This window comes from Podarcis vaucheri (assembly GCF_965113315.1).
Source record: "Podarcis vaucheri genome assembly, chromosome: 10".
Taxonomy (NCBI): domain Eukaryota; kingdom Metazoa; phylum Chordata; class Lepidosauria; order Squamata; family Lacertidae; genus Podarcis; species Podarcis vaucheri.
The window spans coordinates 5705224-5849402 of NC_138748.1; the positions used below are offsets into that span (position 1 = coordinate 5705224).

The 144179-nt window shown below is 43.3% G+C and overlaps 1 protein-coding gene across 1 annotated transcript; it reads left to right on the top strand.

The window, feature by feature from the left end:
• Positions 1-17638: 17638 nt before the first annotated feature.
• LOC309541952 (cadherin-related family member 4-like) lies at positions 17639-72005 on the top strand (the record flags this gene model as incomplete). The annotated part of the gene is made up of 23 exons (XM_082240230.1): positions 17639-17795; positions 21006-21170; positions 21942-22036; positions 22310-22432; positions 23592-23695; positions 24415-24560; positions 24980-25165; positions 26469-26560; positions 31423-31536; positions 33885-33997; positions 36896-37041; positions 39327-39507; positions 43656-43806; positions 44715-44820; positions 47133-47348; positions 48606-48751; positions 58609-58750; positions 59602-59855; positions 65307-65437; positions 66245-66337; positions 67759-67828; positions 69236-69272; positions 71728-72005. 23 exons carry the CDS (start codon positions 17639-17641, stop codon positions 71802-71804), a joined length of 3045 nt encoding a protein of 1014 aa, XP_082096356.1. The 3' UTR covers positions 71805-72005.
• Between the last annotated feature and the right edge of the window lie 72174 nt (positions 72006-144179).

The window sequence follows — 144179 nt, forward strand, 5'->3', positions numbered from 1 at the left end:
TGTTAGCTAGTGAGAAATACTTCAAATATTCATGTGAAAAAATAAAGAAAGTGACCTGAATATAGATTGCCACATGTAACGATGTGTGGAATGATATAAGAACATTCAGACAGACTATGAAAAGATAGTTTAGCGTGATGTCGGGAAGCCTCAACCACTTCCCTCTCTTCTTTCCTATTCCTTTGTGCACAAGGAGAATAACCCCAAAGCTTCCTATTGGTTCAGAATAAACTTTGCTTAGAAAGTTAGAATAAGCCACAAAGTTCAGATATAGCAGAAAGCGATGGTTCATTCAAAGCTGAAAATGGAAGCTTTCAATCTCTTCCCCTCACAACTGGCGGAGGACCTTGCGCCCTCAGGAGGCAGTGATGGCCCACCAACGTGGGTGGGTTTAAAAAGAATGAGAGATATTTTGGCTTCCCATAGGCATCTCGTTGGCCACTGTGAGAACAGGACGCTGGACTAGATGGGCCATTGGCTAGATCCAGCGGGCTTGTCTTACGTTCGCTTCTGCCCCAATATGCTCCTTTTAAAAAACATCTCTTTTGAAAACACTGACAAAATATGGATCCACTATTTATTTTGCTTTATGATTTATAACTCAGCTTTCTTCCAAGGAGCATAAGATGGTGTCCATGGATCTCCTCATTTGAGTGGCCGTCTCAATATCACTGAATCAGCTTCATGGTTTAGTGGGGATTTGAGCCTCCCAGGTCATAGTCCAACACTTAAACCACTACATCACTCTTGATCAATGTCAATCCATAACTTGCTGTTATTTACCACGTCATGGCTCTGGTTAATTTGGTAATGGAAAGTACATTAATTATTTTGCAGGCTTGTATTCATTGTATCAAATTATGGGCACTTGTCATCTGATGTAACATTCAAATACTTCTCAAGAAAGCTAACTTTCTAATTTAGCAATCATGTGAAACCAGCAATGCTAGTTTAATCCTTATGTACTGGTTCTTATCTGCAGGGACAGGGCTCTAAATCTTTGCTTACAAGCTAGCTTTCCGGGTAACAAGGGCCAGTTTTCAAACTGCTTATCCCCTCTTGATCCCTGTATAATAAATTGGTTCATTTCATCCAGGTTTTATTCCTCCATCTACTTTGGCATGGATCCAACAGCGAGTGTACTTGAAACGGGGAAGGATTTCTGGATGTGACAAAGACCACGGTTGAATGCTAACTCTCAATTGTGGCCTCAATTGTGGTAGCAAAAGAGCCAGAGCAGCCAAGCAAAATCTAATCTGAAGATCTATAGTGTTGGTGTAAACAAATTAAGCCTTGCCGAGGGCATGGAGACATGTTGGTTTGTTCCTTTCAGGGAGGTACAATGGAAAGAGGCATGTGGTGACCTGCTCTTGGCACTGTCTTCTGTTTATTCTTTTCCTTAGCGTTAGCTCTTATATTTCTGTTTGTTTCTCTACCGATGGCTTGGAGAAAAGTAGCCCAGTGTTTACGCCATGATCTATAACTGAGGCATGCTTTCCTTTGCCGAGAGAGGGGCTGAAATCATAGCTGCAAGTTGACATGTGGTTTATTTTTGTTGGAAATCCCCCCTGTTCCATCATCGTATTTGTCATCCAAAAGTTACAGCAATCTGTACTTTTTATAGCTGTCATCTCTTTTGTCTAGGATTTTTCCTGTGATCAAGGGGAGGGGTGAGCAGGGGAGTGGGGGTGAGGGGAATGCTTCGGATAGCTGAAAGACATAGTAAAGGAGCAGATCTAACCATTGGGATAGATTTCTGTACAGACAAGCTAAAGAAGACCAGCCCAGTGGAGGCAGGGAGCATCTCATCCACCTGACTGGAAAACAGCAGCCAGGTCATCAGCATGGCTTTTTAAACATGGGTGAAAGCATTTGCCAAAGGCAGTTCCTACAGAAGAAGGGGCTCAAAGGCAGGGGTGTGAAAGGGGGCAACCTCAGGCCTTTGCCAGAGCCTAGTACCCTGGTAGGCCCAATGACTAATGCCCACCCTGTTCCCGGAAGGTGATTTGTTTCAGCCAGCAACCCCCAGTTGAGCCCCCTTTTCATTATCATGGCGAAAGTATAACAGGATTAGGATGTCTCTCCTCGCTCCTTCTTCTGCTGTAACAGTGTTCTAGCCAAGGAGGGCTGGATTGCATCGGCCGTGCACCCCAATTCCTCTCAACCAACATCACATCATTGCACTAGGTGTGTGTGTGGGGGGAACAGTGTGTGTTAAATGGTGGGGGCCAGCTGGCACTGGCTGGCTTGAATGCCACTGGTGTGGCCACAACTGCCACCGCCACTGCTGAAGTGAAAGAAAGAAAAATCCTGCCACATGGCCAACACTTCTCCACATGTCACCCCTTCCCATTCTAAGCAGCCCAAACCCTGAGGTGCTTACAGCCCCACCAAGAGCTGAAGCCCATCTTGTGGGGACCTGGAGGAGGGCCTTTCTTGTACTGGCCCCCCACCCCCTGTTATAGAGCATGGACGGCTGAGGGGCATGGATGGCTTCAACTTTGATGGGGTTTTATCACATGATAAAGTTACCTCTCTTTTCTAAAGCTTCTGATGGCCATGTGTCAATCATTTTAGCCTTTACTCTCCTTTTGCACTGTGGAATTGAATGCAATTGTTTTATCACTGGTGCTTTGATTGTGTTTTGTATTGATATTGTTTGATTGTTATCTATAAACTGCTGTGAGGTCACATGTGCCAGAAAGCAGCATGTACATCTATAATACAAATTATGTACAAGAGCTGTACCTAAGTATTAAGGAAACTGGGATAACCAACATGGTAGCCTCTCACTGTTGTCAGACTCCAGCCCACCATCTCTGACCACTAATCATGCTGGCTGCAGCTGATGAGAACTGAAGTCCAAAAACATGTGGAGGGCAACACATTAGCTACCCCTGTAAAAAATAGCTCAAGCCCCCCACCAAACCTTGTCACAAATTATACAAACAGCGTAATCAAATCCTAACTATCTTCCTGGACTGTCCACTTGAGGGGATAGAGATTAATATTTCCATGTTCCCCCATGAAAGAGACCTATTGGATTGTAGAAAAATAGCATGTCAGAAAAAAAGCTTCAGTCTTGTCCCTGACACCCAACTTTAAAAACATGAAAAGCGTCTTCCTGGATTGGACCAGAGGTCCATCCTAACATCAATTTAGGATGAACTGGATGGTCTAGCATCTTAACTCATTAATGGGCTAGTTTTATGAACATGACAAAGAGCTCAGTGGCTTTGTTTTTGTCCTGGAACATCCTAATGAAACATTTGCTTGTGCTATTACTCATTCTGCCCAAGCTCCTTCTACAGGATGAAGCTAATAAGGTCACATTCTGCTTTCCTGCTTCACACAGAACCCTATGGTCTGTTTGTGTGGGTGAGGAAGCTTAATGTGAAAGGAAGAAAACCCGTTTCTTCACCGCTTACTACACCTAACATCAGGAAGAAATTATATTTCTTTTCTGTTTTGTTGTTCAAAAAGAAATGATGTCACCTCTTTACCAGCATGGGCCAACACATTAAATGGATTCCAGGTTCCTTAAAAAACAAAACAAAAAAACAATGCACTGCATTTCATTTCATTTCATTAGGAATTGCTTTCAGATCTTAGCTGATTAGGATGGACTGTTTAGGTGATATTTTTTCATACTGCCATCAATCGCCTGATGGCACTAAGGGCTTAACTACACATTTGCTAGATACACAACGTGAAGCTCTGTTTCTGTCTTTCTTATATAGGTCTCGTCTGCAGCAAACATTTAGATCATTATGACCCCACTATAAATGGTCATGACTTCCCTCAAAGACTCTGTCAGGGGATGGTTAGCTGCTTGTGCTTAAAATTGTGCCCCTTCAGAGTTTGTGCGACCCCACAAACCTCTGTGTGTGACAGAGCTCCTCAGACATGTCTGCTCTAGTCACTAGTAGAGTCTGACAGTGGCTGTCTGCGGAAGCGCTTCCAGCAAAGAAGTTCCTTAACGGAAACGCGTCTCCTGGACTCACGACGTGGCAGCTTCCGGCAAAGCATGGGTCTCCCTGCAGTTGCTTCTGACACCTCCCCGCTATTTTCGCTCGAAGTGTCTCTCACCCCTTTCTCTCCCCTGCTGCTTCCTGCCTGGGCTGCTGCGTCTCTCTCAGCATTACTGAGATCCTCCTCCAGAGACCCCGCGCTCCCCCTGCTGGTCCCTGCTTTGGCTGTTGACTCTCTCCCAGTCTCTGGGAGCCTTACCACTTCCCTTTCCTCCGATGTCAGTTCCCTGACATCCACCTCCCCTCCAGGGCCCCCCTCTCCCCCGCCCCTACTCTCTCCTCTGGGCGGTGAGGAGCTGAAACCCCTAAAAGAATCCTCTTCATCTTCAGACGTCTCGAACAATTCCCTCCATCGGTCTTCGTTCCGACTCGCTGAATCCTCCTCCACCTCGGAATCAGCGAACCCCTCCAACTCTTCTTCGTCGTCGGTGGTAGCGAAGTATTCCCTCCGGAACCTCGCCACTGGCTGGGGTTTTCTAGGGAATCTCTGATGAAAAGTTTCAATCAAAACCTCGTCATCTACATCCTCTGCCCTGACCCAGGTGTTTTCCGACTCCGGCTCCCCTTCCCACATTACCAAATACTCTACTTGATCTCCCCTCCACCTGGAATCGAGAATCTCCGCTACATGGTAGCTGTGTTCTTTTTCCTCCATAGCTGGTCCCCTATTGACCCTCCCCTCTCTGTCCCCTATATACGGTGACAGCAATGATCTGTGGAACACTGGGTGCAACTTCATGTGGTTCGGTAACCGGAGTCTGAAAGCCACTGGGTTGACCTGTTGCGTGACTTCAAATGGGCCCAGTCTTTTGGGTCTTAACTTCTTACAACCTCCTTTAAATGGTAACCCTTGGGTGGACAGCCACACCTGGTCCCCCACCCTAATACTTTCCCCTTCCCTTCTGGATTTGTCTGCCTGCCTCTTATATTCCTCCTTCGCCCTGTTTAAATTAAGTTGGAGCTGGCGATGGATCGCTTCCATTTCTTCAACGAACTGTTCTGCGGCAGGAACGCTCCAGTTCTCCCCCTCCCCCCCTGGGAAGGCTCGGGGATGACACCCGTGATTGGCCAAAAAAGGGCTCATCCCCGTGGACACGTTCTCTGCATTGTTATAGGCAAATTCTGCCAACGCCAGCTTCTCCACCCAATCATTCTCTCTGTCGTTCACATAACACCTCAAATATTGCTGGAGGACACCATTAGCTCTTTCCGCCTGCCCATTGGTTTCTGGATGACGGGCAGTGGAAAAATTCACCTCTACATGCAATAAGCTCATGAGCTTCCTCCAGAACCTGGAAGTAAATTGTTTCCCTCGGTCCGAAACCACCCTCAAGGGGGCACCATGCAACCTAAACACATTTTCCACAAACAATTTAGCGGTTTCTTCTGCTGTGACCGCATGTGAGCAGGCTATAAAGTGGGCCATCTTGGTTAACAGGTCTACCACAACCATAATGGCTGTCTTCCCTTTGGACCTGGGCAGATCAGTCATGAAATCTATTGCCACTGCCTCCCATGGTCTTTCCGGCGTGGGTAGTGGTTCTAATAAACCTGCCGGTGCCCGCCTCTCCCCCTTGGCTCGTTGACATCGGTCACACCCTCTCACATATTCACGCACATCTTCCCTGACCTTGGGCCACCAGAATTCCCTGGTAACCAGCCACATGGTTTTGTGTTGCCCAAAATGCCCTGCTGTGGGGCTATCGTGCAGTTGCTTGAGTACCTTTTCCCTCAATTCCCCTTCAGGTATGTATAACGCTCCCTTGTAGTATAACGCCCCGTTTCTCTCCTCAAAACCCCCGGGTTTGTCTCCCTCCCTCCTGAGACCCCTGAGTTTGTCCTGGGCATATTCATCCTGCACCGTTCCCTCTACCAGTTCCCTTTGCCCCACCAAAGCCGCCCCACACACCCAGCGGTCCTCGGGAATGACATGGGTCTCTTCGGGTGCACCCTCTCCCTCCAAATATTCAGGTTTGCGTGAGAGAGCGTCCGCCCTAACGTTCTCTGGGCCTGGTACGTAACAAATCTCAAAGTTAAATTTGGAGAACTCCTGGGCCCATCTCAACTGCCTTTGGTTGAGCACTCGCGCAGTTCTCCAATACTCTAGATTCTTATGGTCCGTGCACACTTGCACCTTCTGTTGTGCACCAATTAGTAGGTGCCTCCATCTCCGGAAGGCCTCATAAATCGCAAGAAGTTCCCGGTCGTACACCGTGTAGTTTGCGTGGACAGGCGGAGTCCCCAGATCCTGCACGGTCCCCCCGTCATGTGAATAACGACTCAAGACAACGTGCTATGGGATTAAATTGGCCACAACTTTATTAAATTTCAAATGTGGGTAGACCTTGGCTCAGGCATTGGGCGTTCTCCCTCCCCGGTCCCCAGCCGGGGACCTAGGGAGCATCAGGGTTATCCAGTGTGTGTGTGGGGGATGGGCCGGCTCTGGAGAACATATGTTCAAGCAGAGATGGCCGCCCCCGTAACGCCGCCGCCGCAGGAGGGAGCAATGACGACCTTTCGGTGTACGGCCAAAGCCTCCCTTCAGAAAACCCCTTTAACGGGGAACCCTGGTATCGCCGCCGCAAGAGGAAGATGGACAAAAGGATTCCGCCCAAGGCCTGATACCGCCAAAGTTGTGACGTTTTGCTACGGGAAAGGCGAAACCTGCCAATGCAGGGAAATTCCTTTCCGGCCCTTTAACAGCGACCTTAACGTAGCAGCGCCCGCATACCTGTGAAGAAAAGTTAACCTGCAAAACCTGTGACGAAAAGTTAACCTGCAAAATAAGACCTTAACTGGGGGTGGGTAGGGTGGGAGAAGCTCTGGAGCCAAGTGTGGATTCCTAGGTAAGATCCTGCCTCTATTGTGTGGGCAGGTAATCCCTCCCCTACCTGGCCTGGTCTCCTTGGCAACGCTTCCCCCAGGTGGGATTGGACAACTGACTGAGGTAGGTGGAGACCTCCAGGTATCCCACCTGAGGGAAGGCAAAGCCAAGCCTATGCTGTTGGAGCCGCTCCAGATCTAGGGGCTGCACGCGTCCACGCAAAGGGCGCCCCCCATTTCAAGCGGGGAGCGGTCATTGCGTGGACAGGCGGAGTCCCCAGATCCTGCACGGTCCCCCCGTCATGTGAATAACGACTCAAGACAACGTGCTATGGGATTAAATTGGCCACAACTTTATTAAATTTCAAATGTGGGTAGACCTTGGCTCAGGCATTGGGCGTTCTCCCTCCCCGGTCCCCAGCCGGGGACCTAGGGAGCATCAGGGTTATCCAGTGTGTGTGGGGGGGATGGGCCGGCTCTGGAGAACATATGTTCAAGCAGAGATGGCCGCCCCCGTAACGCCGCCGCCGCAGGAGGGAGCAATGACGACCTTTCGGTGTACGGCCAAAGCCTCCCTTCAGAAAACCCCTTTAACGGGGAACCCTGGTATCGCCGCCGCAAGAGGAAGATGGACAAGATCCTGCCTCTATTGTGTGGGCAGGTAATCCCTCCCCTACCTGGCCTGGTCTCCTTGGCAACGCTTCCCCCAGGTGGGATTGGACAACTGACTGAGGTAGGTGGAGACCTCCAGGTATCCCACCTGAGGGAAGGCAAAGCCAAGCCTATGCTGTTGGAGCCGCTCCAGATCTAGGGGCTGCACGCGTCCACGCAAAGGGCGCCCCCCATTTCAAGCGGGGAGCGGTCATTCTCTCAGATTTGTTCAGCTTTCGCGAAAAGAAGGCACACGGTCGCCACTCTGACCCCTCCTTCCCCGGCTGCAGAAGCAGCACCGCCCCTATGGCTCTGTCAGAAGCGTCTGTTTCGACCCTCAGCTTTTTTTGTAAATCCACATGTAGAAGTTGTTCGTCAGAGGCGAAGGCCCTTTTCAGTTCCTCAAACGCTCGCTCCGCCTCCCCCGTCCAAACAAACTTCTTTTTGCTGCTGAGACAGTCCGTGATGGGCGCCGTCAGGTGGGCGAAGTTTCGGATGAACTTACGATAAAAGTTTCCAAACCCTAGGAACCTCTGCACATCCTTCTTGGTTTTGGGTGTTTTCCATTCCAGCACTGCTTGAACCTTGCCGGGATCCATGGCCAATCCCTTGTCTGACAGGCGGTACCCCAGGAATTCCACCTCCTTGGTATGAAACTGACACTTCTCCAGTTTCACCCACAGCCTGTTGGCTTGCAGCCTGCTCAACACTTCTCTGACGTCTCTCACATGTTGCTCCTCATTCTCCGAATACACCAACACGTCATCTAAGAAGGCCACGCAATTCTTGTAGAGCAAAGGCCCCAGTACATGGTTCATAAAGGCTTGAAAACACGCGGAGCCTGTTTGTAATCCAAAAGGCATAACGAGGTATTCAAATGCCCCCAAAGGGGTGAACATGGTGGTCTTCCATTCATCCCCTTTCCTTATACGTATCAGGTTGTACGCCCCCCTTAGGTCCAGCTTTGTAAAAATCTTTCCTTTTCGCACCCTGGTCAAAATATCATCAATCCTGGGCATAGGAAAAGCCGCCGGCTCTGTCACTGCATTTAGGGCCCGAAAGTCACATACCAGCCTCGGCTTGTCCGTGTTTTTTTTATCCACAAAAAACACTGGGCTACCCCCCGCTGCCTTGGACTCTCTGATGAAGCCTCTCTTCAGGTTCTTGTCAATGAACGCTCGCAACTCCTGCATCTCCCTGTCTGACATGGCATACAACTTGCCTACAGGAAGCTGTGCTCCAGGGAGTAAATTGATCTGGCAATCAAAGGGCCTATGCGGGGGTAGTTGGTCCGCTTCCTTCTCGCTGAACACGTCGCTGAGATCAGCATACTGTGGTGGCACCTTCCCCTTCTCCATTACTTCCGTCCCTGCTAGGGTGGCTTGGGCCCCTGCTGACCCCTTTTCCGCCCTGCAGTGTTCTAAGCAATGTGCGGAACCGAAGGAAACCACTCTTTGATGCCAGCCCACCAGCGGATCATGTAGGGCTAGCCAGCTCATTCCCAAAATAATGGGAGCGCCTCCCAAGGTGGCCACATTAAACGCTATCAGTTCTGTGTGCCTTGCCACCCTCATTATCATTGGGACGGTCTGCAAGCTGACGCCTCCTCCCAACAGTTCCCTGCCATCGATCGTGGTCACCTGCAGGGGGTTGCTTAAAGGGATAGTCTGTATCTGGTGCTCAGCAGCAAACTCCTTGCTCATGAAATTGCAGGAGCTGCCTGAGTCCAACAGCGCCTTTATTTTTAGGGGGTGTCCATTTTGCAGCTCTAGCGACACTTCAATCACTAGAGCAGGTCGAGGAGCTTCTGGCACTGGCACTTGGGGAAGGGGCACTTTCACTGCTCTTTGGCCTGGCTGCAGTGCCCTGCTGGCAACCAGGCGTTGGCTTTTACCTGCTCCGTTTCTCCCTGCTCTTCCCCCTCAACAGCTCCCACCATCCCTTGCCATTCCTTCCTCTGGGGGCAGACTCTGGCAAAGTGACCTGGCTGTTGGCAGAGATAGCATTTCCGGGCTCCCTTTCCCTCCTTCTTCGCCCCCTCACTGGGCTTTGAAACTGCGCGCGCGCGGGCTGTTCCGATTTCCATCGGCTCTGCCGGCGGGAAAGCTGGCTCAGGAATGTCTGGAATGCGTAACTCCTTCCAACGTTCCCCTCTCCCTTCCCGCCTCTCCAAGGCTCTTGCCTCCTGGCGCGCTCCAATGGTCAGCGCAGATTTGGCCAGCTGATCCATAGACACCGCCCTGGGGCTCCTGGCCAGCTCGTCTTTCACAGCTGAAGAAAGACCTTCTTCAAATAGCATCTGAATGGGTGCTGCCGATAAATCCCACCCCAATCTGTGAATCAGCATGGTAAATTCAGTCCAGTACTCACGGACAGATCTGCTTCCCTGCTTGCAAGCCATTAGCTGTCTGCGTACCACCCCTTCCTCAATATCGCTGGAAAACATGATATCCATTGCACGAAAGAATTTCATAGTGTCCTTTAGGATATCGTTGTGCGTTGCCATCAGGGGTCGAACCCAGTCCCGCGCCCCCTTCTCAAGATGCCCAATTACGAACGCAACTCGCGATTCCTCATCAGGGAACTCATCAAACTGCACATTCAGAGCATATTGCATCTCAGTCCTAAAGGCATGGTAATCCTTGGGGTCCCCCCCAAACTTCTGCACCAATCCTGGTACCTTTCTGGGGAACTGAGTGGTTCTCCCCTTTTTGTCAGCATCCTGAGCCCTTCTCTCCTCGAGCCTCGCCGTCTGCAGCGCAAGTTGGACCTCCAGAGCTTGATACCTTTCTTCCAAGCTTGGACCAGCTCCAACCCCTGCGTCTCCGGTTCCGACTGGGTTGCTCATGATGCTTTCTCCTGCACAGGCAGCGTACAGAGACTGTCAGACTGCTGTCAGGGGATGGTTAGCTGCTTGTGCTTAAAATTGTGCCCCTTCAGAGTTTGTGCGACCCCACAAACCTCTGTGTGTGACAGAGCTCCTCAGACATGTCTGCTCTAGTCACTAGTAGAGTCTGACAGTGGCTGTCTGCGGAAGCGCTTCCAGCAAAGAAGTTCCTTAACGGAAACGCGTCTCCTGGACTCACGACGTGGCAGCTTCCGGCGAAGCATGGGTCTCCCTGCAGTTGCTTCTGACACCTCCCCGCTATTTTCGCTCGAAGTGTCTCTCACCCCTTTCTCTCCCCTGCTGCTTCCTGCCTGGGCTGCTGCGTCTCTCTCAGCATTACTGAGATCCTCCTCCAGAGACCCCGCGCTCCCCCTGCTGGTCCCTGCTTTGGCTGTTGACTCTCTCCCAGTCTCTGGGAGCCTTACCACTTCCCTTTCCTCCGATGTCAGTTCCCTGACAGACTCCTAGCAATTGAAGTTTGTGAAGGGTGCTGAGAGTTGTGAGGAGATCCCCCATTCCCCTCACAGATCTTACATTTCCCAGTTTCCCTCAACAGTCAATCCCTCTTCCCAGGGAGCTCTAAGAATTGTAGCTCCATGAGAACAATGGTGACCTAAGAATTCTTAGCACCCTTGACAAACTATGATTCCCAAATAACGGGAACCAAATAATGCTCAGAGTTGTATCACCTGTTGCTTCCTTGACAATTCCATAATTCTATTGGGTCCTCCTTGCTGTGGCAGTTCATAGTCATAGCTTTTCAGTGGAGCTAGCTCAAAACCATTGAGTTGTTTGAAGGCAGTGCCAAGGTAAGCCTAAGATTTAACATGTGCACGGGACCAAGATGTTCTGTGTCATTGTTCTTCATTATGCAGTGGGGGGGGGGAGTAGCTGCAACTTCACTAGGTCAGGGTGTAGCTCTGGTGACATTTTTAAGGGAAGATGGTTGGACGTCGTTTTGGATAATGACTTGTGATTGTTATACATCCAATTATCTCTAACACATTTTGTTGCATTGTAACTTTACTGCCATTTGTCAGCCTCGCCAAGAGGATCTTGTGACATATTAAGGAAAGGAAATTAGTCACTAAGAGCACAAACATTTCTGGAGTGTGTCAAAAAAAAAGTAAACTCATAGTTTATGCTGGGTATTTCATGGGGCCAAAAGCACTGCAGAGCAAACAAACAAAAAGTAATATAATTTAGGAAGAAGTTTCCATGCTGAAGTGAGTTCTTCTTTCCCCAGACACCTGGCTGGTTTTTTGTTCCATATATTTTCATTCTGCTTTGAGTGTGTGCTTCATGTTCTCCATTCCTTAGTTGAGCAGTCTTCCAGGATCTCATAAGGAAATAAATGAATTGGCTCTGTTGCTCTTCTATTTAGAGATGGGTTGAAAGTTCCACATTGAACTTTTAATGGAACTATGATGGATCTTGGAGAACAAAAAGGTCTCCACGAAAAGACAATTATCTTTGTGAAGTGTTCCCTTTATTTTTTAATATATATTTTTTGCCTTAACCCTGGCTCATATGAAGCTTCTTTTGTGCATTGAAGGTCTTGCTCATATCAAGCGCCTTCTCTGGAAGGGCTGGAGCTTGTCATTTCACAACTGAGTTCTTCTGCAATGGGAAGAGATAGTCATTTTTCTTTGCCTCACAGACTCTGATTTCTATTTTCTCACACTATTTATTTTATTTCGTCTAAGTTTAAAAGTTAACTTAAAAAGAAATCCCAGTTTATAAATTATATTCTTCTTTTGTATACTTTGATATATTTTTTACTTCCCATAAAATAATATGCAATAAATCTGCCAGAAAGCAGATAATTTCCTCATCAATTTCTATGTTGGGGTTTTCTTGAACAGATCTCATTACTATAGCTCTTGAATTAATGTCAGAAAAGACTATCAAGATGTCTCTATCTAATTTTTTCTTTCGTGAAAGGGCTGAGTTAATTCTACATACTGATTTGATCACCACATTGTCTGCAATTCTTCCTAGGATTGTAACAAAGAACTCTTACAGAAACATCTTTAAATCATTTGCTTTCTCTTTCTCTTTAATACCTTTGACCTTAATGCTAGCACGACTCTTTTTATCATCAATAATATCTTTATGACTTTCTAACTAATCTGTCTTTTGTAACATTGATCTTGCTAATCACATCGATAAGTCAGATTCTGTCTTTTCCACTTGTCTTGATTTTTCTGTGTACTTCCTCTGCTGTTTGTAATTCCTTACTTATTTTCCCTTGGTTAGATTTTCAAATCTTTCTTGGAAAGTTTTAATTTTTAAAATTCTGAGTCTGCCTTTCTTTTTTCAAATTAGTTTGCATTGTGTTATTTTTTCAAAAGCTTCAGTATTACTATTCCAAAACATATTCATGATTATTCTCTTCATAGCCACACAATATCCATGTATATATATGTGTGTGTGCATTTTATATACATAAGCTTCATCAATTGCATTAGAACATTCACAATTTTTATCAACTAATTATGCATTCCACCACTCCATTATTAAATTCCCTTAAGCCCTGAATGGTTTTCACTAGAGTTGAGCATTAATGAACTATACCACTGTTTGTGTAATTCACAAGCCCTCTTCAAATTTATTTATACTCCTATCACCTTACATAATATTACAGTAAAAAGTATCTACACTCAGTATTGCACAATGTCCAAGCATAATACCCCCCCCTCTCTGTTAATTATATCACAACAGTAAACTGTTTCTTGGAAAAAAGAGCAGAGCGCAATAATTGCTCAGTCTTTTCTTCAACTGACCGTGGTTCTTCACCTTTGAACGCACCAAAGGAGCCACCAAAGGAGCTCACCCTTCTAGTTGTACTCCTCTAGTGGCACATCACCCAGCACCCTAAAAGTCTTCTTTCATAACTGTTCTCTTGCCTCAATATTATATGCTATTCAGTTGACCCAGAAATACTCACGCAGAGCCAGTCTGCTTAACCAGACAAGACCAGCTGCACAACTGCAGTTGAGGAAAAATGAGAATTATGAGTCCATCAGGAGATTCACATTGGTGCTAAAATGGAGCACACCCCATTCTCCCCATATCTCCATTCCATGCAGGACTCTAAGTCCTCTTTTACAGCTTTCCCTTCCTTTCATAAATGCTCACTTCCTGCTGATATTCTTCACCAAATACTCAAGGGGAGCCCCACATTGGTGCCTAGGTAAAAGCGAGATTCAAGAATCTGACAAGAGAGGTCATATAGGTGGCAAGAGAGACCATACCCCTCTGCTTCCTGTGTCTACACAGTATCACACCTTTATATTATATTTGTAGGCAGATCTTAAATCCAATCCATCATGAAATTTTTGGAAGGGCCAATACTTGAAGAAAGTGAAATTTAGAAGGTATCTAAGGCTGAAAGAATCATCTGCTCTGTCCAGGCCCATTTAAAACAAGTCCCCACAAAAAATATTATTATTTTGCTTTTGCATTCCTTTTAGAACATCTTGATGCTGATTCTTTGGCAATGCACCTGGACAAAGGTCGTGCAAAACAACAAAATCTAAACCATGCAAATCAAGTGTGTGGATGAACAATGAGCAAAAATGAGCTCATTGTTCATTTTTGAACAATTCCTAGTGAAGTACTTGGGGCATGAGGAGTTGCACAAAATAATGGGACATCTGCTTTTAATAGGGTTTTCTTCAGCCAGCTCCGCTTACCACTAAAGAGAAGATGCTGCTCAGATGGCCTGCCAAGACTGTTTCTTTTCTTCTTATCACCACTGCACCGTGCCTTTCTCCAAATCTGCTGCTGGCTGCTGGTGCCCTTCACTTGTTTCTTCGATACTGAGCATATAATTAAAATGGTGGCTGGGTTTTGGAGCTCCAACAAGCAACACAGGCAGTAGATCAGATGTTGGAGCACAGCTCCAATCATTCGTGTCCACTGTCCATGCTGGCTGGCAGCGGATGACAGTTCGAGCTGCCCCACCAACCTCATTCTTCCCCCAGCAAGTCCCACCCTGTTTGCTTTCTTACTTACAACTAGCCAGGGGGTGGCTCTGGTGCCCTGCCTTCTGGCCTACCAGTTCCACTGGCAACCCAATACTATTAGTGGCTGGGATTGATGGGAGATAGGAGTCCAGCAACCTCTGGAGGGCCACAGGTTCTTCATCCCTGAAGTAGATGACATGGGCAGCATAATTTTGCTTTTTAAACTCCTATAAGGACAAAGCTAGTTGTGGCCTTTGAGATACATGAATTCATCTCTGATGTCTTTGTCTCCTTTAATGTGTGCAACTTTGGGCGTGCTGATTGGTATCAGGGTTGTGCTCCAGCCCCAAATCAAGACAATTGCTCCCTGACCTCCTCTTAGCTATGGAAGAAATATATATATATATATAAAGGGACAATGCAGATGCCTGCCTGTTTTTTTTTTTTTCCCCTGTGGAACTAGGAACAAATCTAGATGGGACTTAATTTATGTCAGGAAATTGGCCAGGGGGAAGGGGTTAAACTTGCCACCCCCTTTGCCACAAGCCTGGTCCAAATTTCCTTCAGGTTTTGTTTTTGTTTTGCTTTTTGCTTTTTTTAAGCAAACACACGCAAAGTTTTTGGAGATGAATTTGTGCATTTCTGAGGACATGCCTGGTTTGGCCCTGAATTGATGGTCTGGATATGGGCCATAGCTTTGTGGTAAAACAGTGTCTTTGGTAATTTGGATCAATCCTGGGCACAGTGTCATTAAAAAGATGCTTAGTAGTGGGCCTGAGAAAGGCCCTTGGTCATAGAGCATGGCCAACTAGAAGGGAAGGACCAATGGCCTGACAATCGATGGAAGACAGCTTCATGTGTTTATATTTGAGCTTGCTTGATGGAAAGTGCTGACACACAACAAAATGAAAAAGACAGGTAGGACTAAGACCAATGGGTGGAAAGAGTAGGAAAGCACCATTGGGCTAAATTTCCTAATGGCGAAAGGCATTGGATATCTGGGAGACTGTATCAGGAGTTGGCAGACACTCCTTCACTATAGCTATTTAAGCAGCAATTGGATGGCTAACTACCAAGCATGCTGTTTTTTGCATTCTCTACAGCAGATCCTGCATTGATCTGGGGGATGGACTAGGTGAGTTCTTGAAGATCACCTTCTAACATGAGGCTTATGAATTCTTGTATCTTTATCCCTGCAAAACTAGATCCAGCACAGAGGGAGGGAGAGAGGGAGAGTCATGTATTCCTTTGTATCTAGGCATTATACTTACATGGTTACCTGGAGCTTCTGCAGGTAACAAAACAAATAAGGAAAGTCTGGGTGAAGTAGGAGACTGGAGTAACAGAATGACAAAACAAATAACGTACACTGATCCCTGGATAATACTGAGACTCGGTCATCAACAGGATAGAGAGTCCATGAACAGTGCTTCTCTATGTCTGTAAATCCCACTGCCAGCCCATTAATTGAGCATCTCATCCATTGTCTGGAACTGATCTCCTCCCTTGCTGGGAGATGAGTTGATGGTTTAATAGCTTTTTCACATTTTTGACTTCTACACGTTGCAGCAGATGTTCAGTTGATAAGCCATTAGTTCATAATAATTACAGTATGCCCGTGTGCATAAAAGATAACAGCCACCTGGATGTAATGGGCAAGTTCCCTTTTATTATCCCAGCTGCTGAGTCGTCAAAAAGGTCTTAGTAAATACAAAAGAATCTGATTCCATACATAACGCCTTACAGGGTTACAAAGGCAGGATATGCAGGTCCCCACCCACAAGGAGCTTACAATCAAAGGTAGACAATGGGGAAAACAACAGGAGAAAGAGGTGAGCATCAAAGGAATAAGGGGTGATCCAGTTTTGACCTTAAGGTGTGTTGAATTAATCTGTAGTCTCTCTAGAAAATGGTGGTCTTTCAGAACCTCTCAGGAGGCCCACCTGTTTATAGATGGGCAGTGATGTTAATTTTGACTCGGCGATGTACTTCATAGACTGCTGCATTTGCTCAAGCTGGCTCTGAGATCTTCATTAAGCTGCTCTGAGGCCTCAGTTTGCAGCTCAGAGGTTTCTAGTTTTGCTTCAAGGGTGTCCATTTGCTGCTGATCCTTGGTGTCTTCCTTCAAGCTACTGGCTTTGCTGTTTCAACGTCCAATTCACTTGGACTCGAGAGTGTTGCTGTTATTTCCTCCATTCTGGAACCATTATATGGAACAAAGCTAACATAAGGCCTTGGAAGACTAGACTCTAGACATGTTTTCTGAACTGAAAATCAAATATGTCTCAGATTGGCTTAAATGGCAATCCTTCCCAGGGAGCTCTGGGAATTGTAGCTCCAGGGGGGGGAATAGGGGTGTGCCAACAATTTTGAGCATGCTTAGCAAACCACAATTCCCAGGCTTCTTCAGGGGAAGCAATGGCAATTTAAAGTGGCATGATACTGCTTTAAATGTATAGTGCAGATGGGACCTAAGTCTTTAAGGACCAAACTGCATGCTGCATTAATCATCTAGTTTGCCTTTCAGTGCAAGATTTTTCTTTCCAATAGCCAATGTAGGAGAGGGTCAGGAGGGAATGGATTGTAACATTGGCATGGAGGATCAAGAGCTCCATCTCTCTGTCCTCTGCTGTGTTAGAGATGGTGGCTCATATATGGTGGCTGTTTTGGAAGAAAAGTCTTGTACTCAGGGGCAAACCTGAGTACATTAGTACATTAGTACATGTTACATTAGTGTAACATGTAGCTTGGCCCTTAGTAACTGCGGCTGATTTAAAGGCCTCCACGACTTTGAATGGGATTTGGGTTGAGTTTGTCCTGCCTGTGGAAAGTTGGCAGAGAAGCAAACTTAACATTATCAGCGTTTATGTGAACTTGGAACGTGCAACACACCCTCAAGACAATGCTGATCTTTTGTGCTTGGTAACAACATGATTATGGAGTGCTGCTTCCTTAATCTGCACTCAGTTTCTCGCAAGTGCAGCAGCACATACATTTCCCCCTGAGCTGTTGGTTTTATGGATCTTGGATGTTAGAATCTGTGCGTCATGGCATTAGCAAGAAACAGTCTAATTGCCCTTTTAATGTGTACAGGTGAGTTGGACTATGACAGAGGCAGGTGAATATATTGAGAGAAATTGTACTTAAGAAATACTTTCTCAGATAAGGATCTTGGTAAGCAGTATCTGTAGTTCAAACCTGAAACCTGACAAATCAAAGAGAAAGAAGTAGATTTTCTTCCTTTGACCTTTCTCCCTATTTTAGCAGTTTCAAGGATGACAGCTGACCTCATATTTACTTTCAACCCGGTCAATCTGAATGAGTCGACACCTGTAGGAACGGTGCTAAGTCAAGTTTCTGACCCTGATGTTAATGACACTACAAATATTTACACGACGACTGATCACTTGGATAAATTTAGCATTGATCCAGGTAAGCACGCAATGCTTTTTCATTTGGGCATGCTCAGTATCTTCGTAATTTAATTTTGGGATGAAGAATGAATGAAAAACAAGAGGGTGAAATCACAAGTGTGTGCTTTGTGGCTTTATAAAGTATTTTTATAAGTACAGACAATATAAAAGAAAATGGGCAGGACATAAGAGGTTGTCCTGGCCTCAACGGTGAGCCTTTCCTCCCAATTCATTTTGCACTGTTGCCTCTTTATCCTTTTGGTTTTTAAAATAGTTTTGCCCCAAATTTCCCCTTCAAAATTGTATCAGCCCCCCTCCCCCTAATGAATCTAAAGGAGACTAGCAAAAGGAAGGAAATACTTCAGGTAGGTCAAGAACCACAGTGGGTTCTTTGCAATACTATCCCTACTCTGAGTAGACCCACTGAATTTTTTGAATACAATTAATTTTCATCCATTAATTTCAATGGGTCTGCTCTGAGCAGAACTTAATTGGTTACCACACGGTGTCTACTCTTTGGGAACAATTCACTTAATATATTTTTTTACAGTGCTTCCCTGCAAATGCACTCCCATCCCATAAATCAATTTGGCAGTAAACAAAAGTATCTTTTGCAACCAAAACCATTTCCTGAAATGAGAACAGGGTAAACATGGGCCATTGCTGGCCACTGAATTATTATTTCTTATTATGAAATTAAAATACACACATTGTACGCCAAATATACAGGATATTATTTTGGCAGGGGCACTGGAGGAACGAGATCACGGCAGAGTGCAGACTGGAGTTCTTCTGTGTGTGTACATGCAAGGGAAAGTGTCAATGGTGTTATTGAGAGCTGCTAAAAATCTGCAGGTTACAGAAGGTGGGAGACAAGGCAAAAGTGAAAATCGCAACAAGGGCCTGACCTAACACTGAACTCACTGAGAGCACCATTACTTCAGGAATGCTTCACTATCATTATTTAGCTTTAAAAAGGCCTGCCCATGTAGTAAACCATGCCATCCCACACTGCCGATCTCTGGAAACATTCTGCAAAATCTGCTGTGTGGGGCTGCCCTTGAAGACAGTTTAGAAGCTATAAAGGTAAAGGTAAAGGACCCCTGACAGTTAAGGCCAGTCGCAGACGACTCTGGGGTTGCGGTGCTCATCTCGCTTTACTGGCCAAGGGAACTGGCATACAGCTTCCGGGTCATGTGGCCAGCATGACTAAGCTACTTCTGGCGAACCAGGGCAGTGCATGGAAACGCCGTTTACCTTCCCGCCGGAGCGGTACCTATTTATCTACTTTCACTTTGACGTGCTTTCGAATTGCTAGGTTGGCAGGAGCAGGGACAGAGCAATGCGAGCTCACTCCGTAGCGGGGATTTGAACCGCCGACCTTCTGATCGGCAAGTCCTAGGCTCTGTGGTTTAGACCACAGTGCCACCCGCATCCCTTAGAAGCTATAGTTAGTAGTTAATAAGGCAGGTGGGTTACTGCTTTGGACCAGATGTATGGATCATATCACTCCATTTTTAAAGCAGTTGTACCGGCTACTGGAATTTTTCTGGGCTCAATTCAGAGGGCTGGTTTAACCTTACTGCACAATCTTCTGCATATTTACTCAGAGGCTAAGCTCCACTTTGTTCAGTTGGTCTTATTCCTAGTGAAATGAGTTAGGATTGCAGCCTTATAGCCCCAAACAGCTTGAGACAAGAGTAACTTGAGAACTGCATCCTCTGCAAAAATAAATTTCTGACTATTCAGATCCTCCTGAAAGGCCAAGGATGGGGAACCTACAGCACTCCAGATGTTGTTGAATTTCTGCTCCCATCATCCCCAGACAGGATTGCATATGGTTAGGATGATGGAAGTCATAGTCCACTAATGCCTGGAGATCCAGATGCTCCCATCGCTTTCATTGGCTCTTCTTTGGATTCTCCTGCCTTAAGAAGTGAGACCAGTGATGATGTACAACTGGGGATGGAGGCTCACATTTGCTCTTTCCCAAACAATAACTGAACTGAAATACAGCCATCCTTTGAAATCCACACTCCTCTGAATTCTGCAGTTCAGTTCTCCAGCTAAGCAATGTGTACAAAAATAAAAATACAAGCACAAAGTGTGCAAAAAATTTCACATATTAGTGAAAATAATAAAAATGCATTATATAAAGGAAAATTGTTTTGCAAAAATATGGTTATTAGGCAAAATTGCACACAAAACTGTATATCAGGAGAAATTTGCACTAAAATGTTGGTGAATTTTCATGAGTACTTGCTCTTTAACCAAAAAAATAAAATAAATCACAAACTGATATAGAAGTGTGACTGATGGAACTTAAGATTGGAAAAATGAGGAACTGAGAGAAGCCAAATTTCACAGATTTGCCCATCTATTGGTTTCTTTGTGGGGCTATTGACTTTGGAATTTCCTCCCTTGGGAGACTCACCTGACACAGAGCCTGATATATTTTCAGCACCAGGCAGAGACCATTTTAGTTGCTTGGATGCTTTAGATAGTGGGCTTTTCTCGGTGTTTTGATGTGGGACCTGATCTTTCTCATCTCAAAAGTTCCGAAGGTCAAAAGTCAAGTAAGCAGGTCATAAGCCTTGCTGCTTCAAGCGGCTTGTTTCCATGGTCATGCAAAACAAGCGGGAAGATATCCGCTCTCGCTGATCCCATCCATCTCCTGCTCTGTCACAACAACATCACCCAGATCAGCACAGATGGGAGCAATTTTATCTGCCATGTGCTTAGCAAATTGATCACAGCGCCTCCTTAAGGGTCCCAGGATCAGCATTTCAGGGGGGCGGGCAAGGTTCAGTAAAATTTAACAAGTTGCTCATTCAAGGCTCAGGTGCAACCCTCCGAAACCTGTTTGGTTTTTTTTCCCTAAAAAAGCAGAAGTGATTTTCTTTTTTTTAAACCCCCAACTTATTTTAACCATAACACTATCATTGACACAGACAAAGTCACCCCTTTCTGAAAGGCCCTTTATTTTGGCCTTGGCAGGTGTAGCTAGTAGCTAGGTGTAGCTAGAATCATTGAATTCACAACAGAAGCCATTAATGCAGCAACTACAGAGGTTCCCACACAACAGTGCATGCACTTGATACAAATTGATATATAAAATGTGCTTGCCCACACTCCAAATGCTCTGGTTTATTGGTCCGTGTATTTTTTAATCTAAAGACAAAACAACAGTGGTAAACTGTAAAGCAGCTATCTTTCTTCCAAGTTTCAGGCATCATTAAAAACACGAAAGTATTTAATTTTGAAAGAGATGACAAACATTATGAGCTGCCCATTAAGAAGGGCCTTCACGCAAAAATGAAACATCTCATCATCAACATTCATGATGTTCCTGAAAAACCCAACTGTACAGACCCGGAGTTTGTTTTAGGAACAGGTGAGAAATACTAAATTTGATCCAATACAGTACAGTACTAAATATAACAGGAAAATAAAAAATCTCATTCAGTACCCCAACAAACCCCAACCATAAATGAATGCATAAAGTGCTAATCTTAACAATGCTAGCTCCATCTATTCCAGTCCCCCACTTGCGAAGTTAGTACTGGTTCTGAGCTGTGAGCAGCAGTCTGAGGTGACCCTGGAGTTGGGAACCAGAAATTGTGGGAGAAGCCCATTCTAGACGAGAGGAAAAAGAGAAGGGTAGAGCAAAACACCAGCCAAGGATACAAGAACACATTGGAGCTGCCACATTGCTCAAGCAATGCTCTACTGGAACGGGAAGTATTCTTATACTCCAGGGGTGGGGAACCTTGGATCCTCCAAATGTTACTGAATTATAATCCCCACCATCCTTGGGCACTGGCCATGCTTGCTGAGGCTGATGGGAGTTGTAGATCAGCAACATGTGGAGATGCCAAAGTTCCCCCAATCCTGTTATACTCCTTCCTTTCTAGGAAGATCCAATGGCCACCCTGAGTAGGCAAAGTCATTTCAGACCAGAAGGTTCTTCACTGAGAAGTTTCCACCAGTAGTTCCATACTTCATCACATGGGGCTTCTGCACATAGTGCAAGTAACTCCTAACAATCAGCCAATCCCATGCCTCTAGCATCTCACCAGCAAAGCCTTGCTGTTGGTATAAGTATTCTGAGGTAAACTACTTGTAAAAGCACATTTTAGTTTTTGTTTATTTATTTGCTTCACAGCTAATGTAATTGTTAATGAAAACTCGCCGGTACTTACGTCAATCTACAGAATGGAAGCAGTAGATGAGGATCTTGTAAATGGTGATCATTTAACGGTACATAGTTCTCTTTTTCCTGTTGTAGTAGAGTACATTCCATAGATGTTGTTTTTAAAAAGCTGAAGTGCTGCTACTAGGTTTTCAGGAAAAAAATGGCCCCCAGTTTCCTCTTTGGGGAGGGACTGCATTTTGCTGGCTATGTCACCAAAAGGTCCCTTCTTGCTGCAATTTCTACAGCATTTGCTCCTCTTTTGAATTAATTGTTTCTGAATCTCAGATGTACCCATGATATGTCTACACCATGCAAATGATAGGTATGCTGTTTTGCAGTTCACTGTGGAGAGAACATTGTCTGCACCCAAGGAAGGGGGAGAGTTTTTTGTCCTGGATCCAGATACTGGTGTTTTGAGACGGAATGCAAACCAGCCCCTGGACTATGATCAAGGATATCATGTAATAATGATGAGTCACTGCGATGTAATACTGTGCAGTGCTGAAGGGTGGCAGGAAAGGGATTTCTTTGAAAATAAATGAATCTGTGGTCTAGCTCAGGGTTGGGAGAGGAAAGGGGTCGTGTAAGTAAGGTTAGCTAGCATAGAATGACTAGATGTGCCAGGATTGCTACCTTATGCATGTGTTGTGGCCAAAAATCTTGACCATGCCTCACCTTCACCAGCAGAACGAATGGTTGCATCTGGTTTGGTTTAGAGTAGACCCACTAAATCAATGAGTTGTATCTAATGAGGTCACCATGTTAGCCCAAGGACTTCTGCTTGTGCAATGGAACTTCTTCTTCCCATGTCCCTCTCCCATAGATGCCCTGGAGAGTTGGTGGAACCATGAGGAGAGGAGAAGGAGAGGAAGTCCTGTTGTGCTGGTGGAAGTCTTTGTGATATCCAGATGACTTTGTTGGATACCACCCATGGGACTGAAGTTAAAGGTGTCCACTGATTTTAGTAGGTTTACTCTGTGCAGGATATATCCCATACACAACTGTTGCTGTTTTTAAAATGCTCCTCTATGAAATGCTGATGTTAGATTGCTCAGTTAGACCTGTCACCAAATTTCACATAGAGTGAAACCAGAAGAGAAACTGGAATTTCCCAAAAGGGTGAAATGTATTCACTATAAAAGATAGCTCAGAAATCAGTTAAGTAATAATAAGAATAAAATATTTAGTATATTTAGTATTATGTTTGTACTTGTTGGATTCTTGCCCTGTGACCATAAGATGAAGGGAAGTATATAAATATGCACATCTACTATATAGTTCTGAAAGTGGTTTGATTGTCCATCTGTTCTCTATGGGTTTAGATATGCCTCTTGGGTTCCTGAGGTGGGGGCAGGGGTCTTCATCAATATTTGAACACCAGCCACCATTTTGAATTAAGTGACAAACCAAAATGTCACCCTTCTTTGTAAATAATAATAATAATAATAATAATAATAATAATAATAATAATAGATTGATTTACTCCACTATAGCTGTTCCTATGAATGTCCTATATTCATAATTGTAAATTTTAGACGGTTATTTTTTTAAATTTTAGATGGTTATTTAATTATGGCTGTAATAAATGTGATGTTCTGTTCCACCAATATTTTCTCCTAGAAATTTCTGTTCCTGATGAGAGCCACAGATACAACAGGAAACTTCTGTCAAGGAACATTAACCGTGAATATTCAAGACTTAAATGATGAAAAACCTGAATTTGAGTAAGAAATATGCTTCTTTTTATCAAGGAATAAAACAAAAAAGGACTGTTTTATCCAAGTTTGCTTGAATACAGAAATGTTTATAAACACTTGAAAGATAATATGCTCTTGTGGCTTATATGGTCTTGGCTTTTACTCAAAGCTTGATGACATTTGACTAAAATAAGACTATAAAAATTGGTTTTGTTAAATGGAGGTTTTAGATGTGTCTCCATTTTCAGTTTAAGGCAGTATAGCCCACAACCATGGAATTCCCTCCCCACAGAGATCCGTCTTCCCACTTCATTGAACAGTTTTCAATGAATGCTGAGGATGCAATCTTTGCCCTGATTTGATTCCTGAGATGTATAGTTTCAGGACCCACCCTATTCTTGGTGATTGCATTTTTTTTTTTGTAATTGTAATTATAGGGTGAAGGGTTGTTAATATATTAGTAATAGTAAAAATAGTAGCAAGAACAACAACCCAATGTTAATAATAAGGATGCACACATCAGGGAGTTGGGATTGGCTGAAGGTTCCCAATAATTGGGCAATTGGTGATATATTTGGGTTTGCTGCTTTGTAATGTGCAGAAGGGCATTTTGCTGTATTGTAAGCATTTACTTGCCGGTGTTGCACATGATGGGGCCATAGGTTTTTGAATGAAGCATAAGAAATCATGAGATCGCAGCTTCACCAGTAAATATAGCTTACTTTCATGTTTGCCACTGCATTTAGACCCTTTCCTTCAGATTCTGTGAATATGACCGAAAACGTGCCAGTGGGAAGTATTATTGCCACAGTGAAAGCGGTGGATCGAGATGAGAACAGCAACATTACCTATGCATTCATAAAGCCACAGGCACTGTTTGGCTTGGACCAAAGTAAGCGATATCTTTGCACATTTTCAGCATAGGCCTCATAAGAATTGTGAAATGGTTTAATTTCCTCAGCGTCCCTTTCTAGAATTTTTATTCACACAAAATCTCCCTATAAAGTATCTTCTATCGTACTTCTTTGTGCCTCGATGATTCATACAACCAGTTCAGGTGATCTTGATGCAGCTTGCTACTATGTCTGCCACTGCACTGTGCAATCATCTACGGTCCCACTATGTGTAGTACCTCGAGTACACAATGAACTAGTCCCTTTTGTCCCAATAAATTACCTTAAAGGTTACAAGTGATAGGACTTAGTCTATTGCACCGTACTCTCTGTTCTTGTAGGAACATTTCAGAGTGACATTCAGTATGATCTATCCATCACAATTTCCTCATTTCTGTTTCTTTTCCCCCACAATCAGAAAGAGGCACAATTACTGTTTTAGAGCCTTTGGATTCAGTCAGTACTAAACATGTCAGAGTTTACCCACTGGAAATTGAGGCAAGGGACGATGGAAACATTCACACTGCCTCTTACACACTAATCGTATTTGTAGAAGATGTGAATGACCAACCAGTGTGTGATCCAAGTTTTTCTACAGGAACAGGCAAGTTGATGTTGATTGCGTCTATTAGCTCAAAGTCATTGAAAATCAGTTCTCAATGGGCAAAGTTAAACTCTTTTAATCTTCTTTGACTACAGTGGGACTTAAAAGTATGTAAACTAACATGGGTAATTTGAACATTACATATTGTGAAAAAAATTAGTAGATTTACACGTACTTTAGCTCTGCATTCATCCGACTGACATTAGAAGGTGGGTTTTTTGGCATTAATGCTGTCTTTGAGCACAGTGGAAACATTCAGCTAATTGTACAAAAAGAGAGAAATGATATGAAGTGGGAAGTTCATCAGCAATTGAGAGGACAGTGGTTAGTTATAGCAGAGACTGTAGTGAACCAACATAGGCTGCATTCAGACAGCATATTATTCCATTTTCACACAACATAAAAGCAAATCTAGTGAAAGTTCAGCATTCATTTCTGCCTTAATTCCTTCCAGAAAAGAATATTTCCAAACCCATTAACCCAGAAAATTGTGGAAGAGATGGGATTTGGGTACATGGTGTATGGGCATATAGCTCTTTTATGGGTGAATCATGGGGGGGCAGAGAAAGGCAGATGTAAGGATGGGTAAGGGGGGTAGTGACTTGTCCAATGACATTCATTGCTGTGTCACAACACTCTATTGGTGTAAATGATATTTAGGGCCACATGCTGGTATATCATTCAAAAAGCCACAATTCCATAATGCAACAGACACTGTGGTGTGAAAAGAATGTTAGAAATTGGGACCAAAGGACTGCCTTTATAGTCAGTGAAACTAATGTAATAAACCTCATTTCTGAATGCAGCCATAAAGAACTATCACTGCCAAGAAGAGGACATTTCATGGCCTAGTATAGGTGGGAGGTCAGGAGTAGCGTTTTATTTTGCCTGGGGTGCAAAAATGCTGAAGCCTTGCTCTGTGTACAAACATCTGTTTTTCTTGGCTAGCTGGGAAATCTTGTGAGGTAGAATTTTAGTGCTAAAGTTCTGGCTTCACAATGAGATTTAGCTTGGTCTCACTAGAGAATAGCCTAGCTCTGCTCAATTTTCCTTTCAGTTAGAGCTTCTACATTCCTTATTTATTATTATGTCAGTGGGATGCCCACCTGCTATTGACCTACACAAGGACAGCAGAGCCTTAGACTGGGCCTATTATTTGCAAGGAATCTATGTTTTTCCCGCTCCCCCATTGCAAATGGGTATAGACGATTTCTACATTCAAATAAACCATTTATGGTTGTTACACAAATTCTGTTTGCCTGACTTATTTTAATGGGTCTGGTTTGTTATTCCTATTGCCCAGGCATTTCTGTATCAGTTCCTGAAACATTTCCAGCTGCCCCAGCTGTCTACACAGTTCTGGCAAGAGATCTGGACCCAGGCGAAGAAATTGAAGTATGTGGACAAGGGGTGTTCCAGAAATGTTTTAGTCAGTGAATGGAGTATGCCACAGTAGGAACTTGCCTCTACTAAGTTCTCAATACCCTACAAATGCAACTTTATATATCTGGGTTCATAATGCAGAACCTGAGATTGCAATTTCCCCCCTCTTAGAATCATAGAATTTTGCTTAAGGAATTTCCAAGTTCAGCACATGACTATTCACAAGTAAGTCTCGTTGGCTTTAATGGGGTTTCTCTCAGGTGAGGATGTGTGAAATTCTATTCACTTCACATTTAAAGGTGAACTTGCCAAATCAGCATTTTCCAAAGCAACCTGTGAACCAAAATGCAGCTAACCTTTGAAATTTGCACTTCTCTGAATTTTGCACTGTAGTTTTCCAGCCAAGTCATGTGTACAAAAGTGCATGTACTATGGTAAAATCTTCCGATAAATGCATACGTTAATGAAAACAACATACAACATGCATTATATTAAGGAACATTATTTGCAAAACTGTGTAAATTAGGCGACATTGCATGGAGAAAAGTGTATATTAGGATAAATTCACTGTAAAATGCTGGTGAATTTTCACAACTTTTTTTTTTAACTGCAAACTGATTTAGAAATTTGGGTAAACAAGAAACTTAAATTGTCATAATTGCCCATCCCTTGTCACAAATATGTGAGTATATGATTGCAGCCCTAGTAAAGTAATACTTCTCCAAAATCATGGATTTTTTGAAGCGGTCTCAAAGTTTTTCTTGTTATTTTCAAACATTTGGTTTAGGTTAAGAGAGAACTGGTTCTAAGAAAAGCTGTATTGGATTGGACCAACAGTCCATGTAGCCCAGTACTTTTCTTTCCAGCAGTAACTAGCAAGATGCCTCTGGAAGTTTGCATGCAGGACATGAAGAATAGGGAATATTCCTGGGCCAAGTAAGGTGGTTTGCAGCCTTGTACTCCAAGACATTCCCATTAAAATGCAGGTGGTTTTTGTTTGGTTATACTGTTACTCCAAATAGCCATTCTTACTTTTTATGTGGACTTCTGGGCATTTGAAGCTGCTTCAATGATTTAGCATTCTCCTCAGTGGTATATTTAGTATGTTCAAGGTGGCACACATGATTCTCCCCATTTTATCCTCACATCAATGCTGTACTGTGGGCTTTGCTGAGAGATGGTGATTGGCCCAGGGTGAGCTTCATGACTGAGTCTCCCAGGTCCTAGTCTCGTACTATAACCATTACAACACACTGAATGTAGGCAGGAGAGTCCTTTTATTTGAAGGAGTCCTCTAGCGGAAGACTAACCTCTGAGAGCCCTTCAAAAAGAGAGCTTTCACCTGTAAAACAAGACCCTATACCTACCCTCATATTAATATAAAGGTAAAGGTACCCCCGCCCGTACGGGCCAGTCGTGTCTGACTCTGGGGTTGCGCGCCCATCTCGCTTAAGAGGCCGGGGGCCAGCGCTGTCCGGAGACACTTCCAGGTCACATGGCCAGCGTGACAAAGCTGCTCTGGTGAGCCAGCACCAGCGCAGCGCACGGAAACGCCGTTTACCTTCCCGCTATAAAGCGGTACCTATTTATCTACTTGCACTAAAGGGTGCTTTCGAACTGCTAGGTTGGCAGGAGCTGGGACCGAACGACGGGAGCTCACCCCGCCGCGGGGATTCGAACCGCCTACCATGCGATCGGCAAGTCCTAGGCGCTGAGGTTTTACCCACAGCGCCACCCGCGTCCCCATATTAATATATGGGACTATTATCTGACTAAGGACCGATTTCCCAAACATCATTGAAAGACCTTGGGAACAAAAGCCACCCTAAGCACAAGCTGTGAGTCCCATAAGAGAACACAACACAACACAACACGCCAGTGGCCTGTAGGGTAATATTTGCCCATATTCAAAATGGGGCTTTGGGGCACTTGTGGAGATTTTGCAAATAATGCTTGCTACTAATAATGCCTGAGTCAATAATTAGCTAAAGCTATTTTTATGAAACCAGTCTGCTGAACCTCCCACCTTCTGTGCTCCTTCTGCGCTCCTCCTCTTGGTGTTCTGATTCTTCCGATTGCTTTTCTCCTCTGTGTCACTGCGTCATTCTTCCTGCCTGCTTTCCTAACGTCCTTCCTTAGTTCCACCTGCACTGATAAAGCAGCAACCCCAATTCACTTTTACAGCCCATCCCCCCTTTCTGTGTTGTGATTTAGGGCAAGGGACCTTAGCAGACAAGCTGCAAAACAATAGACTTCATGGATCCCTGCTGAAGCATATTGCTTATGATTGAGGACTTTCTAGTGCCACACCACCACCAAGAAAAGGAGAGAGAAATGCTGATTATAGTCAGACTATATCACATGCTCAGGTTTTCCATTGCTATTGGCTGTAAGAAGCCTAATTCTGAGATATAAAGTATCAGCTGAATAGAAAGACATTGTCATCCATCCATCACTATAGGATAATATGCCATATTAAGCCCTCTTGTTTGGCAATTAACTGTTTATTCTGAGATAATGGATTTGTTTAGCTCTTCTCTCACAAGCTGATTTGTTTTAAGAACACAATATTTTATCACATGAAGGTCAAGGGTGTTTGAAAGAGAGGGTAAAAGGATAGGGAACAAATTATGCGTTGGAGTAAGATAAACATCCTAGCCATTGTTTTTGCACCGCAAGTATTCCTTGGCACTCTCTTTTTGTTTCAAACAACTGAAAGTATGCATTTGGGGAGGGGGGAGAGTAGTTCTGGTTTTGCAAACAGAAGGAAAAGAAGTGATTTCAGCGATTCTACTGAAATTGCAATTTGCAACTAATTACATAAGCATAACCATTAGTACTCAACAGCAAACAAAATTGAAGGAGAATTGTTCAAGTGCTCTTCCTTCTCTTGCAAATACTTCCTTTAGAAGCCCTGAAAATGGAAAGGAATAAAATTATCTGACTAGCCAATTAAAGCCTCTCTTGAGAACTGAAATACCTGGTGTGATTAACAACTTTTGTATTTGTGTTTCAAATATGCTTTGTGAGTCTAAACTGCAGTCTGGACAATGTGTCCTGACTGTACAAAATTAAGTTGTGTATTGAACACAGGAGAGTTTGCAAGGGCTTTCTAGATATTTAACATTAGTCCATTCCCCCTTACACAGGGGAGGGGAGCCCTTTTGGCCAGCTGGACCACATCTTTGCACCCCCTCCAGACACCAGATGTCAAAGCTGGGGCGGTGGCAGGAGGGTTCTGCCTTGTCAGCATGTTTCCTACAGTGAAGACATTGGTGAAGCAGGACCTATCAGGATTGAACTCTTTCATCCTGCTCTCCACAGCCTGGTAATCGGAGTAGTAAAAGAGGTGATTAGGAATGCACACTGATTAGCCCCTGTTCTTTACTACACACTTCAGAATAGGGACTAATCTTTGCGTAATGCCTGGAATGCCTCGAGGGGCTGATGTACCAAAGCTTTCTCTCAATAAAAGATAATAGGAAAACCTTAATGAGTCTCTGCTCCGTTGCAGGAGGCGAGGGCATCAAATGTACTTTAGCACTGCTGTGAAGTGCTGCTGGGAACTGCACAGCTGTTGGTTTTTTAAATTTTAGTTTCTAGCTTTTTAGCTTTTAAATTAATGTTGAATCATAAACTATGGGAAGTTTGGCACAAGCCAAAACCAAGGGCTTGGCTATAGAGATGCAAATATAACATTTTAAGTGTGTTTTAAGTGCATTATACAAATGTGACACTAGATGGAGATGGTGAGCTCATGGCAAATCCAATATAGTTTTCAAAACACTTTAAAAAAAGGCATTTTCACAGCGGGGGTTTTTATTTATGTCTAGATTCCACCCAAGTGTCCTTAAAGCATGTATGTGTGGTACAATGGGAAACTCAGGGGATACAAATTGAACTTTGTATATGAGTTGCTTGCCCCCCCACCAAATTCCATGGGGGGTTCTTCCTGTCTAAAATCCCAAATCCATCTCCAATCCTCTCCCCCCCGAAAAAAATGGGTAATCCATGTTGCTGCAGCGGAAACTGTTCAGATGTCTTATTCGTTTCCCTAATTCCACAAACCAATGCTGCAAATGTACTATATGAATCAGGCAGCAGTGAGATAATTTCTGGTCCAGTTTTATATCAAGGTCTATATCAAAGCCTGATCTCTTCACACTGACAAAGAACGTTCTCTGCTAGCAGACTCATGAACCTCTGCATGGTGAGGGGAGACAAATGCCAGGTGGTATGGGTTATATAATCATTTGACTGCTCCTGAAATTTTAATCCTGCAGTCGACAAAGGTGAAACTACTATAAACATGGGTCCCCCATCTGCGTATAATTACATCCGCTTTCCATTTCAGAGCAAACACTCAATGGTTGTTCCATAACAGCCAAGAGGCATGCCAAGTTTTCTCTGTTCTGTGGACCAGCGACATCTAACCAGGATGACCCTGGTGTGTAGTAACTCTCATCCCCTCAAAATCTGGGGAACAGATTTCATCTAGTGGCATTTAATTTCAAACGGTAGAGGGCACAAATATGATCCAGATTTTCTCCTTATTAATAAATCTGAGGATTTAGGGAGCCATAAAAATATTATGACTTATGCACATAAAGCCCATTATTAAAAATGAATGGGATAGTATAAAGAAATAATTTAGAAACTTACAACTGAGGACTTAACAACCCTCATGAAGTTCATCTGATGTTTGGAATTGGATGAGTGGAAAGGCTTAGTTTATATAAACTGTGCTCATTAGATTAATGTTAATTTGCAGTGTGTTCTTTTCAGAGTGCTCTTTAAAACTTCACACACACAAAGCACGCAAAGCTACTTTGTCCTTTTCTACCTTTTAACTGTTCCCCCCCTTCCTTCCTCAGTTTTCTATTATCTCTTCTTCAGCCAACACCACAACTTATTTTGCACTGGATTCAGCAAACGGTGGGATTTATCGAAAAGCTGAAGCAGCTCTGGATTATGAAGCAGACCCTAAAGTAAGGTTACCCAGATACAAATCCGTTGATAATGCTCAGAACTGATGTTTGTTCTAAGGTGGTGTGTTTTCCACCATTTTAGCTTTTGCCCCCAAATGAATTGTACAGTATCATCTGCCTGCCTGCCTATCCCTGCATTCTAATCCAAACCTTGGCATGCCCAGAAAGGGCTGGGAAAGATCAGTCTGAAGCATTGGTAGGCTGGTAGGCTGTGTAATTACTATTGAGACAGATGCAGTATGAGTCTGATTTGTATAAGGCAATGGTTCCCAAAACCTGTCCCCCATGGATCACCGGAAAATTGCTGAGGCAGACCACTTACTGATTGTTCTGCCTGTTGTAGTAATTTCATTAGATGCTGTATGATTTTTAATTTTATTGCTTTTATTTATTATAATGTATTTTATTTCATTACAGTTTAATGTGTATGGAATTCAAGTTGCAATACAATAAGATATAATGCCTGAAATAAAAGTAGCCATAAAAATACAATGAAGGATCAATATGAATATTTAATGCAGACATGCCACAGACCACCTGAATGAAACTCATGAGCCATTGGTGGTCCATGGACCATATTTGGGAATGCCTGGTATAAGGGCTCTTCCTATGCTCCTAAAGAACCAGAAGAATATCACCTAGCACTGTCTTGCACAACTTGTGAATGGAAGCAAGCATAATGGACAAGTCACACAATGGACTAGCCACATGATGTGGTTGGACACAGGCTAGACAGCTCTCCCCTTCCTGTCTTTGTATTTTATTTTATTTTTATATAATATTTTATTAGGTTTTATCAGTAGAAAACTTTAGAAAAAACAAAAGCAAAACAGATACAAAATACAAGAGTACAAAAATACAAAATACAAAAATACAAACATTAAACACAAAAAAGAAAAAACACACACATATAAAATAAAAACAAAATTTCCCTCTCTCTTAATCTCTCCACTTTAGTTAACTTATTTTCCTGACTTCCTCAGGTCTCCCATTTTTGTATCCCTTTTAAATTTGGTTCAGCAAATTCATATTCTATTAGTTTATCTATTATTAATCCCCTCATACTTTTTGCCTTGTTGCTAGAGCTCCTTCAATTCATTTCAATGTCATCAGCATTCAAACATTTTACAATGTTTCTGCAATTTTAAATTTCCTCCAATCTTCTTCCACCGACTCTTCTCCCTGGTCTCGGATTCTGCCAGTCATTTCCGCCATCTCCATATAGTCTATTAGTTGCATCTGCCATTCTTCCAAGGTGGGTAGGTCTTGTGTCTTCCAATGCTTTGCAATGAGATCCCCTTCCTGTCTTTGTAGTCCTGTACCAGCAGCCCAAACAGGAGTTTATTGAGCCATAGACTAAGTCAGGCACCCCCAAACTCAGCCCTCCAGATGTTTTGGAACTACAACTCCCATCATCCCTGACCACTGGTCCTGTTAGCGAGGGATCATGGGAGTTGTAGTGCCAAAACATCTGGAGGGCTGAGTTTGGGGATGCCCGGACTAAGTGATAAAAATCTGCATTCAGCGTAGTGTGCTGGTGGATGCCCTTTTTTTGTGAAGGCATCACAAAAGAAAAGCTCAAAGCTTTACCTTGAAACAATTGGAGTAGAACCCAAAGGTTTGGTTCACGTGAACAGAACTTCTTTCATGGGCTGAGAAACGAGGTGGTTCTCACTCATGATGATGGTGATTTATTACAGTTGTGTCCTGCCCTATACCCATAGGTCTCAGGGCGGTTCACAAGATAAAATCACAATATAAAAACACAGAAAACGTAATCAAAATAAAAACAAAATGATTGTTTCTACATCCTCCTGAAAATCCCCTCTGGAAGGAGGTGGCATGGGGAAAGTAGGAAGGGAAACTGGTAAAATTCACCTCCCCAGGGGGAGCCTGTGCTGGGTCAAACTCCTTTCTACTAGGAGGAGGAGTCTTTCTAATCACGAATGGGAATTTCTGGATCCAACCCATACATTTCCTGCAGAAACAGGGAAATTCATTCATTCCACATCAACTGTTCATAGCATTTGCATATTACCTATTCTTCCCATGAACTCCAAGCAGTGTATATGTGATCCAGCACCAGTCTCTCAACAAGAGAGCAGCAGAAATCTTGAAACGTCTGATCAGCTAAAGGTCACTTTGTGATTTTCACACCTGCTGAGCAGGGATCTGTATCAAACTCTGGCCTGCTCAAGTTCAATAGTTTGTCTATCCCCTACATCACACTTGTACAATGTGTATTCAGGTATCCAGCTGCCTGCTTTTCCTAACCTGGAAGACAAAAGATTGGAACAAATGATGTAAAATGCAGAATACTAAGGATTTATGAATGTCGTTGATTTTAGCATTTCCGGATGGTGGTTGCTGCCAAAGAGAAAGAAAAAGCAAGCCCTGGGTCATGTACTGGAACCATAACTATCAGTATCCAGAATGAAAATGATGAGACTCCTGTTTTTAGGTAAGCCTTTTATGAGCTGTCTCCTTTGGCTTATGATTAGTTCATAGTTACATTTGGAGGTGTAAGAATTATGAAAGTATATACTGTACCTAATAATAATGGGACCCCAGAGTCATCCGCGACTGGACCTAATGGTCAGGGGTCCCTTTACCTTTATACCTAATAATGTTCGTATGAATAAGACAAATGCATTTGAAAGCACGAGTATCATACCAGAACACTCACCAGAGAACAAAGATGTCTGCCGTTGCACCTTTGGTGGCAAAGTGTACCATTTGTGATGTAGACTTGGTTGGGCTTGGTGTTTGATCATGTGGGAAATACCCCTAGTGGTACATTGAAAGATATGAACTACTGTGGTATTCCTTAAATGATAAAATTGGAGTAGGAAAGGGATGATGATTGCTTTTAAAATAATTAAATAACCAGTATTTTTTTTTAAAAATGTCACAGTTGTTTAAAACAGAGGTACTTCCCTCCTTCCAGAACATCAAAGCCCCTTTGAATAAACGCGTGGTTCCCTCAGTATCCCCCTCCGAATATCTACAATCCCGGTGGGTCACTGAAGGAAAAGAAAGTGAGTGAGGGTTATGAATAAAATATGCATTAGAAACAAAACAAAAGAGTCAAGGGAGACATCTTGGATATCAGCTCTCTTCTGAAAGTGAAGAAAGGCAGAATTTATTTTGCTCGCAGCAAGACAGAGATGTCAAGATAGATTAACTGTCATCTCAAACGTATGTTAAGGGACCATTCAGAAGCAATATTCTTTCGTGCACTATTTTAACAATGTATTCTTTGATGCAGTATTCTTATTGGGAAAATATGGGATTCTGATATCAGAATGGTGTGTTTTCAGTTACCTTGGATTAATAATATCCAGGTAAGTATGTTTAGATGGCTGCCTTCCTTAATGGTCCATGCCATGTCCAAAATACAATAAGGTCAGATTTCAGACTTTGTTATGGATTGATGAAAGATGTTATGCAGATTGCAGTATGTTCTAGAACAGGGATTTGTGATAAACCTTTTGGAACTACATACCAATGGGGAGCAGAGCCAAAGGCAAAGGTGGGCGGATCCAGTGCTTTTTTTTCTTTAAAAATGTTTAGGGGTACTTTCATTTTGATTCAAGAAAATCACAATTTTATAGTTCAAATCGGGGGAAATAAATACAAAGTACAAAGAACACGCATTACCTCATATTACACAGCTGACAGCTCATAGTAACTTCTGCATTGGCATGAGGTAAAACACCACACATCCACATTCCACACTGCTTCACACATTAAATGCTCACTTCCGTCTGAGACTCAGGAAACAGTGGGAAAGGAAATGAGGCCACCATTGGGGGTAGCAAAAGAACTGACGATTCACTGTGCTAGAGAAGAAACTAAAATTTTTATTTTATTTTTAGTTTCTTTTCCTGTTATATTCACAAAATGTTTAGGGGTATGCGTACCCCTGCATACCCCCAGAAAAAAGCATTGGGTGGATCAATAGGTATGGCACATACCTTGGTTCAGTAGGCTACATTCCAGTTTGCACACAAACACGTCTTCTCCATCTTGGCAAGCAAGAAGCATCATTGCAGTTCAAGAACTCAATCCAGGCAGCAAGAAATGCTCAGGGAAGCTGCAGAGTAGAGATGGCAAAGGGAGAGAGCAGGTATGGCCTGCTAAGAGCCCTGAAGGTCAAATAGAATAGGGGCCAAATGAGGCCCTTGAGTTTTTTCTACATTGCATTGCATTTTCATTCTGCCCAGGCAGGCACTGGAAAACCTTCTGGGCTCATGGGACCATTTATGAACAATAGGAACCGCTGCAGGAACCATGAACACGACACACTCATTCTCCCCACAAGCAATTAGGCTTGGAAAGTGCAGCTGAGGAGGTAAGAGTTAACCTTCCCTCCTCCAGGGGCACAGTGATCACTCCACGGCCCCTTCCTACCCACCAATATGGCTTGGAGCCAACACAAAGCCATTTTCAAGCCTGATTACAATGGAGGGCCAGCTATTTCTTTCTTTTTGGATGGGGTCATAGCTCTCCAGTTGACTGCCCACCCCCAATTACCCCATCTGTTGGCTATCATGGAAGGCTTCTTTTGAGCTAAATGTGGTGAGGAAGGTATCAGCTGGGAACCAAAGGGATAATCTTTTTAAAACCAATGTGTGTGGGAGGTGTCCTGTAGAGAAGTCACAGCTGTAACACCCCCACCCAAAAAAACCTCTGTATGGCAATCAAGCTTGGAAAAAACCACGCTGGTTAAGAGAAGGCTTCTTTCAATCCTAGTTGCAGCAGGGGAGGGGTGAGAAAGAGGACCCTGTGGGCACCAGGGTTCATGGGCACCCATGAGTACCACGCTGGCAACTCGTGCTCTAAGGAGCAACATACAATACATGGGCCTGCCTTTTATCCTTATAACAGTCACTTAGGCTAGGCTAAGGTCGGTAGTCTAAGAGGAAGGTTAGGCTAAGAGATGGTCAAAGTTCACCCCATTTGAAAGCTTCTGTGGACTGTGCAACTCTACTGCATGCCTCCAAAACAGTATGGTATATTGTACATGTTTCTGCATTATATGTGGTAGTGGTACATAATGAGCCATGGCTGCCTTTCCGGCATCTGTGCCACTGCTGTGGACCTTGATGGGGCTGCAGTAAGGCGAGGCAATGGCAAGCTCAGGGCCACATGCTTGTCCCAGCAGGATCACTTCCACCAGTCTGGCACTCCCATTGGTGCACCTCAGCAGCCTTGACTTCACCACCACCCGGTCCCAGCCCTATTGAGCTAAGCGGCAGTAGTGTTGCTGTCGTTGGCCACCTCTACACATTGTGCATATTTTAAACAACTTGATGATTTGGGTCAAAGCTTGAAGCAGTCTTTCTTTTTCCCACAGGAATTCATCTGTAATTCATATTACTATTTTGGAAGATCTGCCTTTTGGGACATCGGTGGCAAGACTGGTTGCAGTGGACAGAGATATAGGGGACAGGGTCTACTATGAATTTGTGGGCAGTTACAAAGGTTTTGCTATTGATTCTGGTAAGGTAGGATCGTCAAACATTTCATAACTGGGAAAAATGCTTCCAAATCTAAGTTATGAAGAACAGCAGAATGCATCTACTCAACCAGACAGCCCAACCTGTGATACACTAAGCCAAATAGACTCCAGCATCCATACATGGTGCCAGGCCCACCCCCACCTTGCATTCCAAGCAAGCAACACAACCAGGAGTTTTATCATTGGACGGCCACCAAAAATGGCTGGTTTCATTTAACTTTGAAGTCTGCAACAAAAGGCTCCAGTGTCCTGAAAGAGGGCGGGAAGAATACAGGAAGCTACCTTATATATTTTTAAAATTGAGAATATTAGCCCATCTTGCCCAACTGGCTGCCTTCTATTTTAAGAAAAGTGACATTACTGGCCCAATGTTCTCCATTCTGACCAGGAGCAGCTCTGCAGAGTCTAGGGCAGAGGTGCCTCCCAACCCGGATGCCTGATTCTTTGAACTGGAGATACAGTGGTACCTCGCAAGACGAATGACTCGCAAGACGAAAAACGCGCAAGACGAAAGAGTTTTCGTTTTTTGAGTCGTTCCGCAAGACAAATTTCCCTATGGGCTTGCTTCGCAAGACGAAACGTCTTGCGAGTTCTTGCGAGTTTGTTTCCTTTTTCTTAAAGCCGCTAAGCCGTTAATAGCCACTAAGCCGCTAAGCCGCTAATAGCCGTGCTTCGCAAGACGAAAAAACCGCAAGACGAAGAGACTCGCGGAACGGATTAATTTCGTCTTGCGAGGCACCACTGTATCAGAGATTTAACCTGGGGCATTTCCTACAATGTGTGCGCTCCAGCACTCACTTTCAGCCTCTTCCCATAGGCAGGGGAATAGCTAGCTGCTCCAGCACCTGGAGCTGTGGGGGCAGGGCAATCTGCCCATGGGGGCGGGGTGATCCACACACGGGGGCGGCGTGGCGATCTGCCCAGGGCTGTGCCACAGCGATCGACACACAGAGTCCGCCTGGCAGAAGCAAGCCCCACGCTGCCATTTCGGACAGCATGGGGCCCTGAGCAGCACTCCCAGGAGAGACGCGTGGCTCGGGCATGCTGCGGGCCAGGCCCCACAGTAAGTGCTGCCCCCGTGGTGTGCCTTTATGTCACCCCCCTCAAGGATGACACCCAGGGTAGGCCACACTCCCCTTCCTACGCACCTGCCCTTAGACTCAAATACTGTGGATGCTCAGGTTGCAAACGTGATCCATGCAGGATGCATGTTTGCAACTTACAGCGTTTGCAACCCGCAGCAGTATGTCTGCACGCGCATGGGTTGCGATTCAGCACTTCTGTGCATGTGCGACTGCCAAAACCCGGAAATAACCCAAGGTATGACTGTATAGTGGAAATGATTTCATTGTCAATTTCTTACTGCAAAGATTTGGTTCCTTTAATCATGAATTCTGGAAATTTTAAGCATGGAGGATTAGATGATGGACAATAGAAGGGATAAGAATATAAACATCAAAGGCCTGTAGTATTTAAATTAATACTGTGAGAGGACATTCTCAATAGATGTTGAGAGGCTATTTGAAGATGATAATAAACTATGTTACTTACAATATAATACTACAGTGCTACCTCGGGTTACAGACACTTCAGGTTGCAGACTCTGCTAACCCAGAAATATTACCTCGGGTTAAGAACTTTGCTTCAGGATGAGAACAGAAATCGTGCTTCAGCAGCACGGCGGCAGCAGGAGGCCACATTAGCTAAAGTGGTGCTTCAGGTTAAGAACAGTTTCAGGTTAAGTACGGACCTCTGGAACGAATTAAGTACTTAACCGGAGGTACCACTGTAATGTAAACTATAAAATACAATCAACTGATTGATTAATATGCTGTGCTACAACGTGTTTGGCTGCTTTTGATGTAAAATTAATGATTATGTTGAAACTGATATTTTTATGTATTTAAAACTTAATCTAAACCGCTTTGTGACCTGAAACGCAATTATGCATATTTGACACATGCTCATCTTTTAGGCCTATTTATACCTAATTGATAGCAGTGTAGTAATGCTATCAGCATGCCTAGCTCAAATAAGCAGATCAATGGGACTTGAATCCAATCTGATATAAACACAATTCCTATAAAATAAAGTTACCCACTTATAGAGGGAGCCAATATGTTCTATTATAATTATCATTCTAAACTGGTCTCTTATATCTTGCTTCTGCTTCCATTATTTTAAAATGTTTATTTTAAAATGTTTTGCAGTGTCAATCAAGGCATTCTCTTCCCTACCCCCAATATATATATATTTTGGTACCTAGATACTGGTGAAATTACAACCACCTATCGTTTGGACTATGAAGACCTCACTTTCCCCCATAAAACTGCATTGGAAATCAGAGCTTTTGACAATGATCGGTTGCATTCTTCCACTGTTCTGCTGATTATCACCCTGCAGGATGTAAATGATAATCCTCCATTTTGTACCCAAGACCTTTATATGTAAGTGTCTGAAATACTTTCTATAGCCGTTGTTTTCAGTAGTAGAATAAAAAGTGCTCAATTTTAATTGTAAGGGTTGCCATATGTCTGTAAATATCGGCAGTGCCGTTTTTCCATAAAAGGCTCAACAACTTTGCCAAGAAAAATCTCAACACGGATTTTCACTGTTTGAAATATGGCAACCCTATCATATCTAGTAAACAGGAGTTCAGTTCTGACTTATCTGGGTGTTGCGAACATGGCTGAGGTCATTTTTTCCCCATGTACATTTTCAGCTGCGCAGAAAAAAAATGTGACACCCTCCACAAATTCCAAGTTTAAAATGTTTGCTCATTTTGATTACTCTCAAATGTTCCTTCTTGCCCCCATGAAATCAGCATGCAGCCTGGCCTGGCCATGCAATGTTGTGACATCCTGTTCACCATGGAGGTCCGGTTAGTGTAATCACCCCTGTTGATTAACCCAGAAGGGAGATTTCCAAGTAGAAGGAAACAGCCAAATGATTGAGCAAAGAGGCAGGCCAGAAGGCGCAATGGGAAATCAAGGAAGCAAACAAACAAGTAGGGTGGTACGTTAAGGAATCAATAATGGAGTAAGTCTATAAGCAGATCAAGCTGTTTCTCCCCAGAATAAAGATCTTAGCCGGAGCCAACAGAATTATAAGGCCAGATGTGTTTTTCTGGATCCATTACGTGACCCGATCTCTGGTAGATTGCACACTGAAGTACTACCTTCGACCATCTGCACTAGTGTAGTACTCAAGGAATCAGGTTAAAGCTCCTACATGCATGCTTCCAGAGTGGTGTGGGGAGCAGAGGTCCTGGTTTAAAATCCCTGACACTTTACAGGAGGAAGCAGGAACAATCCAAGGAGAAAAGGTGCCACAGAAAAAAATGGCTTATGTAAATGTTCACCCTCTTCAATCTGAATGTGTTGTCTGGCACTTTCAAACCAATTTCAAGCACGGCATACTGGCTACTAGTTGACACTGCCAAACCCAAATATCAAAGCAAGTCCAAGAGTATTCAGTGAAGCCAAAGTTCTGAATGTAGGATGTTAACTAAAAAAAAAAAAGCATGATCGGGGCATAGGAAGGGGGGTGGTGGTCCGCCCTAGGTGCCATCATGGAGGGGGGTGACAAATTATCAAGGAACAATTATTGCCCTACTAGGGTGGTTCATTAAAACATTTATTTTTGAAATGTCTGCTCTGAAGGTCGTATCTTACTACACTAGGGATTATATAGCTGTATATGAAATTTCATGCATATCTGTTAATATCTTGACCGTCCTCCATGAAAATAGCTGTTTACTTGGCCGTTTTCCTATGTGGTGAAGGCTGAAATTTCAATTCAGTGGAGCAGGGTCAAGATATTAACTGATATGCATGAAATTTCAGATATGGCTATATAATCCCTAGTTTAGTAAGATAAGACCTTTTGAACAGGCAGGTGTTTTTTTTAAAAAAGTTCTTTATGTACCACCCTACTGCCCTACCCTCCGCTGGGCTTCCTGGGTCCTGGAAAGTCGGCTTATGTGAAGAAAATGAGACTAGGCTGAGTAGATTATGCCTTGCCTTGCCTTCATCCCACCCCCTGCATGCAGCCGATTTTTTCATGATTTTACTGCTGGGGTTTTGTTTTGTTTTGGTAAACCACTTTGCAGGTTTTTTAAAATAAATTTTAAATAAATTTTAAACTATTAAATAAATAAACAATAAATATAAATAAAATGACACAAGCCAAACCACAATCCATCCTGTAGATTTCAGTATCTGTCCATAGTCGCCTACTTGTTATCAGAGGCCCAGAATCCACATTCCTTTGTAAGAAAATATGAAATATGAAATATGAAAATATGAAATGTTTTTTGTAGGCCAATTTTTTTTAAAAAAATGGGGGGGGTGACAAGAAATTTTCCGCACCGGGTACCACCTGACCTTCCTATGCCTCTGTGCATGATGTCCTGTTTTTATCATAGGTATGTCAATTATAGGGTTTTTATGAAAACCTATGAGATGGCAGTGAAGGCTGCTAAGAAGTCTTACTTCTCGGCCTCCATTGCATCCGCTAGCTCTCGCCCGGCGCAATTATTTAGTATAATTCGGTCTTTAACGTCCCTTGAAGGACAGCCAAATTTAAATAACAATCTGACACACAGCTGTGAGGCATTTGTGAGCTTTTTTGCGGAGAAGGTCCTGTTGCTCCGCCATGACCTCTCTGCCAATTTGGATACAATAAAGGAACTGGAGGCCCCTCGACTGTCCTCGGGTCCAGTATTGGACCACTTTGACCGGATATCTCCAGCTGATGTGGACAGATTCCTCCAAGCTGGAAAGCCCACCACCTGTCCTCTTGACCCGTGCCCGTCATGGCTGATTAGAGCGTGTCCAGACGAGGTGCGGGGCCCCCTGGGGGATATCATCAATTTGTCCCTTGGCACCGGGATATTCCCAGGGGAACTGAAGGAGGCGGTGGTGCGTCCGCTCTTAAAGAAAACATCATTAGATCCCTCAGATCTATCCAATTACCGCCCGGTCTCGAATCTTCCATTCCTGGGTAAGGTGATTGAGAGAGCGGTTGCTGAACAGCTTGGTAGGTTTCTGGATGAAACATCTGCTCTGGACCCATTCCAGTCCGGCTTCCGCGCTGGTCATGGGACCGAGACGGCTCTGGTCGCCCTAACAGATGATCTCTGCAGGCAGCTGGATCGAGGCGGGTCAGGGCTGCTGATTCTTCTAGATCTGTCAGCAGCCTTTGACATGGTCGATCACGAACTCCTGGACCACCGCCTTGCCGACGTGGGGATTCAGGGCACAGTCCTTCAATGGCTGCGCTCGTTTCTCTCTGGTCGGGGACAGAGGGTGGCGCTTGGGGGGGAATTGTCATCACGCCACTCCTTGGTGTGTGGAGTGCCTCAGGGTGCAATTCTCTCCCCGATGCTTTTTAACATCTTTATGCGCCCCCTCGTCCAGCTTGTCCGGAGTTTTGGGCTGGGTTGCCATCAGTATGCTGATGACACCCAACTCTATCTGTTGATGGATGGCCATCCTGACTCGGCCCCAGACACACTGACCAGATGTCTGGAAGCTGTGGCTGGATGGTTACGTGGGAGCCGGTTGAAGTTAAATCCTTCGAAGACAGAGGTCCTCTGGCTGGGGCGGGAAGATATGGGATCAGGGGGGCAACTCCCATCTCTTGCGGGGGTGCAATTAGTGCCAGCACCGTCCGTTAAGAGTTTGGGTGTAATCTTCGATACCTCCCTCTCTATGGAGTCGCAGATTACAGCTATAACAAAGGCGGCATTTTTTCATCTCCGCCAAGCTAAGCAGTTGGCCCCTTATCTCTCTCGTCCTGACCTAGCCACTGTGATCCATGCGACGGTCACCTCCAGACTGGATTATTGTAACTCGCTCTACGTGGGGCTGCCCTTGAGACTGACCCAGAAACTCCAGCGGGTGCAGAATGCCGCGGCGAGACTCCTTATGGGGTCTTCGCTGCGAGAGCACATTCATCCGGTATTATACCAGCTGCACTGGCTCCCGGTGGAGTACAGGATCAGGTTTAAAGTGCTGGTTTTAACCTTTAAAGCCCTATACGGCCTAGGACCCTCGTACCTACGGGACCGCCTCTCCTGGTATGCCCCACAGAGAAACCTACGGTCTGCAAATAATAACATCCTCAAGGTCCCAGGCCTCAGAGAGGTTAGGCTGGCCTCAACTAGAGCCAGGGCCTTCTCGGCTGCAGCTCCAAACTGGTGGAATGCTCTGTCAAAAGAGACTAGGGCCCTGCGGGACCCGACATCTTTCCGCAGGGCCTGCAAGACAGAGTTGTTCCGCCAGGCCTTTGGTCAGGGCGCAGCCTGACTCCCTCCTCTGGCAACCTGCACATAATTCTGCATAATTGGTTGCCATCAATTTGATTTAATTAATTTTATAATGAAATATTTTAGATTGTGTGATTATTTGACTGATTATTTGATTGTTGTTAGCCGCCCTGAGCCCGGCTTTGGCTGGGGAGGGCGGGATATAAATAAAATTTATTATTATTATTATTATTATTATTATTATTATTATTATTAATTATTATTATTATTATTATTATTAATTAGAGTTACATGCATGTTCTCTATGGATTTTCTCATTTATAGCATTGAAGTGCCTGAAACAATTGCTATTGGGACTCGCTTGTACACCTTAGAGTGTGGAGATAGAGATGGAACACCTCCCAACAATGTTCTCACCTTCACACTGGATGATTATTCCAATAATTTTTTCACGCTAGCTGGCAAAGAAATCAAAGTATGTACTATCACAAAACACTTTACTGTGCACAAGTGTGTGTTAGCCAGCTAGATTGTAGCTTCAATTGTTAATTGAAAGACGATTTGTGTTGACATAGAAACTAATACAGAAGGGTAGGTGCTTGACTATGCAGAACTAAGAGATCACGGTGGTGTGGTTTGGGACAGTAATTCTGTGCTGAACAGCTCTTGAAAACCAACACCAAAACATCTGACCCAGATATGCATCTACATAGTTTGGTCATTTGTCATTTTATTATATAACACTTGGAAATTGAATGTGTGAACTATCTCCTTGGGGGGGGGGGGAATGTAAATGGTTGGAGGTGACATGATGCTGTCATCTATGGTGTTAGATCTATAATGACGTTTTCACTTATGTGGACATAATTTGTTGCTGCAGTCATCAAATGACAGAGCAGGAAAACCACAATATCCCAACTTGTATATATCCTAGTTTACTTGTTCTTAAGCTTGTTTTTCTCATGCACCACTTAAAAATTGCTGTAGTTCTTGGTGTACCAATTAATGGGTTTTTTTTCTGCCTGTTATAGCAATTTTAATGAGTGCTGTACTAGATCACAGAACTGTAGAGCTGGAAGGGACCATCAAGTCCAACCCCCTGCAGCCTAGAATAGCATTAACTTTTTTTGCTGCGGCATCACACTCTTGATTCGTGCTAAGCTTGTGGTCTACTAAGACCCTCAGTTCTTTTTCACACGTACTACTGGCAAGCCAGGGTTCCACATTTTATATTTGTACAGCTGCCTAAATTTAGAACTTTGCATTTCTCTCTATTGAAATTCACTTTGTTAGCTTGGGCTCAGTTCGCCCAATAGCAAAAGCTGTGTACAACTGATATATACAATTCCTTCCCAGTAATATAAATATAAATTTTCCCTATAGGTTGGTCCTCAGCACCTAAACTGTGATTCTGATCTGTTTGCCGCAATGCAGTTCAAGCATATACTGATGATCCAAGTTTCTGATGGTGGTGAGCCACCACAAACACGTAAGTTGTCCTGAGCATGTGGAAGACCTAGATCAGGGGTCTGCAACCCGCGGCTCCGGAGCCGCATGTGGCTCTTTTACACCTTTGCTGCGGCTCCGGGGCAGATACTAGAGAGGGGAGGAGGCGCATTGTGCGCCTCAACACTCCCCACTGTGGCGGGCGCTGTACTGGCTGTGACGTCGCATGGGGGCGGTGCATGCGTTAGTCACGCACCGTCCCGACGTCACCTTCCCGCCCACCCGCTACATTGTAAGGGGCATGTACGCTGGTCACTGCATTGAAAGGGGGCATGTACGCTGGTCACTGTTTTGAAGGGGAGTGAAGAACACACACACCAAAAAGGTAACTTGTTAATTTAACGTTTATTTCTATGAGGAGGAGTAATTCTGAGGGGTCAAACAAAGAAATAATAAAAAAGTGACAAAAAAGTTATTTTTATAATGACAAGTTTTGCGGCTCCCAGTTTTTGTTTTTTCCCCTGGAAACGGGTCCAAGTGGCTCTTTTTGTCTTAAAGGTTGCAGACCCCTGGGCTAGATGTATCTAGATTCATGTGAAGGAAGGTCACCTTCTCAGCAAAGACCCTGTTACCCCAAGAATCCGGGGCTGGACAGGCTTCTGGTTACCCACCATGGGTTTTTTTTTTTGGGGGGGGGGGGAATACAATAGAAATTGACATAGAAAGGCATAAAGCCACATGAAAAGGAAATGTTTTCAATCCTTCTCCCAAATCCCTGTGATTGGAGTGCCCAGGGAAAACAATTCACTGTGATTAAAAACTGAAATAAAAGATTCCCTCTACCTGTCAACCCCCCACAAGATGCATAGCTCTTGCCACCCACATTTGAATTCTGGCTCATTCAGTAAAATCCCGTAATAATAGTTGTTTTTGAAGCACCGATCTGGCATTTATAAAAGAGCAGTTGAAGGTTTTGTGGACTGAAAACAGGGCTTTCTCTGGGATCAGAATTTTTGGAGGAGGACTGAAAAGGGGGAAAGCTTGTAGGCATCTAAACCATCTTCCATCAACTAGATTTGTCTTCCTTCCATATTCTTTCCCTCCCATGAATCCAAGTCTTGCTCTCTTCTCCAACACCATAGGATCCAATTTCATCGCTGTATGCCAGGCACACCCTAAAACCTCAGTGTTGCAGCAATACTAGCCGAAAAGGGAATATAAAAAATATGATACCCCACCGAAAGCTCTTGGCACTTTTGTTATCAGAAAAATGCAGTCTCAATCAGAGTGTAATTCTCATTATTCTATCATTAGTATGAAAACAAATATTTTTGTTTCTACCACTACCCTTGCTGGTGATGGGAACATAAATGATTAAATGTTTGTTCTAATTCAGTCACCTCTCCACTCTCAATGGCAAGCCTTTATGCCCCTCCCCAAATTAGCACAATCAGAGGAACCCCTGTACTCTTCTCCCCACACCTGCTTAACAGCACTAAGGGAACATCCAAGAGGGATGGGAATCTCAGTCACTTTGGGAATTTCATAGAAGGACCACCTACTGAGGCTTTGTGGTTTGCAGGAAGGACTAAAAAGAAGAGTGGACCACATTACTTGCTTGTTTAAGAGCAATATGTTATTTTGTATTTTGTGATGTTTATTTGTAAATATGTTAAGGCTGTTTTGCAGTGAAACTTTGAAACTCATTCTTGTGGTGGAGAGCAAATTCATTTCTATTTTGCACAAGGTCCAGATCAGGGATTCTTCATTTGCAGCAGCTCTAACAAACAGAAGGGTCTGTTTTTTCTAGGGACATAAAAGGAAGGGGACAGCTTACAGCTAGGACGACAAGTGCAAAGAGTGTATAAATAAGCCCTCTAACTACTAAGCAGTGCAATCACCACTGAAGGCTTTTCATGTTGTGTTTTTTATAAAGATGCCAGCCAGGGCCACTAACAGGCCTTGGCAGGATTAGATGTCCAGAGCAAAACTGCAACTTCTATTGTTCTCCTGTTGACTGGGCAGAGGAACCGAGATGGGAGATGGGAAAAGAGAAGGGAGGTATACCACCTACCCCTTTTGAAGCCCTCAAGGAAGATCCAGCTGATTTGGGGAAGCATTCAGCAGCCACTCTGGCCCATTAGGTAGGCAAGAGCTAGCTGACACACCTGGCTGCTGAATTTTAATCCTTCTGTTTCCAGTAGCCCTATTCTGTCCAAGCCTAGGCACCTTCATGGCAGTCAGATCATAATCCTCTAGCAATTACACTGCAGACAATCTATGAGGCAAAGTTCTCCAGCAACATTCTTTGAAACTTGTTTATTGCTCATCTTCTTTTTTTAAACCCCCTTTCAGGCACAATTAGGGTTATTGTGAAAGTCACCCGTACTAATGAAATAGATCCTCATACTGGCACAAATATATTCCGCGTGCTTGAAAACAGCAGCATTGGCACCGTGGTTGGAAGAGTCGCCTTTACAGACGAAGACTGGCCATTCAATAATCTGAAGTACACACTTGTTGGCGATGGTGCAGGGCATCCTCCTAAATTTTATATAGAGCCAGATACAGGTACTGCCAAATCTTTTAAAGGCTTCTCTGCTCAAGAAGAATGAACGCCACAGGAAGAAAATTTGCCTTAGCTTTCATCCAGCATTTTACTGGAGTTAAGAAGAGAACATGGTTTTAGGCAAGATTCAGTCCTGGACTTTACTAAAGTGGTCTTGGTTCTAAACTGGTGTCTGTCATCAGTAATGGACCAGAGAAGGGTGGACAAATTGAAACTTAATCCAGACAAGACAGAGATGCTCTTGGTCAGTCAGAAGCCAAAAGAGGGAATAGGGATTCAGCTTTTGCTGGATGGAGTAACACTCCCCCTGAAGACACAGCTTTGCAGTTTGGGCTCCTGCAGTTTGGGATTCCCAGGTCTCTGCTGTGGCAAGGAGGGCATTTGCACAGTTAAAGCTAGTCTACCAGCTGCACCCATTCCTTGGCCAAGTGACACACAGTTCAGTTACATCATGTCTGGATTACTGTAATGTGCTCTATGTGGGGCTGGTGCCATGCTATTTTTATTGGAATTCTTTGTATGTTTTAAACAGATTTTATATATTAAATAGTTTTAATTCTATTGACGTTTCATATTTTAATGATTTTTTTCTTCGTTTTTAGTGATTCTTGTTTTCATCATTAAGCCACCTTGAGCCCTGTCAGGGGAAAAGGCAGGGTGAAAATAAATCTGTCTTGTGTGCTGTTCCGTAATGTTTATCATGCTGTAACACCATTTTATCCGATCCAGGATTTTCTGGCACTACCTAGTTAAGAGATGGGGAACCTGTGGCTTTCCAGATGTGGTTGCATTACAACTCCCACACCCCTTGATTGTTGACCATGGGCTGATGGGAACTGAAGAGCCACAGATTCCTCATCTCTGACCACAGTCAATGAGATTTGCCATCCTATTGCTTTAGAAAGATGCTGAATCCTGCCATGCCCTTGCCTAAAATGTGGTGAAGGATCCAGCGCCGCATAGGTCCCGCTTCTGCTTTTTGCCCCGCCAGCCCCCTCACCCCTCATAAAAAAGGCCTTCATGGAAATTTACATTAGTACAAGACTTTGAATCTTCAATATGTGAGGTTATGCAAAATCCACTGAGATTTGAGGAAGCTGTTCAAGCAGCTTTCAAGCATCATCTCTTTTGTTCTCACAAAACACAGTTTTAAAGGATCTCGTTCTTGGTACACTAAGGTTGATTAATGTATTTTTCTGCTCAAAAAAATTGAAATGTATTTTTTAAAAATGATTTAATGGTGTGTGTGCCCATGCCAGGTATTATAAAAGTTTTGAACATGCTTGATAGAGAAAGCGAGTCTCAGTATTTTCTCTGGGTGAAAGCTATTGACCTGGACAATGATATTGAACCAGACCCCGTCCGGCAGAGATCCGGCATTGCTGTGGTCACAGTCTACATTCTGGTAAGTAAACGGTTTGTTTGGGGAAGTTTGGAGCATTTGATTCTCTATGTATCTGTTGTAAAGCAGTTACAATAATATATTGAGCATAGCTTATTTGTAAACTAGCAACAACTAGAATAAACTGAGAAGAATAATGGATTCTACCAGGGATAGAAAATGTGGTGACCTACCATCACCTCCCCACCCCCCTCCCCATGCAGCCAGCATGCTTGTGATGGTCATCCTGGATCCTGGGCTCTTTGAGAAAGGGAGACCTGGCCTCCACAGAGCATACCCTTCTCTTGCCCCTCCCTCTCTCCATTTGAGAGACTCACCATCACCAGGTAAGAGAATCATCATTTACCAGGCTGCCCACTATCAAACAAATTTCCAAAAGCTCCCTGAGGCCTCTCTGAAGCCTCCTTAGGTACCAGGACATTAAAGCTCTAACACTGCTACAGGTTAAAACATTAAAAGCTTCCCGAAACAGGGCTGCCTTCAGATGTCTTCTAAAAGCCTGGTAGTTGTTGTTCTCTTCAACATCTGGTGGGAGGGCGTTCCACAGGACAGGTGCCACTACCGAGAAGGCCCTCTGCCTGGTTCCCTGTAACTTGGCTTCTCGCAGTGAGGGAACCGCCAGAAGGCCCTCGGTGCTGGACCTCAGTGTCCGGGTGGAACGATGGGAGTGGAGACGCTCCTTCAGATATCCTGGACCAAGTGTCTAATGATTTGTCTTCTTTAATTTCTCTGCTGTGTCTTGCTTTATTGTGGGTTTTAAAATAGTGATTTAATAGTGATTTACTGTTTTTTGTTTGTTGGGGGGGGGAATAATATAAAAAGGAGAATTCCCTGGATGCTAAGATCCAGGTTTCTGGCAAGTAGTCTTTGGTGAGGAACCCCAGCAGAGATTTAAAATCACAAAATAAGCAGTAAAGTGCAGCAATGCAGGCTGTTAGACCGTTAATATATACCCTTCCAATTTCCTTCCAAAGTTTCCCACTTCCCCTAGTGTAGAAAAATATAACGTTTGGTAGGTTAAAAATGGTTTGCTTACAAATGCTTCAGAGGTCTGGTTCATCTGCTTTCCCGTATGTCAGTCTGAAAAGTTGCATCTGCAATAAAACTTAGTTGGTTACAAAATGGTGAAAGTTCCTAAATGATAGGTATAGGGACACAAGTATGACTTGTGGGAGCCACACGGCTAAGCTTGAGCAACCAGCTGAAACCTCTTCCCATGCTGAGTTCACAGGGCCGTCTTACCCATAGGCGCTAGGGGAGCGGGGCACCCGGGCGCCGGGCTTTCAGGGGAACCAGGCCAAGAGTCCAGGGCCTGAGAGTTGAGTCCGGGGAAGAGCCCACCCATCGGCCGGAGTGCCATGGTGGGATCTTCTGCTGCGGGTGGCTTTGTGCGAGTTCAGGGGTGACTGAGCCAGTGAGACTCTGAGGCAGCCGGCCGGCTCCTCCCTCCTGCGCGCCTGGGACTGGGCAACCTAGGAGGGGGCTGGGCAGATCTTTGCACCCCGGCGCAGCATATGCTTAAGACAGCCCTGTGAGTTCATCAGGTAGACAGAGAGGAAAGGCTTGATTACCTAGTTCCAAGGTGATGGGAAGAGGAGAGCTTACTCTATTAACCCCTTCATGCATCAATTAGATGTAAGCATGTTGGTTATATGATGCTGCTTATCCCCCAGTTTTAATGATGATTGTTTTCAAATTGTGGGTTTTCTTATTTTATTATAAGCCATTCTGACAGCATTGCTGAAGGGCGACTTAAAAATATAGTAAATAAATAGCCTCTAAGGAAACTCACAGTACGAGAGCAATGGCTACCCCTCTCTTAATTGGTCCTCAGCATCTCATACATAGAGATATATCACCTCTGGATGTAATGTTTCAATTTAATTATTGGGACTGTTAGCCCTTAAAAGGCCTATCTTGCACGCCTGATGCCATTTCTCCCGATAACAGAAAACAGCAGCCATTTCTGCATGTCCCAAAGAAAGCTGCTATTAAGAAAATGCATTACTGTACTTATGTTGAATCCGACACAGTGATGACATTGTAGCACGAGTGAGCAATATGGCAGGGTATTTATTCTACAATGTTTATTTAACAGACAATAACCATGTCTCCTTTTGCATTATACAATATGGGAATTGGGGACTGGCAATTTATTGTGTCAAACTACATCAGTGACCCAGCAGAGGCTTTGGGGTGTGTGTGCTTTGTTCCTTTAACAGAAAGCAGCATTTTAGAGACAAGAAATATTCATTAGGGGAAATTATGGCATTGTTAAAGGATTTGCTTTTAAGCTCACACGATCAGTCTGCTTAAAGTCAGCTTTCGCCTTATTTGAAGTTAATGGCTCAATATAAATCAGTGTCAGAGGAGGATATGGAGCCCAGCTCACTCTAAACTGACAGCTGAAGTAGCCTTTTGCCTAAAAGTTATAACCAAGTATTATGCAGAGACACAAGGCACAAATTAGATTTAATTGATTACATGACAAATTGAAGCAACACCCCTGTACCAAAATAACTTCAGCTCCTCTTTTCATTTATTTGCTTGTTTGTTCATTCTTTATTATATTCCTGAAGGATTATTATATGCAATTAGGTGAGAACAGAAAAATGAGTTGGACATTTAGAGTCACTGATTACATGCTGGGGAACACTCTTCCAGCAAAGAATCAGCAGACATTCTCACTTGCGAATTTCAGGCATCTCTTAAAGGACTCAGCTACATTAGTAAAACACACACACAATGTTCTGAATGCATTATAAACACACAACACCAGATGGTGCCAGACAGCAAAAACATTTTCTATGTGATTGTCACATAGCGTTTTTTTCTTTTATTATAATGATTTAATTTCTGACTTATTTATAGCGGTTTTTTCCTGCGTGTAGATCCACCCAAAGACAGGCTTTTCAGCCATTTAATTCCTGATTAACCAGTCACTTTAATGATTATCTGTATTTTTTTTTAAAAAAACTTGAAATAGTGTTTTATATTTCATAGTGAACGTTGTCTTGATATTTTATAATGTGGCACAGAAATACATTTATATATCAATAATTCCCTACAATAAAATGGGATCCTTAATTATGCCACAGTGTGTTCCAGTGTCAATTTTCTACCCTAGTAATTTGCTCATTCTCTTAGTGTTTTGTTTTAAGTAATAGATTCATCTTTCTTAAAACAAAGAGAAGTTTCTTAGTGAACTTGATCCAAATACATCTTACATGACAGGAATTTCATATAAAGTGCATGACTTCATGTGGGTTGTAACAGCCCCCTGAGACAGTTATCTCTGCTGCATTTCATATGTACATTTAAGGGCTAAAACTGAGAACAGTAACTGATGCTAGCTGAGGTCACTGCCATCACTTGAATGAAGCTTGAATTCTACCTTTTATAAGAAAGATCTCTTCCCTCTCTCTTGCACACTTGTGCACACTGGCAGAAAAAGATGCAGATGCACAAAGTAGAACCTCCTTCACCATCACATTGTTCCCATCTTTAAAATCTAGACATCAAAAAAATTGTCAACAATTTCAAAGTCATAGTATTGCAATCAACTCCACTTATTCATACGTAAACCAGGAGCAATTTCAATGAAATCACTGACTATGAACAAACGTATGGCATGAGTTGTGGATCCATGCACTGAATCTTCTTGCTGATTTTTATGTCTGTGGCATGGTTAGGACTGCCATATGTCTGGATTTTTCCGGACATTACCGGGATTTCTGAAAGGCTTCACTTTGTCCTGGATCTTAGGCAAAAATCTGTTTGCACCCTTGTGAACTCGGCAAATCATGGGAGTTTTGCGGTATAATGTTCCCACTGCTTTCATAGATCACGCCATGTTGCAAAATTTGGGGTGGCATTCCATCAGACGATTCTTTCCCACCTGGGGGAACAGAAAAACACATGCACATAAAGGCTGGCAGCATGTCAAATGAGGTCTGCTGATGTGGCGTGCTATGCCCACTGGTGTGAATAAAAGTGTGGCATGGCAGTATATTGATCAAAAAGATACAATGCAATAATGCAAGAGATAATGCAATTCAAAAAGAACATTAGAAACCCCAAAGGAAACACTAGCCTTATAACAAGGAAAACTAACCCAATAATCCGTATATCTGAATGCACCCTCAGCTGAATGCCACCAGGAATTTCTTTTCTTTTCTTTCTTTTAATAGGCTGAAGAATATAGTCTTGTTTAGGAGGCCAACTTAGTATTAGGGCACATGAAGTCCAGCCCAATAGTTCTTCCAAATGTTAGAGGCTCCAACCTCAGTCATGTTTTCCTAATGCCGTAGTGTTTCTCTTGAACCTATCAAGTTTATAGTTCATGTTCTCCTTTCCTGCATCAGTAAAGGAGTAAGCCTAACAGTACTGGTGGGGTCACATAATGGTTTTTGCAGGTTACCCACAAGCACTGTTTATTGCCTGATGTATTCCTAGTGAGACTTTGAATCTGACTCATCCGTCGTTCCTCATGCTGACTCAGGGTCTCTGTGGGATTGATGTTCTTAGCGCCTCAGGCACAGGTTGGACGTATTTGTGGGGTGGAATGGCTGGGGGAAGAAAATCTCCAGCCATAGATCCGTTTGTTATGTTCTAGCAGAAGCCGTTAAGTATGAAACAGACCACATCAATGGGATTCTTAGTGTAATGGGTAATGTCCATGGCCCTAATAAGGTTTCTTATATTCACTTATCATTATGTGGCCATTGGAGATTATGTTTTAATATTTTCAGATACCCAAACATGGCTTTAAATAACAAAACCCTGCTAGTAAAAATCCAAAACATGCACACTCCTAATCTGTCTCTGCAATGACTCACCCTTGTAAATGTGGCTTTCTTTCAGATTTTAGAAGGCTGATGATTATTGCATTTTTTCCTGCCCAGAGTAAACCTACCTCATGCCCAAATAGGGATGGGAGAGAATTTTGATTTTGTTTGCATTTTAATAAGTAAATAGCTAATTCACACCTCTCAAACCAATATGGAAACTGAAACATGATAATCCTTCGAAATTCGCAGCTCTCCATATTTTGTGATGCAGTTGTCCAATCCATGAGGGTGCCCTGGGCTATGTCCAGTGCTTTTTTTCCTCTAAAAATGTTTAGGTGTACTCTTATTTTTACTCAAGAAAAACCACCATTTTATAGTTCAAATCGGGGGAAATAAATACAGTAAATGGACAAAAGTACAAAGATTCACAACATGTTTAGGGGTATGGATCCCCCCCCTAGAAAAAGCACTGGCTATATCTGCCACTGGATATTATTCTCCAGTGATGTCAACATATATGGCAATGCTATAGCTCTACAAAGCTGCCGCAGATGTTTTAGCGCTGCAAATGAATGCTCTGAAACACTTCTAGTAAAATCAATCAGCAAATAACTACTTTCACTCAAGTAATCATGATTACATTATAGAACAGCAGAAAAGAGTTAAACATACGCTATCTGGATTGGAGACAATGTACCTTTCGTAGTGCAGCCTCGTTCTCATTGTGTCATGTCCCATGTGACCTCTGAGTGACCTCTGAGAACTGAGCGATGCAGAGGGACACATCTCACGTTTTTTGGACACGGGGGTGATAATGAGTTCCTTAAACTCGAGGGCTGCGTTGTGGAATCTAGAAGTCCCAAATTGTCTCCATATGGATCACCAACAGCGGTTCCCATCACTTTGCAAACCGCTATTGACTATGGAGAATTATGATTTCCCACTACAGCAGAAGTACAGTTGAGAACACCTGGAGAGCGGTGGTGGTGGTTCCTGCTGTGGTGGGTCTCCTTGCCACGTCCTCTTGTTCACACTTTCTCCCAGCCAGCTCTCCAAAGCCTCCTGCCAACTTCCACCTTCCGCAACAAACATGTGATTCCTAAAACTTTCCAAAAACTCCACTTCCTAAATCATCCACTTTTGTTCCTGAAATGAAGGCTTGAAATAGCAAACACAATACAAACTATGAGGCTCCTCCACAATTCATTTCCATTTGGGCAACACCACTTTTCCAAGAAGATGCAGACATAAGTGAATATGAAAATACAAATAACGGCAATGTAGATAAAGGCAGTAATAGACGCAACATTTCAGGTGGATCCTTCCAGTGTGGGTATTTAGCAATAGTGCTTTGATGTAAATTGAGCTCCAAGCTAATAACACTGCAAAAAGTCTTATATCATATCGTGGGAGGCTTGAAAATCAGAGAATATTATTAAAATGCTTTGAGTGGGAGCAAAGACCTTCTGAGACTCTGGCCTTCCTTATAGAAGCTATGTAAATAGATATCAGACTTCTTTTGATGAATGGAGGCTTAGCAATAAAACTTCTATCAACAAAACTGGGCATGTTTAGCCTGGAGAAGAGGAGGTTAAGGGGTGATATGATAGCCATGTTCAAATATATAAAAGGATGTCACATAGAGGAGGGAGAAAGGTTGTTTTCTGCTGCTCCAGAGAAGCGGACACGGAGCAATGGATCCAAACTACAAGAAAGAAGATTCCACCTAAACATTAGGAAAAACTTCCTGACAGTAAGAGCTGTTTGACAGTGGAATTTGCTGCCAAGGAGTGTGGTGGCGTCTCCTACTTTGGAGGTCTTTAAGCAGAGGCTTGACAACCATATGTCAGGAGTGCTCTGATGGTGTTTCCTGCTTGGCAGGGGGTTGGACTCGATGGCCCTTGTGGTCTCTTCCAACTCTAGGATTCTAGGATGCTCTGATTCTAAAACATGAATGAAATGATCAGGTACAAATGTGTGGGTTTAAAATTATGGTTCCAGTTTGTAATTCAGGCACCAAGGCTCAAATTAACTATAAATACAAGTTAGAGGCCTGTCAGGCATTACAGGGAGGGCCCTAAGTGCTTGGGAAATCTCCATCCCCCTGTATCGTGTAATGGAGCAAGACGGAGTGGAACAGAGGACAGAAAAATACATATTTACCTTCCCATCCCTGTGCTAAACCCTTGGATTATGCTTATTATCATTAAAAAAATCTTTAATCAACTTGCATAAAGCCAATGAAAATTCAACAACCTCATCTGAGCAGTGTACAAAACATGAAAAAGGTCCAGGAAATCTTGGGTAAACATATGATTTAAGCAAGTGTTTTAAAGAGGAGCTACATTTTCCGTGATGCTGAGAGCAGGTGATAACCTAAGCAAAGGAGATCAGCTCATATCCTCATCCCTGCTTTTCAGGCTGTTCTTAAGGCTGCAGGTCTTGATGCATGTTAGTGACATCATCAGCTCATGCCAGGGGGTAGCAGTCCTCCAAACATACTGGACCTCTTTTAGATCTGGGTGGTTTCATTATGTCCAGGACTGAAATGGAAGCCCAGAGGCCCCAGGCCCCAATTCTGCTACCATGTTCTGGATTTGGAGCCTTTTCTCTAGGGCACTACATGATGAAGAGGTCGCTAAAGCCCTGCCCTTCTGTGTGTCATACATTCAGTTCTGTGTCTTGTTCACTAATAAACCATGTTTGCTGCAGCTAATAGGGCTTCATGGTTCACCTGCTTTTCTATGAGCTGTGTCAATCCACTTAATAAATATGGATTGGTGGTATCTTGTTTTGTACCCAAGAAAATAACTCTCGGGGGAAGTGTACAGAAGCTTTACATACCTTATCAAATAATTTAATGGAGCATTTAGTAAGATAAACAGTCTGGGCCATTTCTCTTTGTAATGTAATGTTGAGCAAAGCCTGTCTGATTGATTGATTTTCCTTTAATTGAGAGCAGACAATAAAAGAAGCCATGTTTTCTTCATGCTGATTGATAAGATTTGCAGCTGAGCCCTGAGTGGCGGCATAAAATGCTATATCCATAAAGCATTGCATGGTTTTTCCGTCAGAAAACAGAGCTGGTGTTGTGTTGGCTGTCTCACTTTAGAAGAGTAAAGCAAGTAATTCCATAGGCAACTGGTAAACTTGCACTTCTAAAAGCTGTGCGTACTTTCTCCATGCTAGCAGAGGATTGCTAGTACTCTTTTTTCCTTTCTTCTCATTTTAAGTAGCAAAACAGTCATCACTGGGTGCCCCATGTGGGATAGAAACTATTTGCATGTTCAGACCCAGAAACCTCCCCCCCCCCAATAAATTCACACTTGACACAAATTTTGGTTTTGGTTTTTGGCAGAATTTAGGCCACAACTTTATTGATTACAGAAAGTGACTTGGTTGCATAGGCTCTGCTTCGACTAGCTCTCTGCCTTGCAGGTAGCGCTGACCCAGGGTTCCAGCATAGGTCAGCCAAGGGTGAACACCTGGGTAGCAGAAAGCCGGGAATGGGCTAACTCTGCCACCCAAATGTCCCTCTGGACTCAGGCACAGGCACAACCCCCTCTCAGGGGTTGACCAAACCAGTTGAGTCCCTGGATCGCTTTAACAGAATACCCTTCACATAGGGATGGCAAGAGTGTTTCCCCATCCCTATCACCTGAACCAGAGCCTATCCGCAACCTTACAAGTTGTGACGATTTGCTACGTGGCAGGTGAAACCCAAATGGCAGCAGCCAATCAGCCAAGTGGGGAATATTCCTGCCATGCCCCTGTCCCAATGACAGATGACAAACGACGGAATAGCAAGGTCAAGCGCAAAGCTCTAAAAGTAGGGAGAGGTGGGCGAGTGTTCCGAATGCACGCGCCAAAAGAGGAAGCTCTGGGTCACATGCATGGGTATAAACAGGTCCCTCAAACCATTTGGACTGTGTCCCATTGACCAGATTGCACCCAGCTTCAAGGGACCTACCAATCAGGTGTTGTGGCTGAACAATAGTACCCACCCACAACACAGGGTGTCGGTTTTCCAGGGCTCACCGCACTACGTGCCCTCTTTAAGGGAGGACCCGATTTAACATTTAAATGAATAAATTTGGATATAGCAAGGGGGTGGGGGACAATGCAAGGAAACTAGTGATTAATGCCCCCCCAACAGAAACAGTCAGGGACTGCTAAGAGTCTAGTCATCACTAATTATTCAGCTGCTGTTCAACAGGTGTAGTGCCTAAGTTTGCTATCCTCCTTCCTTTTGTGTAATGCCCGTGAGAGCTATTCGTTTCTGAAGACCAGGGTCAAAATGCTTTAAATAAATAAAGATGCTGAACCTCCACTTCAATCCCACTTGCAGCTAATTACAAAAAAGCAAAGCCTCAGCAGGACTTAAAGGCACATAGCATAGACCATAAACATCTGTGCCCATCATCTCTTGCTACTGCTGATGTCCTGCAGTAGCATTCAGGTCTAATCTATTAAAAGCTTGATACCCTGTTTCTTTGTTGCAAAGCAGTGTGGGGAGGGTGTGACTGGGACTTCTCCACAGCTTCCCCACTCCAAATTGCCTTCTGCTTGTGCTGCTTTGCAGGCCATCATGTTTTTATTACACACCTGGGTTACAGTATACCTAGGACCTGGGAAAGGAGAGTCACGTGGTTTTTTGAGAGAAGGCTTTCAACAACAGAGGTTGCTCTGAGGTGTGACAAAGGAACTTCAAATCGGCTTTCCAATAGTATGGAACTAAAATTTTGTAATATAGTAATGCATGTTCAGTTTGAATAATTGTGTGTTTATTGACTCTGTAAACCTGTTGCCCAAGACACAAACTTTTATTCTTTGTGCATATGTACATTGCAATTTTCTGAAGAAGGCTAGGAATAATCTGAATAATCAGAAAAGTGCTTCTGCCACCATCAGGCTTAATGTGTCAGTGTCTGCAGAAACTGACTTGTGAAGTTGCTGTGTAATGATTGTAGGAAAATGCTGGGAGCTTGCAGCTCTCCTTACTAGAATGTTCTTGTTCCTAACTTTTTGTCAGAGGGTTTTCAAGCGACCTGCTATTTTCTTCTTTTGCAGAATGTGAACGATGAACCTCCGGTCTGTAGGCCACCCTATTATAGCAAACCTATATACTCTACTATTAAAACACCCATCTTGCAGTTGAATTGCTCAGACAAAGATTCTCCCCCTCATCAGCTCAGCTACACTATTGTGGGAGGTAAGACTATATATAGCTTAGTTTTTGTAATGACCATTCATTAGTTTTCATTCTTTCTTTTCGGGTGAATAGAATTGGTGAAGCACCTTCAAGTCTATTCCCCTTCAAAGGTGAGCCATTTGGGAGCTGCCCAGAAATTAGGACCTAAAAAACACACACCTTATGACAATATTAGCAAGCCAGAGATTGTTCTAACCATAGAAATATGTCAACTTGGAGTAGGTCAGTTGCTAAAGAGCACACACCAAGAGTGTTTTGTTGAAATCATGGCTAGGGAACCCTCTAGATGTTCCTGGACTACAAGTCCCATCATCCCAGACTGTTGGCCATGCTGGGTGGGGCTGATGGGAATTGAAGTCCCTCAGCATGTGAAGGGCCTCAGGCTCCTCACATCTGGCCTTAAATCATAGAATCATAAGTTGGAAAGGTCCCTGAGGGACATCTAATCCAACCCCCTGCACTGCAGGAATATGCAGCCATCCCATATGCGGAATCGAACCTGCAACCTTGGCATTATCAGTACCATGCTCTAACCAACTCAGCTATATATGACTATGCACCTTCTGTGCTTTGAGGGAGACACCTCTCTTCTCTGAACAGTGGCCTGGCGTTGGGAAAGGAACCTGCTCTGAACTGCAATCTCTTTTGCTTCCTACATTTCTTTAAGGGAAGAAAAGCTGCTGTTCTCTTGTACCAGTGCCTAAGAGGCTCTTTGCTTCATCCCAGCACAATTCAAACATTTATTAAGAGATGCCATATTCACCTGAAGTGCAAGATTCTGAAAGCTAGATATGAATTGTAATAGGATGCCATTTTTATTTTTATGGTACTTCAAACCCCATTCTTTCTAGGCAATATCCATTCTCGGTTCAAACTTCAGAGATTAGGCTCTGACTTACCTTCTTTGATGACGACACAGAACTTCCAGTATGATGTGTTTCGAGGAATTCAGGATCCCACCACATTTCAGCTACTGATAGAAGTGGCTGATGAACTACATGGCAGTTTAGCTCACCGCTTGTCCACAACAGCAACTGTAATACTGCATGTGGTTCCCTGGAGAACAACCAGGCCTTCAACCACCACAAAAACAACCACAACTGCCGTAAGTTTCCAAGCATGCTTCTTTTTTTCAGGACGTCAAGAGACATCTGGGGCAGTTGATAGAGGAGAGCACAGTTCAAAATGTTTCTGGTATCTCTGTGACTTACAGAGAGGGGGACGGGTGGGTGGCAGCCAGGTCATTGTGGTGCAAACGCGCAGAAGGGAGAACTGGACTGGCTCTGCTGGTGTGTTTATACTGTGCCCGGCATCGTCACACCCTTGGAACACCCGCCGGATGGCTACGGCTTAAATGGTTCCCCCAAAATCTTCTGCCTCAGGTAGAGTGCCCCACTATTTGCTCTGAATGAATAAAACATAGCAGTAAAACAACAATGATATACAAATCTACTTTGAGGTTTTCAAGTTAAAAACTGGTGCAGATTTTATTTTGAAAAATAAATATTATTAAGGCCTGCTTACATTACAGAAAGGAGCTGATTCTCTGTGCCATGATGTGCGTCTCTTCCTCAGTCCTTTTCTGGCTCCTCCGGCATCTGAGGCCAGGATGGAAATGTCAGCACTGTGGGTGTGAAGGCACACAGTGTCTGTGTTTTGTAATGGGAGCGAATTGTCAGCTTCCATGAACGGTGGCTGCCCATCATAAAACTATCCAACATGCAATGTCCCAGCTGCAGTTTTATGTTAGACAGCACTGTGCATGTGAGAGCTGATGTGTTGCTCTCATTCAACAATGGTGAGACCATGTGCTTTGCCCCACACCAGCCTAGTGGCAAGAAGAGGTGGCGTGGTCAGTGTGTGACATGTTGTGCATGGCAGGGCTGGTCTGCTGGGTCTTCTGCCAGTTGTGGCCATGACGGGGGGGGGGGGGCTTCCTCATGGGACCTACTGGTTTTCTGTTGGGGGATATCCCCTCAAATGGTGACGGGCTTGCTGTAGAAATCCCATGTCGATTATGATGGTCAATCCCTTGTGTGTTATTCCCAGCATCTGGTCTGATAGCTAAGCTCTATTGCTTGGTGTGAGGCCGCCCTCAGAATCTTCTATTTCGCATGTTTTCCCTGGGGCAGAAAGCCATGTTCATGGATACGCATATCCTGTGCCTATACATATAAATAATGTAAGTCTAAAATGAGATAGCCAGCTGAATCATTAAGATGTTAAGCCAGGAAATCAAATTAGCTGGCCACACTCATAGGGAACTTTTACATCCGAGTCCACTGGCAAAACAGACACAGCAGATGTTAACTGTCTAAATCCTTTAGTTTCATCACATGGTGACATAATGTTGAGATAAGTATCGGACACTCATGCAAACTGTATTCAGATCCTTTGTTTGTTCAGTGCCTTGACCAATAGCAGCCAGTTTACTTCAATAGCCCCAAAATATCTGTATCGTAGGCTGGTGACAGCCTGTTTTATCACACAGGACAATCTGCACATGCTCATCTGTCTGGTATCTCTGGGGAAGGGGGGTTCATGAAGAAGGGAAAGGCTGATATCTTTAATGAACTGTATCTTAAAATATGCTTTAAAAATGAAAGGGAAGTAGTACTTCACTGGCTTGAATTTCGAAGCATGTCCCAGGTCCATGCCATCTTCATCTGAAATAATGATTAGTATGGGGGCGCCCCCCCCAACAAAGCCATGTTGTAGTGCTAAAGAGGCTGAACAGTGAATCTTTTTTTTTATATATATAAGATATTTATTAAAGTTTCAAAAAAAAGTTACAATAAAAAAGAATAAAAAAGAAAAAAGAGAATACAAAATACAAAAAAGTAAAAACAATTAAAAAGAAATCAATCTTTCCATATCTTGTCTTTCGTTCACTTGTTTCCCTGACCTCCTCACACCTCCCCTTTTTGTATTCCAGTTCAGTAATTAATTCAGCAAATCCTTTCCCTCTTTGTTTTTATCTTAGTCCTTTGTCTTAATATGCAATAACTGTATATTCTCATCTGTTAGCAGTCCATTTTTACATACTCCTTATAACATTGCTACTAAAAACCCCTTATCTTCATTCCTACATCATTCTAACATTCATTAATTTTACAGTATTTCTGTAAATAGTCTTTAAATTTCTTCCAATCTTCTTCTACCGACTCTTCTCCCTGGTCTCGGATTCTGCCAGTCATTTCTGCCAGTTCCATATAGTCCATCACCTTCATCTGCCATTCTTCCAGGGTGGGTAGATCTTGTGTCTTCCAGTACTTTGCAATAAGTATTCTTGCTGCTGTTGTGGCATACATAAAGAAAGTTATATCCTTCTTTGGCACCAATTGGCCGACTATGCCCAGGAGAAAGGCCTCTGGTTTCTTCAGGAAGGTATATTTGAATACCTTTTTCATTTCATTATAGATCATCTCCCAGAAAGCCTTAATCCTTGGGCACGTCCACCAAAGGTGAAAGAATGTACCTTCAGTCTCATTACATTTCCAACATTTATTATCGGGCAAATGATAGATTTTTGCAAGCTTGACTGGTGTCATGTACCACCTGTATATCATTTTCATAATATTCTCTCTTAAGGCATTACATGCCGTGAACTTCATACCTGTGGTCCATAACTTGAACAGTGAATCTCATATGTGGTGGAGGGGGGCAGTTGAGACAGAGTCCAACCAGAGGGAGGGGCTGGTTACTATGAAGATGAGAGAGAATGCTCAGGAGGAAGAGAGATGGTCAAAAGAGAACCAGGGCTTTTTTTAGAGCTGGAACTCATTGGAACTCAGTTCCTCTCAGGTGGGCGCCATTGCCATCCTAAGAGAGAACGAGGGAGGCGTTCGTCACGGGTTCCAGCTCCTCTTTTTCTAGAAAGATAGCTCTGAAGAGAACAGTTGGAGAGAGACCTGAGTGACTCTCCGCTGACACAGCGGAACAACCTCTTATGTTTGCTGCAGTTTTCTGGCAGGAATCCTCAGAAGTAGACAGAGCAGCCCTTCAAAGATTAATGGTGGCGGGTGGGAACTGACATAAGGATGTTGAGCTAGCCAGATCTTCTCTAGAATTATCTTGCTCACCTAACTCTGCTCTGGAGATAATTGGGAACAGTAGTAGAGTGGCAAATTCGGAAGTGCAGGTCCCCTCATAACCACACCCCCTTCTAAGATTATACAATAATCTTACATTTAAACAATATTAATAGTTAGGGTTGCCTTGCAACCATCAGTGCCGATCTGCATGTCTTGCCTTTTGGCCAGATTTCCTATTTTCTGTGTGTGCACATGTGCAAATGATTTTTGGACAGCGCCAGTGTCTTCTTTCGGGGTCACTCATGTCGTGCTTTCCTTGAAGTTCCTTGGTAGCAGAACTTGCACACCATTCTCTTGAAACGAAATCATGTTGTGTTTTTGGTGCTTAAGAGCAGCCAGAGCGAATCCTCTTGGGTGCTTTTCTTCAGAGTGACCCCAGGAGCTAGGGCTCAGGGGCCGATTTACCTCCTTTTACTCTGATTAGCTGCAGATCAGCACAGGAGATGAGAATACTTCTTCCCAGAGGCTTAAAACTCCCCATTCATGCTGATGGGGCAGCTCTAGGATGCTGTAGACAGGGACTCAGCTGAGACCCTGTTGCAGAAATAGTGGCAGATCTTGGACCCTCTGGGACCCCAGGCTGAAACACGTCTAGATCCAAGGCGCACTGTTTGCTGCTTGGGGGAAGGTGAGAGGCCTCCATATCTCACAACTCAGCCAAGAGCACGAAGCCCTCAATATTGTCCTTATATACTTAGTCCAGATGGTCTTCATGCAAAATAATTATTTATAAAAATATATAAGTCACACTTTCATAAAAATACTTATATAATAAAATTTTACAATGATTAAATAGACCCAATGCCTATTTAATGTCTACACAATGTGTAGAATTTGCCACAATCTCGACTTAACAGCCAGGAACACATTTTTCAGGGGGGTCAGCAGTTGCTGGTGTTTTCTGGGAATGCTTTCTTTTGTATTTAATTTTATATAATTAGTGCATTTTCTCTCTCTTCTAAAATCTGAAATTAATGTCTTCTATTTTCTGTTAGCTAGGTTTTTTCTTTTCTTTTCTGGCACTAAGAATACTGCACCACCCACAAATCTGAAAGAAAAATAAAACACCCACGACAATATTCTGCTTTTATTTTGCAACTTCTCGAGAGTATGTCGAAACTTAAGTTTTCACTTATTTCCCCTCCCATAAGTGTTTCATGTTCTACAATACACAATTGTTCTTTTAACATAGGAACACTGCCACCTACTGGACAAAGTATAGGTCTGTCATTAGTACAAATTAATCTAATTTCTAAGCCTTTTCAAAACTTCCTTTTTAATGTGAGTTTAAGATGGAGGAAGACAGGATGTGGGGAAACTGTGGTTAGGATTTTCCACATTAAAACAAAAACTAACAGCAAGTGAGGGGGTGTAAAATTGGAAAAAGAGGGCATAATCTAGGGGTGGGGGGACTTTTTCAAGCTGAGGGCCATATTTCAATCTGGCCTGACTGCACTGGCAAACGATTATGTTCCAGGTCCAATTCAAAGCACTGATTTTGACCTATAAAGCTTTAAATACCTCAAGGACCGTCTCTCTCCCCATATGAACCTATTCAGACCTGGAGATCATCTTCTGAGGGTGATAACATGAGAGAGGGCCTTTCCTGCAGTGGCTCCCTGTTTATGGAATGCTCTCCCCAAGTTTCTCTGGTTACGTTTCTCTGTAACCAGACCTTTGTCGGACTAACATTCTGCGGCCTTTTAAATGTGTTTGTGGGAGGAGGGTTATTGGTTTGTTCTGTTCTTGTTTTATTATGCATTTTGTGTTTTTGTTTTTTATATTGTGAACCACCCAGAAATCTTTGGCCCTTTCCCGCCATTACCATGTAGATCAGAGATGGGGAACCTGTGACCTCTCCAGATTTTGTTAGACTCAATCATCCATTTGGGAGTTGGAGCCTAGCCATAGTTGCAGGGCCACAGCCTCCCCACCCATACTCCAAGTTTTTCATAGTTTTCACTATTATGGAGACTGAGGGTGGTGGGATTCAGCAGTGTGCTAATATAGGCATAGGTAAACTTGGCCCTCCAGATGTTTTGGGACTACAACTCCCATCATCCCTAGCTAACAGGACCAGTGGTCAGGGATGATGGGAATTGTAGTCCCAAAACATCTGGAGGGCTGAGTTTGCCTATGCCTGCGCTAATACAATCATTCCATTAGCACATGCATCCGCTTTGCTAGCTAGAGGTCTTGTAATGGCTTCTACTAGCACACCGAGCTGAGATTTCTTTAGAGCATTTTTGCTTATGAAAAAGCTTTAAAAGCATGTCACATGCCTTTTATTCAGGGTGTTCTATGAACCACGATGCTTCCCTTCTGGACCCAATCATATTCATGTTTAATTGGAATTAACTTTGAATTTGAATTTTCTTTTCCAGATTATATTGCATTTTGAAAAATCTAATGGATATCCATTTCTGTTTTGCAAATGTCTGTTGTTGTTCGTTTATTTCTAGGCTACCACCTCAGTGCTGATTCAGACTTTATATTATTGGCATCCCGAAAACTGGTTTCCTGTTGTCCTAACTATAGCAGCAGTCCTCCTATTGATGTCCTTGTATATGGCAGTGTGGGGTTGCTTCAAAGAGTAAGGACTCCTTCAGTTTTGGGGACAGCTCAGAGAAGACAGTGAATATGAAAATGTACACCTAGACTAGTCTGTTGATAGATATTCCACCCACTGCAATAGAAGTTTCCCATTTCCCCCCATGTCTCATGAGACACCAGTCCTGAGACTTAGAGAAGATTTTAAAGTGGTTTGCTATTCATCAAGAGGGAATTGTGTTTGATACAAATAAGCACCACATTTCATATACTACAGCAACACAAATGTATGTATCAAGAATTCTGTAGGTGGCAGGTAACATGGATGTTCCTGCATGCCCTTGTTCAGATCTCTTAGGAGCTAAGGGAGCAGTCTTCTGGTCTGTGGAAGGGGATCTGAGCGGCTATGGAATAGAGTCAATCTCCCTCTGTTCCTGCAGAGGGTGAAGCCCATAGGTAGAGAAGAAGGTCTGGCCTCTTCCTGTTATGGAAATGTCTCCTAACCTGATGAGAGTGACCAAAAAGGGGGTGCAGATTGCAGGATCTGGATCCAAAGCCCTCGTCTTTCCCCAATATATCCCTGGGATTGGGGAGGGGGCTGAATGCGCAACCTGCACCTGGAGTGCATATTTCTCCTGCTGCTGCCTCCTGCACACCATTTTCCCTGGCCAGGACAAGACGGCCAGCAGAGGAGGTTCTTCTGCCCACAATCTCCCTTGCCCCAACCTCAAAAGATTGCTGACAATACATTTTGTGCCAGCCCTTTCCAATAAAGTTCCACCTCTCCATGTGTTGCTCCCCAATACACACCCCGTGATTCTAATGTAGATGGCATTTTTACCCTCAACAGTGTTCCCAAATGTGGAAGATTCTTTCCACAGTGCTGTATCGACCAAAACCAACAGCCAGTCCTGAACGCTGAAAAACATGCCAGTTCTCCAAGGTAAGGGTCGTTTTCTGTCTCATGTGCATTGTGCCTCATCGGGCTACTTTAGCACAAATTGTGTAGCCACTTTAGGAATATTGCCAGAAAATATAAATGGCACTCATTTCTTCCATGTGGTTTGGAGTCACAGAGAGTTGTCGGAAACCTCCAAGATTTTCATTTATCTCTTGCAGCATATGTTTTAATCGGCAGGAATTCAAGGCTGCTTTGTACCTCTTTATGTTGGTTGTCCTTTTGTCCTTTATTATGGTAATCTTTGCACGAAATGTTCCTTTCATATCTCCAATTTTCTTGAACAGATCTCTAGTTTTTCCCATTCTATTGTTTTCCTCTATTTCTTTGCATTGCTTGTTGAAGAAGGCCCTCTTGTCTCTCCTTGCTGTTCTTTGGAAATCTGCATTCAATTTCCTGTATCTTTCACTATCTCCCTTGCATTTTGCTTGCCTTCTCTCTCCTGCTGTTTGTAAGGCCTCCTGGTAGAACACCTAAGGTAAAGGTAAAGTGGCCAACTCTGGGGTTGCGGCGCTCATCTCGCTTTATTGGCCGAGGGAGCCAGCGTACAACTTCCGGGTCATGTGGCCAGCATGACTAAGCTGCTTCTGGCGAACCAGAACAGCGCACGGAAACGCCGTTTACCTTCCTGCCGGAGTGGTACCTATTTATCTACTTTCACTTTGGCGTGCTTTCGAGCTGCTAGGTTGGCAGGAGCAGGGACCGAGCTCATCCCGTCGAAGGGATTCGAACCGCGACCTTCTGATCGGCAAGTCCTAGGCTCTGTGGTTTAACCCACAGCGCCACCCGCATCCCTGGTAGAACACCTACAAGGACAATATTCCTGTCAAGGGATTTCTGATGTTACAGGCAGTGCTGCATCCACAACCATGAGTTCTTCTGAGCCTTATGACAATAGATTATTATTGTTTTAGAGCACAAAAGATGATGGCATCCACTCAGATATGAATATTATCATCTAAGATTCTGTGAAACTCGTGCCATAACTCTCCACATTCTGGAGTAATGCCAAATGATGGTGCATAAATGGCAACACAGATGCTGGACTCAGGAGTGACGGGCAGAGAGGGGGGATTCTACACACCTGGCCTCCTGTCAGCAGCAGAAGAGGAGGCAGGTGAAGGTGGCCAGGAGGCCAGTGCTGTGCTGGTGGCCTGGTGAGGCCAATACTTCTGCCACGGTGCTCACACTTTGAAAGATCCCAGTGGATCCCACTTCTGCAAGACAGGGATTTAGGAGGTATTTCAAAGAGAGTCACAAAGGAGCAACATCTGGCACTGCACAGGAGCAGATCCTGCTTCCTAACAGCTGGCCTGATCCTGCTTTGCAAGTGGCTCCCCTGCACACATTGTGGCTGAGTTGGAGAATGCTTGTCTAATGCTGCTTTTCCTGTTTCTCTCTACCAGCAAAATGAATCCAACGGTGAATCTACCCCAGTCAGATGCGACATACAGAAAACTGTCTGTGAGCTCCGAAGTAAGTGGAATTGCGCTTGTTATTTGCAAGCGGAAACACCCCGGCTCATTGTGCTGCCAATCAAAATCCCATGGGGGTGTGGGAAGAAGTTTTAGGCTGCACATTTTGTCTGCCAGCCATGAACTTAGCTGCGTTTCAAGAGAGAGACCCTCTCTCACCCCTTTTTCATTGGACTGGGCAAGGATCTTTCTTTCTTTCTTTCTTTACATTTCTTTCCCACCCTTCTTCTAAGGAGCTTGAGTCTGCCTCCATTTTATCCTACTGGTCATGCTGACAGATAGCAACTGGCTCAAGGTCACCCAGTGTGTTGCGTGAGTGGGAATCTGAGCCAGGGTCTCTGCCGCCCTGGCCTGATACTCTAAGCCATCGATTGGGGGTCTCAGAGGGCAAATGTGGCCCTCCAGGCAATTCTGTCTGGCTCTTCAGACTCCTCAAGCCACACACCCTCCTGAAGCCCTTTGCCAGCCTTGCATTGCACCCCCTTCTGTTCCTTTGCCTGGCTGGAATGTGCCCTTGAGCTCTGGCAAAGCTTCCTGCTTTTCTGGGCGAAGGGTAGAAAGGGATATTTGAGTGTAGAGAAAGGTGTGGTTTATTTCAAGGTCCCAGAGAGAGCTCTGGCAGTTTTGAAGTCTCTTGTTCAGCTGGGATAGCTCAGTCAGTAGAGCAGGAGACTCTTAATCTCAGGGTTGTGGGTTCAAGCCCCATGTTGGGCAAAAGATTCGTGCAATGGACTAGATGACCCCCGTGGTTCCTTCCAACTCTACCATTCTATGAGTCTATGAGCATTCACATTTATGGCTCTGCCCACTTTTGCCTCTTGTCCCACCCACCACTGGCATGTGCCCCCCCAAGGATGCCCAGAAGGGGCTGTGGCCCTCAAAATAAAAAAGGGTTCCCACCCCTGTTCTAAGCACTATACCGCACTGGCTGAGGTGTGCCTATATCTGTGAAAAAGATTGTCAAGGTATAGTGGTTAGAACAGGGGTTTAGTTTGTGCTAGAAACCAGCCTTTTAGTCTTGCAGCTCCAGCCCTCTGGAGTCAATTACCAGCTGAAGTTAGACAGGTAGCTAGGATCTTGATGTTTAAGTCACTACCTAAAATGCTTTTGTTTAAGAAAGCTTTCCCTGAAGTGTGAATCGGTCATTTTATGGAATATTAATTGTACACCTGTAGGAATTGTTTCATTGTTTTTAGAATGTCATGTAAATGCTTTTAGTGCATTATAGAAATTGTTTAGAAAATAATAATTCTATTGTTGTAGACTGCTTTCATGGACCCAAGCTGCAAAGCAGCATATAAATCTATAAAATAAACAAAAATACCTTCTGTTAGTTCAAAAGTCAATGGTGACCAGAAGCACTGAGAGTACAGGTGTGCTAACGACAGTGATTTATGTTGCCTTTCAGCCCTCTATCATTTATGACGGTTGTGCAGTGGATCCAGGTAAATATCAATATGGGTTTTAAAGTACACTTTCAAGTTTACTGTTATTGAATCTCACAGAATATGCACCTTGAGATCAATTTGGCTTAAACTCTCAAAGGTCACATGAGGGAAACTATCAAACTCTGCCCCACCCAGCAAGCCTCTTCTGGATCCGTCCCTCCCTATGGTGGTGGTACTGATGGCAATGATCTACTGTGTTAATATATTGTCTTTCCTCCTAAAAAAGCCCTGGCGGGTTGACAACCTGTTAAATTCAGCAACTCTAAAAAAAAACCCTGATTAAAATATTTAGAACTATATATCTAAAAGCAAAGTAGTAAAACCCAGCAGGCAAAAACCCTCAGTTTTTGAACTTCAACAACATATTGATCCCCAAAGCCCAAAGGAAGAAATGCCTCTTCAGCTGGTGCCTACAAAATATCTGCCTAATTATGGAGGTGACGATGGAGAGTTCAATGGAAGGCATTGAAGCTGAATCTCCACACAATAGTTTAATACTAAAATTCTGACACATCAGGTTTTCCCTAGGAGAGAATTCAGATTTCCTCATTCATCTATTCCTTCACAAAAGTGCACATTATTGGCCATTCTAAAGAAACAAACCAACCAATTGTTTTAAGGTTGCTTCAGGTGTTTCTGAACTACTGATTCCAACACCAGGGGTCTTGTTTCATGGTATCTGTAAATTGAATCAGCTTCGTGTCAGTTAAGTAATATTGTTAACTTGGCATTTTGGGAAACTCTGAACACTTCCTTCCAATAAAGGTTTCGTTCCACTATGTATTTTGGAATTCAGATTCTATGTACATTTATTTTGTTTAATAAATTTAACAGCTTCCCAAAGCAATTGGTCTATCAAGGTTCCAGCTCTTGTGATGGGAAGCATAAAATGGAATATTGCTTGAGAGAAGCCATAAAAATGAGAGAAAACTACTCAAATCCAAGCAGTAGACCTTTTAAGCCTGTCCACATGGTGTCGCTAGTGTACCATGAATCACCCAGTGTACAGACTGTTCCCGGTTTTTTGAAGAGTTCTCACTGTTAAAAAGGTTCTTCTAAAGCCTGGCCAGCGTCTACATCCGTGAAGGTTCTTACCCAGTTGTTCTCCTCCTGCCCCTGGAACTGCAGTGAACAAGTCTGCTCCATCTTCTGTGTGATGGTCCTTATGTCTCTCTTTGATCTCTTCTTCTCCAGGCTAATCATGCCCATCTTTTTCAAACACTTCTCATACGATTTGGGCTGCATCCATGCACAGCAGATTATTCAATTTCCATGACTTTTCTCTAATTGTTAAATTCTGCATTCATGCAATGCAGAAGCCACTTCTGGAACTAAAGTGGAATATGTTGCATGTTTGATGCTCATTTTCATCCTATTTCCTTCCAGAAAAGGAAAATGTTTGGAAATAATATGGAAATAAGTGCTAACCTTGTGCTAGATTCCACAATAATTCCACTGTATTCAGCTATAGTCCCTGTCTACAAGGCTGCAACAGTTCCAAAGAATGGGGAAGGAAGATCTTTCTAACAGCAAGAGATGTTTGGCAGTGGAAGAGACTCCCTTGGAAGCTGCTGGACTCTCCTTCCTCAGAGGTTTTTAAGCAGAGGTTGGGTGGCCATTTGTCATGGACTCTCAGCATGTCTTTCAACTTTCCAATTCTATAATTCTGCAAAGAGGAAAGTGCATTCTGAATCACAGGTGATTCAATACAGTTGTACCTTGGATCTCAAATGCCTTGGCTCCCAAACAAATCGGCTCCCAAATGATCAAAACCCAGAAGGGACTGTTTCGATTCGCAAACTATTTTTGGAAGCCAAACATCCGATGGGGCTTCTGCAGCTTCCAGTTGGCTGCAGGAGCTTCCTGCAGCCAATCAGAAGCCGTGCTTTGGTTTCTAAACGCTTTGGAAGTCGAATGGACTTCCAGAACAGAGTCCATTCGACTTCCACGGTATGACTGTATGGGAAAACTGCTTTGCCTTGCAATAGTGTTATAAAGATTACAAGAAGATAATGTATAGGACATACAGTGGTGCCCCACAAGACGAATGCTTCGCAAGACGAAAAACCCGAAAGGGTTTTGCGGTTTTTGAGCTGCTTCGCAAGACGAATTTCCCTATGGGCTTGCTTCGCAAGACGAAAACGTCTTGCAAGTTTGTTTCCTTTTTCTTAACACCGTTAATACAGTTGCGACTTGACTTCGAGGAGCAACTCATAGAACGCGGTGTGGTAGCCTTTTTTGAGGTTTTTGGTGATTTTTGAAGCTTTTCCAAAACTTTCCCGACACCGTGCTTCGCAAGACGAAAAATTCGCTAGACGAAAAAACTCGCGGAATGAATTAATTTCGTCTTGCGAGGCACCACTGTACTTGGAACACTTGAATGTGCTGAAAAAGTGCTATTTATTTATTTATAAAAATAATACTAAGACCAAGTCATTTTCCCCTTCTCTAGCAACAGGACTGCAGTACCTCTTTAACAGTAAAACGGGTGAAGTCCAGTGGCTAAACCAGAAGACCTCTACTATGTAATGTTTACTTCCTGCTAATACCAACACCTTCTCACATCTCTTCTGTCTGACGCCCCAGATGTCTGGACAAAATGGCTTTCAAACAATTCACCTGGAAGTGGGAAGTTATTGATTAAACTATCTGACCATCTAATAGTCAATAATGAAGTCTATTTATGGAATTTGGGCATTGAAAGTAATGTTCTCATTTTGAATGTTTCCATAGAATTATTTACCTGGCTTATGTGGTTGTTATATGTGTTATAAGTGCTTTGTTGCCAAATACAAATTCATTTATTTCCTTGATTTTTTTTGAAGTGTTTTTCCTTGATTTGTTCAATAAATTGCCAAGGCCTGAATAACATTGGTGCCTTTGATAGGATTGGGGGACGTTATTATTATTATTATTATTATTATTATTATTATTATTATTTGCTTTTCTTCTTTATTTCTCCAAACCTCTAAAAATTAAATCACCAATTTTCATAAAATTTAACACAGCTTTTCATCCCTCTGCATCCTAATAGCATGCAGGTGAACTGGGAACAAGCCTGTGTTGTGGTAGCTCCCCCTTTCCATTTATTTCATAGAATCATAGAATCATAGAATCATAGAATCATAGAATCATAGAGTTGGAAGAGACCACAAGGGCCATCGAGTCCAACCCCCTGCCAAGCAGGAAACACCATCAGAGCACTCCTGACATATGGTTGTCAAGCCTCTGCTTAAAGACCTCCAAAGTAGGAGACTCCACCACACTCCTTGGCAGCAAATTCCACTGTCGAACAGCTCTTACTGTCAGGAAGTTCTTCCTAATGTTTAGGTGGAATCTTCTTTCTTGTAGTTTGGATCCATTGCTCCGTGTCCGCTTCTCCGGAGCAGCAGAAAACAACCTTTCTCCCTCCTCTATGTGACATCCTTTTATATATTTGAACATGGCTATCATATCACCCCTTAACCTCCTCTTCTCCAGGCTAAACATGCCCAGCTCCCTTAGCCGTTCCTCATAAGGCATCGTTTCCAGGCCTTTGACCATTTTGGTTGCCCTCCAAAATGGTCAAAGGCCTGGAAACAATGCCTTATGAGGAACGGCTAAGGGAGCTGGGCATGTTTAGCCTGGAGAAGAGGAGGTTAAGGGGTGATATGATAGCCATGTTCAAATATATAAAAGGATGTCACATAGAGGATTTATTGCCATTTATATCCCACCTTTTTCACTGCTCATCCTAATCACCACCATCTGGGCATAGCCCTTCACCAGCCAGGAGACAGGGGGCGTTATGGTCAATACTGGGAATTTTGGGGAAGCAGGTGGTGGAGTGTTCAAAGGCTTTTTGCAATGGCAAAACAGCCTGCCGCCATCTTTAATTTGCCACAGAGTGGCCCAATGGGAGTGATGCTCGGAAATAATGTATCATCATTCTAAAGGGGCCTTGTTGGAGGCAGGGATATGTTTACCCCCCCCCCCCCGATATTTAACTTCTAGAAGATTCAGGAAATGGTTGAAAACAGAAGAGAATGGTAACTTCAGTCACTCTCACTAACATGCTTTGAAAAAAGGCTCTCCCAAGCAAAAATTGGGACACTAGATGTATGGTGATTTACTAGGGGCAAGTACCAGAAAGCAGGGATAGTCCTGGTAAATAGAGACCAATGGAGCATATATTTAAAATGCCATAATAATTTACTCACCAGTGAAATCAGAGCTTTGCCTTTAATGACAAGCTGCCCATGGACCAAAGGTCATGATGCTTAGACAAACAATAAGATAAATCAACTGGGCACAATTTTTTAATATTGCTGAGTGATGTTTGCACACTTGAGTGCAGTTGGGATTTTGTTTTTAAGCAATCAACCAAGCCATCCATTATTATAGATGCAAAATAGTCCTTGGGTTGAGAGGATATGATAATAAACATATATCACTAACACACACTCCCATGACTTGTTTACATTCTGGTCTGCAAAAGAACAAGCCTGATTAACGGGGTAAAGGCTGGCCTTTTTCTATTATCTGATCTGGTGCCTTTTTCTTTCTGGCGATGTCATAACACAACCCGGTTGTATATTTTATAAAGATGTCATTCTGTTTATTTGCAGCTTTTCAATCTATCGAATTAATTGAAAAAGGCCTACCTGTCATTTCCCCTGCACATTCCTATGATGTATTATGGTAGGAAACTTTTCCCAACTGCCTGGGAAATGTTTCAGGAAGGAGAAATGAATAAGGCCCAAATGCAGGATTCAGCAGGTCAGTTTTCAGTTGGTTCATACTAAAAGAAAGAAATCGTGAACAATAATTCACAACAACAGCAGTAGCAACAATAGAATTTGCGACTTGCCCTTAACCAGCAAGTTCCAGTACAGTTAAAATAAAATACAGTTACAGGAATAGGGTACAGCCAGTATTGTTGCAGCCACTCCAATCTTCTGGGCACTTGCCCAGGGCTTGGTTTCCTTGGAATGAGGGGCAGCGGAGACTGCAGCCTCTTTATGGCTTATTTACACAGCTATGCAACCTGAGCCTACGATGGAGGGGCTCACAGCATTAGCACCCCAGCAGGCCTTGCTTCTCCCCCAGGCACAGCCACTCTCTTGGGCTTCTGCCTCTAGGCTAGCTCTCTCTCACACCTCTGACCTTTGTCTTCTCACCACCAGCCGGGTGAGGGAGGGGGGCACCCATTTGCCCTCTGGCACAGAGCAGCTTCCTTTATTATACAAACGGCCTATATGTAGGGCCATTGCCAAGAAGCTGGCCTGGCCTGTTCCAACAATTGAATCATCCATTGGATTTTAACCCTTGCTGGATCCAGGAATCAGAAAGGACTTAGGCATACAGCCCCCCACCCAAAAAAACTCACATATGTACCCTAAGGTTTTAAATTCCTGCCCTCATCCATTAACATGTTTGTCCACAGCTGTTCATTTGGTTATGTGTGTGTGTATTGTCATTTTGCAGTGTGACTAATGGAATTGGACATGATGACTTAATTCATCTGGTGAAAATAATGGAAATAGTGAAGTTCCCAGAGCTTGTAGTTAAAGGCACATGTGGAAAAACCTGGCTTCACTGATGTCAGAGACACACGTCCAACAGATCTGTGTGGGGCCAGGAATTTGAGCCCTACTTGGGTTCAGGATGACAATGTTTTAATGCCCACTCTCTGTTTGGAAAGGCCAACTGCTTCTTTGAAATGGGATAGAAGGTTGGAATTGGGGTGTGGGGTGTCTCAACATATCAGAGATTTAAGGAAAATGCTATTTTGTCATTTTAAATGCATTTATTAGCACTTGGCCAAGAACAGAGATAAAAAAGTGGGATTCTGCAAAATGGAGGAGATGAGCAAAGACACTTGAAAGACTGAAGGCTAGTTCTGCGTTGCTACAGACAGAGATCGGGAAGTAGATCCTCTTTCAATGGCTTGTTTCTCTCCTTCCCCAGTGTCTTCTGAAGGTATACTCCAGTGTGGGCATCAGGAAGAGGACTTGGGGAAAGGTTGTTCATCAAACTGAGATGGAATGGACATTGTGGAAATTACATTGTGGCCCCCGGGGCTTCTGCTAGGTTGAGATTTATTTAGCACATCACGGCACTCAATGCACCTTACCTGGGGTTTTGTAGATGATCTCTGAACTGGACACTAACCCACTTAGCTTCACCAAGGTGGAGCATCATGTGCCTTCAAACCACCCAACTCGTTTGGTATATGTACACAGCTTCTTTAAAACAATTATGTTTCTCTTCCCAATTTCATATATTTCATGCTCTCATTTAATCAAGCCAGCTGGTGGCTTATAGACCACAACCAAACCCACCTCCCTTCCCCATTTCTTCCAGTATACCACCCTGTGCTAGACTGGAAGCACAAGTTATGGCACCACATCTTACCCAGTGGGTGTCTGCAAATATCTGAGAGATGCATATCTACAGATGTTGCTGTTACTCAAGGTCAATGAAAGTTTTTCTGTGTGCTTCTTGGCATAGTTAATTGTCTCTATCTGCATTTGGCTATGGCAATATTTTCATACCTTCGGTTAATCCAACACATCATTTATCATGTTGCTGAATCTTAAGAAAGAAAGGATGTGATATTTCCAAGAAATAGTGTTTGATACTGTTTGTCTTTGAGTGAATTCTCTTTTTTGAAAATGGATAAATGCATGATATTAATACCTCAGAAATAGCAAGCATCTGTTTGTGCATTTATCTGATGTTCTTGGCCCCCAATTCTAATTTCATGAGTTTGAAAATTCCTGTCAAAAGATTATTATTTTACCAGCATGATTTTGATGAATGACAGTGTGTGTTCTACTGGGAGCCAAACACTCCCAAATCTTTATCTTTCTTTTGTCTCTCACTTGCTCCGAAATAATAGGACAAGCAACGGTGACATTCAAATCACAGGAAAAGCAAGCGGCCAAGCAAGAGACAAAATTCCAAATAGGCAGAAACACCCAAAGAGGGTGCAAAGGAGGAGGTGTGAAGGGGGGGTGCTGTGGAGGAGGACACTCGCTGGGGAGAGTCCTTTGGGCCAGACAGAGAGGCCTGGGGGGCCCCATTTAGCCCCATGGCCTGAGGCTCCTCCCCCCTGATTTGTGGGAATGTTCAGGGTGGCAGGAGAGGATACGTTGTTTATTAATATCCTTCCTAACGTGCGCTAGCAAGTTCCTTCACTTAGCAGAGTGCATTCCCCTTTACACAGCAGAAAACTAGTTGCAAACTCATTTGAGTTTCTTAAGACAATACAGTGGTACCTCGGGTTACATACGCTTCAGGTTACAGACTCTGCTAACCCAGAAATAGTACCTCGGGTTAAGAACTTTGCTTCAGGATGAGAACAGAAATCGTGCTCTGGTGGTGCGGTGGCAGTGGGAGGCCCCATTAGCTAAAGTGGTGCTTCAGGTTAAGAACAGTTTCAGGTTAAGAACGGACCTCTGGAACAATTTGAGTACTTAACCTGAGGTACCACTGTACGCAATTCAATCTGGCTTGTCCAGATTGAAATGTGTTCTAATATTTTCCTGGTAAGACCCCTTGAATCCCTCCTGAAAGAATAAAGACACCACAGTCTTATTCATGAGTAACAAACACAATGTGATTCCTGAAGACAGGCTTTAGGCTTAAAGTTTCAAACATATACAAACAGGTTTACCCCATAAGGGAGATTTACCTAGTGACTGCCGGCTAGCAGTCCAGCAGTTCACAGGACGAAAAGAGAGAGTGTGGCAGCCTGCCTTGGCCTTTTACCAGGTCTGGAAAGGTCATACCCACCCACTAGTCACATGCAAGGAAGGATGCTCCAGACAGAAGGAAAAGGAAGTTTCAACTGGCTGGACCAAACATCCCCTGCATGTCCACTCTAGCAAAACAAGGAACGTGGTATTTGACTGTTCCCAGCGGATTACATTCCACATGATTTACGCTGGCAGTAGCTCCCTGGGTTTATTTATTGTCACGGACTGGCTTTGTGAGGCTGGGATCAAAGGGCACATGGCCGTTGCCTCCTCCTCACAGTGCTCTGCCAGTGCGGGCTGGGAGGGCAACGTGAGAAGGACACAGCAAGGCAGGCAGGCAGCCCCCCTTGCAATCAGCTTTTGCCTCCTCCTGGCGTCCTGCCAGCCCCACGCTGCTTCATGAGCCTGGGAATCATAGAATCATAGAATCATAGAGTTGGAAGAGACCACAAGGGCCATCGAGTCCAACCCCCTGCCAAGCAGGAAACATATGGGATATGGGATCAGACTCACAAAGCAGAGCAGGGCTGGCAAGGGCAGCATGAGAAGCAAAATGTGCCCTCCCCCAAATAAAATACAGTGGTGCCCCGCAAGACGAATGTCTCGCAAGATGGAAAACTCGCTAGACGAAAGGGTTTTCCGTTTTTGAGCTGCTCCGCAAGACGATTTTCCCTATGGGCTTGCTTTGCAAGACGAAAACATCTTGCAAGTGTTCCGATTTTTTTCGCTCCCCCCCCCTTTTTCTAAGCTGCTAAGCCGCTAATAGCCTTTTAGCCGCTAATCCGCTAATCCTTTAATAGCCGCTAAGCCTTTAATGGCCGCTAAACCGCTAATAGCGCTAATCCGCTAATCCGCTAATAGGGTTGCTTCGCAAGACGAAAAAACCGCTAGACGAAGAGACTCGCAGAACGGATTAATTTCGTCTTGCGAGGCACCGCTGTAAGAATGTGCCCAGGGCAACGTTCCCCCTCGCCCTGCCCATGCTATGCCTCTGAATTAACGGAAACAATAACTGTAATTGTAATTGTAATAATAATCTAAATGTAAGCAATACGGGTATTGGAGCTCTTTTTTTGGTGTTTTGGTGCCTTTTATGGTCTTACCTACTGCCCTTATTACTGTTCTGCATCTCCAAACCGGAGTCGCAAGACCAAAACTAAGCTTTGTGGTGAACTCAAGTTCAAACTGTTCCCTCCTAAGAGGTTTGCTAGCTTGTTTTGGATCTGTTTCTATGAACACACAATTGAAATGCATGGTTATTATTCCTTTTGGAAGGAATTCTGGTTTTATTTTAAGTATCTACTGTAATTCTCTTACGTTACCAAGAATTTTGCAATTGGAGGCAGGAGGAGGTTTTACTTGGACATCAGGTATGGAGAGAGGTCAGCGTGGTTAAGTCTCTCTCTCTCCCCCCCCCCCCGACCTACGTTATTGTGCATATTTTGAGCAAATTCTATCTGTCCTTCGTCATTTTGTACAACTGATAGTGAAGCAGCCACATTCTGTTTTCAAACAGAAGTATGAAACTCCCATAGGTTTTACTGGGGAGTTGTAAGGATGCTTCCAAAAACAACTTTTCCAGCCGTGGAATTTTGGGTGGAAATGATGTGTGCATTTCTTAGGGCCTTTTTAAAACTCCTCTTTATAAAGATAATATTTAGAAGACAAAGTCCTGCCGTTATTCAAATACCTTTGTTTTATATAAGCAAAGTAATGAGCATGCTGTTTTCTTTAGGCAGTGAATCTATCAAACCATCATATGAAACCCCAGTAAACCAAACGTGAGTTTCATGCAGTGCCTGAATTTTATTACAGTTATCAAAAAGAATGTGCAGTTGCTTAAGCCACATAAATCCCCACAAATCCCACAAAGGTTGGATGTGACCCGTGTATCAACAATACATAATTGACCATATTAATAACATGTTCGCAGCATTTCTCTCTTCCAGGAGATGCCATAATAAGCCACTTTTGTAGAATATTAACCAGCTTCCTTCATTATTTCATGATATTCAGGATTGAGACATTTTATTTTTCATTAAAGTAATGCTGAATATTTCATCACTTTAGCATGTATGTACACACACCTTAGCTTCTATTCTATATATGTTTTTTCTAGGATTTTTCTATGGAATGCAAATGGTGATTTCCATAAAAACGGCACATAAAACCTCTTAGAACTAGATGCTGCTTGCATTGAAAATTTGTGGCTTGAGGCAGCCTCTGGCCTGTGTATTGCACTGAGCACAAGTAAAATGAGGCAGAGAAGCAAAGAGGATTGGACAGCAGTATGTCTGAAGAGGTTGTGTGATCCTGACTGACCTCTCCCAGTGCTATGGTATGGTCCTCAAGGGGATTCAACCTGTCTTTGCCCTGCCTTGAATTTCTAGCTTTCCGGGAGAAGTGCCTGTCAATGACCAAATCCCCATGCTTTCAGAATTCAACCTGACCTCTGGCATTTGAAAGAATAACAATTCTAAAAGTAGCCAAACCTATGAGTGACACCAACTGAGTATGTGGTATGAGTTGATTGTGAAAATGCTGAGCTGGTACTTTTTCTCGGTACATTTAAAGTATTGATCGTAACAGCCAATTGCTCAGGCTTGCTGATTAATTTCCTAGAAACCTAAGTGAATACTGGATCTCCCTTTCTCTCTCTCTAGCAGATAGAAGCAACATCTGGAATGCAGGTCTCACCAATCGCAGCCAGAGATTGTGGCAGTTCTAGTTCTACAGGTTCCTCTCTCCTTGTGTCTACATAGGAATAGGATAAGCATTACTATTCACAAAAGTGTTTCAGAAATTCAGAGGCGATTTGTGCTATTTTGATTGAGAGCTTCTGTTTTCCCATCACAAAGTTCAGATGAGACTGTTTTCTCACTTTTTTTTTTTAATTGTGCTTACCTACTTGAAAATTAAGCAGAGCTGACTGATTTTGGAGATGCTGAAGAATTATCCAACTTAATTCCAGATTTGATGCCAAATATATTTATGGATCATGGATGGAGGCCAACAGATTGAGGTTGAATCCTGACAAAACAAAAGGACTGTTTCTGGGGGAGGGCAAATGTGGGGACTCCCTGCTTCTCCATAGGGTAACTGTGCGCCTAAAGGACCGGGTGCTCAGCCTCAGGGTCATTTTGAGCTGACCGCTGTCCATGACAAAAAATCCTTGCTCTAAAATCTGAAACTGTCTTGTACTGATAGCAGTGTTGTAATTATGAATTATGGAAATATATAAATTAACTGAAACAAATGATCTAGATTTGGATCAGAGAGGGGGGTCTTCATTCCTGCTTCATCCATGCCCCACAGCCTATTCTTACAAGACAAATGCCTCAAGGACAAACCATGGGATTAATGTCACATGTAATTTTGCCCACCAATGAACTGCTTTTCTGCCGTTTTCTTTGACTGCAGGGACAGGGCATTGGATATTGCAGGATTATTGGCTCTCCTCCTGAAAGCTGCAATGATGCCACTATAATATAACAACTCTCATGGGCTACCAGGTTGGGCCTCAGAGCACAGCAGGGCAGCAATGGGGGACGGGAGGATGGCACAGAATGCCCTTTCCCCTCTCATTGGATAAAGTCCACTACCCACAATAGAAAGCTTTCATGGAAAAAGGGGTGTTTGGGGTATCAGAGAGGATCCATAAGGAGGCAGGGCCAAATTTCTTGTCAGATTTGCATCTGAGCTGGAACATAATTTAAAGGCTTGTAAAACTCACATCTCCTTTGAGGCAAGTTTTAAACAAATCCCAGGCATGGAGAACTTTGCCAGCGTCCTTCTGCAGTGATGCAATAATCTAATGTGGAATGACCAGCCAATAAAAAGGAAGGACAAACACATCAGCAGATATGCCATAACCATTCAAATTCAGTATTACATCTCGTTAACCTAGCAATTACATGGGAATATATATGTTAAAGCTTTCCTGGTTTCATGTTCCTCGGATTGTAAATGATAGATGGAATTAAAATCTGTAGCACATTGAAAAACTACTATTGGTTTATTCTGGATAGAAATTCAGTCCCTGCTTTGTCCCGTATATGCTAAAGATAGAAAATCTGCAGTATATTCACCCTCTAGTAACCCATCCGAAGAAGCCAAGCTCTTACCAGAATAACACTAGCTTACTGAGTTTACTATTTCCCTTTTTGAAAAAGTGAGAAGTGCTGTGGAGGGTAAAATTCCAGGAGACAAATATATAAGGTTACAATAATATTGCAAGAGACAACTTCTCTTGCTTATTGTGTAGAAGAATTCACAAGCTTCAGATTGTTCATTTCTCCCCTCTTCCTCCTCCCCCTTAAAATAACTTGAGAGGTTTCAGTTTTTCACCAGCAGAAACTAGGGCCTCTCCAGATGTCCTTTTCAATGTGCATACCTGAGGGTTTCTGCTTATGATGGCATCAGGGCAATATTCCTCTCACATACTGTACGTTCTTCCCACAAATGTTGGCATTTGCAGGAGCTCTTCATGAGCGCAGAGGGCCCTTCCAGACTCCCTTTGTATTGTTCATCCATGATTATTTGTGCTCATGATGACATCAAGGTGGTTATGCATGATCCCACTTCCTGTGCTGTTTGCAGTGCTCAAGGTTTCAGGACAGACATACTGCTTAATTTCCAAGCAGGGCATGTTCCATGTCTACCTACTAAAGTCTTGTAACTTTTTAACAAAAAGAGTTCTGCCCCCTCTCATTTTTTCTTCTTCTACTGTAGTGCAGTTTACTGCAGACAGCAATAATACAGTAAACATCACAGAACTGTGAGTTAACAGTAGTTATTTCTAATTCTATTTCTTTCTATTTCTATTTCTATTATTTTTATTTCTATTCCTATTCCTGTTCTATTCCTAAATGCGAAAGAATGGTATAATGCCCATGTAATCTTAAAATACTTTTAAATATTTGACTGACAAAGACTTTCAGATAAAAATGCAATTATCTTTCTGAACTGTGAGATTTGCTGATGTAAATGGACAGCAAATGAGGGTGGGGGACCAATATTAAGAGATGGGGGGGACTGGAAGATGGTTGGATAGGAATGTAGAAAATGAAATAGAAAAGTAAATTAGCTTAGCTAAGAGTTTCCACAAACCATCATAAAAATCAGACTACTGTGCTTTGGATAATGGATTCTTCTCAGATGGAAAACAGATGTGGTGAATTTGTAACGCCAGTTTTGAAATATTTAAAATGTTAAAAAGAGAAATGATAGGTTTCGGATTAGAGTGGACTGTAATTATTAAAACAAGTACAACATAATATTCCAGTGTGAAGTGCTGCTATTCAGCAAAGTCCATCACCCCTTTCCCCTCCTCTGGCTGTTTGGAGGGTCCCCCTTCTCCCTTTGTGCTTTTCTAAAGACTTTTTGTGCTTCTTTGACCCTTGGGGGTTCCCCGAGTCTCTTGTGCATGGATGGAAGTCTTGTCCAACTGAGAAGAAAACCCCCCACAAATGTTGACCAAAGAAATGCAAGATGATGATGATGATGATAGTACATTTTTATTTATACTCCGCCCTTCCCGGTTCAAAAACCGGGCTCAGGGCGGCTAACAGGAAATATAAAACATTTATTAAAATCCAACTTAAAGACAGCATAAAACAGCATAGAATACAACATAAAATGCAGCATCAATATCAATAAAATTAAAAAATTCAGGGGTCATTTTTTTTTGGGGGGGGACACAACCCAATCAGTAGACATCGAATGATCACCAGGGCTAATTGGCTAAATTGGTCCTACTAGGGCCAGCAAGGAGGTGTGTGAATAAGAATTTAAATGTGGGGTCCCAGAAAGGGTTCCTTCATAGAAGAGGAAAGGGAAAAGGGAATAGAGGATCAGGCTAATTCAAACTGAAGGCCAGGCGGAATAGCTCTGTCTTACAGGCCCTGCGGAAGGAGATCAAGTCCTGCAAGGCCCTGGTCTCGTGGGACAGAGCATTCCACCAGGTCGGAGCCGTCACTGAAAAAGCCCTGGCCCTGGTGGAGGATAGTCTGCCTTCCTTAGGGTCCGGGACCTTTAAGCTATTATTATTCATGGACCTTAGGGTCCTCTGCGGGACATACCAGGAGAGGTGGTCCCGTAAGTACGAGGGTCCTAGGCCGCATAGGGCTTTAAAGGACAAAAGCAGCACCTTAAACCTGACCTTATACTCCACCAGGAAGAAAAAAAGTTTTTTGTTTTCTTTTAAGAGGGCATTGTTTAAAATCAATATCAGCAAGAAAATACTGTTTAAATACATTCGTAGCAGGAGACTGGCTAGAAGGGCAGTTGGACCTTTACTTTCTGTCCTCATTGCCCAGTTATTCTCTCCAGAGTTGGGAATACTGATATACTTGTTCTCAGTGGAAGTGATTTATTCAAATTATCTAGTGTTCTGCTGCTGTTTATTTTCATCTACGTATTTACACATTTATGTATTTATTTCTGAGTGTTGCAATGCAGCTTTCAATTTTTTCATCTTTTCCCCTTTCCACATTATCTTTGCTCATACATGCATAAAAAAATGCAATCTTGATGTCAGCATATGCATGATTGCATCCTGGTTTTTCTTATGCACATACACATAGGGGTTCTTCTTCTTCTTTGGTGATCACTCATAGCCGAGCAGGATTGTCTTCCATGAGCACAATCTTAACAGTGAGTCCATAAGTGACTGTGGAGGCCAATTCTGGATCCACACGTCCTTCCACAGTGGGGACATAGATTTCTGGGTGGGAGTTGATCATGGTGAGGGTTTGTCAAACATGCCTTCCTCTTAGCACATTTCTCCCTTTTCTGCTGAGTTTGGGCTTCTTCAAAGTCCATGACACCTTTGGCGAAGGCTGTTCTCCAATTGGAGCACTCACAGGTCAGTGTTTCCCAGTTATCCGTGCTTATGTTACATCTTTTTAGATTTGAGACCATCTTTAAAGCTCCTTTGTTGTCCACCTGTATTTCCCTTTCCATCCTTGATTTGGGAATAGAGTAGTTGTTTTGGAAGACGATAATCAGGCATCCAAACAACATGGCTGCAAAAAAACAATTGGAGCCTTAAGGCATGCTCCTCATAGCGCCCTGACAAATGAGGTCTGCAGTCAGCACTCCTCAGCTGACCAGTATTGAAAGCAAGTCCCAAATCCCTTGTGCTCTCACCAAGCTGCTTTTACCCAGATATTTTGGGCTGGGGCTGATTGGAGCTGATGGAGGGCACCGGGTTGGCAAACGCCAAACTACTTGCTTTAGCTGAGATTCCTGCATTGAAGGGGTTGGACTAGATGACCCTCTGGGTCACTTCCAACTCTACAGTTCTACGATTCTATGATTCTATAGTACATTGTCTTTAGGAAATCTTCCGTTTCATGTACCTGCATCTAGGATGCATGAAAAACAAGCCAGGGCTTGACAATTCTGTTCTAATCACTTCCACCTCAGCTACTGGAAGAAGATGTGTGAAAAGACTCCATCCCATATCCCACACAGCTTCATTGCCTGCCACTTGCCATGGGATGGGAAAATGCTGACTGCGGTGATGTCACATGTCATACATTTTCTCTCACAAGGAGATGTGGTTTGGAGCAGGGGCTCCACTACACTTCTCCCAGAGTGTATAGGTTGGGCTTGAGCATCCGAGAAGTATTTAACAGAATCTACCCAACATATGAAGCGATTGCTGGTGACCGAGGTTCCAAGCCACACAGCAGTGTGCTAAAATGCCAGATGGGCAAAGGAGATGCGAAATGACCTTTGCCGCTCTTCATTGCCAAGATATGACAACGTGGGAATAAACATTCTTGCCTGCATTCCAACTTTCTTCCTCCCAAGTTGGCATTTCATGGTTGCTAATGCAACCCTTGGCCTAGCTGCTCTGAACTGCTTTTCGCAAGCTGCTCCAAGCCTATTCCCGCAGATCACATTCCCAGGCACTTTTATTGTGTCGTGCGGCGCATGCTGTAAAAGCCACGCTGTGCTGGCTTTGTTGTAATTCCAAAGGATGACTTTCTCTGGGAAAACAAACAAGGCAACTGGACTTGTGTTTCCTGCAGAGACCTCCCACTCCCGAGCAGCAGGTGATCTCATCCATGCCACATGTGTTGCAGGGGGTGGAAGCACACAGAGAAAGAAATCTCTGTATTGATTTTCGTGGGTTGCAGTCACAGTGTTCAAGTTGGCTCCCTTATTGTTGCACTCAGTGGAGAATGTGGTAGCTGTCGGCTAAATGCTGTTGTTCGGTACGTGTGCTGTAACCAGCCCCAGACTCTGTCAATCGGAAAAGTACTGCCAAACTTCTTTCAGAGCTTGGCTCCCAAATCTCATAGGCAAACAGGCTTTCTATCTTGAGATCTATTAGTACTGTCAGATCTAAGCAGCTACTATAATTCCTAGAGAAATAACAGTAGTATATTGGGAAGAGAAAAGGTAACGGGAATCATTAAAGAATCTTTATATGTTCCCATTGTGGCAATGAAATTCAGATTGCTGAATGATTTAGTTACATTTTTGTTTCTCTGCTTCTTTGATGCTAACAGCATCAAATTATTTTTCTTCCTGAACCTCTTAGTTCCAGAAATGTATGCACCCTTTGGGTTCACCCCATTATTTTTTAACAGCAATGTTGTTCTACATTAAAGTTGAAAGTCTTTTCTGTTCTCTGGAATGAGCGATGTTGACCTCTGAGCCTTTCAATAGGTTTAGAAATAAGTTTGATAAGAGACAATCTCACCTCCCAAGGCAATTTACACCTTTGTTTGGGGAGCTTTAACAGAAAAAAGAATGTACAAGCATCCTTATTTTCATTCCTAGTTGTAGAAAAGCTACAATAAATTGTGTGTGGTAGTTGAATTGTGTATTGGGGTTGTCCATTTATATTGTGTGTCTTCTTCTTCTTCTTCTTCTTCTTCTTCTTCTTCTTCTTCTTCTTTTTCCTCCTCCTCCTCTAACACTCATAGCCAAGTAAGATTGTCTTCAATGAACAGTGTCTTCTTAACAGTGAGTCTGTACAACTAAATAAACCAGTGTACTTTACTACAAAAAAGAAGAAAGAAACATATCAACTAAACAGTGAGTCTGCAGGTGACTGTGGAGGCCAATTCTGGATCCACACAATCCACACAATTCTGGATCCACTACAGTGGGGACATAGGTTTCCGGGCGGGAGTTGATCATGGTGAGGGTTTGCCAAGCATGCCTTCCTCTTAGCACGTTTATCCCTTTTGTCCTGAGTTTGAGTGTCTTCGAAGCCCATGACATCTTTGGTAACGGCTGTTCTCCAATTGGAGTGCTTGCAGGCCAGTGTTTCCCAATTGTCTGTGTTTATACTACATTTTTTAAGATTTGCTTGAGAGAATCTTTAAACCTTTTGTTGACCACCAGCATTACGGTTTCCATTTTTAAGTTCAGAATAGAGTAGCTGCTTTGGAAGACGACAATCAGGCATCTGAACATGACCAGTCCAGCGAAGTTGATGTTGAAGAATCATTGCTTCAACACTCGTGATCTGTGCTTCTTCCAGTACACTGACATTTGTTCTCCTGTCTTCCCAAGGGATATGTAGAATTTTTCGGAGACAACACTGATGGAATCTTTCGAGGAGTTGGAGATGGTGTTTATGGTGTTGGTCCATGTTTCACAAGCGTAGGTAAAAAAGAGAAAGGTAAAGGACCCCTGTGCGGTTAAGTCCAGTCAAAGACGTCTATGGGGATGTGGCGCTCATCTCACTTTCAGGCTGAGGGAGCTGGCGTTTGTCCACAGACAGCTTTCCATGTCATGTGGCCAGCATAACTAACTAAACTGCTTCTGGTGCAATGGGACACCGTGATGGAAACCAGAGCGCATGGAAATGCCATTTACCTTCCCATCGCAGGTAAGGTAAGTTGGGGCAGAGCGATGGGAGCTCACCACCATCATGCGGATTTGAATGGCCCAGAAGGTGGTGCTTTCCTGGCTCCCTCAGCCTGAAGCGAGATGAGCGCTGCAACCCCATAAGTCTTAAGTCTTTGACTAGACTTAAACATCCAAGGGTCCTGTACCTTTACTTCCAGAAAACAAAACCCCCACAGGACTGGCTTGAACCTCAGCACTCACTGTTCTCTGAGACCAGTTCTAGGAGGTTCCTGTACATCACAGCCATGGACCAGCTCACACGGGGAGTGAGGTCAACAGAACATGGTCCCTAAGTGCTTAACTGTAAGATAGCTGTCTTGCCATTTTAAACTGAAATAACAAACGGTATGAGGAAAGTCTTTGTCGGGGGGAGAATGGCAGAGGCAGGGGAAAGGCAAGGAGCAACAGCCAATCTTCCAGCTGGGGATGATTAAATAAAAATATGTGCAGAGATAGGCTGATTGAAGGGTGAATGCCAGAATTAAAAAAAAATATTTTCGCACGGCTGTACAGCGAGGTTATCTTATCGCAGCAAATTTGATATTCCGAGTGTTTCCCCTCCGACATTTCAGATTGACTCTGAGCCCTTTTCATGCACACCCAACTAAATTCACCCTAAAAAAATTAAAGACACAGCTTATTCCAAGAAGTATTTATTTATTTGTTAGTGTTCTATCCCACCAGTCTTCCCAAGGAAGTGCAGGCTGCAAAGCAATAAACAAGCCAAACTATACATTTTTTAATAAAAATTACACACACACACACACACATACAAACAAACAAAAATTATTATTATTATTATTATTATTATTATTATTATTATTATTTTGTAACTAATAAGTTCAGTGTTGCCAGGAACAATATATTTCAACCTTGGTGAACAGGGATGTATTTAATTTTCTCCAAAACGTCAATACTTAGTTGAATAGCCCATAGTCAAGAGTTGCCCAAGCTGGTTTGCTGGACTAATGGCCATTTATGTTTCCTGACTCAGTATCTTCCTCCAACCCCAAGGAATATTAGAATAGAATAGTATTAGATTAGAATAGAGTTGGAAGGGATCCCAATGGTCATCTAGTCCAACCCCCTGCAATGCAGGAATCTTTTGCCCAACGTGGACCTTGAACCCACAACCCTGAATTTAAGAATCTCATGCCAACTGAGCTAATGTTTATTCCAACACTGCAGGCGTGCAACCTCACCATGCCCCAAGAAGCTGGCTTCCATACACATATTCCAAGCTGTAAGTAGGGGTGGTGGAGAGATTTGATCCAGTTCACATTTAAAGGCCATTTTATCAAATTTATATTTTCTGCAGCAATGTGAAGTGAAATACAGCCACCCGTCAAAATTCACACTTCTCTGAATTCTGCAGTACATTTCTCCAGTGAAGTAATGTGCACAAAAAGCATCTGCTACAATAAAGTGTGCATTTAAATGCATGTATTAGTGATAATAACATACACAAATGCATTATATTACAGGAAATTGCTTTGCAAAAGTGCATATATTAGGCGAAATTGCATGCATAAATGTTTAGAAGAGTTTGGATTTGATATCCCGCTTTATCACTACCCGAAGGAGTCTCAAAGCGGTTAACATTCTCCTTTCCCTTCCTCCCCCACAACAAACACTCTGTGAGGTGAGTGGGGCTGAGAGACTTCAGAGAAGTATGACTAGCCCAAGGTCACCCAGCAGCTGCAGGTGGAGGAGCGGAGACACGAACCCGGTTCCCCAGATTACGAGTCCACTGCTCCAGTGTGGTGGTTTATATTAAGATATATTTGCACCAAAAGGCTTATTAATTTTCATGGTGCCTTTAAAAAAAAAAATGCAATCTGAAGTTGAATTGTGGAGAACAGAACTTAAGATTGGGAAATTAGAAACCAAGAAAACTGAAACTGACATCATCATTATCTCTAGCTGCAACACAAACTGAGTGTGCAGATGGGTGCCTTGCATTCACTTTCACCTGCCAACCCAGCAGCTTGAGTTGAGCATCCATAACACCAGTGGGAACATCAGCAATAGTACATATCATATGCTCAGCTGGTGAGAACAATGGGCTAGATTCAGAAAAGTGTAGAGAAACCCATGTGTATGCATGTGGATAAATTCCACGTTTTCCTTTATTTGTGTCACCACCCTGAGCAAAAATTCGGGATTTGTCTCAGATGGGCAGAGAGCCAGATCCTATGGACCAGCCTCACAAGAGCCAGAGATTCTGAAAACCAACCCAGACCCCAGCACCTTGACCAGGTGTGAACCAGAACCCAAGCCTTTTGGATCATGTACCCTTGACCCAGGAACTCTTGAACTGGAACCCTCAGAAGTCCATGCCCTCAGAGCCTGCACTTTCCAAGGATCTGTTGCCATTTGTCAGCACAGGCAACAAGTGTTTGAGAGACTTGTCCAAGAGTTCAAAGGGTTATAGACTCCAAGGCAGAGTCCTGTCCCTTTAGATTTCCATCCCTTGAGAAGGGCTAAGCCTGAAAAGGGAGATCTGGCCCTGGAGGCATTCAATTCAGTTTTAGGATTAATGGGAGTGAACTGCTCACTTGGAACTCTCCATGGTCCTGCCCTGTGGACTACTTTTCAAGATTAGGACAGGACCATTGGGTGGCTACTGTCTTGACAACTAAATTTAATGACATGCAAGATCTTAAGCCTTCTAAACTTGTTTTTAAAAAGGCATTTTGCTAACCTGACTGTAATCAAATTTAACCAATCTGACCTTAATTAAAGTTTTAAGAAATGTACTTTTGATGAGGTGTACTTGACAAAAGCTCCATTTAATCCTTCATTTTTAAATAAGAAGTTTGATTATGGTACATTTTTGTAGCACAGGTTACAACTATACAGAAATGGTACCTGGGATATGTAATCATGACAGTCAGAAGGTAGAAAGGAAGGGCGTTTGCTAGGGGTCCAAGACCAGGAAAGAGCCCACAATGCTACCATTTCCACTTTGCATTAAATATCCAAAAAGTTCGGATGCAGCCTAAGAGAATTCTCTCACCAGTTTATGAGTTTTGTCTCTCCCATCTTTGAAGGGCTGCCTACTGGAATCAGCATTATTAATGTTCATTCCTAGGGGGTCTTATATACCTTGATATTTACCCACAATTTCCCCCCTAGAAAAATACCTCAAGGCATTTTTTAAAATTACAACAACAGTCATTAACACATCCGTATTTTGACCCTTCACTCACAGAAAGTACTTGTTGCGGAATTAAATTACAGTTGAATGCCCAGGGTTCATTGTCGTTGTTCCCCCCTCAATTCACTTTTATGGGGGGGGGAGGAATCTAGCTGACCCCAATGCCCTTTTAGTGAAGCCTTTAAATTAAAATCACACACACAATGGGAGGGAGAATTGAAAAACAATAGAACAATAGGTCTCCTGATCATAGCAGTATGCATGGAGTGTGAGACTTAGATTTCTTCCTACTTCATATCCCTTTCAGTTTGGTTATGACTTCAGATATGTAGTGGGGTTAAAGAGAAACAGATGAAATCTTCAGGTCACTGCTGTTAAACCTCTCTTGGGGCAGTGTATCTCTTTCTTGGGGTTAGGGGAATAATCTAGTATTTTCAATGGCACAACGTGGCCATTTTCCATTGTCTAACATTTAAGCAGAAACCTTAGAGAGACTGAGGCTGTAATCCTAAATCCTAAAGCACTTAGATCCAATTACTTATGTATAGGATTCCGTCACAATATATTGGGATAAAAAGTGTTGTTTCCAATTAAGATGTCATTTGTTCTACAAAGTTGAAAGTAATTTATAAACTGTCACATTCCAGGAATCTTGCTGGTCACAAGGAATGCTTTTTTTTAAAAAAAATGAAAATAAATAAATGATACCTGGCTCAGTCAGCTTCGCAGAAATGTTAAGCAAAATCCATAAATAATGTCTCAGAGCTGAAACTCAACAAAGGGCTCCATTCATAAAAATGTCAGGATAGATTTTCTAAGTATATTTCATATTAATGGGGAATATGGGCCAAAACTGTGTTAAAACTTGAGCTGTTCAAATATATCAAAGCATTCTTCTTTATAAATAGATGGTTAGCTTGCCACTGGGCCCTTCAAGTGTAGAAGCGAGGGAGACAGTGCCAGACTACAATGCTCAGTGTTCATAATGCATTGCTGAACTATGATCCTTCCTGCCTATTTGAAATTCATTTCAGGAATTGATTAAGCCTGTTGAGTCAAAGAAACTTTTTTTGCATTGATTATAGAAGTGGGAAGGGTCGGATGGAAGAAATCATTTGGAAGAGGGCCTGGGAAGGATTGGGAAAGGAAAAAAAATGTGTGGAATTGCCGCTTTATATGAATAGAAGTGTAAAAAAAAGTTCATTGGAAAAGGGCCCAAACAGAAAGCCTTAATTCTTTGGAGTTGTCCTGTTGTGGAACTATTGCAAGCCAGCATGAATGCTATTCCAGTAGCTATCTTCCACAAGGAATCATATGAAGGCTACTTTATTGTATTGCATCTTTAGGTAGCACAATGTGTACAGTATACCATGAGTTTATAAAAGCACAGATGGAGTCACAGGAGGTGCAGAACTTAGCTGCTCAGGGACACAGTTTTGAACTCAACATGCTTCTATTTCTTATGGCTGGAAGCATATCCTTGAAAGAGGGAGGGCAATTCTTAGGGTAATCTCAGAAGCCTTTGCTGAATATGATTTCCATATTCAGTGACATGGCAAGGGAATTTTAGGGCAGTATTCAACTGATTTCATATACTGAAATCAATGCAGCTAAGTCATATCTATTCATTTCAATGTGTCTATTAGCTGAATGCTACCCATTGCATATTATTTAATTTATATTAAAATTTGTGTAAATTAAAACGGATTACAGTTTATTTTATTGTTTATTTAAATGCCATTATATTGCTTTTTAGTATTATTTTTTTATTTCAAATATGCTGAAACACCTTTAAAGGTCATGTTCTTCACAGTAGAAAGGCCAGCATCATTTCCCACTACAAAGTCATGTGTGTTGCAGTTTAACCCCTGTGATCCTCTGTGGGAAAAGATCTTGTCAGCTTTAAGATGGGTTACGGCTCTTCTACCACTATTGCATTTTCAGCCAAGGAAGCGTAAGATCTTGCATGCTCCATTCACCAAGTAGCATAAACAAGAACTAGAAATTATGGAGTCCTCCACTTTGATCATGATTTGTGTGAGATCTGCGCTTGCTGTCTCTATGGTTTGTTGCCCACAGTGTTTCCAGGTCAGAATGTTTAGATTAAGACAACTGGCAGCTGCTGGTGGAGGAAATGAGACCTGTCTTCAGCACTCTGTCCAAGTGGGCCCTTGAATAACAGAGATCATTTCCCAGCATGACCAATTTTGAAAGTATAGCTAAGGGTAAAACTAGACACAATTTGTCTAGTTCAGATATAAAGCGGGGATTGGTTTTAATATCAAAAGGAGCGCACAAGTGAGCTGATCTGAATAATCCCACACCTCCCCCCCCCAATAATCTACTGCTTCAGGCACTTTCCCTCTAGCCTAGCTCCATACCAATGTGGTCTGGATTCAGCCATGAAGTTCATCTGGGCCAGCCAGATGAGAGGAAAAGCAATGGTGTGCTAATTATATGAGAAACAATGCAGTGGAAAAAGTGTAATGACTGTTTGCAACAAGAGTGGCTTTATATATCACATTCACCCGGTGCTATACCAGCTGCACTGGCTCCCGGTGGAGTACAGGATCAGGTTTAAGGTGCTAGTTTCAACCTTTAGAGCCCTATGCGGCCAGGACTCTCATACCTACAGGACCACCTCTCCTGGTATGTTCCACGGAGGACCTTACGGTCTTCAAATAAAAAGATCTTGGAGATCCTGGGCCACAGGGAGGTTAGGCTGGCCTCAAACAGAGCCAGGGCTTTTTCGGCTCTGGATCCATTCCAGTCCGGCTTCCGCGCTGGTCATGGGACCGAGATGGCTCTGGTTGCCCTAACAGATAATCTTCGTAGACAGCTGGATCGAGGCGGGTCGGGGCTGCTGATTCTTCTAGACCTGTCAGCAGCCTTCGACATGGTCGATCACGAACTCCTGGTCCACCGCCTTGCCGACGTGGGGATCCAGGGCACAGTCCTTCAATGGCTGCGCTCGTTTCTCTCCGGTCGGGGACAGAGGGTGGCGCTTGGGGGGGAATTGTCATCGCGCCACTCCTTGGTGTGTGGAGTTCCTCAGGGTGCAATACTCTCCCCGATGCTTTTCAACATCTTTATGCGCCCCCTCGCCCAGCTTGTCCGGAGTTTTGGGCTGGGTTGCCATCAGTATGCCGATGACACCCAACTCTATCTGTTGATGGATGGCCATCCTGACTTGGCCCCAGACACACTGACCAGATGTTTGGAAGCTGTGGCTGGATGGTTACGTGGGAGCCGGTTGAAGCTAAATCCTTCAAAGACAGAGGTCCTGTGGCTGGGACGGGGCGATATGGGATGGGGGGGGGCAACTCCCATCTCTTGCGGGGGCACAATTAGTGCCAGCACCATCCGTTAAGAGTTTGGGTGTAATCTTCGACACCTCCCTTTCCATGGAGGCGCAGATTGCAGCTATAACAAAGGCGGCATTTTTCCATCTCCGCCAAGCTAAGCAGTTGGCTCCTTACCTCTCTCGCCCTGACCTAGCCACTGTGATCCACGCGACGGTCACCTCCAGACTGGATTATTGTAACTCACTCTACGTGGGGCTGCCCTTGAGACTGACCCAGAAACTCCAGCGGGTGCAGAATGCTGCAGCGAGACTCCTTACGAGGTCTTCGCTGCGAGATCACATTCACCCGGTGCTATACCAGCTGCACTGGCTCCCGGTGGAGTACAGGATCAGGTTTAAGGTGCTGGTTTTAACCTTTAAAGCCCTATACGGCCTAGGACCCTCGTACCTACGGGACCGCCTCTCCTGGTATGCCCCACAGAGGAACTTACAGTCTTCAAATAAAAACATCTTGAAGGTCCCAGGCCGCAGAGTAGGCTGACCTCAACTAGAGCCAGGGCTTTTTCGGCTGTGGCTCCGATCTGGTGGAACACTCTGTCACAAGAGACCAGGGCCCTGCAGGACTTGACATCTTTCCGCAGGGCCTGCAAGACAGAGCTGCTCCACCAGGCCTTTGGCCAGGGCACAGCCTGACTCCCTCCCTCGGCAATCTTCATGGAGCTCTGGCCCAATGGTTGCCAGTGGCCTGAATTAATTAATTTTATAATGAATGATTTTAGAATGTTGTTTATGCTGTACTTTTGTACTGTTTTATTGTTGTTAGCCGCCCTGAGCCCGGCTTCGGCTGGGGAGGGCGGGATATAAATATTTTTTTTAATTATTATTATTATTATTATTATTATTATTATTATGGCCCCGATCTGGTGGAACGTTCTGTCACAAGAGATTAGGGCCCTGCGGGATTTGACATCTTTCTGCAGGGCCTGCAAGACGGAGCTGTTCCACCAGGTCTCTGGCCAAGGCACAGTCTGACCCCCTCCTTCTGTAATCCTCATGGAACTCTAGTCCAATGGTTGCCATTAATTTGATTCTGAATTGATTTTAGAATGTATTTCAGTTAATTGACTGTGATTTTATGTAAACTGTGCTATTTTTACTGTTGTTAGCTGCTCTGAACCCAGCTTTGGCTGGGGAGGGCGGGATATAAATAAAATTTATTATTATTATTATTATTATTATTATTATTATTATTATTATTAGACCCCTGAAACCACCACCACCCACTGCAAGAGCCTACTGATTCTTCCAGTGGCAGCAAAACAAATAAATAGAGTAGGCAGGGGTGAGAGAGGGTAATGATCCAACCAGAGAGAAGGGTCTGCCTGCCTCTTTCTGTGCATTTGCATGTGCATATGAGAGCATGGGGCAGAAGAAGGTTGGTCAATTGTGAACACAGCCCTTGGTTTATAATGGAGTTTCTGCTGAAAAGCAGGTACATTCATACCTGCACAGTATACAAAGGTGTAATATTTATGCAGTGCATGCTAATATTTCTGTGGCTTCTGGTTCTGGTAGTTTTTAAAGTGATTTAGTATGCAAAAACATTTAAGTCCCAACCCTTAGGTGCACTTAAAGTCATTTAATCTGAATGGTGAAATCACACTCAATTGTGTGGTATATGGGAAAACTGCACTGAAATCAATAGTTAAGAGAATAGCAGTTGACAAAAAGCAATTGATTTCCTCTGATTTGAATCCCAGTGGATTGAGCATCAGTTTTAACAACATCTCATTCTGTTTCTAGCTGTAAGTTTTCATTCCACAGTAGTGAGGTCTTTAACATCATCTTCTCTCTTTGATCAGTCCCTTGGAAAAAAATAAATCTTCTTTTCCTTTTATCTTTCTAGACTTCCTCAAATTCACAGTCTTTCTGATATGATCAACAGCTTACGGCAGGGGTCAGCAAGGTTTACCTCGTCTGGCCTGGGTCACTCCAGCAGAGATCCCTCCATGGGCTGGATTTCCGTCGTCTGTGCAGATGCGATTTCCGGCACCATGGAAGCGAATCCCCGCCCCATGCTGTGCTGGTTTAGCGCAGCGCACGGGGACTTGCCAAGTGGGTGGCTCGGTTCGGGGGCAGTTCAGGGGCCGGTTAAACAACCCCCGTGGGTCGCTTGTGGCCTATGGGCCTTAAGTTGCCAACCCCTGGCTTACAATATTAGGAAATTGGTGCAGTGTATAGTCCTGGATTGATGACTGATTTGCATTCTTTTGGTGTGTGTGTGTGTGTGTGTGTGTGTGTGTGTGTGTGTGTGTTTAAAGATGTGGGGAACCTCTCTCTGTTGCACCTGAGAGTCTCCTGGGTTGCATCCCCTTTCCAGTTGCCTCCTCTTTGAGTGGTTTTGCCTGGTTGGAAAGTGTCCCTGAATTCTGCGAATGCTGCTTGCTTCCCTGGATGGAGGACTGAGAGAGTGTTGAATCTAGTCTACTGTGCAAAGGTAGAATTCACATGTGCTGCTTTACCCATGTTCCCATCTGGTCCTGCCCATTATTGGTTTGTGTTCCCTAGAAGGTTGCTGAGAAGTAAATGCAACCCTCAGCACTTACAAATCACAGAGGTGGAAAGAACATGGATATGAAAAGGGAAACCAATAGAAAGCAGAGCTGAATCTTAGCAAGGGGTGATTGTGTCAACACCCACCACCCACGTGCGGAGTTACATGCGTCTACAGAATTTGGCCAACTATTTTCTCTTCTTTCTCCTCCATCTAACTACCATTTGTGTTTAATTGTAACAATCTGTCATCACTTGTCTTGACACATAAACTCAGCCCAGATGATGCTGTCTGTATACACTGCAGAGTGGGGAAGTTTTGCTATTGGCCTTAGCTTGTAAATACACTCTAAAGTGGTTCTAAATGTTTCTTTGGCAGGGCTGAAAAAGTCCCACACATTTTCCCACTCTCCATTGCACTCAGAAGAGTTTGGCTAAACTTTGGAAGGGATTTACCAGGGCCCATTTACAGGGTTCCCTAAACAGATTACATATTGTGGCTAACTCTGTGGATTCTTGGAGATTGTATTCTGCTCTTTCCTCATTTATGCAGCAGTTAAATCAGGACTTCCCCTCCAAAGGATCTCAGTTCACTAGTCCATTTAAGCATATCTCTAAGTCCTTTCCTGATAATATGAAACCAACTGTAGCAATGATCAATAGTCGAATCCAGGGGTCAGCAACCTTTTCCAGCTGTGGGACGGTCCACCGCCCCTCAGACCATGTGGTGGGCCGGACTATTTTTTTTTTGGGGGGGGGGAGAGAATGAACGAATTCCTATGCCCCACAAATAACCCAGAGATGCATTTTAAATAAAAGGACACATTCTACTCATGTAAAAACATGCAGATTCCCAGACCGTCCGTGGGCCAGATTTAGAAGGCAACCCCGGGTCTTAGGTTGCCTACCCCGGTCTAATTCACCATGAAAGTAGGCTAGCACATTCATGTCACTAGTCTGAAGTAGTGCCAATTCTGGGGTGCAGGGAGAGAAATAGCTGCCCCAGCTAAGGAGCCCTGGAGGGACAGAGGGAGCTGCCTGCAGCCAAGGAGGCACATGAGGGAGCTGAGAAAGCCAAAAGCAAATTGCTTTGGAGCTATGGAGCAGCAGTGCTGGGCAGTCCATGCTCATCCCAGGTTGGCTGGGAAGCTCAGAGTTTCAATGGCGCCCACTGGATGCTTCATTGGGGGCAAAATTTCCAGCTAAATCCCCTTCATTTTGCCACTGCTTTAAAATGATTTTGGTGGCACCAAAATCCCTATATGGTGGATTCTAATGGTTGCAGCTTGTTTCTCAAAGCAGGTTTTTTTTTAGGGGGGCGGGTCAGAAGTGAAAAAACTGGCATACTTCATGTGAAAGTTTTGTCTCTGATATGTTATGTCTGTGTGATGGCTGGCCCTTGCTTGCCAGTCACCATGATCAAATGATGTGAGCAAGTCGTCTTTAAAATGGAATTTTCGGCTACCTATTTCACATGATTGTTTGTGAGGTAAGGAGGGGTGTGGGGGAGAAATTTGTTTGCCTTTAAAGACAAGCCTACCAAGTTTGCACTTTCACAAACCAAAACACAGCCATCTTTCAAAACCCACAGTTCTCTGGACTTTGCAATGCAGTTCTCTAGCCAAGTAAGGTATGCAAACACTAGGGGGTTAAGCACACATAAAAATACATAACATACAAAACTGCACTATATTAGGAAAACTGATTTGCAGAAAATGTGTATATTAGGCAAAAGCAAATACAAAAATATGCATAAAAGGTTGATGACTTTTCATGAATCATTTTAAATATAGTTAAAATGAACAACCTGTGAAAATTTGGAGAACTGAAGAATGGACCAAATGAGAAACTGAGAGAAGCCAAAATCTACAGATTCATGCATCCCTAGATAAAGTTTGTGAAGCATCTGGTAAATATGCTGTAGGAACTCGGGGGTTGGACTCGATGGCCCTTGTGGTCTCTTCCAACTCTATGATTCTATGAATAATGAGCTCCATAGCACACATTTTGTGATGCTTTTTGATGAAAACCGTTTGAGAAACCTATAATGGTGCTTTCATTCATTGGGGGCGGCGGGGGGGAGGGGGAGGACAAGGACATCCAACAAGTCATTCATTTTAGGAGGCTAAAATAGCTAAAGAACAAGTTCCCTGTAGTCAACCCATTAACACTGATTTTATACGCTGGACTAATCCATGTGTGTTCTGTCATTTTAAATGAAACTAAGAGCCTTCACTGGACACAATCTTGCCCTGAAGTGCTTTTAAACCTTTTTTGCTTGTTTGTTTAAATGCATAATGTAGTATGACTTCTTTAATGGGTCTGAATCTTTTAATTGCAAGTGTTTATTTTTTTCCCCTTTTCTAAATCCTCTTGGTCAAGCACTTTGCAGCTAGTATGCAGATTCTCCTTGCAATAATAAACTGACCCAGACATAAACTGTCACACTGGAAGTGAAAGGAAAGTCGTGTGGTAACTGAGACTCTTTCTTTTTATGACTCATGGAAAAACACACGCCCTACTTCCTGGTGTTATAGACTGTTAACAGTCGCCATTTGAATTCCCATTAATGAGTAACACCCAATAATTGCATGGCTTTTTCCACTCTGGGTGCAATCTGATAGCTGTAAGGAATCTTAAATCTGAGGGCCAGCTCAGAATCTGTACTAAGGGGGAAAAGTATGACCTAACAAGAAGGGGTTATAAAACATATGGCTTCTTAAAGCTAATAAATACTCCTAAGGTTCTAAAGTTCAAGTTAAGCCTTAGTATACAAGTAGGGGCTAAGAAATGAGCTCAGTGAGAAGCAAAATGAAGTACCTATGTATGACAAATGAGGCAAAGAGGGGAGACATAGTTGATTAGAAAGTCATGCTCATATGTTCAGCAAATCCTGATAATTAAAATACAAATGATGAAAAATAGAAAGATACGTTAAGCCCCCCTTTGGGTAGCAGAAGGTGTTCAGCTGGGGAGCCTGGCTGAGGGATGCTTATTGAACAGTTTGTGGGAAGGAAGAACATCTGGCCTTCTCTCTGTGATGCTTCAGTGCCACCTCTGCAGATGGTGAGAAGGTGGTACGGCAGCTACCAGTTCAGTAGGCACCAGGGGACATAAAGGGCCAAGAGGATTCTGTTCGGTCTTACAAAACTTCTGACTCTGGACTTTGCTCCTCAGTCTATGCAAGAGTCAAACCCAACCATAACTCCAGGGGAACCTCATCTGAGGAAGAAGTGTAGGACTCCACAGAGATCTCCATTGCCACTGTGGACCCTGAGGAGCCCTCTGTCATAGTCAAACAGCACAAAGTATCCAGCCCCAAACACGCCTTGCATGGCACCTCTGATTACCCCACATAGAGACTCCACCAGACGCTCCTCTGGAGGTGGGGCTAAGCCTGGCAAGACGTCCAGAGCCAAAGAAATGTGTTGACTTGATAGCTAGAGGATTTTAGTACTCAGGAGGAGGGAAAAGCCAGAGATGGATTGGGTATGCTTTAGGACCCAAAAGATGATCAGGAAACAGAATTGGCAAAATGTGAAATTGAAAGAAGCTGAAATTAACAGATCCACCCAGCTTCTAGGAGTCACAGGTGAGAACTGAGTGCAGGATGGGACCAAAAGAGGACAAACTACCCCAGAAGGAGCATAACGTGCCCCGAACCAGAGGTACTACTTCTCCCCTAACACCCCATACACCCCAACCCGTTAACACTTATTTTGTACACTAGAAAAACCCATGTGTGTACTGCTCTTGTAAATCTACAAAATGGGGTGGAACAGGCCGTATTTGAATGCATGCACAACTGATATGGAACAGAAACAGGTAGATCCATCCGTTCCTTAGTTAACAGCAATTTTGTTAGAGTAATGGTACCTGTGCTTTCAAAGTGAAAACTTTTTAAATGATTTTGGTGACACCACAAACCGATGATGAGAACCCTGTAAGGTGGAATCCAATGCTTGAAACTTGTTCTTCAAAGCAGGTTTTTTTTTTAAAGAGCAAAAACTGACAGTCTTTCTGTTTCATGTTAACTATTAGGCATGCCAAATATTTCCAGCAAACTTTCATTACCTTTACAAAGCAAGATAACATGATGAGACAAGACCCTCTCCCATGTTTCACTTCAACTTGGTCAACTTTCCCATTTGGCTATAATTTTTGAAAGTGAAACACTCCCTCTCTGGAGATAATTTAGACTCCTTTCCTCAGGGGAAATACCTTACACAGTTCCAAGATGATAGATTCCTGTTACTGCTGCATGAAAAAGGTTTTTCGCTCGCCCAAAGACCTTTGAAATTGCCTGCCAGAATCTTTTTAAACTGCCAGCTTGCATGTTTCTCATCAAGAACATTCAAATTAGTTGACACAGCTCGATTCATCCGAAATGGATTGTCCAAACCACCTTGTAGATCCCCCTCCCCACAATTCAATACTAGCTACCTGCAGCTTTGAGAAACTAGATCTGATTGGACAAAAATTCAAGGAAGGCATGCATTTTGAGTGAATGCCCTCAGCTTGTAATCTTAGGCAGGTCATGCGGGAAGCAAAGGACTAAAGCTGGGGTGGGGAACCTGTGGCCCTCCAGGTAGTTGGGAGTACAGCAACAATGTTTGCAATAAGCTACCTGAACCAGTGGGATGCGGGTGGCGCTGTGGGTTAAATCACAGAGCCTAGGACTTGCCGATCAGAAGGTCAACGGTTCAAATCTCCACAATGGGGTGAGCTCCCGTTGCTCGGTCCCTGCTCCTGCCAACCTAACAGTTCGAAAGCACGTCAAAGTGCAAGTAGATAAATAGGTACCGCTCCAGCGTGAAGGTAAACGGTGTTTCTGTGCGCTGCTCTGGTTCGCCAGAAGCAGCTTAGTCATGCTGGCCACATGACCAGGAAGCTGTACGCCGGCTCCCTCGGCCAATAAAGCAAAATGAGCGCCGCAACCCCAGAGTTGGTCACGACTGGACCTAATGGTCAGGGGTCCCTTTACCTTTACCTGAACCAATAGGGGGCTACAGACAGAAAAGCAACCTGTTCTTCATCCTCACTGATAAGTAACTGCTTGGTGGTAAAGTCGATCCTGCCATTTCAGGCTTTACTTCCTTCCTGCTGCTTCTCCAAGCTCAGCCACAGTCAGTATGAGTTAGCATGTGGTGTTGTCAACTTCTTGACTCCATCTTGCAAAACCTCTATTCAGAATGGCTTTGTTTGCCACGAATAATAAATCTTAAGTTTTCTTTATCCTTTCAACCAGCAGTCTCACCAGGCCAGTGGTGGCCAAACTCCAGATGCTTTGAGACTACAACTCCCACCATCCCTAGCTAACAGAACCAGTGGTTAGGGATGATGGGAATTGTAGTCCCAAAACATCTGGAGGGCCGAGTTTGGCCACCACTGCACCAGACTATTTCTCTTTGCACAGCACTGCAATATATTTACCCAGCTCCAATGCAAGTATTGTTTGACTCCAACTCCCATCAGCCCCAGTCTGCATAGCCAATGTTCAGGGATGATGGAAGCTGTAGTCCAGTGAACTCCCAACCCCAGCACGAAAGAAAAGCTTCAAGGAGCAAGAACAATGGTGAAAAGGAAGAGCTACCAGGAGGGTATTAATTAACTAATTAATCTTAACATTTCAGCACTATCATACTGCAAAGTTTATGTATATAGGCAAAGTAGCTAATATACTGAATGCCTGTATATACATTTAACATTTATGATTTCTTTGTCATTTAAATTGTCTGTGTGTTTGTGCAGTAAAGCAGCAGCAGCACTTCCTGGTGCCAACAACGGCTTCCCTACCTCCCTTGTCAAATCACAACTTATGAGCAGGGGTGATTTTCTTTGAAATATGCCTGACCCCATCATTGCAGGCCTTTAAGTGGACCCTAAAGACCCATTTGTTTACAAGGGCCTCTTCTTAAATCAGGATTTTATTGGGTGGCTGTGTAAATGCAGTGCTGAGGTAGTTTATAATTATTTATTTGGTTTTAATGTTCTTACTGGGTTGACTGTGATCAGTGCCGTTGCTGATTCTTGTCCATGAATTGTATCCTTACGGTGGTTTATAGTTTTAGATTTAGACCTGCCAAAATAGTTGAAAAACATCTTCACGTATGCGACAATGGCTGCGAGAGTTCTGGTAGCACAAGTATGGAACACTGAAGAAACCCCAGCTAAAGAATCATGGCCAGAAAAATTGATGGACTATGCAGAACTGGCAAAACTGACATATAAGCTACGGGACAAGGATAACTGTGACTTTAAGGATGAATGGGAACCCTTTACAAAGTATCTGAAGCCGCAACAAAGCGAACTGGACTCCTTGGCAGGTTTTGAATAAACATTCACAAACTTTTTATTGATAATAATCAGCTAAATAGTTTGAAGATCTATACAACTTTGTAACATGCAGAAAACAGCATTCTTAGAGAAACCAAAGACTGGAACTGAGGGAAGTCGGGGGGTGGGGTGGGGGTGGGGGGGTTTGGGGGGGGAGGGAGGAAAAATGGGGGGGGCAAGGATGATATGTTTTTGGATAATATGTCTTGTTATAATTTTGAATAAAAAAATAAAAAATAAAATAAAATATAGTTTTAGATTTGTTGTTGATTTTTATATTGTGAATTTATATGTTGGATTCCACCTTGGGAGGGAGAGCCCTAAGAGGTGGCCTTCTCTTGTAACTATTGTAATAAAACCAATTAATCTCTAGGTAGCATTGAGAGACATCCCTTTCTGAAACCTCAGACAGCTGTTGTCAGTCAGCAGAGACCAGGGGTCACCAACATGGTTGCTCTCTGATGTGTCAGGCCACAACTCCCAACACCCCTCCCCATTGGCCATGCGAGCTGGTGCTGGTGGGAGCTGACATCCAGTCTCATCTGGAGAGCACCATTTTGGCTCCTCCTAGTGTAGGCTGGGTGGTTCAATGGTCTTTTTCGTACAAACCAGCTTCCTTCTCACCATCTTCATGCCTTGCTTGTCCTAGCTCAGAGGTAGCTGGCAACCCAGTAGAATGCTGGACTAGATGGTGCCTACAGGGGCAGACTTAGGTAATATGTGCAAGGACAAAATCTGGCAGCCTCCTCCTCCAGTGATGGCAGAACAAGCTGATTGGTGCAAGCAAATTGGGGCGCATGCTCTGTGCCATCTGCTGCTCAGCAATCCAAAATGTCCCAAATAAAAGGGATTTTCTGGGGGAGGGTCCGGTCAGTGCAAGCTGCTCACCACTGCCCTCTCCTCCCTCAGCTCGGCACCAAGGAACCAGTCACACTACCCTAAATCCACCTCTGGTCCCTAGGTTGTTTCGGGCAGGTATTACTCCTGTTCTTATGCTTCTGGGCAAGGATCCCAACTTTCCGAAATGCAGGATATATCTCAGAATGAGAAAGGAGAGCCACAACAAAGGAAGCACAAAGACAAATGAATCCACCAAGCCACAAATGGCAAATGTTTTGTAACAGCCCAAAAGCAATATCAGAAGCATTCCTGGATAAGAATTAAAAAGTGATAGAAACGCGAGACTCACTTAAGTCATTACAGGGTCATGAGATGTCAGCATCGCTTATGGAAAGGGGAAGGAATTAATAAATATGTTGGACTTCCTAGGGAATGGCAACTTCATTCCAGCCATCTTTCGGTTTAATGAGATTTGCCACAAGTGGGTGCACTTGCATGGTTTTGTTCTCCACTGATGCATCCAAAAAACGACATTATGCATGACCTGGTGGTTACAAGCCTTAGCTAATTGACACTGTTTTCCTCCTCAGTGTTTTACTACTGTAGTTGTAATTGAGCTTGTAGCCGCATGGTTGGAAAGCATAAGCTGAAGGGGTGTTGTACATACATAGCAATCCTTCAATTTTGGAAATCACTTTGCCAGCAATTGCTAAACATCCCAAGACTGTTAAACTTAGATGAGCATTTCCATTTGTTTCCCCCACCCTCAAGAACTCATCAGCTGGAAAATCCATAGAAGGCTAAAGTCTGCATGGGCTGGAAATGTTTTTAATGAATTTGTATGCCTAATGTATTGAACAGGTGGCATGAAGCATGTCATAATGTAGAATTGTTTGTCTTTGTGCCTTTCTTACAAGGAACATATGGTAATGTACATAGCTTCTTTCTCACTGAAGGTCACAACAACTTTGGGTTATGACTCCATGTGTGGTGAAGGACAAAAAGAAGCCCCAGTCATGGTGCAGAAGCTGACCAGAATGGCAGCTGGATCTTATTTTAATGTTGGTGATATGGTAGTGCCCTTCGCTGGATCTGACAGCAGCAGGTACTTATGGCGTTGCAGGCCCCACGACACACAACTCTGTCCCCCAAAAGAATAATACAGTCAAGGTGCTGCTGCTGCTGCTTCCCCCAGAATCTGCCACCTGGAGTGGTTGCTTCATGCTCCCTAATACTAAAGCTGGCCCTGAGTTCTCTCTTAGTTGCCTACTTCAGAGCACTGACGGCCAGTGAGGTTTATGCCTGATAACCAGAAGTGTTTTTTTAATCATACATGCACATATTGCACTGGTGTGTCTTGAGGACTTTGCAGTTTTGTTCCCTACTGACTAATCTCTACAATTCTATCGGGATCAAGGGAGGGGCTTTCAAATCAGGAATGATGCAACTTCCAGCTGGGTTTGACCCTAAGCAATTTTATTTCTAGATATTACCATATTTTTTGCTCTATAAGACTCACTTTTTCCCTCCTAAAAAGTAAGGGGAAATGTGTGTGCGTCTTATGGAGCGAATGCAGGCTGCGCAGCTATCCCAGAAGCCAGAACAGCAAGAGGGATTGCTGCTTTCACTGTGCAGTGATCCCTCTTGCTGTTCTGGCTTCTGAGATTCAGAATATTTTTTTTCTTGTTTTCCTCCTCCAAAAACTAGGTGCTTCTTGTGGTCTGGTGCGTCTTATAGAGCGAAAAATACGCTCTATAAAAACTGTTACACCACAAGGTCGGTGCCTTTGGTGAATTGTTCCCTTTCTCCTGCTAAGAGTGTCACTTTTTGAGTCCTTAAGATGGCTCAGTATTTTGATGAACACTGTGGGCCTTATGTTTTGATAACTCTAGTTATCAAATTCTAACTCTAGGGAGCCAGTGTGGTGTAGTGGTTAAGAGCGGTAGTCACGTAATCTGGTGAACCGGGTTCGCGTCTCCGCTCCTCCACCTGCAGCTGCTGGGTGACCTTGGGCCAGTCACACTTCTCTGAAGTCTCTCAGCCCCACTCACCTCACAGAGTGTTTGTTGTGGGGGAGGAAGGGAAAGGAGAATGTGAGCCGCTTTGAGACTCCTGAAGGAGAGTGAAAGGCGGGATATCAAATCCAAACTCTTCTTCTTCTTCTTCTTCTTCTTCTTCTTCATCATCCCATTGCAGGAAATGACTAGAGAATGTTTACAAATAAATAATATATAATAGGCCTTTGAGTAAGCATTTTTCGTTACAATATCTGCTTAAAAACTGCTGTTAATTATCTATATATTAGCAGTAGGCAGCAGCCACAAGAGTTGTCTTATATCTCTCCCGACCAAAGAACTGTGGCAAGAGAAACTGATGGACTTTGCGGAATTGGCGAAACTGACACATAAACTATGTGATAAGGACAAATGTGACTTTAAAGAAGAATGGGAACCTTTTACAAAGTACTTAAAGAAACAACAAAATGAACTGGACTCCTTGGCAGTTTTTGAATAAACATGCACAAATTTATTATGGGTAACATACAGATAAATAAATTAAGGCTCTTTACAATTTAATAATGTAGAATTTGCTTAGTCCTTGACGTGCTAATTGATTTATTATCCAATTAGCTCTTTACAGCGGTCTGGCACGCTTCCCTCTCAGCGATGCAATCCGCTTCTTCTCCGTCACGCCCAGCAGAGTAAAACACAGCAGCAAACTGTCACTTAGATGTCGATTAACACACAGAGCCCAGTAATGTCCATTTACAGCTCTTTATTGCATCTTTTTCTCAGAAATTTCCAGGACTCCTCGCAGCCATTATGAACTGCCTCTCTCTCTCTCAACGACTGGAGAGGAACAGACAGGAAAGCTCCTCCCAGCTTCCAAAACTGACGTCAGAATGCTGAGGCATCATGGGAACATCTTAACCTGTTAAGTTCCAACTCCCATACCCCCTCTGCCACACATTCTGACAATACCTGTGGAACATCCATGTAACTCTCAGGTTCACACTGTGCGAAACTTACCAACGCTCCTGTGGCTTGGTATCTTTCCGGCGGAACACCCTTCGTTTTGCGACTGGATCGCCTGGGCACAAACCCAGATGCTTCTCCTGGCTCACCATCACTAGCAGGTGTTTCCTCAGCATCTCTGGATTCCCCCTCTGACTTAAAGCGTTTTCGAATCCTCTCCATTACACTCACAGGAGAACTGGGTTCACTTTTAACCTCTCTTTTTACACCTTGTGGAGATGCCCCACCCTGCTCCAGACTTTGGTCAGTGACCTGATCGCCATCATCAGACTCAGCCTCTCCTTCCTCCCCCTCAGAATCTTCCTGTTCTGAATCAGAAAGACATTCTGAAAGAACATCACGCTTGACCGGAGTCTTTGACCTTCCATCCTCCTCATAGAACTCAGCGTGTTTGCTGACCAGCAACTTACTCTGATCACCTGATGGGAACGCAAACCTCCATGCATGCGCTGCTGGCTCATACCCACAGAAGATCATTTTCCGGAACTTGGATCCATCTGGCCCTTGCAAAGCTTTAGGCACCGGCACAGATGCATGCGATCCAAACCTGCGCAAAAAATGAACCTGGGGTTTTCTGCCATGCAACAAACTAAACGGTGTGTCACCTACCACTGAATTGTAGGTCCGATTCCAGGTGAAGCTCACATACCTGATTGCCTCCAGCCAAAACTTTGGTGGCAACCCAGAATCCTTCAGCAACACCTTTGCAGTCTGGACCATAGCCTGACATCGGAGCTGTGCCTCCCCCCTCTGATTGGGTGAAGTCACTGTGTGACGTATCCCTTTCTTGCGAAAGAACTTCTGCAAAGCAGAACCTGTAAATTGAGCACCTCTGTCACTTGTGACAGCTTGCACTTTGGTGGAAAACCTTTGTTCCACCCCCTCAATCCACCCTTTGATCAGCTGTGCTGCATCATCCTTGGATTTGAGACCATGGGTCCAGGAATTCTGCGTAAAATTATCCTGCATCGAGAGCAGAAACCTTGACCCTCCCAGACTTGGTTCCTTTACAGGACCCAACAGATCTATGTGAACTAGCTCAAAAGGTTTTTCGGTTACCCTATCCACTTTTGGGTAACTGCACCCTTTTACCTTTGCATGTCTGCATGCTTCACAATCCATTGCACATCCACATTCTACAATGTGGCAACCGTTAGCGACCTCGGGTAGAACCTGTAGTTCTTCTACAGAACCATGAGCCGTCCTAGCATGCCAGATATGGGCACATTGCACATGAGCGGGAATTTCAGCACACAGGGCTTGTGCTTTCTCAACCTTCCCCTCACCCTCCAGAGACGTTTTAAGAATGAAAAGATCATTCTGCCCCTTTTTAACCTTGGCAAGCATCCTCCCTCCTTTGGAGATTGTGCAGACGTCATCCTCAAAAGAAACCTTAAATCCCTTTTTTAACAAATAAGGCACAGATAAAAGACAGTGGTGCATCCCAGGAACGGTACAACACTCCAACGTTTCCTGTAAAATAGACACAAAGAGATTTGTAACGTTAGTCACATATTTTTTCTGTCCATTTGCAAACAGTACAGTTTTCCCGGCCGGAATTGCCCTGCAATTCCACATTTCGACAGCAGGGGTCTCTGGAATCAAGTTGCGATTAGCTGCAGAGTCAATAATGAAACGAAACTCTGAGCCGTTCTCACAGCTGTCTTCAAACAGCGCCATGCTGGCTGTTATTTGGTAAATTTCCTCCTGATGTTTGTCACGTCCACCTGCCTCCGTCCCACGCCTGGCTGCTCTCCCAGACTGGTTGCCATGGAAACCCGACTGATTCCCATGGGAGCTGACCTTGACAACATCCTGCCTTGCCTCTCTGCTCCGGTGGGGGCAATTTCGACGCAGATGGTTTGTTGAATTACAAATGTAACACCGACGAACGGAAAACGCCTGAACCGTGCATTCTGCTGGCTTGGCTCCGCCCTTACACCCAGAGCTCCCGGTGCCAGCCCTGCCCTCTTTCTGGCGTTTCTCTTGTTCGTCCTGCAAGCGTCCTGTCACGTAATGAAGCGTCAGCTGTTGCGGATCCATAGACTCCAGAGTTAGACACAGATTGTCATAACTCTTGTCCAGAGAGCTGAGCAAAATGTACACTTTCTGCTCCTCTGGAAAATCAATACCCAACAGTCTTAGCTGGTTAAACACGGCCAGCATATCAGTTACATGCTTCCTGATGTTATCCCCAGGACGTAACTTCATCTCAAACAAGCGTCTGGTGGTGTGGATCTTTGCCCCAGCCGTGGTTCTGTGGTGCACCCTTTCCAGCGCCTGATAAGCCTCACATGCATTTTCCAGGCCCTCAACCAAAGGTAGCTGCGAACCATCCAGGCTAAGCACGATTGCTCCCAGGGCCCTCTGGTTCCTCCTCTGGGAATTACGGGCGTCTGCTATCTCGGCTGCTGTAGCTCCAGCCCCTGGTGTAGGAAGTGGCGGTCCCTGCACGGCCTCCCACAGACCCTTCGCCACCAGCCAAGCCTTCAGCCTCCTGCTATATTCTTGCCAATTCTTTCCGTCCAATTTTTCGAAAGGTACGGAATATGAATCGTGGCCTTCTGCCATGGTCTCCCGTTCTCCCAAGGGGCCCCAAGCTGTACTTACAAAAACACCAGCTCTTCCGGCTCCTGCTGCGTGGAGAAACGATTTCCGCTGTTCTCAGCTCTGCTACATTCAGCACAGGCAAACCTTTGCGTCTTTCAGCTAGCTGCTTGCCTCAAATTCCGGCCTCCGCAGCATTCAGCCCAGCGTCTTTCAGCTTGCTTGCTTGCCTCAAAGACAGACCTCCGCTTTCGCCAACTCCACTGCCATCCGAACGCAACTTCAAAGCATTCCGGCAGCCTCTAGTGACAGGTTTACAAGCGGTGATTTAGGGTCCATAACCTGTAGAATTTGCTTAGTCCTTGACGTGCTAATTGATTTATTATCCAATTAGCTCTTTACAGCGGTCTGGCACGCTTCCCTCTCAGCGATGCAATCCGCTTCTTCTCCGTCACGCCCAGCAGAGTAAAACACAGCAGCAAACTGTCACTTAGATGTCGATTAACACACAGAGCCCAGTAATGTCCATTTACAGCTCTTTATTGCATCTTTTTCTCACAAATTTCCAGGACTCCTCGCAGCCATTATGAACTGCCTCTCTCTCTCTCAACGACTGGAGAGGAACAGACAGGAAAGCTCCTCCCAGCTTCCAAAACTGACGTCAGAATGCTGAGGCATCATGGGAACATCTTAACCTGTTAAGTTCCAACTCCCATAAATAATATGCAGAGATTAACATGTGCTGAAAAACCAAGGGGAGGAGCTGAAGGAAGTCTCTGGAGGGGTGGGGGGTGGGTTATTTCTTTTTTCTGGGGAGGGGGGAGGGAAAAATAGGGGGTAATAAAAATTGAGGATGATATATGTTGGATAAAATGTTATGCTGAAAATTTCAATTAAATATTAAGAAAAAAGAGTTGTCTTATATTTGTGGCATTCACTTCTCCTCTTAGTCAATTGACTGTTCTGGGTCTCCATCTGATTTCTTAAATCTGAAGCTCTGTTGACCATAATGGGCCTGTAGAGATGGCTCTGCCTTTTGTTTTCTATTTTACACCAGTGGTTGAAATTTGCAGCCAAAGGGATTCCTTAAGAGTGGGTTAAAACTGCCAAATTTCTGGCAGATCACCCAAGGTTTTTCATGCAGGGGCATTTTTCTTTTCTTTTTCTTAAGAAAGAGTCTCTGTCCCCCCCCGCCAGAATTGGACACAAATTGCAGCCATAGTCACCCCTTCTGAGAAGATGAAGTCTTCTAAATTTCAGAAAGATAGGTATAGCATTTCTCCTTCAAGGGCAGACATTACCTGTGTCTCACTGTGTGTAAATAGAAATCCTATTCCCTCCCTTAATATTTTGGGCAATCAGTTTGAAACCTGAGGGCATGAAGGAGGTGCCCCTGGGTGAGAAATCTGGCAAAGTTCAGACCAATAGGAGTAGGTGCTATTGTGTTAGGTTATTTTACCAACATTATAGATATTAAGAGGAAAAATCAGCTTTCCCCCCCTCACCAGCTGCCATTACCCTTTGTGAATATAAAAGAAAGAGGGGCATGACTTTGATCTGTTTGTTCGGGAAAATAATGGCTGGGAAAGAAGCAGGCCATCTCAATTGTCTGACTACCACTTATGCCTTGCTCTTGCAGCCAAAACTTGGAGGGGAATGATAATCCACATGAAGAACTCTGCTTATTTACTTCAAATTCCCTCCTCCAAATCACTGTGATTGGATCACACTGGGAAAATAATTCACTCATATTAAAAGGTAGACCTGTGCTTCAAATCTTGGGCTACTGCAATGTGCTCTATGTGGGGCTACCTTTGAAGGTGACCTGGAAACTACAACTAATCCAGAATGCAGCAGCTAGACTGGTGACTGGGAGTGGCTGCCGAGATCATATAACACTGGTCCTGAAAGACCTGCATTGCATCCCAGTACATTTCCGAGCACAATTCAAAGTGTTGGTGCTGACCTTGAAAGCCCTAAATGGCCTCGGCCCAGTATACATGAAGGAACATCTCCACCCCCATCATTCAGCCCAGACATTGAGGTCCAGCTCCGAGGGCCTTCTGGCGGTTCCCTCCCTGTGAGAAATGAGGTTATAGGGAACCAGGCAGAGGGCCTTCTCAGTAGTGGCACCTGCCCTGTGGAATGCTCTCCCATCAGATGTCAGGGGGAAAAACAACTATCTGACTTTTAGAAGACATCTGAAGGCAGCCTTGTTTAGGGAAGTTTTTAATGTTTGATGTTCTATTGTGCTTTTAATTCTGTTGGGAGCTGCCCATAGTGGCTCGGGAAACCCAGCCAGATGGGCAGGTATAAATTATCATCATCATTCCCCATCTATCCACTCTACAGCCTATCCCCCTGGAACTCAGTCATCTTAGGTTCATTTCTCAGAAAAGGGGGGCAGGTTGGGTGTTTGGGGGGGGAGGGGGAAGAAGGCAAGAGAGTTACTCTGAAGACTGAGGACTCCCTGGTCTGTCTCAACACACCTTGCTAACAGTCCGATTCTAGAATGTGAAAGCCTGCTCTATAGCTACAGAATTTTCTTCATTATTCAGGATACACACAGCCAATGCACAGCCTTACCATACATCGGGGTAGTCAAATGTGGCAACCTCCAGAGCTTTTAGGCCCCAGGCTCCATCAGTCACAGCTTGCATGACAGGGTTGATGGGAGTTGTAGTTCATTGGCATCTAGAGGTCTCTGTGTTGGCTACTCCTGCCATATGTGGAAGCCTTCTGTTTAATAGATGGATTTGCCTGAAATGCTGAACTGTGGCTAGTGAATTGGGTTACTGGGAGATCATCTTCCTTGGAAGATCATGTAAATGTTGAGGTCTCTTAATACAGTCCATTCATTTTAATGTTTTCTGTTTATTTATGTCAACACTGCCTCAGTAGAGTACTTATTATTCCTTCCATCCCTTGTGGATCATTAAAGGTACTGAAATACCAAGTTGTGCTTTAATAGCTAAAAGCTAATTTGTTAACTCGCTCTTCTCCCTGCCTCAACCCCATGTCACTAACACACACGTTTTCGTACATCAAACCTGCACAACAAAACCACCACTTCCTGTGGTTAACAAATGGGCTCTCCAAGTCAAGGCAAGTCTTTGTCCCTGTAAAAATGAACAATAAATAGATATTATTGTGATTCTCACACAGGCTGTGCTCTCTCTCTCTCTCTCTCTCTCTCCGCTTCAACAGCTTGCTACTGGAGAGTTGACCCAGAAAGATAATTTCCACCCACTTTCTGAGGCAGGTTGTTTAATGAGCAGGCTGGAATGTGTAGCATTTGCACATTATGAGCTATAATCCTGTTACGCATTTTGCACCTTCTCACTATTTCTCCTCAGCTATCTGACACTTTGGGAATGTTTTCCTGTTCTTTCTCATTTTTACCAGGGACCCATAGAATCCGGGTGGTAATGTTCGCACACGACTGTAGAGGCATAACCGGCTGTGGAGGGGAGCATGGGCAAAAGAACCAGAAGGACAATGTGGAGAAGGGGGGAGGGAAACCAAGGCCCTTTCACACCTTGGTCCCCCCACCCCTGCTCCTTTTTTGATGTTCAATATGGGGTAAAATGTATCTACATGGTTGTGTCAAATTCCACTTTGCAAAGTGTGGTGATGATGGATATGCATCAAGGAAGTGGCTACGGCCAAAGCATCTGAGAAGCCCTGCTGGGTAAACACCATTGGAAGTTAAAGCCATAAGTGACTCCTTTGCCATAGTCACCTTCCACAAGTGTGAAAAGGAAGCTGTGGGGAAGGGCTGTGGCTCAGTGGTAGAGCCCTGGCTTGGCATGTGGAAGGTCCCAGGTTCAATCCCTGGAATCTCCAGGTAGGTCTAGAAGAGATCCCTGTCTGAAACCCCAGAGAGTTACTGCAAGTCGTGTGGACACTACTGAGCTAGACAATCCAATGGTCCAACTTGGGATAAGGTGGCTTCCTATGTTCTTTGCTATGTTAGCTTCTCTGTCTTTCAACCAAGACCTTGAATTGAAAGGAGCAATGGTTCAAATCTCAGGTGACCTATGAACTCACAGAGCAAAGCAATCCAAACACTGTCAGGAATTTGGATGAGAAGAAGTGGTCTTCTTCCCAGTTTTGCCTGATTGCACCTGGCTCTGCGGGCAGGGGGACTGAGATCCCTGCTGTGCTCCTCAAAAGCATGGATGTGCAGAAGCCATCACCACCAGCAGCTAGTATAAACCCCCATCTTGGAAGTGGGGAGGGGACAGAGTGAGGGATGCCAAGGATCTGCTGGAGTCTAAGCCAGCCCAGCAATGCACAAGCTGCAGCAGGGACTCCTTGCTGTGTCAGGCATGGAGCTTCCACACCAAAAGCACCTGCTTTTCCTGGCCAGAGTGAGGACTGGGGCTGTGGATGAAGTAGGGGCTTCACCGCTCTGGCAAGCTTTGCTGCTGCCCAGCTGGGTTTAGCACTTTGTCCTCAGTAGAGGTATGGAGCTCCTCCCAGCCATTTCCCCTCTCTCTGACTTTAGGAGAAGCCAGTTATTATGCTTTCAAAGAAAGACTTTTGATGGATAAACCTGGATAAACTTGATTAGTGCTGCTTTTCATTTTGCAAGGTACGAAGTACATAAAGATTGATACAAAACCTAATGAAACAGTTTTATCTTTTAAATAAATATAGTGATGTTAAGTTGTTGAAGGTATTTATGCAAGCTGCCTTGCAAAATCCACTGGGTTTGAAAGGTGAGCTATAAATCATGGGCCTTATCCTGTTCCTATGGCACATGTCATAGCCGTCTCTGCTCCACCTGAGGAAGATTCCTACTGCCAACTCCCACTCTCTGCCAGCATTCTTCTTAAAAGTAAGGAATTATGACCGAAGGACAAATAAGTATACTTTAGAAAGTTCATTTTCCTTTTGCATTTCATACCTCCCAGTATTTCACAGATGAAAATGGAGACACTTGTGCAACGGGGGCTTGCCCTGATAAACAGGGACAGTTGGAGTGTTTGGCATTTCATTGTTTCCATGCTGCCTGGTATTAGCTAATTGCATCTATGTACCAGCAGGGGGAGGATTTAATCCAATAACTATTCTGACCACATAGATATTAGCATCTCTTCAGAAGAGCATAAAGCAGAGAGATAAAGCTGGAAAAAATGATTCTACTAGATCACTGTAAAGAAAACTAAGAGAGAATCTTCGTCACATCTTATATTCTGGTACTCTTCCAGAGATTCCAAAGCATAAACGGAAGAGATGTTAATGGATCTAGAACAAAGGGTTTCTTTATAGCTGTTAGAAACTAAATTGCAGGTTGTTCACAGGAGTTGATACTGATTTATCTCCCTGTGTTCTGCCCTGCACACAAATGAGAGACTAATTCAAGAGTGGTGGACACACCAGGGCATGAGATGGGTTAAATATTTATTCATTCATTTTATTTCATAAAATGTATATACCTGCTTGATTGTAAATGAAATCTCAGAGTGGTTTACAAAAGGAATATGACCAGGTGTGGGTACAGCATAGCAGAGTCTGACATGGCATAGTGCAAGGATATGGCTATTGGCCAGCCCACCTGCTAACTAACTGATGTCTCCCCCCCAGTCCACAAGCTGGGCACCAAGATGGAGCTGTCAGGCTTACAGGCCCACCGCTGTGTGGGGCAATCTGTCAGCCCCACCAGCAACCTGGGTGCTGAAGTTTTCTAGCCTAGGAGGAGAGCACAGGGTTAAAGTTCTTCCTCGGCTTTGCTGCCAGGCTCTGTCCCTGATTGGCTCTGATGGGGCAAGGGGCTGACCTTTGCCTAAGTACCACCTTTTGCCGGGACCTGATTCCTCCTTTCCGGCTCACAGCATGGGCAGCACAGAAGAGCCTGCTGCAGAGATGGCAGTGAGCTGGGGCTTTGTAAGCAACTCGTCTGAAGATCAATCCAAACCTCCCCGGGCACCATGCACACAAAGGTATGCACCAGTGCAACGTTCACTGAAGTGAACAGGGAGCACCTACTTCTTCCTGAATTGTCTTGTTGGAACAGGCAGGAGAGGCACCATCTGAATGTTGAGAGGGGCAGGAATGTAATGGACTTTTCTCCAGGGCAAAGGCACTCCAAGTGCTAAATCCCAGTAGGAACAGCAGCAGGGGAAAGTGTATCTCAAAACACAGCGAAGTGGCATTCTGATGTCCTCTCCCTTTTCTTCCTAGCTGCATCTTTGAAAATCCCTGGTTTCACAATGGCATGCTGGGTTGTGCTGCAGAATCCAAACTTTCCCACTCTTTAGCAGGCATTTCACTAATAACAGAAGTTCCTCTCTTCTCTTTTCTTTTTGGGACAATTAGGGGTAGAGGGTGTGGAGCAATTAATCTTCTGCTGATGGCCTTTTTCATTTGCAGCTATTGATATAATCACTCGTATTCCACCCCCCATCCCCCTGCACCTTTGTGTAGCTCATTGGTGTGAGTGGACAGACATCCATCTTACTGATGTATTTTCCTAATATTGTCCAATGCAGGAGAGAATGCTCTGGCTTACCTTTGTCCCAACACCACAGTGCATCTTCAAGAATGGATTAAATCCCTCACTTTTCACAGTGAATTATTGTTGAAACACAGCAAGCCTCAGTCACTAGACAGCCTGGACCAAAGTTCCTGTGTGGCACCTATTTATTTTATCCCATTGTTTAAACTTGATGCATGATTCTGCCAAAAGTTAAAGCTTTATTTTATTTTATTTTCTTTAGCACATTTATTTAATATTAAAACAAATAATAACATTACTTTACCCACAAAATCAAGAATTACACCACAGCCTTGTCCATTGCCATAATACCACAGAACAATCACTCCAATCCTCAGTCCCCCATCGCTGTCATGTTGCTGCTCAGCGAATACCCTCAATCGACACCCAACTACCGATCTGCTTTACTAGACTTAAAAAAAATTTAAAAATTCACTACTTTCACTTGGAGAATTACACACATCCGTATTTTTTTCCAGTTACGGTTGGTTAGAGTTCAAAGTGCTTAACCTTAGCAGGCCTGTGCCTTTAATTTTTTTATTTCTTCTTTTCTAAATTGTATACAGATATTTTGTTTCTTGTCAGGATAATGCTTGCATTTTGCCTTAATGACCTGTTTGCTAAAGTATGGCAACATATGGAAACAAACAATTTGAGCTAAGAAAAAAATGGCCTGGCTTTTGCTTCCTTGCCTGTGATCCATTAGTCTTTCCCCTCATATCTCTGTCTTCCCTCAGCTTCATGTATATCATTCTGTTGCATGCTCTGCACCTTCTCTCTCTCTCTCCCCCTCCCCCCCCACCTCCGCTGGGATTTCTCTCTATAGGTTCCCTTCTTTCTGGGATTCTTCCCTCACCATCAATCTATTGCCTTCTCGTTTGTGAGAGGAAGGTTTAACACCAGCCAGACTGACAATTGCCCCTTCTCACATAATCAAAACTGTGCTGATTGCTTTGTGCCCTCTGTCATTAGACTGAGAAGACCAGGCAGCATCTCAGCCAACCAGTCAGTTGGTTCTGATGATATCTACTCCCTTAACCAGTCCAATGTGTGAAGTGCCCAAGCTTCTCCCCCTCATCCCAGCTCCCCATACCTACATATACACAAGGATGGGTTATATGATTGCCTCGGATACGTGTAGAAATCACACAGAATCCCAAAACTGATTTTCAAGAAATCAACCAAGTGATCCCACACAATTTTTACAAGCGTAAAAGTCAATTGGATGATCTGTCCCAATGTGTACATAGGTGGGGGTGTTGCACCAGGTGTGCATAATGAAACTGCATGCATTCATTTATTCACACATTGGGTTGTGTGTGTGCTCATGCATGCGTGCGTGCGGTGTTGAAGATAATAAAAAAGCAACCTGCTATCAGATACCTCACTGCCACAAACATAGCACAATGTCTTGTGGTTATAAAATATTTTTGTCTCTCAGCTACCTGCTAGGAAAACTGATATCATTTCAAGTGTAAACTGGATTGGTTTATCAAAAAGTTTCTGTCATAAAATATGATCCATACAGCATCATGTGCACACTCAATTAAGAGTGATTTAAGATTTATACAAGTGTTGAAATAGAATCCTCAGATACTGTCAGGGAACTGCCATCAGTGCCGGAGAGAGAGAGCAAAAGCCAGAGGGATTCCAGAGAGCGTCCCGGGATTGGGAGAAGCAGCCCATCTTCTGGGGAAGAGAATCAGCGTAGCACCAGTGGAGAAGGGGGGCAGATGGGGGAAGCGGCGAGGCGGTCCCATGACTCCTTGCCGGGGACCAGCGGGGAGAGTAGGGGTCCTCCTTTGCCTACGCCCTCCTTGCGCAGAAGGCTTTCGCGCAGAGAGAGTAGGAGGAGACTAGGCGTCAAAGAGCTTCTTTGCTGGAAGAAGTTTAAGAAACGCCCACTGACGGATTCTGCCAGCGATTGAGACAGCCACGGGTGAGTGGCTGTCCAGACAGAAAAGGTTCACTTTGGCAACCCAGGCAGGTGTTTGCACCCAGCCAGGGAGATAAGCACCGGCTTACGCACGAGCAAGCCCTAGAACCATTACAGATACCATTACGTTTAGTTTCATACACAGCACCTACTGCCAGCTCTAATTCAGTCTAAAGATTATAAATAAATACATAGACACACACACAAAGCAAGCAAGAAAGCAAGAGAAAGGAAGGAAGGAAGGAAGGAAGGAAGGAAGGAAGGAAGGAAGGAAGGAAGGAAGGAAGGAAGGAATTTCTCTCTCTCCAAAGGTCAAAGGTGTGTATGGTATGTTTTGATCATGGTGATTACGAAGGACTCTCTGTTGAAAAAGTGATACTTAGTAATCTGTCATTGGTTTTCTTCATGAGGGACAGTAAAACAATTAAGCATTAAAGAAAACCACTTTTGTGTCCCAGACGCATTTTGGCTCCCAGTACGAGTGATGCAATGCTGCTGTGTATTTATAAAGAAGTTACTCCAATAAGTACAGACGGAACGTCATCCCTAAAAACTCCTGATAGAATAGGAGCGCCTAATGAAAAAGGATGGTGACCTTTGCATATCTCAAGGGACACCTTTGTCATTCTGTAATTTACACCTTAGTGCAGGATTTTCAAATTACAAACATTTCGTTTACAGACCATTAAAGAAAATAGCAGCTTCCTCTTTCCCCTAAACCTATTGTGAAGTTTTGGTTTTAAGATGAGTGTTTCCAGATTTTGTTTCATTGTGGTGCTTCTTTCCTATTTCAAATGGTTCAGCTTTTGCCTGAGTCATTCTTTGCAACAGAATCTCAGGCTGCACTTCTTTTTTTAATTCTTTACCTCAGTCCTGTATACCTGAAGGAGTGTCTCCACCTCCATCATTCATCCCAGACACTGAGGTCCAGCTCCGAGGGCCTTCTGGCGGTTCCCTCATTGCAAGAAGTGAGGTTACAGGGAACCAGGCAGAGGGCCTTCTCGGTAGTGGTGCCCGCCCTGTGGAACACCCTCCCTTCAGATGTCAAGGAAATAAGCAGCTATCTTATTTTTAAAAGACATCTGAAGGCAGCCCTGTTTAGGGAAGTTTTTAAGATTTAATGCTGTATTGTTTTTAACACTCGATTGGGAGCCGCCCAGAGTGGCTGGGGAAACTCAGCCATATGGGAAGGGTATAAATAAATTATTATTGTTGTTGTTGTTTAGACGTTTAGTCGTGTCCGACTCTTCGTGACCCCATGGACCAGAGCATGCCAGGCACTTCTGTCTTCCACTGCCTCCCGCAGTTTGGTCAAACTCATGCTGATAACTTCAAGAACACTGTCCAACCATCTCATCCTCCGTCGTCCCCTTCTCCTTGTGCCCTCCACCTTTCCCAACATCTGGGTCTTTTCCAGGGAGTCTTCTCTTCTCATGAGGCAGCCAAAGTATTGGAGCCTCAGCTTCAGGATCTGTCCTTCCAGTGAGCACTCAGGGCTGATTTCCTTCAGAATGGATAGGTTTGATCTTCTTGCAGTCCATGGGACTCTCAAGAGTCTCCTCCAGCACCATAATTCAAAAGCATCCATTCTTTGGCGATCAGCCTCCTTTATGGTCCAGCTCTCACTTCCATACATCACTACTGGGAAAACCATGGCTTTTACTATACGGACCTTTGTTGGCAAGGTGATGTCTCTGCTTTTTAAGATGCTGTCTAGGTTTGTCATTGCTTTTCTCCTAAGAAGCAGGTGTCTTTTAATTTCGTGGCTGCTGTCACCATCTGCAGTGATCATGGAGCCCAAGAAAGTAAAATCTCTCACTGCCTCCATTTCTTCCCCTTCTATTTGCCAGGAGGTGATGGGACCAGTGGCCATGATCTTCGTTTTTTTGATGTTGAGTTTCAGACCATATTTTGCACTCTCCTCTTTCACCCTCAATAAAAGGTTCTTTAATTCCTCCTCACTTTCTGCCATCAAGGTTGTGTCATCTGCATATCTGAGGTTGTTGATATTTCTTCCGGCAATCTTAATTCCGGTTTGGGATTCATTCAGCCCAGCCTTTCGAATGATGAGTTCTGCATATAAGTTAAATAAGCAGGGAGACGATATACAGCCTTGCCGTACTCCTTTCCCAATTTGGAACCAATCAGTTGTTCCATATCCACTTCTAACTGTAGCTTCTTGTCCCACATAGAGATTTCTCAGGAGACAGATATTATTATTATTACCTGGAAGCAAGTCCCATTAAATTTAATGGGGCTTACATCTGAGTAGATACCTATAGGTTTTCACTATATGCATCTGAAAAATGCAGCCCCAGGATCAGGAAAAGTGTTGAATTGGGGACGGGGTAGGAAGGGGGCAGGTATTTTGACATTTAAAGGTAAAGGGACCCCTGACTGTTAGGTCCAGTTGTGGACGACTCTGGGGTTGCGGCGCTCATCTTACTTTGCTGTCTGAGGGAGCTGACATACAGCTTCCGGGCCATGTGGGCAGCATGACTAAGTCGCTTCTGGCGAACCAGAGCAGCGCACGGAAATGCCATTTACCTTCCCGCTGAAGTGATACCTATTTATCTACTTGCACTTTGACGTGCTTTTGAACTGCTAGGTTGGCAGGAGCAGGGACCGAGCAACGGCAGCTCACGCCATTGCGGGGATTCGAACCACCGACCTTCTGATCAGCAAGCCCTAGGCTCTGTGGTTTATACCACAGCGCCACCCGTGTCCCTCCATTTTGACATTTATGGCTCAACCATTCTGCTCCAGACACTAGTCTTACTGGAAGGGGAAAAGAGAACAGATGGGGGGGGGGAGAGAACAATAACATGGAAGATGAGAATCAACAGCAACAAAACAAGGGAAAAATAGTAGGAGGGATGGGAAAGGATTAGTCAAACATTTTCATTATGGGTTTGCTAATGTGCTGATTTTAGCAGTGTGAGACATATGAGCGATAGCTTGTAAGGCATTGTATGCAAGGTTGGGGTGGTGGCATCTGTTGATTTCAGTTTCTCTTCATTTCTGAGTTTCCCAATCTTATGTTTGATTCATCCCATTATAATTCCATGCATACCCTCCAAAAAAGTTTTGCATGAATATTCATATGGATTTTCATGCTCATTTTTAAATTTTGAACCTAGTTTTTCCTAGCAGAAAGATGCAGTATTGGCTTTCAATATTTGATAGACAGTAAACAGTTAAGAATGCAATCCTAGGGTCTTGAGGATGTCATTCCAGGGACTATAGGAAGCTTCCCTATAACAGTTGCAGAAAGCGCCATCACCCTTGCTGCTCTGCCATGGGTGCTCTGGCAGCAGTAATGGCAGAAAGAGGGCGCACTAGGGCAGATCAGGAGAGGCTTGGGATCTTCTGGATCCAGGGACCTTTGGTTCCTTTACACACCCATGAAATTGGGGAGGGGGGGTTGTGATGGCGCAACGGCACTTTTCCCCCTGGCACCGTTGGGCCCGTCCTCTCACTAAAAAAAAATAGAGTGTGCACCCAACTCACAGAAAACCAATCCCACAGATTCCCACAGACTACTTCAGATTATTTTGTGGGGGACTTGTGTAAGGTAAAACTTAATAATTAGGAGTCTCAGGCAGGATTTGTTCAAATTAACAATGACAATTTTATTTAACAAGGAAGTTTATGACACAAGTGGATAAAACTGAGGATACTTCAGTTTACAATGTTATTTCACTTTTCTCAGTTGTTTCATACTTAATACTTTGGTTCTTAACAAGGTGGTACTTTCAGTCTGTTACACACCCCTTAGACAGCCCTACTCCTGAAGTATTTCCAGGTAACAGACCCAAGGGATCTCTGGTTTGGGAGTCTTCTCCTACTAGAAGAATCTCTCCCCCCCTGACTGGAATGAGACCTATGTAGACTGTCTCTTTACAACTTCTACTTCTCCTGTCTCAACCTCAGCCTCCCAGTTAATTCCTGGCCTAATTATTCTTACAGGACACCACAACACTGTCCTTCACACTAAGCTCAGAGACTCCTTTCTCTAGTTTGTGATATATTCCTCAGAGTGGATGTTTCTGTTGTTGTTGTTTAGTCGTTTAATCGTGTCCGACTCTTCGTGACCCCTGGACCAGAGCACGCCAGGCACTCCTGTCTTCCACTGCCTCCCACAGTTTGGTCAGACTCATGTTTGTAGCTTCGAAGACACTATCCATCCATCTCATCCTCTGTCATCCCCTTCTCCTTGTGCCCTCCATCTTTCCCAGCATCAGGGTCTTTTCCAGGGAGTCTTCTCTTCTCATGAGGTGGCCAAAGTATTGGAGCCTCAGCTTCAGGATCTGTCCTTCCAGTGAGCACTCAGGGCTCATTTCCTTCAGAATGGAGAGGTTTGATCTTCCTCAGAGACTCCTTTCTCTAGCTTGTGATATATTCCTCAGAGTGGATATTTCTACCCAGAACCAACTCTAACTCCCTATCTTCCTACCTATCCTTCCAACCTCAATCCCAACCTGCTCCAAAACCTCCTCCCAACACTCCCACCAAAACTCATTCCCTGTGTCTCCAAATCCTCTCTTTTCAACTCCCCCTCCTGGAACCTTGGCCAATCAGAGGCTGTCGTACATTAATCCTTATCTGGCATGGGGAAAAGAGATAGAAAATACTTGGGGACCCAACCTGCCCCAGCAAAAACAAACTTTTCTGTCACAGAGGTTCACCCGCTCTGGAGCCACAAATGATGCAGGGAAAATGTGCGAAGGAGGATGTCCCCCACTTACCCAGGCAAAAAAAGATTATGGAAAAGGGGGAAATATGACTCTCCATCCTCAGAACAATAGATTTGATTTTTTTCCTGAACCTTGAATTACTTCTCTCTCACCAACATCATCATAGGATTGCTCTGCACATGGTTTATAGTGACTGACATGCAACAGTCCTCATGCCTGACAACAATTATTAGTAGAAGAGAAATAGTTTTTTCAAAGTTGTGTGGATTTGACAGTTCACATACAATAGTATGCAGCACTTGTCAGTATTCAGTTGTTCCTCATGCAGTAGCTTTTGGTATCTGGCAACATTGATAAGTGCCATTTAATGGTTAGCTTATGTGATTTTTACATTTCAGGCCTGGCAAAACAACCAGAAGATGCCAACATGTGTCTAAAGCATTCAATTTTCAAAGGCTGAGGCAAAGTATGTCTCAACTGAAAACTTCACAGTTGAGTGGAAAAGTTGGAAAGTTCTGCACATTTTTTGAAATATTTTAGTACTAGAGTTGTGCAACCCTCCACCCTGTAGTCTTAAGTGGTAAAAACCAGTTTAAGGAATTGTTTTACAACATTATGAGCTGCGTGTCAAGACTGTGCCAAGATCTGAGCCATTGCAATGTATTTGAGTGGCATCTTATATATACAGCAATCACATAAGGCCTTGGCAGCCCACAAAAACTGGAATGGAAATAATTTGTGACCTTCTGCTAAAGCGATACCTCAAGAATATTCCCTCTTTTATTATGCTCCATCTCTGCACCTAGCTACATGGGTAGTTAGATCATCTTTTGTTGAGCTGATTTTTTTCAGGAAACTTTTTTTTTTGAAGGAAAATTGCTGAGATTTCTCTTCTTCTGACCCTTTATAAACTTTTCTCTAAAGACACACCAACTTTTTTTTCCTTTGTGGAAGCTCTGATTTCCCACAATTGCTACTGCTACCACCTGCAGTATCCTTTGGCGAAAGAGAGAAGGTGTCACTATCACTTCTGATGGTGAATGTCACCCCCTGCCCAATAAACTTTTTGAGGAATCTCTCCTCCCTCTGGAGAAATTCAGAGATATGGTCCCCTCAGTTTCTCTGGCCGCAAATAGGATGGAGAATGAACTGAAGGAATGGAAAGCTGTGACAAGCTCTGATTCTGAAATAAACTATAGAAATTATCCTAGTTAAACTGGAGTTCAGGAAAAATGGAATGTGGGGCAGAGTGAACCAGGAGGGAAAGAAAGGAAATACACATGGGAAATTCTATCTGTATTTTTAAGAAACTTCTGCAAAATCAATTGCAAGCAAGGCACACCTCTCATTTTTTGAAATACTGAAGTCAGCCGGTTTCCATTTTTCCACAGACAGAAACGTCTAGCCAAATACCTGAGAAACATTCGTTGACAGCCAAAAATATCCCAGACTGATTTGGCAAACACCTCAAAACCTGTCAAAGTGTATATTTCAAAACATCAGATGCTGATAACCAGGAAACCTGTTAACCCCCTCCCCCATTTTAATGTCAAGTGAAAGTTCTGTGGGACCCGTATTTCATCCAGATATCAACAGCTGAAGGCACCTTCTTCAATTGTCATGTGTCTGACCATAACATTTGTAACAAAAAAGAAGGAAGGAAGGAAGTAACATTTTATTGAACGACATCATCGATGAAGTAAATCTGTCTGTTAGATGCAAGTTCATAAAGCATTCCTAAGAAGTCACAGCAGGAACTTATTGTTTCATGTTCCCAGAGCATAAGGAAGGACCAAGAGGGTGTTTTCCCTTGTGAGGGAATTTGTCATATCTGTTTATTTACCTAGTTACAGGTAGGTAGCTGTGTTGGTCTGCCGTAGTCAAAACAAAATAAAAAAATTCCTTCCAGTAGCACGTTAGAGACCAACTAAGTTTGTTATTGGTATGAGCTTTTGTGTGCATGCACACTTCTTCAGATACCTTCGGATCCCTTGCTTTTTCCTGTAAGATCAATTGCAGTTGTTAACAGTCATCAACAGGTTTACCACACCTATCAGCCAATCTCCCATTCCCACCACCCTTCTGAGTAATACCCCTCCCCACCCTCTCACTATATATAGGGGTCTGGTGACTTCTGTTTCAGTGTATCTGAAGAAGTGTGCATGCACACAAAAGCTCATACCAATAACAAACTTAGTTGGTCTCTAACGTGCTACTGGAAGGAATTTTTTTATTTTGTTTATTTACCAATTTACATATAAGAAATAGACAGACACTCAAGCTAGAGAAGCTGTGTTGCTGCCACAGAAGGCAATGGTCCTGTATATCCTTCTTCTCTCTTGCCCTCTAATGTCTGGAACAGGCTTGGGGAACTTGTGGTCATCCAGATGTTTTTGGATTCCAACTGTCGTCAGCCCTGGCCGGCGTGGCCAATTTCAAGGAAGACCGGGGTTGAATCCCAACCATATCTGAAGGACCACAGGTTCCTTATCCTTGGTTTTGAACTGCATAGAGTGTGATTTGACAAACGTCAGCCACACCTTTTGCAGTCAGGCTGATGGAAGTTGTAGTCCAGAACGTCTGGAGGTCAACAGGTTTGGCAAAGGCCATATCCCACGTGGGTTTGTGTTGGAGTTTTTTTTTTTTGGTGGGGGGTGCTGCTGAGAAAAACACTATGCAATGATGTCACCTCACGCCACAGAGGTGCGTGAGGACTGCATTGGGACTTTGACTGGCAAGGCCAAGATTCAAGCCGTCACTCAGCCATGAAGGTTGCAGGATGCCCTAGGCCAGCCACCATCTTCCAGGTACAAGGTTGCTGTGAGGTGAAAATAGGGACCAATATGTCCCTGAACAATGTGGGTGAAGGGCCAGTTTTTAAAAAAAATGCTTTGAAAAATAAGTAGTGGTGTGTTATGCAGTGCTAGGAGATGGAGACGTGGTGTTGCCTTATAATGAGACGGACAACTTCTCCGTCCAGCTCAGAATCATCTACACTGAGTGGCAGCATCTCGCCAGTGTCTCAAACGGTATGTTCTGGAGATGTGAAGGATTGCACCTGGGACCTCTTTCATGCAAAACAGATGCTCTCACACTGAGCCCTTCCCTCTGGTTCCAGCCTTGTAGAGACAATAGGGATGTTTATGTTGGGGTGGGCAGAGTTGTGTAGATTTCAGGGCAGGCTTTAGACTTTGCCAAAGCAGGACGTCAAGGAGGGAGAGAGAGACGAAGTCAAGATTTAACAAAGGACTGGTACGTTAAGGTTTAAATGGCAAAGACCATTTATTTAGAACGGACTTTCTGTAATTATGCTCTTTTTCATAGTCACAATAACTGCAGCTGTTTTAATTCAGTTTTTATTAATTTGGGGCAAATCGTCAGCCCTTTTTATTAAATAAAGGAATGTGTTTCTCTGGCATAGAAACCTAATACACAGAGGCTGACTTCAATGTTTCTAATCATTGCCATTCATCAGGCAGAGCCATGGAGCTGGTCAAAAAGATGGGTGCTTCTGAGGAAGAACTCCATCAGGCTGGACCCCACGTGGGTTGCTGTTTATTGGGCTTCCTTGAGGCATCCATCTGGCCACTTTTCCAGGAGGGCAGATATTCCTTAACACCAAGAAGAGAGTGGGCAAGACTTAACTGTCCTTAAAAGGTGCCTGCATATCGGGTGCGATCAGGATGAAACATTTAGATTTTAGACTCTTTCGGTTCCTCATGCATGATATATACTGTAGATTGTCTTTCTGTTTGATTATTTATGATGACATGAATAACTATTCTGCCATTTCTGGGATTTTGAATACTCAGATCACATTTTATTTTTTGAAAAAATAAGAACTAGGCACCAACCATATATTTTTAAGTGTTAAAGAACTTTCTCAGCATGGGACTGGTCTGAACTTTCCTTGCCCCTACCCAAGTTTAACAACTATAAGAACATTTTTACTGCGATAAAGAGAAAATCAATATATTTCCCCGGGTGAAGTAACTTTTCTTTCTGTCAAGGTTGCTATGCAGGGGGAAAAGGCTTTGTTTACAGAGAACCAGCGTGTGGATTATTCGTCATGTGGGCTATTGCTGTCATCTCCATTTGACCATTTGGCCTGACCTTTGACCTTTGACCTCTCTTGTTGCTTCCTATATTTGTGTCAGTTTTGGTCTTTCGCTTGCTTGACCTCCGGGCTCATAAATTAGGGGAGGTCAGGAAAGTAATCAAGGAACTAATTGTGCGGTTCAGCTTAGTTCAAGTGGGCGAGTTGTGTGCAGTGCAACACCACCTGCGAGCAGGAATGCCTCCAGTCCTGTGCAAACCCGAAAAAGCTGTTTGGTCAAGCACCCAGATTGAAAATGTAACTAATGGAAAGCTAAATGGATCACTTGTTGATAAAAACTCACAGGAAGAAGAGCTTGTGTCTCAGGTGCTGAAATAATAATAATAATAATAATAATAATAATAATAATAATAATAATAATAATAATAATAATAAATAGGATTAACCATGGGGCATCTAAAATGTCATCTAATTTAACATGGAATAATTCACACCCTTCTGCTGCTACATTCTTTTCACACTTTCTTTTAACACCTTGATTGAGGTCTCAGTTTGTGCCAAGGATTATCAGGGAACAGCCTTCTTCAAACAGCCTGGAAGAATAAAACAACAGATATGCAGATCCCAACATAAAATTACATATTGGTTAGCTGATAAAATATGGATACATAGCAGGTTTTGTTTGTCCAATGACTAAAATAAAGTACAAAAAGTTTTAAAAGCAAATGATAATTTTTCTGGTTTTATTTTTTGTGTGATTTCTGAATGTGTGTGTGTGTGTGTGTGTGTGTGTGTGTGTGTGACTTCAAACCTCCATGATGTGGTTCATTTTAATTTGTTTATTTTACATTCTTGCATTTACGTTCTAGCTTATGCATTAATAAACCCTCAGCAGAAATATGCAGCTAGATGATGTGAGAGAAATCTTGTTTTCCTAGCTCATAAAACTGTCTCATTGAAACCCATCTTGAATCGATGCTGCCTTAAAGAAGGTTTATGTGTTAATGCTAGCACATCACTGGAACATTAATCAGAATCCTCTTGAGAGCACCTATTCTAAGAAGGGTTACTTAATACATCGCTTTTATACAGTGTTTTAAGACTGTTCTTAGTATTTTATGTACATAATCGGCAATCTTACAGCAACCTATGTAGACTAGAATAATGAATTCTCCTGCTATTAAGGATTGAGAGGCTTTCTAGTGCACTGCTCAGTCTTATAGCCACAATGCTACAACAGATTTCATAAAATCTGGACTTTCGGTGCTTTATCCCTTCCTGAACAGAATTGTAATTGCCATTTTGGATCATGCAAAATACGTTCTTTTGTACATGCCTGAAATATTTACTCCCTAAGGGCAAATGCATTATATCACTCCGAGCGATGCTTTTGGTGCAGGGCAGGACTTGACTTTAGAAAAGTCCAGCCTGGATAGTCGTCAGAATGAAAAAAATGTCAAAGCCTTTTGCTGAAGGTCAAGTAAAATGGCATTTGCTAAGGATGTGCATGCACACCTATGTGCCTTCTGGTTCAGAGAGTCTTACTGTCTAAGCTGTTGCCACAGGACAGTCATCTTTTCAAAATGCACTTGCCAATTTTACCCCTTCATGCATTCTTGACTTGGCATCAATATGCTAATTTCAATTTCTGTTGCTATTGAAGCTGGAACCTTCTACATGCAAAGTATTTTGTCGGGAGCCACCCAGGGTGGCTGGGGAAACACAGGAAAAGGAGTGGCATATAAATGAAATAACAACGACAACAACAAATGCTCTACTTACTAGGCTAAGCTATGAGCCTTCCTTTATCTAATAGGATTGATGGGGCCATTTTATTTTCTTCTGGTGAGATGGCTGTTTGGATCTGCCCACCCCTGTCAACTGACCAAGTCCTGTCCATCCCCTCCCTTGGCATTCATTTTGGAATCTTAGAAGCCATCTGGCATCATGTTTTCTTGAAAATCTTGCCCTCCTCAACCAGTAGCATCCTGTAAACTGGGAGAGTCTCCTATAATTTTAACAGAAGCCATGACTGCCAGCAATTCCTTCTTCCTTCAACCTCTTCAAGGGCAACTCCATAAACTGTTCAGTGCCTTTAAAAGCACCAACACTTTGCAATGTAATGCTCTATTTCTTTGTCTGTTTTCTATTTTCTTTTTGTCAAAAGATGACTTGCAAATTGTCACCAGTTTTAGCTGCTGGAAAACCATTTGTACAATCGTAATGAAAAGTAACATAACAGTATGAAAACTAATAGGGATTAAAATATTGGTAGTATATTTCATGAAGGCTGGATCTAGACGCATCAAAGAAGTGTTTCAGTTAAACGCGTTGTAAACTTTGTATGAGAAATCAGGTTGACAAAAATGGAACTCCACAGCGCCATCTGATGTCACACAGTGTTATAATGCATATACAACGCATATAAAGCACTTTTTCTTTGCCAATGTAGCTGAGTCCAATGATAAAAATTAAATGACTTATGAGGCTGATTCTGTGGAGTTCAGTTTCAGCCGTAATTATAATTATATGCACATATAGGATTCTTCTGCTTTGTGTTTAAATACACTGACGCTCTTCTCATGGCAAACTGGTATGATATATGTCGAGATAAATAGAGCCCCTTCGAAATAACCCAAAGCCTGGCATTTAAAGTGTGTGACTGATTTATGTGTCATTTTGTAGCATTTAGCACTTGTTATATTGTTTACTAAGAAGCGATACTGATTTTAATTTGACTTCTGTATATGTTTTAACCTGTGGTAGTCTCTAAACATCTGGTGTTGGTTTAATTAATGTGGTTTCCAATGCTCACAGATTTATATATAGGTATACTACCCTTTATCCAAAGACCACAGGGTCTTTCATGACATAAAAATACAAAATGAAAAACAAAATACATAATAAAATGCCCTTTTAAAATGTGGGTTTTTTGTGGGGGAGGGGAGTTATTGGGTTGCTGTTTTTATTTTGATTATATACCGTATTTTTTGCACCATAACACTCACTTTTTTCCTCCTAGAAAGTAAGGGGAAATGTCTGTGCGTGTTATGGAGGGAATGCCTATGGGTGGCATGCCTACGGATTTTCCTCCTCTAAAAACTACATGCGTGTTATGGTCGGGTGCGTGTTATCGAGCGAAAAATACGGTATTTTGTGGTTTTATATTTTGATTTTGTTCTGTGAACCACCCTGAGACCTCTGGATATAGGGCAGTATATTATTATTATTATTATTATTATTATTATTATTATTATTAGAAAAGCAAAAGCAAAACAAGCCAATCTCTCAAAGGACCTGTTGATGGCATTTTACCATTGCACTGTGGAGAGTGTATTAACTTATGGTCTGTGTGTGGTTTGGGAGCTGCACAGCCAGGGAAAAAACAATGCTGTCCAGGGTTGTAAAGACTACAGAGAGAATAATTGGGTGCACTCTTCCCACCTTAGATCAAATCTATGCTGTCAGGTGCCATAAGAAAGCGGCAGAGATAGCGCAGGATAGTACGCACCCCGGAAATGATCTCTTTCAACTTCTGCTTTCTGGAAGAAGGTATAGGGTTATAAAGACCAGGACTAGCCGTCTGAGAAACAGTTTCTACGCTAATGCAATTCTGGTTCTAAATGCAGCATAAGGGGTCTCTATAGTATAGTGTATTTTAAAATGGGGTTTCAGAGTTTTTAGGGGTTTTTGAATGTTTTATGTAGTTTTTCAATGTCATTGTTCTGCATGGGACAAAGACAATACAGATATTGTATATATCAGATATCAATAACCCCCCTTTCCACAGACACATTTTATGCCTGGTGTCTGTGTGTACACACACACACACACACAACCACACATACACACGAGAGAGAGAGAGAGAGAGAGAGAGAGAGAGAGAGAGAGAGAGAGAAAGCACCAGGTGAGCCTCCCTGTGAAGAGCATTCCACAAATGGGGAGCCACCGAAGAAAAGGCCCTGTTCCCTTGTTGCACCTTCTGAATTTCTCATAGCGGAAGCATGGGAAGAAGGGCCTCAGAGGGTGATTAAAGGGTCCAAGTGATTTATGGGGGCGAGACCACCTTTTTGCTCAGTATTATTTACAGTGCATTCAGGAACCTCAGGCCTTGGGGTCAAATGCAGCCCTTCTGTTTAATCATCACGACAGTCATTAGCTTATCCTGAGTGCGTATATAACTTGCTGCCACTTCTTACACAACTGTTTTGGGGTTGTTGTTTTAATTCCTGTATAGGTAAAGGACTCCTGGACAGTTAAGTCTAGTCAAAGGTGACTATGGGGTTGTGGTGTTCACCTCACTTTCAGGCCGAAGGGAGCCAGCGTTTTTCCACAGACAGCTTTCCGTGTCATTTGGCCAGCAGGACTAAACTGCTTCTGGGCACAACAGGGCACCATGATGGAAACCAGAGCACACAGAAACACTGTTTACCTTACTGCCACAGTGGTACCTATTTATCTACTTGCACTGGTGTGCTTTCAAACTGCTAGATTGGCAGGAGCTGGGACAGAGCAACAGGAGCTTACCCTGTTGCGCGGATTCGAACCGCCGACCTTCCGATCGGCAAGCCCAAGAGGTTCAGTGGTTTAGACCACAGCGACTCCCGCTCCCTTAATGCCTGTATAAATGGTTACTGGGGCTATTTTCTCTATATTCAAACATATCAGACCATGCAGCACCAGAGAGAGAAAATCTGGAAAGAAAGGTGCAATTGCAAATGACTGATGTTTCACGAGTGAAATGTAATACCAACACTCAAGTTATATCATTTATTCCATTTCATAGATAGCAAGGGGTTTGCCTCCAATATGATGCAAAAAAGTCAAAATATGGTCGCTTTAGTGAAGCATGTTTCCCTTTTCCAGCCTGTGATGGATTATGACAGTCTGCCGTAAAATCACAAGACAAAGGCGATCAAATAACATTATTGGAACAATAGCTTATGTGCAGAGCACAGTGCAAAATAGCAGGTATATGAGGCATGGCAAATATGTAAGAAAGATAGCGGGCTTCTCAATTGCTGTGATGACAGGCTGTGATTAATAGCTTAAATAAAAGAGAGAGGCCAAGCTCATGAGCTTTCTTATCTTTGTCTTCAGATTTCCAAATGGGTTTTAAATGAGTTTCATCATATTCAGGGACTTGGCTCCTGTTCAAATGGTGACAGGTCTCCATGTGATTATAAGAGTGTTTATAAGCCACCAACTTAAAATAAAAATATCATGGCAGAGCACAATAAAATTATTTAAACATAAAAAAATCATAAAGTACAGAGCCGCGTTTGAAAATCCAATGCCACTATGATGAAAGCCATGGTCTGCATAGAAACAATATGAATATAGTTATATGAAACTATATGGCGCTCCTCCAGATGGTCACAGTGATCTGCACCTGGGCAAGACAACCTGGTCAAGTAGTCTGGTCCTAGTCTGTTTAAAGCCTTATACCTTGAACTTAGCTCAGTAAAACACCAGCAGCCAATGAGAAGCTTTCAGCATGAATTGAGAGCTTTCAGCACCAGTGTTTACACTCATATGGAGTTGCTCTCACTCAAAACCCAGGCTGCAGCATTCTGCAATAGCTGAAATTTTCAAATCCAACAGGACTCTTGTCTTACCAGAATTCAGCTTCAGTCTGCTGGCTTTTAGCCAGCCCATCACTGCCCCTATGCCCCACTCAATGCATGAAGGATGGTTGTGTGAACATTCCTCTTTTGGAATCTTATTATATTGTAATATCATGTTATTATGTATACTGCCTTGACAACCTTCTGACTGAGTTGTTTGTTGTCGTTTAGTCGTGGCTGACTATTCGTGACCCCATGGCCCAGAGCACGCCAGGCACTCCTGTCTTCCACTGCCTCCCGCAGTTTGGTCAAACTCATGCTGGTAGCTTCGAGAACACTATCCAACCATCTCATCCTCCGTCATCCCCTTCTCCTTGTGCCCTCCATCTTTCCCAACATCAGGGTCTTTTCCAGGGAGTCTTCTCTTCTCATGAGGTGGCCAAAGTCTTGGAGCCTCAGCTTCACGATCTGTCCTTCCAGTGAGCACTCAGGGCTGATTTCCTTCAGAATGGAGAGGTTTGATCTTCTTGCAGTCCATGGAACTCTCAAGAGTCTCCTCCAGCACCATAATTCAACAGCATCAATTCTTTGGCGATCAGCCTCCTTTATGGTCCAGCTCTCACTACTGGGAAAACCATAGTAGTCTTTGGAATTCTTAAAAGATAAAATTAAGCTGTATATAAATCGAGGGTTGCCATATGTCAGGAGTGCTCTGATGGTGTTTCCTGCTTGGCAAGGGGTTGGACTCGATGGCCCTTGTGGTCTCTTCCAACTCTATGATTCTATGATTCTATGATTCTATGATCTGGCCTCTTTTTCCAGGACACATCCTCTTTTTCATGGGCACGTAATATGAGAGTCCTCTTGGTAGCAAATGTGTCCTCTTTTTTTGATCTTCAAAATATGGCAACCCTAATGAATCTTCTTAAATAAAAATGGAAAATAAGTTAGTAACAAGGCTTTTTTTTTTCCAGGGGGAATTCACCAGAACTCATTTCTGGCACTTCTCAGGTGGGCCCCATTGCCATTTTAAGAGAGAGGCATTCATGGTGAGTTTTGGCACCTCTTTTTCTAGAAAAATAGCTCTGGTTAGTAACAACAATAATAACCGGAGGGTGTATGCTCTTCCTCAGTCTAGGGTGACTCACGATTGTGTGTGTTTGGAGGGAACAAAAAATCAGTGTTCTGAAACAGATTTGCGTAAAATAACAAGGATTGCCTGCGTATGAGTAAACAAAGCACTCTTGAATCAAGCATGCCAGTGACATATTAATCTTTCATCACTTGGATTTCAGGTGAGTTTCTACCCTTATGATACAGATGGAATTAGCTCATCTTAGAGATTTTGCCTGATCATGTTAGTCCTTCTTACAATATTTTATCTGCATGCTACCCAGTTCCCTCTTTAGATGAGGTTATGAATCTTGAAGTATGCCTTATATTAAAACTTATTCCGAATAGTAAAATACAGCCAGATGAATCCATTGCTCAATTATGTATCTCCTTTGGGTGTACATATAGCTGTCATAATAAGTGCCAGTACAGAGAACGAAATGTAAATTTATTTTATTCGAAAGGGAGAATGGTTCAGAATGCTGAAAGGAGTCATCTGGTCGTGTGTGCATTTACATATGCAGCTGATGAAGAGTTATACCCCTTTTTGGAAGACTGTCAGCTAAAGAGGCTACTCCCTTTCTAACAATATTTGGCCCATTCCAGCAAAGCCATTATTTCAAGTATTTACAGCTTTTAAAATATAGTAATCTTGGACAGCTCCCTTAGCACCCAGCCCCCACACACATACTGAATTATCTGAACTAGTCATCCTGCATGCTGCCAAATATTATTCATTCTTTTCATTAGTTGGTGATAACAAATGAAGGGCTTTGCTACATTAACATGTCAAATAATCCATAAGAAGCAAGTCATAAACATGACCACCATTTAAACAAACAGACTCAGTTGCAGTTAGCACTGCTTGTATCATTTATTTTAAGAGCCTGGAATATGATTGGAAATGTTCTAAACAAAGCACTTCTTGATATGAATGAAAAACAGTTTATCTTCATCTCTTAATCATTATATATTCATGACAAGCCCCTTTCTAATTTCTCAGGCCATTTGAACATCATGATCCTGAAAAAAAATACAGAATGCTTTTGAAAAGGCTGATATGTGCAGATGTGGTACCTTAAAAAGAACATGTGTCTGAAATATGAATGTGCATAAGTGTATGCATGTGTGTAACTAGCGGTTAAATGCATGGATTTCTAGACAACAGTGTGACTGTAAGTAGATATTGTTGAGCATTCACACTTGGGTCCTGGTTCGTGACCCCGGTTCAGTGACCTGGGAACACAGACATGAACTATAAAATCTCGGCAAGTCCTAATAGTGAAATAGATTTACAATCTGTTGTCCCTGTGGCCCACACATTCATTTAAGATACTGCTGGACAGAGCTCATCAGTGGCAAATGAGTATTTTGAAATCCATGCATTCTTACCTGTGCTAATGCTCTAAGAGGTAACATGAGCCTGTATCCACACGCTACCTTCAATGCAAATTCAAAGCACAATATTTCTCTCAAGGGATTTTGTGCCCTCTGGTTTCTTAAGGGTTGCTGGGAGCTGTAACCCTGTGAGGGGAAAATGAGAGTTCCCAGAAATTCTTGGAAGCAAAGAATGTGCTTTAAATAGTGAGTGCACAGCCCAGAGCTGGGGTTACCCATGTGATTTAGACAGTGACACTGATTCAGGGTGTCGGAGTGTGGGCAGAATGATTCAATAGCGCCAGAGAGGAATCCACATCTCATTTGTGTGTGTGTAGCTTTACACTAGTTTTTCCAAGACAAGCAAAAAGGCAAATGTGTATTTTGAGAACTGTAATGTTTATATAAAATGAAAGCTTATTTTAATGGTCAGTATCATACTTTTTGAATGTTTAGATATTTCCATTTTTGTCTCAACAGTATGGATAGGCAATTAAAGAACAACAGATTTGAAACTCAATTAGTGGAACCTAAAAATGGCTGTTGCCTTGAATTGTCACTGCTAAAGAATTCATATCCAGTCCACATTCTCCTAGTGGCTTAGGAACTAGAGTTCAAAGGGTACATTTGGGAGACAAAGTCACAGTCATTTTTCTGTTTGCTCTTCCAGGAAACAAAACATTTTGCTTTGTTTTAGCAAGAAGGAAGCCTGTTTCTTTTCTTGCAATGGTGCATGATGATTTAATGGCATTTAAAATCTGAAATTCAGACCATAAATTTTATGTAGTATAGGGTGAGAAGTACAGTTGTAACAGCTTGTTGCCCTTTTGGCCCAGCTGGTGATTTCTTGGAGTTATTAATTGCATCTTGTTATCAGTGTAATAACACTGAACACGTATTTTGGTAAAGACCTGCCACCATTGAAACGAGCTGACATCTTGGCACAGATATGCCATAGCCAAGTGCCCATGTATAAACTCTATTAAACTAATCTACTTTTAGCAGTGTGTGTGTGTGTGTGTGTGTGTGTGTGTGTGTGTGTGTATGCGTGCTTGCATACAAAACCACAATATAAATATTTAGGGCAGTATTCAACTTTAGTCTTCACACAGAGTAGACCCAACGAAGTTAATGGACACGAGTAACTTAAGTACATTAATTTCAGTGGGTTTACTCTGAGTAGTACTTCGTTGAATTCAATCCTTCATATTTTCTGGCAAGTACAATGAAATTAAATGTAAGCTTCTAAATCTGAAGTTGTACCATTTTATGAGGATTAATAAGTTGTGGCATTGTCTTTCCCCCTCAGGGCTACAAGTAAAACTCTCTTAAGCTTCTTTCATCAAGACTAGACGAAAACCACAGACATATTATTCAGAATAGCCCTTTGTAAATTATACCATTGATCAGTTCTATTCTTTTAAAAATACACAGCAAACAGATGTTGTTCACATCGCTGTAACAAGTCACTTTCCTGACTATTTCCCCTCAAAAGCTCTTCCATTTGTCCAGATGCTGTTCCTTAATTTATCGATGGTTTTCTTTCATGTCTTCCTCCTCAATTCTTTTCCAGGCTCTGATTTTGCTCATCAGTCAACATTGCATAGACTGGATTGTGACCACTTTGCCCATGCTCACTACAGGACAATAGTTTGTCCATGGGTTGGCAATTGGCTGGCACGTTGTCCAATTCAGCACTTCTGAAGCAGCAGCAAGTTTGAAAAGGCATATAATGAATAGCCCTATCTGCACTAAACATTATGCCCAAAGCGTCTTGGAAACTGCAGTCTAAGGTTATCAAGTAGTGTTGGTAGCCTTTAGCATCTTCAGCTGGTTGGCTTAACTGCGGCCATCCTGCTCAAACTGGGCCTTGCCATCATGCTCTAATGACCTCAAGAATAGACTACTGCAACTCACCCTTGAAAGCTTTTTAAGAAATCTCAGTTAGTACAAAATGCTGCAGTCAAGTTGGAGACGAGTGCTGGGTGCTCTGGTTCTTTCATGAGAATTTTGTGTGACTTGCATTGGCAGCTGGTTGTCTTCCGCACTCATCTGAAGGCTTAAGAGCTCAGGATCTGGCATAGGAGTCCACTTCTAGGGGCCAAGGGGTCATCACCCCTTCATAAAATATTCGAGGGGGACAGCCCCCCCAAAGTTGATGGGCATTACCATTCAAATGGGCTACATGCACCATGTCATGTGCATGTATTTTATTCAAGTTGACACTCCTGGGACCCGGATACAGTAAGAGCTGCTTTCTTCCAAATGGGAATTTGGGGTCTAACCCTGTGTCTTAATTAAATAACAGCTGTACTAATGAAGCTGTGGCTTTCAAAATGGTAGGTAGTTGATCTCTGAGAACCTTCATATAAACCTATTAGATAATAGATTTTTGGTGGAGAGGAATTAGTGCCAAAAACTTATGGAAATATATCCATATTAAGGAGACCTGACAGTCATGCTTCCAGTCTGTTCTAAAGGTATGAAATGTCATTACCTTCAAAATAAATTGGATGCTTAATTTTTTTAAATGATTAAATTGAAATTGCTTTTAAAATTTGGTTGATTTTTTTAATTAAAAAAGAGGGTTCCCCCCATTGTTTCACACTTAATGATTTGCAAACTACCTTGAATGCCATAAGACAACTTAGAAATTCTACAAATCTATACATTTGGGACACCTGTCCATGTGTGTGTAAGAAACATTACTTGGACTGAATTCTGAATACATTTCTGAGAAAGACTGGAACTATTCTTTATGGCCCTTGGCTCATTTGTTGTAAAAGTGTTGAGTGCAGCTCAACACAGTGTGTGCCTTGTACTTTAAAAGATCTTACAACATCCACACTGCTTAAAAAGAATGTCCTAAAGGAAGCCAAATATCCTGAAAGTTAAGCCTTGCAAATCCATTCTCAACACTAGGAGCCAACTGAGGTGTTTGATGCAAAAAAAAATCCATGCTTAAAAGAAAAAATGCCAACCATCTGATACAAAAACATAATAAAGTGTCTAATGTGCTCCTGAAGCCTAACTCCAAAGTGACTTATAAAATTTCAATTTAGTCATTTAAAGTGCTATATTCTGTCCGAATAAACAGGAGGGGATTAATAGTCAGAGACTGCTGCAAACCTTCAAAGCTTAGAGCAGCTAAAAATCTCAGCCCATTACGATTTCACCGTCTTTTGAACATCAGGCCTTGTGTGGTCCTTCCTCCAGATGACTTTCAATAGCTCACTGAACATTCACAAAATAAAACCCCATAATAGTTTAAAGATGTGCTCCTCTCTGTCTGCCCAACCTGCATCTATAGCTGCATGTAACTGAGAGGGGTCTTGTTTATACACAACATCCCATGATTAAATTTTGTGAGCAGCCCTAATCAGAAAAAGCAAAACATGGAATTTTTCTTATCGTCAGACTTACATATATTGTGATAGCATACATGATAACTTTTCTGCCATAGATGTCCTTCTAAAGAGAATTTTTCAAGTTTCAAGGTTTTGCACATACAATCTTTTATTTCATTCAAGTATTTATCCTTTAAAAACAGAAACCATTAGGAAATCTACTTTTTATGCTTGAGAGCTGTTCTAATTTATTGCATTCATTTGTCCTTTGCTACATAAAATGTCTCAAAGTGACCTACAATTATAAAAGAATGCGTAATACAAAAAAATTAATGGCAACGAAAGCACAATCAAAACCTGAGATATGCTGGAGTGAGAGAGTTTGGATTTGGGATTTAGTGGATCTTGGGTTTTCCTACCCACCTAAGTCCCTCACCAAGGCTGAGCTGGAGACACGCTGGCATAAGTCCTTCACTTCCAGAGCTCAGCTGGTGGAATTTAAGGCGGTGTAAACTGAAAAAAGTGGGCCTTCTGAGGGCATGACATGGGTGACTCAGCGCAGTGAGAGATCGGCACTTCTTCCAAACCCATTTAATTTGGTCATGGGACCTAAGGTCAAAACTTGGGCTCACTTACTGGCTCCTGAATGGAGTGTGGAATAGGAAAAATTTACACCAGCATAAATTACTCTGCCCTGAGTTAGTCAGCTTCCTATAGAGAGGGTGCTCTGTAAAAGTGCTCATCCTGCGATAACATAAAAAGAACCAAGTGACAATAATTCACTCTCCCTGTCCCTCAAGACAAAAGTTCTCCCCACCTCTCCACCCACTCTGCTACTGAGCTCCAGGCATTTCCCCAGTCCGGTTTTAATTTTCAGGAAAAATGAGAAACAACCACCCCCACCCCCTGTCTGTTTACATTTATGAGAAAACCAAGACACCAGAGCTACTCAAAAGCTCAGGTGCTCCTTGTTCCACCTCAACATGCAATGTTAACAGTGCAGTCTGATACAGTAATGTGAAAGACTACCCCAAATCACCCCAATTTGCCTTATTCTGTGTAAAAGCAGAGCCAATGCACAGCCTAGCCTGCAGAACCTGAGGCACTAAAGCTGTAAAGTCTTCAACTGAGTAACTGAGTGTGGCTTGAGAATCTCTTCCAGTCATGGATGTATATATATTAAGGATTCAGAGTCCAGCTCTGTAGTGCGAGCTCCTCTCCCAGTTAAAGCTGCAAAAGAAACAGACAGTGTTTTCATAGCTGGAGATGTACTGGAATGAAAAATAACCATTTCGTTAAATGAAGTCTTGTGATGTTTTAAGCTAATTTAATACATAGGAAAAGCCCAATGGGGCGCTCTCCAAACTGTGGCCTGTGATCGGCTGTATATCAAGGTCAAGGGCCCTTCTGATGTGCATCTGCAGTCGTTCTTCTGAAATCTGTTTCTAATAATGGGAGGGGGTATTTATTCAGATTTAAAAGCTGTCCATGATTCAAAAGAGGCGTTCTTTGCAGTACTGGAATTCTCACATGAGATTTGATCAGTGTCAGAGGAACATAGGCTTCAAGCACCTCTTCACCATTTTCTTGAGAGGCACATTTGTGGGACACTCCACATTGCAACCGCAGCTTTGGAGTCACAACACCCCATTACACATCACACGGGACCTGCTTTTGCATAAGTGGTCATGTAAATGAGCCAGCCATATGTGCATGGGCAAATCACATGGGTCTTTTCCTTCCCAGTAAGATGATACTTCCATGGTAAGGACCCCATGCAACTGGCCATCACCCAGGGGGCTGGAGCATTGAGACACTAATGTAGCAGCAGCATATGAGATGCTCACTGAAAAGTATTATTTTAAAATAATATAAATTTATCAAATTAATGCTGAAATGGGGTAGAACAGACTCACTTATGGGAAAACGACATGAGCTGGAAATAGACATTTGTCCTTATTTCGGTCCAGTATACCTGAAGGAGCGTCTCCACCCCCATCGTTCAGCCCGGACACTGAGATCCAGCGCCAAGGGCCTTCTGGTGGTTCCCTCACTGCGAGAAGCCAAGTTACAGGGAACCAGGCAGAGGGCCTTCTCGGTGGTGGCACCCGCCCTGTGGAACGCCCTCCCACCAGATGTCAAAGAGAACAACAACTACCAGACTTTTAGAAGACATCTGAAGGCAGCCATGTTTAGGGAAGCTTTTAATGTTTGATGCATTACAGTATTTTAATTTTTTTGGAAGCCGCCCAGAGTGGCTGGGGAAGCCCAGCCAGATGGGCGGGGTATAAATAATAAATTATTATTATTATTATTATTATTATTATTATTATTATTATTATTATTATTTCTTCAGGGTTTTTCCTTTGCCTCAGAATATGCAAGACTTTGAACTGGCAAGTCCTTGCTTTGAATCTCACCTTACAGTGTAATCCTAACTATGCCTACTCAGAAGTAAGCCCCACTGGGTTCAATGGGCTTAGCTCATGGTGGGGCAAATTACCGTACCCAGAGCCCCATGCAACATGTAGTTTGGCCTATATTGCTCTGAGCAGTTGTGTGACTAATCCATCATGAACCGAGCAATGGCAATTTAATTGTAATATTTCCAGAGGCGCACTCCAATATTTTTATGTTTATAGATGGAAAATATTTCCTGATGAGCCGGAATGTGATGATAAATTCATTCCATCAAAAAGGGGCTGTGTTTGCTGTGAAAGACTGACACAGCTCCCCTCTGGAATTAATCACGCCGTGGAGCTGCTCATCTTCTGCTGCTGGTTCCCTCCTTTGCTTTTGCTCTCTCCGCAACTTCTTTAGGTGCCAAACTGAATAAGCAAACTTCCCAGCTGTTGCAAGAATTCTGCAGTCTGAGTTCATGAAATCTGTGCAGGAAAACAAAAACCCTTGCAGAGGAAATGAACAGAAATGAAAGCACATGGGCATAGCTCTCTCTTAGAGGGCTAGTATTTAGGGAGTATGGGGAGGGGGCAAAGATAATCACAAGGGTAGTCAGTCCCTGATGGAATCTTCCGTAGTCCTTTGAAAAGGTTATAAGCAGCTGCTGGGACACAAATTGAGTTGAACCTGTGGTGGTGCTGTTGAAGGTGGGAAGGTTAATTGGGGGGGGGGATCAGTTTGTAAATTATCACTCTTCACCCGTAGAAAGGGAAAGAATATAGGTGACTACATTTGCATTGTGTTGCAGGTTGGGAGAAGATGCAGATATACTGAGCTTGTGACTGGCCTGTGTGTATTCCATGATTCTGAAGTTTTACCATACAATGTAGAATATGATACTGCAGAAATTGGCATCCTGAGAACCTCATCTCTCTTCTCCTTATGACTGCAGAAATAGGCTTGAAGGAAAGAAAGCAGGGACCATTGAATTCTCAGAAGTTAGAGTGAAGCAGAATTTTCCAGGGGCAGGAACATGCAGAACTGTGTCTTTCTAGGATTATAAGAAGAAATTATGCCATCAATTATGCAAATATGTCTCATTTGCATGCCTTAGAGAGGCAATGAATCCCAGTATTTCTTGACAGAAAATTTAGATTTCCTTATTGCCAAAGTCTAGATTCTCCCCTCCCCCCCAAAAACCACTTATTCCTGATAAATAATATCTTCAGCTAACTGTGACTGATCTTCCTCATCCAATATGTTTTGGGATCAACTATCTTGTCTATGAAGCCCTGAGCTATAATAATATTCCCGTTTAATCACCCTTCTTGAAATCCAGCTGATTCCCCAAGAAAAAGAAACAGCTTGTTCATATAATATTAATTGTATATAAAGTTATGCAGATTTGACTTTAAAATATTGCTAAAACAGTACAATAACAGTTCACTTCCTGCCCAACACCCAACACTTGGATTTGGTTCTGTGCCATCTCAGATGTATGGTGGACAAAGGGAGCATTCAAGGAATCTGAAACGCCTGAAGACTCAACGTCAGGCAAGTGAGTTGCTTAGGAGATCCATCAAAGGTGATTTTATGTTCCAAGTTTCTGTGCCACAGGAATAGTTCAGAGGCCAAGGCGATATATCCAGCTTATGTCACCTGACACCTGGCTCTCTGTTTGCTCAGTCCTTATGCTGGCTATATCCATTTCCCCAGCCCATTGCAAACCAATGATTAGAGGAGAGCTGGAATGCTTTCCTATCAGTTGCCTTCCCAATGCGCTAGATAACAGTGGGTTTCTCTCATGGATAGAAGTCAGTGTGCATGAATTGCAAGCTGTTCTCCACGATGGCGATGCAGGTGACCTGGAACACCACGCAGGTCAGCCGACATCTGCTTGTGAAATACTCAGGCCATCTGTCCCAATGCACACATTATGCCTAGGGGACAGCTGGCCGGGCTTCTGAAAAAGAAGGAAGCTTAGCTGCATGGGGGGGGGCGTGGCGTGTTAGGTAAGCAATGCACACTGGCATTTGAAAAGAAAGCTTGTGTCTGACCCCATAGGCCTACCCTGAACTTGTGGCGGGCACACTTTCACACTCAACTGGTCATTAAAGCTCTCGGCCAAGCAGAAATATGTTTCTGGGCCCTGGGTGAATAGGGAGTCATTTATCTTCTGTTCACATATGCAAGCAGTTAACTATTGGTGGTATGTTATCGGCATGGCCAATTCCAGAAAAGCTTGTGAGAGGGGAAACTGGCTCAAACACAGAGTATCCCCCCCCCAGTGTGAATAGAGACAAAATTCATTTTTAATATGTTTTTTATTGATTTAGGCATTAGTTGTCACAAAGAAGAAATGCAAACACTTCAATAATGCAAATTTGGAGAGAGAGGAGGACTGAGATTTAAGGGTGTGCATTTGTTTTGGAACAACTGAAAAACTGAACTGCATAGCTCCATGTTGATTTATATTTAACAAATATCACTATAAACCAATACACCAATTATATAGCTTGTAGGTGTTATTTTGCACCAATTATTCTATATTCAGTTGGAGGACACAAGCATTTTTCTTTTTGTAATCTTTTGAAAGTGGAACCATGCATTTTTCAACCATATAAAGGTAAGCTAAATCTCTTCCCTGAACTTTTGATGATATACCCTTTAGATCATGAGGGGGATTGGATGGTATTATGAAGGAAAATGGATTATTTCCATGTGGCAACAGCATCTACTTTTTTGTTGTTGTTTGTCCTATTATTATTTCATTTGATGTGTGAGTTTTCATTCACTCGAAAACAAATGTACAAAAGGGTTCTTTTTCTGTTATTCCATTTGCATTGGCAACAGCAGCTGATCTGATTGGCCACCTTCTGCAACAGCCATTTTCTTCTCTGAATGTTGTGCCCTTCTGGGGCATTGCAGTGGGAGAGAGGGAATTCGCACTGCTGCCATCACCACAGTGGGGGAGGAGGAGTTCTCTCCAAAGTATCTCATTTCCCCAGCAAAAAGCTAGTTATGAAATGCTTTACTTACAAAACTCTTCAAATTCATGTGTTTTTCCATATAGCAGTTGGAAAAAGTTGCACAGGCTTTAAACTATTGCCTGGTTGCAAAATGGTTAAAGTTCCTAAACTATTGATATGCAAAACATGCTAGTTTCAGACTCCATTCTTGTCTGAAGCAAAAGAGGCTGCTTAAAGACATGTAGCGGGAAGGAGCAGCTCAGTGCTCCTCACACACCAAATCCACATGTAGACTGAGTACAGCAAAAGGCTTGGTTGACCATTTGGTGAGGAGAAGTGGCATCCGCTAAACCTGGCAGGACAGCTTACTCTATGACTTTAACCCCTTCAGGCATAAATTAGACTTAAGCCTGCTGGTTATATGAGGCTAACTACCCTACACCAGTGATGTCAGGTGTGGGACAGGTGGGTGTGGTTTAAAAGAAACAGTCACACAGGCCAAATTGAGACTTGGGCCAAGCCTAATATGACCCATGGGCCACAGGTTCTATACCCTGGCCTAAGGGGCAGGTGAAAAATAAAGATGAAGGGGAGCAGCAAAATAACCAAAAAGGGAAAGAGAGAAAGTGAGATGCAAAGGGCTGTCAATGTGTGTGTGGTGAGGCACAATCTATGGTATATATATGTATGGCAAGTTTTAGGGAAAACAGTAAGCCTTGCGGCTCCCCTTTCTCACCTGCATCTTGAAAGCCAACCCACTCTTGCCCCCAGGAGGCAGACTGGTTTGTTTGGCAATGATAATTAACGGAAATTTACAGCTGGTTAAACCAAACCAACTCTAACTGTATACTGCTGAAGTTCCTTAAAATATCATATGCTTCTTTTTTCCAACTGTGCGTTACCCAGGCACATGGGAACATTGTTGAAACACTGCAAAGAAGTAAACTTGTGACAATCAAATGCATGATTGCAGAGTGTTTTATTAATGAGCACATGCACTCTTGCATGTAAACTATTGCTGAAAAAAGAATCCTGATGTAACTGTATAACTAATCACCCCAAGTTTACTTTTTCAGAGTTTTATCAGTGCCCCGGAGTGCACATGTGGGGCAATAAAAAAGTTTTTGTTCACAGCATTGCTTCTTTGCAGTGTTTTATGATTGCACACGCATACAGAAGTAATGTAGATAGGTGAAAATGAATAGGTGCTATCCATTATAATGTTAGTGTAAAAAGTGGGAGATTCGGCATTGTTGTGCCAGCTGTTACATTTGCACAAGCAGTGGCACCATCAGGAGTAAAGGTAAAGGGACCCCTGACCATTAGGCCCAGTCGTGGCCGACTCTGGGGTTGCGGCGCTCATCTTGCTTTATTGGGCGAGGGAGCCAGCGTACAGCTTCCAGGTCACGTGGCCAGCATGACTAAGCCACTTCTGGCGAACCAGAGCAGCGCACGGAAACGCCATTTACCTTCCCGCTGGAGCGGTACCTATTTATCTACTTGCACTTAGGTTGGCAGGAGCAGGGACCGAGCAACGGGAGCTCAC